General features: G+C 45.8%; 1 protein-coding gene and 3 long non-coding RNA genes across 17 annotated transcripts in view; 3 read left to right on the plus strand and 1 right to left on the minus strand.

Moving 5' to 3' along the window:
* LOC132022808 (uncharacterized) overlaps window positions 1-904 on the plus strand; it is a 2,280-nt gene extending 1,376 nt beyond the window's left edge. The window contains exons 3-4 of the long non-coding RNA XR_009405739.1: window positions 351-463; window positions 586-904. This is a non-coding gene — a long non-coding RNA (uncharacterized LOC132022808). The remainder of the gene's footprint in view (window positions 1-350; window positions 464-585) is intronic.
* A 4,635-nt stretch (window positions 905-5,539) lies between these two features.
* On the plus strand, window positions 5,540-9,887 carry LOC132022038 (uncharacterized). Of its 3 annotated transcripts, none has more exons than XR_009405500.1 (3): window positions 5,540-8,530; window positions 8,960-9,146; window positions 9,595-9,887. It is a non-coding gene; the product is annotated as an uncharacterized LOC132022038 (long non-coding RNA). The 3 variants fall into 3 exon arrangements; XR_009405498.1 differs by having other exon boundaries at window positions 5,541-8,530; window positions 8,946-9,146; window positions 9,595-9,885; XR_009405499.1 differs by having other exon boundaries at window positions 5,541-8,530; window positions 8,946-9,146; window positions 9,615-9,884.
* Window positions 9,888-11,956: 2,069 nt separating this feature from the next.
* BCAS1 (brain enriched myelin associated protein 1) lies at window positions 11,957-105,364 on the minus strand. 10 transcript variants are annotated; one of them, XM_059407256.1, is made up of 13 exons: window positions 105,185-105,364; window positions 95,457-95,533; window positions 93,051-93,129; window positions 72,622-73,193; window positions 52,567-52,725; window positions 51,559-51,603; window positions 48,860-48,994; window positions 44,402-44,578; window positions 38,128-38,169; window positions 30,267-30,440; window positions 22,460-22,525; window positions 17,057-17,320; window positions 11,957-13,144 (listed from the first exon to the last, which is right to left on the minus strand). In XM_059407256.1, the coding sequence occupies exons 2-13, from the start codon at window positions 95,526-95,528 to the stop codon at window positions 13,070-13,072; spliced, it is 1,860 nt and encodes a 619-aa protein (XP_059263239.1). In that variant the 5' UTR covers window positions 95,529-95,533; window positions 105,185-105,364; the 3' UTR covers window positions 11,957-13,069. The 10 variants fall into 10 exon arrangements, with proteins under 10 accessions (XP_059263239.1, XP_059263245.1, XP_059263242.1 ...); XM_059407262.1 differs by lacking the exon at window positions 48,860-48,994 and having other exon boundaries at window positions 44,402-44,512; XM_059407259.1 differs by lacking the exon at window positions 48,860-48,994.
* A 27,764-nt stretch (window positions 105,365-133,128) lies between these two features.
* Window positions 133,129-143,808, plus strand: part of LOC132022041 (uncharacterized) — a 40,570-nt gene continuing 29,890 nt past the window's right edge. For 2 of the 3 annotated variants that reach the window (XR_009405503.1, XR_009405502.1), the window contains exons 1-2: window positions 133,129-133,391; window positions 133,850-133,981. This is a non-coding gene — a long non-coding RNA (uncharacterized LOC132022041). Of the gene's footprint in view, window positions 133,392-133,849; window positions 133,982-134,529; window positions 134,647-143,808 lie in introns of all 3 variants that reach the window. The other variant, XR_009405501.1, reaches the window with a different exon arrangement.

A 143,808-nucleotide genomic window follows, 5' to 3' on the forward strand; every position in this document is an offset into this window, starting at 1 on the left:
CTGCCTGCCTCTCTGCTTACTTGTGATCTCTGTCTGTCAAATAAATAAATAAAAATATTTTTTAAAATGACATAATCAGTATAAAAAAATATTTGAAGCTACCATGATTGAGCCGAGGAGATGGGATTATGACAGACTCTTTCGCTATTATTCTCTCCTAACATTTTTTTAAAATGCTGTGATTTCATAATTTCAAAAAAGGAAAGGAATATTTGAAACAGCAAAATGACAAAGTTGCAAATGCTAATTTTGTGAGCTTAATCCTAAGCACTGCTCTGAGCAGGCTGTGAATAGTATCTGTTTTACCTCTGTAATGATGTATTATCAGTAACATCACTCCCACTTTACAGTAAAGAAATTGAGACACGATGTTTCATATCCGGTCCAATGTCTTGAAGCTAATTGGAAGGAGAACTGAGTGCCAGAATGTTCTTAATTACTACTTCAAATATATCACACGAGGGTACGTAACGCAATTATGTGTGGGATTTCCCAAAGTATATTCTTGATACTTGGCTTTTGGGGAGAGTGCCTCCTCACCTATACCGGAGTGTTCTCTGCTTTTCTTGTTTATCTCTTTCCCAGACCCAGACTCACAGATGATACTCAATCAGCAGATGCATAAACCAATTCATCTCTGATAAGAGAGGCCAGGAATTGGGCTGTCCACTTCATTTCTCAGAAGCGTCTGTCAACCTCGTGGGATTTTTATGGAGTTTTTTTCTGTACGTCTGACATTCCAAACTGAAACAGATGATGCCAGCCCAGTTCCTAAGAGAAGCAAACACTTAAACTGAGAAGACAGTGATAAAAACAGGAAATAACTTCACCCTGGGAATATTCCAGAAACCAAGTTTGAATAATTCCTTCATGTTCAGTTGAATACAGGTTGACTCCCAGGTTGACTCACTCATGTAAATACTCCTGACTATGTTATGACTGTTAAACACACACACACACACACACACACACACACACACCCTTATCTTTCCAAAATGCTAACTATGCAGCATGAATCAGTCACTCTGGACGTTAGAGCACTGGGTTCTTCATCATCAACCTTGACTCCTCTCTTGTCATCCTCGCATCCAGTCCAGCAGCAAACCCTGCCCCTGCCACCCACCTTCTAAATTTGAGACTTACTCTAGAGGCCAGCACATGTCCACTTGGGTAAATGTTCCATGTACACTTGAAAAAGAATACATATTCTGTAGTTATCAGTTGCTTTGTTCTGTAAGTGTCAGTTAAGTGTGTTAAATAGTATTGGTCAAAATATTTCTATTCCTACTGATTTATTGTTGTTGGCTTGTCCGTTAGTTACTGATAGAAGAATGTCAAAGCCCACCACTATGATTGTGAATTTCTCTATTTCTCCTTTTGGATCTGGTGGTTTCTGCCTTATACACATTGAAGCTGTATTAGCAAGTGTTTCTAGACTTAGAATTGTTCTATCTTTCAGTGGGACTGACCCTTTTCATTATAAAATTCATTTTCTTTATTGTGCTGCTCTCATCTTAAAATCAACTTCATCTGATAGTAGAGTAACTAGTCAACTCTCTTTTGATTACTGTATGCATACAGTATCTTTTCCCATCTTTTATTTTCATCCTGTCTGTATGCTCATATTTAAAGATTATCTCTTGGAAGCAGAAAATAGTTGGGTTTTGTTTGTTCATTTAGTATGACAATCTCTTTTCATGTGAACATTTAGCTCATTTACATTTAATGTGATTATTAACACATTGCTAACACAATACTAATGCATTACTAGCTGTTTCATTCAGTTCCATCTGTTGTGAGTTCCATTTTCTTTATTATGAACTTTTACATTAATGACATCTTTTTAAGGTCATTCTCCTGTCTATTAGCTTGTTGCTTGTATATTTTCTTTTGTTGTTATCTTGCAGATTCCAGGGATGATCTTTGTCTTATTGTAGTTTAATAAAATTCCTGCTTTTAACACTTCTCTGGCAATGCAAGAAAATTAGGACCTGTTTAATTCCCCTTTCCTACTGCAAATATCAATTCTAGTTATATTTTAAACCTGGCAAGACATGATTATTATCTTTTAATGTAGTCAGTATTCATTTAGATTTGTCAACAATTTCTTCTATTGCTGCTCTTCATCCTTTCTTAAAATTTTAGTTTTCCTTCTGAGATTATCTTCTTTTTTTGTAAAGGACTTTCCTTTGTCTTTCTTTTAGGTAAAGTCTGCTGGTAATGTATTCACTCAGTTTTTGTCCGAAAATATGTTTATTTCATCTTAAATTTTGATGGATATTTTTTACTAGGTGTAGGATTATAGGTTGGTAGTTATTTTCTTTCAGCTCTTAATTTTTTTTAAAGGGTTTTATCTTTTGGCTTCCATCAGTTCTGCTGAAAAGTCAACTGCCAGTCTCCTTGTTGTTTTCCATTGAAGCGGAGCATGTGTCTCCATTTTTGGATGCCTTCGTACCATTTCTTTTTTTTGGTCTAGCTTTTGTAGTTGTTCTAATAGGTGAAATGGTCTGCAACTAACTATCTGGACATTTTTCCAGAAAGAAATTTTACATACTAAATGGCTATGGCCTTCCCCAGATAATGCTAAAGATAGCCACTGGAGCTGGAGGGAATGAGAAGTGATCTAGGGAGAGAGAAGTTAATATAGAAGGAGTACTTCTACTTAAGAGGAGTGGACCCCAGAAGATTAGTAGGAGTCTGGGAGCAAAGGACATTTCTAGGGGACAGAATGGTACTTTCTGAGAATAAATGGCCCCAGAGCCTGAGAGAGTTTAATATCTAATATTACATTTTGTATTTTTCTTTATTATGTTGTACTTCCCTGAAGTAATTGAGATTTAGAGAGTTTAATCAACATGTCTAATCTCAGGCAGCTAGGACACTACTGAGATCTGAACCCATGCCAGCAGACTCCAGAGCTCATGGGCTTTTAACCACTCAACTACACTAGAGACCAGAGACTTCCAAACTCTTCTGACTATAAACCATAATAAGAAACACATCATGAGTCTATATGCACATATTCATAATAAAAACTAACGTTTCACTAATTCATATGATGCATGTTACCTGTAACACATCGTGAACTACCCTCTCCTCTCCTCTCCTATCTTACTCTTTCCCGTTCCGTTCTACTCTGCGCCATTCCATTTCATCCTTTCCCGTTCTGTTTCCTGGATTAATGCTAATGGGTTGGTCTTCCATTCCGGATAAAAATCACTGCTGAAGACAATGACTTTTACCTTAAGGATTAATAAAGCACACAGCTCTGATTTGCTGGGGAAAGTTCCAAGAGAGAGAAAGAAGCACAAAGAAGCCACCTACATTATCGTTCCAGAGATTTTAACAGTAGAACAACTTTGGGGGTCATCCGTTTCAAATTCTCTGGTAGGCATCCTCCCATAGGTTTGTTAACTTTCAGCTGGCATTGAGCAAGCGGGATGGTATTTTGCCTGTTTGGGAGCCCATCTCAGTCCTTTCTACATAGCACAGGGCAGAACAGGCGCTCAGCAAATGTTTGTTGCCGGAGTCAAATAAAGGGTCATGGGGGATGCATCTCAGAGTTTTCTCTGCTCTCATGTTCCCTATTCATCCCTGAATGAAGAGGCCTATGACATCTCACTCTGGGTCAGAGTCAACAGTAAAAGAATCTCCTAGAAAGATCACTTCCCCCAACTTGCTGTCTTAGTCTGCTGTGGCACCAAGGGATTAAAGAAACATTCCCACCCCCCTACCCGCTCCAGAATTTCCTGTCCTGTCTTGTGGTTGATTTAAAATATTTCAACTCCCACCTCCCCCTTTCTTACCATTTCTTCTTCATGGCTAAAGAGGTTATACATTGGCAAAGGAAATGATTAAGCAAATCCAAAGACCTTGGCCAGGGACCTGATTTTTCAAGGGCCTCGTTTTGGAGAGCTGAAGAAATCTGTGTGAGGAAGGGTTTGCACATACGTTTTTAGCCTTAGTCAGGACTGGTGCACAATTTCCTGTTTTTATATCCTCAAAACTGCTAAGCCCCTTGTGAACAACTGGCCAGCACAGAGAGGGAGGGGGGTGTGGGGGTTGCGGGGAGAGGGCTGGGGAAGGAAGGACAGAGCTATTCCTCCTCCAGTTCTGGCACAACTTCAGTGAAAGTGGAAAGTTTGGGGTTTTTTTTTGTTTTGTTTTGTTTTGTTTTTTTAAGGCAATGAAATAGAGACTAGAGGCAGATTCTAGGCATTGAAGTCAAGCCTTTGAGTGGTAAAGAAGGGAAGAAACAAGTTTGAGCAGGAATTTTAATGGGCTGCCAGGTACTCAAAGGAGCAGTTGAATCTCAAGATGTCCCGTAGAGCACGAGCATGTTGTAGGCACTCATGCGCCAGGCACAGTGCTAACTGCTTTGCGTGGAATATATCGTTAGACCCGCCTTGCAACGCCGCGTGGTAGATTCCCTTGTCATCCTCCATTGTATGGACACCACAGTGACGTTGAAGAAGTTAGGTGACTTCATGTTGCTGGGACCATCACATACATGTTCATTTGTCTAATTCCAGGGTTGGCTTGGGGCCCTGACAACGTTGCTTTCTGATGTTAGTTTTCTCTCTAAGCCAGGCTTTAGGTTGTGCTGGGGCATTTATTTGCCCATTGGTTTTTAGTGTTCCCCTTCAAATTTCATTTCCCAGGTTCCATTGCCAACTGGCTTCGGTTAGGTTCAGACAGCAGGGGGCGCTGCCACCAAGCCATTTTTCCTATACTCTCCCATCAGCAGAGAGGTAGTGCTTCCCCGCTCTGGACCCCAGGCCCCCTCTGGACCCCAGCTACCCTCCGGCAACCTCCCCCAGCCCCATGTGGTGCTCCACTTTCCACATGGTGTCCAGCTCCCCTGGCACTGGGAACAGGGCCTCTTTTTGTCTGTCTGGCCCCGTTGGTATTTGGTATTACAGTTTCCTTCCGTGTCCAGTCTCTTGGGTGGTCTCCTCGTCGTGTGCCTGCTTTTTTACCTCACCCAGCACCTATGAATTCCCCTCTATTAAACTACTTGGCACAAGGACCCTAAGTGAGATACAGATGTTTGTGCCGTAGACACAGACCCTGAGACGAGAACTTGGTTGCAGGTAGTTTGTTTGGGACGTGATCCCAGGAAGCACAAAGGAGGGAGAGTGTGTTCATGAGAAAGTCACTACTGCGGGCAGCTAGGATTCAGTCGCGCCGGGGACGGTGCGGGAGCATTTAGAAGACACCTCAAAATCGTCCCTCTGAGGGGTGGGGGAGCTGAGATACTTATCTGCCATCTCCTCGTTGGTTGAAGGTTGTCCCTAGGGGCGTCAAATTTTAGGCATTTCCAGAACACCCTACATGTGGGCTGAATGAGTTCTCACAGCCCCTGGAGAAAGCCACTGAGAAGAAAAGCCAATAGTGGAGGGATCTTTGAGGTAGGAGCTCTCAGTGCTGTATGTGACCTCTGGAGTGAGCTGAAGAGAAATGAGATGGGGCATCCACAGCATCCGCTACCGTGGCCAACTGGTTAATATATATATTTTTAAAGATTTTATTTATTTGTCAGAGAGAGGGGGAGCACACAAGCAGGGGGAGCAGCAGGCAGGGGGAGAAGCAGGCTCCTGCTGAGCAAGGAGCCCGATGTGGGACTCGATCCTAGGACCCCAGGATCATGACCTGAGCTGAAGGCAGTCGCCCAACAGACTGAGCCACCCAGGAGTCCCCAAACTGGTTAATATTATAAGATAGAACCGAGGAAAACCAAAGGCACACTCGAGTGTATTCCCCAGAAACTTCACTTTAGAATGAGATGGACATCATGGAAAACCAACATTTTCTTTTTCTTCTCTCTTCCTTCTTTCCTTTTTTCTTGGATGAGCCAGTCAGCTAACTGGTTGCCAGAATGGAAAGGGCCTGGCACACAGTTTAATCCTAAAGACTGGGTGGCCCTTGAGCCCATGAAAGTGAAGACATGTGTTCCACCTCGGGCAGATGTCCGTGTCCTCAGCCCTTACCACTTGCCAGGCACTGTCCTTACAAGCTATAAATGCGTCGTCGCGTTTACTCTTCTCGGCAACTCTCTGAATTCAGTTCTGCTATTATTCCCATTCTGCAGAGGAACAAATTAAGGCTTTCTACGTGAAATATCTTGCTCACGATCTCCCAGCCTTGGGTCATAGGTGTGGATCGTCTGGGTGGATCAGGGGCCAGAGTCCAAACCTACATTTATGACACTTGGAAATGGGCATTTAAACATTCTCGGAGGGACCAGTGCCAGTTAGAGGTTTAATCTGAGTGGGTATTTCTTATACCTTTAAAAGAGGCTTAAGAAGAAAATCATTATACTTTGTATTGTCTACGAGATAGTTCAGCTCACTCAATGAGTTTATGTTAGATCTTACCTGCGACCGAAATACAGATGGGACTCTGCGGCCCTCCGGCTCAGATCTTTTTTTCCCTACTTCCCAGGAGAAGTTCTACCTTCTTACTGTGGGCTCTTTACTTCATGTCCTTGACGATCTGGTCTGCGCCTCCTCTCCAGCCTCCACCATCTTGTTTGTCCCCCCCAGAGCCTCCCTCTGACCATGTGGAACAACTTGCCATTCTCTCGGCAGACCCTGGGCTTTGGCACTTCCTATTCTGCTGGGAACGACTTTGGTCAAGTCTTCATCATTCCTTAGGAGTTAGCTCAACTGTCACCACCTCCAATGGCCAGCCTTCATCCCCTGTAGTCTTGCAGCAGTGCCTTCCTCTGAGTTCCACGACACCCTACATTCACTTATCATACGTTATATTATTATTGTCCTTTTGCCTGCCCGTCTTTCCCACAGGCAAGAAAACATGCCAGTAAGAGCTTAGGTTGGGTTTCAGCCTTGGCTCTAACATGTGTGCCCTTGAACAACATGGCTTCTCCTCTCTGAACCGTAATTTCCTCATCTGTAAAATGGGCAGTAAGCAAGGTAATTTACGTGGCGCACAATGGCTGGCTTGTAGTAAGTCCAGTGCTGGCTATGTATCTTCAGGGCTGGTCTTCTTCAACGGATCATCAGGGGAGTGGTAGCTCTACCTAGACCAGTGCTTTTCAAATTGTCTGCCTCAGAACTGCCTGGAGGGTTTGCTGAAACACACATTACTGGGCTCCACCTTGAGTTTTTGATCCAGTGGGTCTGGAGTCGGGCTTGGGAATTCTCATGTCTAATTAGTTCTCAGGCGATGCCAAGGCCGATTGGCCACACCCTGAGAACCACTAGGCGAGGCAACTGGAGGGGGGGTGGATGTCTGATTAAAGTGGCTGACCACTTGGTGCTGAGATAAACTCATACTAGAGCATAAGGCAACCCCTCACCAGTGGATGTGGCCACAGAATTTCTACTAATACAACCATTCAGCCAAGATTTGTTGAGCATCTACTGTGTCCAGACATTGTGCTAAACATTCATGACAGAGCAGTGAGGGACACAGACAAGAAAGTCCCCGACGTTGATGAGCTCGCAGTCTAAGGGCCCTGTTTTGGAGGGGGTGGGGGGGTGCTTCCACAGCTGGTCTGAGGAACTGCTAACTTTAAAGACACTGATGTCAAAAATTGCCTTGCTATTTATTGCATCATTGTAGTTGCCTCTAAATAATTGATTTTGCCAAAAGGATAAATCAAAACTGATTATGGTAATCCCATAATCCCCTTGTCCGGAACTGTAGCCTTGCACTGGCACTGATCTTAGGTGAAGTCAGCCCACGGAACAGGGCAGGGGAGAGTCTGGAGAATCAGAGCCAGGCTGTGATATAACATCTGTTCAATGACATGATAAATCTCTCTATAGTTATTACGATTTTAACTAGCCAATTGAAGTAGGAGTTTTCTGCTATGGTGCTGAAGTTTCCCTATGACATAATAGCTCTCCTTTACAAAGCGCTTATGATGTGCCAGCCACTGGCTCCACGAAGTAGGCACAATTACTGTCCCATTGTTTAGGAGGAAACTGAGAGCAACGTTAAGTCCCTTGCCTGCAAGTTGGGTGCAGAGACGTGAAAGGTAAGGCTATGTTATGGAGCATGAAGAGCCGGTGAGGGGAACGTAAATCAATGCTTGGCCATGACACCAACCTAAATAGTTTACAATCACACTGTCCTTCCTTAAGCTTCTTCCAACCCTAAGCTGCTAAGAATGGAAGAACCAACCAACCGGACTTTGTCTTGGTCTGACCAACTGGGAATCATGGAAGGCAGTTGACTTGCCCAGGCTGGCCCCCTCTTGTTCTAGTTCTCCTCATTAAATTTGACTGCTTTCTAGAAGACAATCAACAAACACATTCTTAAGAGCTTTTTTGGCCCAACCTCCCGGTTAGGGAGTGAGGGAATAGGGCTTGGCTGGAGATGATAGTTGCACCCTAGGTCCTAGAACTCCCCCATGTGGCCAGATTTCAACAAAACATCCTCCAAGGAGAGTCCTTCCCTTAAGCCATGAGCTCCTTCAATGGCAAACATTGCCAGAAAAGCAGCTGGGGGCCATTTTGTCAAGAACTGCTCCTTTGGAGAGAGAGAGAGAGAAGACATACAGGTGCGTGCGTCCCTGTGCCCTCGTAATAAAATACAACAAAGGTGGCAATTAAGTTCAGTTAGAGGTACACAGCTTTGAATTAGACGACGTATTCAGAAAGTGTTCTATAAATTGCTAAGGGCAAGAATGTGAGGCATATTAGAGTTATCTTTACATCTGTGAAATCCGCACCCGATGTCTGCTTTGGCCAATTAAAGGGCCAGGGGAGGGGGATACAAAAATGAGCAGCTTTCTGGGGGCGGGGTGGGGGGGGGGGGGGGTGGGGGGGGAGAGAGCCGTGAGGGTTAAGCTCTCCAGAACACCAATTTATGCATAGGGCTAGATCCCTACCGGCTTTCAGGCCTGCACTAAGATCTGAATTACAAATTTACAGAATTTGCTGCTCAGTAAGTAATTTCTTTTCTCCCTAATGGAGCCCGTAATTTCCAGTGGGCCAGGGGCACCGTGTGTTCAGTGATGGAGTGAGGAAGATCTAGACCGTGGAGGAGGCTGATTTCTACTCACGGTGCAACGGCCTTTTAAGAAGGCTTCAAAAGGGAGCTTGGGAGGCCGGTTAAAACCAGCCCTTACCTTCCTTACCATTCTGCAAAGCCCGTGTCCTCTGCCTGCAACTTGGGTGAGTCGATCTCTGAAATTGTTTTCCTTTCCAAAATGTTCTTTACAGCAGGAAGGCTAGTTGATTTTCTTGTTTAGGGTTTAAGATCCACATGGGAGTGTTTGACATAAGAAATGACATTGGTCAGGCCCGGGTTGTGGAAATGAGCTCCCTTCTGGGGAGGCGCGGGGGTTGGGGGGTGGGGGGTGGGCAGGCACTGTGCGAAGGAACTAACAGGCCATAAATTCCAGGCTCTTGGAGTCTCATTTAATGGGGCCCCCTTGCTTCTGGACCGTTTGCAAACAAATAAGGGCAGTCCAGCTCAAGAGTGTGTGTGTGTGTGTGTGTGTGTGTGTGTGTGTGTGTGTGGAAATCCCAGATAATTTGCTTAAAGGGCAGGGGGATGCAACCAAAGCCGAAGAACTTAACTTTCTTTCTCCTTTTCCCTTCCTTTTGGGCATTTCTGGAGGTATGCCTCCCCTTCCCTAGACGATGAATTCGCGAGGGACCTCACGGGCGGCTGAGTACAAGCGTGCTTTTGAATGGATGCTTTTATGGGTATCAGTCCAAAAGTCACCATCCGCGGGAACTGGAAAGCAGCGTTTTGTTTTTGTTTTGTTTTTGCTTCTCCCCCCCAGGGGCGGCCGGTTCAGCTCAAAAGCTCAATTCTTGGAAGGGCCACTTCTTCTTGACACTGGAGAAGACACCCTTCCCTGTGCACCTAAAAATAAAAAATAAATGAATAAATGAGTTTGTAAATTTTTAACAAGGCCCCCGGGCCCCCTCCCGTAGGCCAGAATTCCCTTTCAGCTGCAAGGCTTGCTTCGTGTTTCCGTGTACTCGGCCTTGCCATCCAAGTGGCCTTTCTGGGCTCCATATTTGGAGGAACTTCAGTCCCTGGAGGAACTCCCCTGGAGGCTTTTGAGACTCAAGAGCTTTGCAGAGCTCACTTGGGGGAGTTTCTGCTCGCTCTTTTTTTTTTTTTTTTTTTTTTTTTTTTTTTTAACAGGAGTTCAGCGGGAGGCATGGAAATTAGTATTGACTGTAAGTAAATGCATCAGGAATGAGCTCCCAGCTAAAAAAAACAAAACAAAACAAAACAAAATCAAACAAACAACAAACTCTCAAAACTTGAAAATGAGGGTTTATCATGGTTCTGAGGCTACAGCTAGCTTTCCAATCCCCCAGATAAGTCATTGTTTGAGTCTGCTCTGGCTTAAGTTTTCTTGCCTTTAAAAACAGCAACAACAACTATGACAACCCTAAGCAATTTCATTAAAAGCTTGCTCTCTTTTTTGGCCAGGGCACTATGGAACCGTTACAGAAAGTGTTGGCTGTGCAGAGAGGTTCTCAGCAAAGAACATCATTGAAAATATTTTTAAAAATACTCCCCCCCCCCCCCCCACCCCGGGCCCCGGGGAGTTGGGGGATGGGAGGGCTTCTTCTGCATTTAGTGACTCAGTCCTGCCTGGAGGCGTTTCTCATCAGGGCCAAAAGCCCCTGTGCCCAGTGAGGTGAAACTTGCAAATGAAACTGTCACCTTTCTCAAAGGACTAGTATGGCCCAGAGCTCACCAAAGGTCACACAAGGCAACCCCCCCTGGTGCTCGGGGACAAAGAAATAAGCAGCTGCCTGTTTTCTTGAATCAGCCCATGCTCCCTGATGGTGCTGGTGGAGGAAAGTCACCCTGCCAGTAAGGGCTTCCCCAAAGGATTTTTTTCCTGATGCATGCCAAGTTAAGCATTCAGACCAGAAGTGGCATGAAGTCATTCTCAGCTGAGTGAGCCACAGACACTGATCCCCAAGGTTTGAGCAGCAGGTCTGAAGAAGCTAAGGAAAGGGCCTCTGATCTTTATCTGAAACCTAGCCTTGGGCCTTCCAAGCTGGGAGCGCTAGCAGACCCCCTGCCGCAACGGGCCCCCCACATCTGGTTTTTCAGGGATACCATCATTTTCCTGAACACCTTTTCCAAATGTCTTTTTTTTTTCTTTTGCCAAAGCCATGGTTTTATTTACTTAATGCGAAAACTTGTCAGAAGACCGTATTCAATGTTTACGTCAGATCATTGTCTGATGGATTTTTACAAGCTAGCGTGTATCTGCGGATCTATTTGTGTGCGTATGCATGTGAATGTGCATTCATTTATTCTTGTATGTAATATGTTGAGTATGGATGTGGACATACATTCTCCACTTCTGTATGTAAAGTACATTTATATGTATGGACTGTTCCCTACCTCGATGCAAACACATTATCTGCATATCATGTGCCTATCTATAGTGGACATGGCCCAGGCACACAGCCTCTAGCTTCCCACTTCCCAGCGCAGTGGGAGCACCTTGCCTGTCGCACCACTTCCCAGGGTGTGCGGGAACTCAGCAGCGAGGGTACAAGGGCCGGCTCCCCTTGGCTCAAGGTCGAACTGAGTGGAAGGTGCAAGTCATGCTCCAGCGCCACCTAGGGGCTCAGGATGAAACTCAACTCCAGCTGAGGCCGATCCTCCTCCAGCAACCTCCCTGCCCTGTGGGTGGCTTCCTCTCTCCACCCCAAGTCCTCCTCCGGTTTATCACAGACTCTGGAATCTCTGCCTCAGGCTCTGCCCTAGGCAGCCTGGGCTCAGGCGGTGCTTTTATATAAGTGCCCGTGTATCTATGCAAATATATGTGCACCCAGTTCTATGGGCACGGGCCCATACACACGGAAATCTAGGAGCATCTGGGAGGCAGGACAAGATGGAGGAAGAAGACTGATGTTACTCTGTGGACAAGAAAGCTGTCTCAGAGAGTACAAGAGCCCTGCTTTAAAAGTTGAAAATTAAAAGATGCTTTAGATGTAAATGTATTTTTTTTTTATTAAATCAGAAAAAAAAAGATACAGTATACATGGTATCAGTCAATCATATGCTATGTTGAATTACATTTTAATAGACTCACGGTCCTATTTACTCCTCTGTACACGTATTAAGAAAACCTCGGGTATTTGAATAATCTTCCAGAAATTTTTATTAACTGGGGTTATGGGGAGGGTTTTATCAGAAAACATCCTGAGAACATTAGGAAATTACAGACAGACTTGAGATAAGTGTCAGACAGAACAGATGAAGCAAGCCCCTCCGCCATCTGAGAAGCATTAATAATGTGAGATCGCAGAGACCGAATCTTTGTTAGGGCTCCGGGACGCAGGATTAAAATGGAGACCTCAGTGCCCCCTTGTGTTGCAAAGTAGACTTGCAACTTCATTCACTCAAGTTCTGCTTTTTTGTTTGTTTGTTTGTTTCTTTTTTTGAAGTTGTAATCCTTGCCCTCCTCACTGAGTTTCAAAAAGCAACTGTTTCCCCCAATCATTTCGAACCCTCTGCGGCCAATCTTTCCCTTTCTCATCAATAACTTTCAAGGACCCTATTCGACAAGCAACGCCTATTCATTCCTTTTCCATTCCCCACACATTCCATTCCAGGAAATTGGCAACCCCCGCCCCCCCGCCCCCCCCAGCCCATGCTGTCCCTCCCAGAAATGTGAACTTAAACGGATTTTTGTCTCTCCTCTTTGAGTGTAGAGGATGAGCGCGTATTTCCTACAAAGCTTAATTCCTTCGAGCCGGCATTCTTCTTCTGCAACTTACTTGCTCCTGCCATTTCACATAACTTACTCGGAAAGCCTTCCTCCGCCCGCTCCACCCCTGCCTGGCAACCATGAAGTCTCCCGACCTGACTGGTTCAGCGGCTAAACCATCTTGACGACTCCTTCCGGGAAAAGATTGGACCAGAGACGTAAATAATACACCTCAATATACAACAGCTCAGGCTTAATTTGTAGGCAGAATTTCATTGGAAATGATGGCCATTAAAAGAGAACTATGTACACGGAGTGGGCTAGGGGAGGGAATGGAGCAGGGAGCAGACTTCTCGCTGGCAGGACAACTTGGTGGGAACTGTAGTGATTTGTTTACTTGGATTTGCCAACCGGTCCGATGGATACGGGGTCTGTTTGCACTTGGGCGTCCGACATCCGCTTTGGTCCCTGGAGAAAAATATAAAGTTGCACCCTAATGAAAGTCTGAAATATCGCGAGCGGTGACCACCATTATCTCGCACTTACTCCATGCCAGCTCTTATGTTAAACAAACAGACCCTGTTGCATGAGTGGGGGATGACAGAAAGGTCTCCCACCAGATGTGGGATGCAATGCCCAGTTCTATCGCTTTCCGGCTCTGTGACAACTTGGAGGAATGACTCAACTCTTTGAACTGAGTTTCTTCATCTTTCCAGTGGGGGAGATACAACTTATCTCAGAGGTCTGCTCCAAGGTAAAGCGAGTCCCCCTTCTGGCCCCCATGAGGCATGGATTTTGGCGATCAGAGGTATTGAGGTCACCTCCGTCCTGCCTATGGTCTCAGGACTGCCCTTCGCCAGGCCAAGCTCACCCTCGCCTGGTCCTCTCGCCAGCCCAGTGAGACAGGCAGTGATGATTAGCCCAGTTGTACAGATGTGCAACAGGCTCTAAGAGAAGTCAGGACCGGCTTATGGAGCATAGGACGGGCCCTCCTGACTTGGAATCAGAACCTCAGAGCACCTGCTCTCCAGGCTCCCGCCTGGGTCTTGTCCACTCTTTTCAAGCCCTGCCTCAGGTCAGCCTGTGCCCAGTGAACAGGGCCAAAGGTGACAGGCAGGGGAATAAAGAATAGGCCCTATCTTCTTTCTGATCTCCGTTCCTCTGCAAAACGGACTCCTAGCACCACTTGAGCACGTCAGGGATCCGCGGCAGTGAGGCAGATGAGGACACCATCGAGTGGGTGACTCTTGGGCAAAAGTGGGGGTGGGGAAAATACTCCTTCTCCAGTCAGAGCCCATGCTGATCAAATAGCTGTTTCCATAGACACATGTATGTGTCTGTCCATACACACATGCACATACACACGAGACATTCTGACATTTCCTTTCTCAACCGAGTCCCTCTGCTCAAAAGCCAAATGCTTGCAAACAGTGGCCCTTGATGAGTTCTAAAGGTTTCCTTCCAGTTTTTTTCAGACACAGCACGACATGCCAAGGAAGCTGCCCCCATTAGAATCCAGGCAGCACGGCGACGAAGGAGCGGAGAAGGAAGGAGCCGAGCAGAGAGGACCGCTCCTGGAGGGCGAGGAGGAAGCAGGGCTGGGCAGGCAGTGAATCTGGGAACCCACTGGGGCAGATGGCCTTGGGCAGGGAGAAAGGGAGGCGGCATGCGGACAGGGAGGATGAGCTGCAGGAGGAGGAGTCCCACATGGGCTTAGGTGACAGCACTGCGGGCCGATGTCCCAACTGGGGACAACTGCTGGGGGTCAGGCTCCAGTCCAAACGCAAGGTCCCGGAGTATTTGCCGGGGGGAAATGGTAGCGAGTACTACGGAATTCCTGCTTCATGTCAGGTACTGGACCCCTGAGGACACACATTCACTCGATTCCCCAGGAACCCTAGAGTGGTTGCTGTCTTTATCACCTCAACTTTGCACAGGGGCAACCTGAGGCTCCGAGGGATGAAATGACTAACCCAAGGTCACACAGCTAGGAAGTGGTAGGTCCAGGACTCCAGGGAAGCTGCCCAAATTCACAGCACAGGCTCCTGGGCACTGCTCTGTTCTTTCCACTGCCCTAGGTGCTATGTGGTCACCTCTGGGCTTCTTAGCTCTGGCCCCACTGACACTCTGGGCTCCCCCACCCCCATCTATCAAAGGTCACCGATACCCACAGATATTCAGGGACAGGGACAATCAGGAATGCCCCATTGGTTCAGGGCAGTTTATCTCATGTACCTGCCCTATGACTATCACACTGAAGGTTAACTACAGCGCCATGGCTGCTCTGTGCGCTGTGGGATATTTATCAACATCCCTGGTCTCCACCCACCATGTCCCCACAGCACCTACTCCCCATAGTGACCCTCAGAATGGTCTCTGGACATTGCTGAGTGTCTCCTGCAGAGAAAATCACGGGTTCAGAACTACTGGATGAGAGACACCCTGTTAGCTCCAGGGATTTCGTGGGTAAAGAGATACACAGAGAACATTCCATGAGCCTCTGACCAAAAAATTAAATAAAACAAATAAAATTAAAACCCAGAAAACTACAAAAAACCACCATGAAAGCGGGGAACTCACTGGGCCCATGAGCTCAGCATCTTCCCAGAACAGCGCCCTCCCCACGCGGTACACACCCCAGACACTGTGGTTTGGCAGGGAATGGTTCGACCAGAACTTTGGGCAAAAAAAAAAAAAAAAAAAAAAAAAAATGCACAGTCAGTTTGGAACTGTCTAGAAAAGGATTAACACTCCTCTCCAAGGAATTAGAGCAGAGAATGGGGACAAATTTTCCAACAAAACCACTCAAAGTGTGATCAGTCTTTTAGGCTTCCTCTCCCCCCTCACCGCCTTGATGGTCGGTCTCTGGTCTTCATCATCTCTTAAAACCCAGGGAGGGCTTAAAACTTAGAGCCTTGGGAGTGGGAGAGGGGCTCTGTACCAGTGCTTCCCATTTCCAAACAGCCTCAAACCATGACTTCAAGCACGGTCTTACCCTGAGGTTCCATACCCGTTCTCAGACACACCGAGCAGACAGACTACGAAGACATTTATCCATAAAACAGACACGGAGCCCGAGAGTCTGCATTGCTAACAGGTTCCCATAGATGCTGTTTGGAGACCAACCTTGGGCCCAGGGGAACCATCATACTCCCCCGCCTCCATCCATCAGAGTCACTAATACCTACAGGTGTTCAGTGACTGGGGCAATCAGGAACCAATCAATTGCTTCGCGGTCGCTTGCTTCCTGTTCCTGCCCCAGCTCCATCACGGCCTGCAGCTAACCCCAGCTAACCCCAGCCCCGTGGCGACTGTCCCTGTGATTTCCTTGTCCTGCGCTACGGGCTCAAGCCACCTCCCCCGGGGCCTAGGTATGCCTTGACCTGTTCCTCCATATTGGAGACTTGACCTCCTTGCTTAAGTTTTGATTAATGACCTTCAGACTCTCCTTATTTGCCAGGATCAATATTATCCTAAATATAAGAAGACATTTACTACTGCCGTATTTCACTCCATCCACTCCTTCCCTCATTCAACAGACCCTGCTTTGCTGTCTGTTATGCTCCAGCCCCCGCACTGGGGAGGACAGCACGGCTGCTCATGAGAGCGACCTTGGTTGCGGCTCTCCCAAAGCCACCAGTCCAGGGGAGGAGACAGAGAAGAACCGCATAGACACACACACACACACACACACACACACACACACACACACACTAACCCGGAGGTTAATTAATCGTTGAATGTCTGGGCTCCCCTCACCCTGGACCAGGCCTCTCTGGAAGGCAGGAGCAAATTTTTAGTCACCTCTGTACACCCACCACCCAAGGTCACGTTCAGAGGAGCTTCCTGATTTAAACACTTCAAGGCTCCCTTTGGCCACAGACGAACACGGATGTTCCCCATCAACACCTGTTCCTGCCACCTTGCCTCTGTCCTCCTGCGCTCTCTTCCCGCTGGATGATTTCAGGTTTGTGATGTCTCTCCATCGCTGGGACACACTCGGCCTTCAGGCCTCCCCTTGCCTCCTCCTCCACAGGCTCATTTGAGGCCTCACCTTGGACGTGATCTCTGCGGAGAAGCTTTCCCCCGACACTCCTTTCAAACCCCCTGGGGGCTCCCGCGCACCTGTCTTCTGCCTCCCCCGCTCTCGGTCCTCTCAGTATCCCCGCCCCCAGCCATCTGCACCTAAGTCCCCGCCCCCCCCCCGCCAGTGGTGAGTTTTCTGCCCACGCTGCTCTCTGAGCCTAGCCCAGCACCTGCCAGACAGCCCGAGCTCCATCAGTATTTCCTTGACCAAGGTCTAGGCCAATCCCACCTTGAAGGTGGGAACCACATTCCTGGCCCAAGAGCCTAGAAAGAAGAGACCAACAATCTACCTACCAGGCCCTTAAAGAAGCCTCCGAGGGACTGTCGCCGCTTCTCCTGCCTCTTGTGGGGCTTGTCCCCATTCTGCAGCGAGTTCGCCTCACCCACGGCCGGTTCCGCACACTGGGCCGGTTCTTTGGCTTCCTGCTTGTGGCTCTTTTGCTTGTTCCCCTCAGTCGCCACCTTCTTGTCCTTGGACGAACCGTCTTTGCTCTTCTGGCCTGCTCCCGCCGGCTCTGGCTCTGGGGGTGTGACGGCCTTCCCCGGTGAGTCCGACGTCTGCGGCAAAGTCAAACAAAATGTGTGTTTAGGGGCTGGAAGACCACGCTCGATAGCAGGGGACTAAGTATGTCAGAACAGAGGTGTTCAAATGTTGGATGGGGTCTACCTTCATGAGTCTTGGATGGAATGAAAAAAAAAAAAATAAGAAAAAGGTGCAGATACTTACAATGGTTCAAGGTCCCAGTAGGAGACATTTATATGTTTATCTAATAATCTATCTATTTATGTTTTCCTACTCAACATTCTTCTCTCCTTCTTCTGGGACTAGAACTTGGGTTTTCCTAGGAGAATCACACTTTTCTCTCCTTTATTCACCGTGGGTTCAGACAAATTAATTCCGCCCGTGGACAAAGGCACAGGACTCAGACCTGGCTGATCAGAGCTGTGCACATGATCGGGCTGCTGTGATCGGTTCAGGCTGGCTGGATGCAGATAAAAACTGAGCTAATGCCAGAACCTTGCTAAACCACCCAAGAGAGATCTGTCCACCCTCCGTTAGATTCCGAACCGTGAAGATAAAAGCCTGGAGCTTCCAGAGCCAGCACCATTTTCAGGAAAAACCTGCTTGAAAAGGAAGACACTAGAGAGAAAAGCAGAGCTGAGAGATAAAGAGAGAGAGAGAGAAGGAGAAAGAATCCAGATGCTGATAGCCTCACATATGCCCCTGGATCTAGCTGTTCCTGAAGCCCTTTTGTGCTTAAGCCAGCTTTGAGAGGGTTTCTCCCGCTTAACAACCATATGTGATTCTTTTCCTGAGGATGCTTAGTCTTTTTTCATGGTTATGTCTACCTTAGTTTCTGGTGTGAAGCTCTTCTTCTGTCTATAAAACAGTGGTGAGAGAACATAAGTGTTTTAAGTTTTGAATGCACATCTTTCATGCTGAAGAGAGATTTTTGCAATCCTACCTGGTTCCTACAATTTGGAAGGATGAAGCTATACAATCCAAAATTCCAAAAAATTCTAGGTAAATTACAGATAACAAAATCTGTAAAAGCCTTTCCCCCATAATTTATTTGAACTGAAATTACAGTAGGGGCCAGACAGATGAAATAAAAACATGACCAAGGCCAGGAGTAAAAATAATCACAAAGAGACTTATTTCCCCAGTTGGGAAAGCAATGTAAGACATATGTCCCTAGTGTAAGAAAAACACCAGTTCAAGCAATTCTGGCTTTGATGTTGGGGAGAAAATTGGAGTGGTGGGGAGAATTGTGGTGAATTTTCACCTGCCCTGTCCAAAGGGGTAACAGCTGCTCAGAGCCAGCCAAGACCCTGTGTAGGATTACAACCCCAGTGCTGTCCAGTCTTCTATTTTTCGCATGGAAACTGGAAAACAGCCACATCAGTAGCCCCATGGGCCACATTTGACCCACCGAATATATGTTTATAAGTTCTGATTTGTAAAAGTGATAGATTGTTCCTGAGTGAAAAAGTTCCTCGGATAAAGTTGCAGTCTGATGGAGAAAACAATACACAAAGAACTATCATTTCTCATCAGTATCAATATGACCCTTAGAAATAAGCAAGAAGACAGAAGATTCCCCAGTCCCGAGAGTCTCCTGAGGGCAGAATTCCCTGGAGAAAGGAAACATCCGAAACCGAGTCACCCCAAGAAGCAGTCCTGCCACGGCCTGCTGAATATTTCCGTCAGACCCTGGCTGCCAAAGTTGTAGCAAATGCGAAGTAAGATACAGAAGCCCAAATCCTACAGAGAGTGGAGAGTGGATATCCCTGTACAGTGAGACAGAAATCCCCACCATGATGCTCGTCAGAAAGACCACAGGCCATTTGAACATCCTGTTGACTGTTCTTTTTTTTTGCATAGAAGATGGTAAGATCCAGTTATTTGTTAAGGGCTTTTTGTTTGTGGTCAAAAGAGCAGGGCGTGGCTCTGGTTCCATCACATCCTTGCTGTATGACCTGGAATAAGTCATTTGCTCTCTCAGTTTCCTCGTCTGTGTGGATGCAACAAAGACATCGTACCTCATGGTGGTCTGAGGATAAAAGTAGTCAATCACGGAAAGCCTGTATCACATGGTTTCTGGCCCATGGGAAAGGCCAAACATCGGGGGGCCCGCCTTCTTGTTGGGTCTGGGAGAGGGGGGTTCCACGACACACAACTTAACTTTAAAAACACAAAGTCTCAGGCAAACTGGGAAGAGTTGGTCATCCTGACCCAACATTGTCCACAGCGAATCTTCCTGACAGATTCTTTCTGTGTGGAGCTGAGAGCCAGGTACAGACAAAGGGCTCAGGAAATACTTGCTAAATCGAGCGTCCCTGTGCCTCTCCAACCTGATCTTTTATCCCTTTCCGCTCTGCTCCTTCTGCTCTAGACACATGGCCTCCCCTTCTTCCACGAACAAGCTTATTCTCAAAAAAGGGGGCTTCACATTCACTGTTAACTTCTCAGTGTGCTCATAGGCTTTGACAGGATTGCTGCTTTTTTGTGTCAAGTCTCAGCTCCGAAGTTGCCTCCTTGGAGACTCAGTCCCTGGTTAGACGGTCTAAAGAAGCCCGACTCCTCTCTGACAAAACACTGCTGTGTTTTCTTTATGTTTGCCTTAATCTTGGGGATTTCTTGGCTCACTTGAGAGTGTTCCACACGCCTCCCTCTGCTGGAGGGGGAGCTCCGGAGAACAAAACTCTTCTGTCTTCCGTGGCTTCATTCCCAGCACCTCATCTGACACATAGTAAGTCTCCACCAAAATGGGCTGAATGAATGGCCAGCAACTCGCCTTCCAGATGTTTCTACACTATTTTCCTCAGCAAATCACTGTGAGGTGGGGAGGGAGAAGTGCCCACACATCAATAGCTTTCACAGGACATTGATTTTTTTTTTTTCCCAAGGAGGAGAGCTTTCAATGGATCAGCTCCATTTACCACAGGGTTACGCCATGCTATTAGGCTTAAATGTTCTTCTTAATGGCTTAGAAACTAACTTCTGAGAATAACAGATGGCTGGTTCCTTATATTCAAAGTAAGCTAAGAATCTAAAACTGTGTGATGATTGTTTTATCACGAAACGTAGATGATTTAAAAATATTTGCTTGGGATCTGACTCTGTCTCAGAATTTATAACAAAAATTATTCTCATCCAAATCGTCTGAGTGTGTCCTCCCCTAGAACCCAGTGATGCTGGCAGAAAGCTGGAGGACAAGGTCATGGGAACATCCTGTTTGATTCAGACCTTGGAAGCATACCTTAGACCAGGAGGTGCCCGAGGCTGCTTCTCCTGGAATCATCAACCAAGATTTTTATAACCCTGAGGGGGCGAATTGGAAAGGAACAGAGACTGTCTCTTTCCACGCCCCAAAATGAAACTAAACATTTGTCCTATCTCCAAGATCACCCATCTCAAGTCTGGATCCAGGGCTCTCTAATGGATACTCAGAACACTCCTCAGTAAGTGTAAATAGAATGAAGTTTCTAGCTCACTCAGATTTTCACGGACTTCACTTCCATTTCAGAATCGCCAAGGTGACTGGCAACCCTGTTTCACATTCAGATCCCAGACAAAATGTACAATGATATTTGGATGTTTCGTAATGAATAAAGTAAATTTATCTTATTTTCAAGGTAGTGCACTTCAGGATTTTGGGTTCAGAAGTGGTCGAGAGAATGGGTGGGGGGGGGTGAGCATAGTCAGAAGTTGAAAAAGAAAAACAAAAATAATTTGAGTATAGCAAAAAGCAACATATTCCCTGTTGAAATATATAGTCTAATTCAATTAATATAGAAATAGAAATATAATAAATTATTTATAGTCATTGCTGTCCATTTGTGTGCTATGAACAATACACTAGTGTGGTAATTTCCTATCAGTAGCATAACAGTAATAGTAACAAACTAATAGCCACCTCTATGGCTTCCTGTGTTGAAGCCCCAACCCGCAGTGTGAAAGTATTTGGAGTAAGAAAGTAACTAGGGTTAATTGAGGTCATAGGTTGGGGTCCTCATCCAATAGGATTAGTGTCCTTATAAGAGCCGCCATGGGAAGACATAACAGAAAGCAGCTGTAGGAAAGCCAGGAAGAGAGCTCTCCTTGCCAGAAACCATGCTAGCATCCTGATCTTGGATTTTTCATAGAAAACTGTGAGAAAATACATTTCTGTTGTTAAACCATTGAGTCTGTTGGTCGTTTGTACGGCAGCCCGTGTGGCTTCCATAGCAACTAACATTTACTGGGTCTGCGGTACTAGGACTGTTCCAGGGGCTTTACATGTGTTGACACGTAAAGAAGGACAATGCCACGAAGCAGTACTTTTCCTTGCTCCATTGTAGAGATGAGGAAACTGAGGCATAGAGAGATTTGGTCAGCTGTTTTTAATCACACAGATAAAAAGGAGCGGAGCCAGGGTTCGAACACAGGTGGTCTGAGCCTGCAACTCATGTTCTTAACCTGTTCTCTGTATTGCAAACATCAGTAGAAGAATATTTGAGGACACTTTTGTGAAGCTATATTTCTAAGTTAAAAAAGCAAGCGGGTTATAAAATGGGGTGTTGAGCATAAGACGATCCCATTAAAAAAAGGATTTGTGTCATTATAACAATGTCATAGCTAGGCTTCTTTAGAATGGAGAAAATAATGGAAAAAACCCCACGGGATCCCATATCTTCCCCCCCCCCTTTTTTTTTCTCAAGAAAGAGCTCCTACTGTATGCCAGACACTATGGAATATGAAAGAAAAATCAAAGAGCCTCCTCCCTTGCTCCACAGATGCCCCAGACACGGAAAGGAAGGGGTAAAGGAAGCATAATTAATAGACAAATGACTTGTTACAATGTGTGATCAATTCCACAAAGTAAAAGAACAAGAGGCACTGATGATGGACAGAAGTAGAACATCTACTTCTTGGAGGAGGTGACCTTTAGCCCAAGACCTGAAGGACAGGAAGGGAGCTGCCAGGTGGAGAAGAGGGAAAAACATTTGTTAAATATGAAAGAGCCAGGAAACTCAAGCTTGTTCATGCATATATCTGCAGAGCCCAAGATAGTGCCTAGCATACAGCAGGTGCTTAACCTAGAGATGGTAAATGATTGTCTGTGGCTGAGAATTGCATTGGCAACTAAGCTGGAAAGAAGGGAGAACATGCAAGCCCAACCCCCCACCGAGCAGATCTCACAGGTCACTTACTTGATAGCTCGAGTCCTTCCCATTTACTTCTTCTGAGTGGGGGATCCCTCCATCCCCTTTCACTGACTAAAATAACAAGCAGACAATGGCCTTTCAGCTACCATGAGCACAGCAACGTGGAGAACGCACAGGGAGTTCTGAAATGGATGACCTCAGTCACTCATGACTGAGATTCAGGGTCAAGACAAATGGAAGACCAGCTAGAAACACATTACTCATGAGATACACAATTTCCATGTGGTTTGTAACCAGAGTCCGATTATAGTCAAGTGTTGGCTTCCCCACATAACAACAACAATGGAACTCTTAAACCCTGGGAGTAGGTAATCCTGGGATAAAGAAACGGTGACCAAAATGCCAATGTTGGAACCAGGAGGTGGTGGGACATGTTGAATGAATGAACAATTAAACCATCGGTAGACTTCCATTGGTAACATTTAAGGTGGTGGATGTTTCCTTGTATTTTTTTTCTCCTCACAGAGAGGTGGGGTTTACTGAATATCCTATTTTTTTCCTTTTTAGTGACTGCTGTGGCCCATGGTATCAGGATAGTGCTGGTTGGGTTGAATTCACAGCTTTGGCTCCTGAAAGCATACGCTCAACAAAGGGTTCTCAAATTGTGATTCCAGGGCCACAGCCTCAGCATCACTTGGGATTTTGTTAGAAATACCATTTCTTGAGAACCACGCCAGATCTACTGAATCAGAAACTCTCAGGGGCGGGTGGGGAGCGGGGCTGAGCAACAAGCCCTCCAGGTGATTCTGAAGCATACTTGAGTTTAAGCATCACTTTTTAAAGCTAACTGGCATAGACAAATGCAGACCAATACTGGGGTCTGCTGTCTCAACGGTCAATTCAATAATGCTCTCTGCCCAATGTTTGATAAAGTACCTGAGAAATTTGGTAATGAATTGTCCAGTTCTTAGCAACAATGTTGCCTCGGGTTTAATTCCCACATATTTGGTCATTGTTCATTATCTCCTCCACAGGGAGTGTAGGAAGCAGGGGGTAAGCAATGAGAGGCAAAAGGAAGACTTCAGCTCCCATTGTTATGATCTTAGCTGTTCTGCCAACAGATGGCAAGAAACTCTAACGCCTGCATTGAGAACAGGTAAAAACATCAAGGCACTCAAATAATTTTTGACTGATTAATATTATATGTCTCTGTAACCTGAGGTATGGTACTCATATTAGTAAAGACAATAAAAATTATTATTCATGAAAGCTAACTTTTAGTGGAGTGCTTACTAAGGGTCAGGCAGTGTGTTCAATGAGATAATAACCCTCCCTACCTAGTTCAGTTATTCATCATGCAGAAGCTTAAGATGGAAGAATAATTTTATTTGCCTCATTTTACAGGCAGGGAAATGGAAACTCAGCGAAACCAGCATGCATCATGGAACTAGCAGGTTAGGGAGTCCGGATCCGATACCGAGCAATGATTTCATATTCCATACTCTTAACCGCCTCCCCATACTGTCCCTCCAAGGTAGGAGGCACCATTCAATGAACACATTTTTTTTTTTATAGGGGTGCATGTGAACACATTTTTTTTTTAATTGAGCATCTAATACAAAGCCCCTGATTAGGAAAGATAATAAAGGCCTGGATAAGCTGGAGGTTCATACATCTCAAATAGGGAAGTTTGTGGAACATGCCCTTCCTCAGAGGTCAACCAGGCTCATCCTTAAATATTACTTGGTGCTGCTAAGATTGAGAAGTCTTGATGAGGACTGTCAACAGTTTAAGGCAGTATGACAATTTCCAGATCTTGTCCTACCTCCGAAACAACCTTCACAGAGCTTGGCAGAACCTTGATACATGCTTCTTGAATGGTTAGCAATGGAAGAAATCTTTCTTCAGCCTGAACCCCCTGGTGTCTGGAAGTTCCATGAGCTTTTCTTAGGGACATCACGGTCATGGGCTTCACCAAGGTGTTCAGCCCAGAGGCAAAATGGATAGGTTTGTCCTCTACATACACTTTAGATCCATTTAGATGGAAAATGTTTTTTTTTTCTTCCTCTGGGTCTTCTGCATTGTTCTACATGGGCCAGTTTTGCTTGAGAACATTTAGAAAAAGAAATGGACTCTCTTGGTTATTATTTCTCTCCCTGTAACCAGCTCTGACAGCCTCTCATTGCGTCCAAAGGGTTTTGCCATTTGCCAGTTCTCTGGCCTCCAGAATTCAGGCCATCATTAAGAGCCTTTTCCTACCCAAACACATTTCCTAGTGTCCTTTAGACTATGGTGTCACATCCTCACTAGCTGGCCTTCGGGTAGTGCTGAGGGGCAAAACCAGACAAACAAACATACAAAATGGTTTTTTAAGCTAAACCTGAATGGAGATCAAGGGGCATGCATGGCTCCTGGGGCCAACCTTCCTGTCCGAGAGAGAGAGAGATTTTTAACTTCCCTTTAGTGGTTTCAATTTGATATCCCTTAGGTCCTCTGCCAGTTGAAGGTTGCAATCTGTTTTCTTCCCCTCCCTGTCTTTCCGAGCCCTTGGAGGAGAATTTGGATTGAATCAGAAGGCTTTCTTGGCAGCAGTGATCTAGGTTAGTATCCTGAGAACAGCCCCTCCGGCTGTCAGGGAGATCAATGCAAAGAAGTTCAACTTCCTCTTCTTTAAAAAAGAGATTCTCTCAAGCTTTTCTAGGATTTTCCTCTGTTATTCATTTTGAGGCACAAAAAGCTGTATATATGCAAAGATAACTGCATGCTGAGTTAGACTAAGGGTCTTATGAAGGCCCTCCCTGCCTTCCCCTCTTTGTTTTCTATCACTCTCTCGTGTGTCCTCTTTCAGAGACCAAGTCAAATAGTTCATGTTGGGCTTTGTATTCAAAGGACCATAACCACAGAAGCTCATTTGCCCCAGCTGTCAAAAATCAAGTTCCTGTTTAAAGGAACCCAGATTTTTTTTTTTTTTTTCCAGGGACTACCTAATACCCTAAAGAATAATTTGAAGGCTACCAAGGAAGGAACTTCAGAGGTTTTCTAGTTCATTACGGAGCAAATTTCTTCCAGGGGCTTATTTTTATTCATGAGAGCAAAAGGTGAAGCATCTCAGGGCACCCAGCCGGCAGTGTTGGGTTGGAATCTGGTTGTGACATCTAAGCTTTGCATGTTTATAAGGCCATTTTTATTTCTTTATTATGTCACGCATTCCGATAGCTTGACACTCTGAGGAGCATTTGAACCCTCTCCAACATGTATCACTTAGATATTCAAAGTTCTAGTGGAAATGTTGGGTGGGTATTCTCATTCCTTTGAGAGGAGTGTAAGCATATTTTTGGTGGAGATCTAATCCAACCAAAGTTGCGATTTAAAAGAAGAATTGGGAAGATACTTTCAATTATCTTTTTTTCTTCCTCTGGTTCTTCTGCATTGTTCTACATGGGCCAGCCTTGCTTGAGAACATTTAGAAAAAGAAAGTGCAGGACTGACTAGGTCAGCCTCATGGTTACACAAATCCAAGCAAATGAACCTGCTAGAAATTTCCAGAATCAACAAAGGCTATGGGTCCAACCTTCGTGTTTTACCAAGATGCCCAACTGAAACAGAACTGGACTGTCAGACAAAACGACACAGTCAAGGCAAATTTCATTTTAGTGACAAGTAAATTCAGAAAACATCCCTCCCAGCTTAACACAGTCATGTGTTAATTCTCCTCTCTCTTGCCTCATTGTAATTTCAGGGACTTGAGCTGAGCACCGGAAACACTACCAGGAGAATCACAAAAATGGAGTTTGGGCTATTCTACCTCCACGTACCCTCAAGGAAAACCAGCTGCCGGGAGCCCAGAAAGGCACAGTCACGTCTAAGTACAGGCGTGAGCTTTAACAGCAAAACGCACCAGAGTCTGAGTGATGGTGCTGCCATTTACCAGCTCTGTAACCCTGACCGGTCACTTCAGTACCCTGAGCCTTCATGCCCTCTCTGCACGGTGGGGGCAGGGATGTGTTGTTGGGGTTTTTAGGCTAATAAATGAGCTAAGGCATGCACTAGGCTAGCACGGTGCTGGCTGGCCAGGCCACTGGCACATGATACATAAACACTAGCTATTATCATCATTACTGTAATTATTAACTGAGAGTGCCAAGTGACCACAGAATCCCCTGCCAAGGTAGAAAGGAAAGCAAGCTGCTCTGGAGACAGGAATTGCCCAAAGAAATGTGACTTTCAGAAACCTGAAGAGCAACTCTGTGTTCATAGTCAGGTCTCGGGGCAGAACAGGAGATTGAGAACTTGAGCTAGAAGATCCCTGTTCTTGTTTTTTTCTTGTACGATCACCATAACAAACCATCCTCCCGTTTCCTCCAGATGGCACATTTCAATTGGTTTTATTAGATTTATAGATTGAAGGTAAGCAACGGAAGACTGTGATTTCCTGGCTCTATCCGCATTCGGATCTTATATTAAAGCTCACAGTCCTTCTCTGTGCCTGAGAACATTATTCCAACAAAAAGCTTCTTACAAAATGAATGGTCTAAGGAAAGAGACAGGAGGAGGATTAAATGAAACAGTAGGCAACAATGATTCAGAGGAGGAAAGCACTTTGTAAGTACAGGGTGTTATTAATGTTGACAAATTATAAACCTATATCTGTATTTCTATCTACCACCGTATGGTTTCATCTGCCTACCTGGTTTGTGGGCACATGAATAGAGTTCTCCACCTACTCACCTGATAAAAATATACTAGCACTTCAAATATCCAATTTCTTGACATACACTTGAATTCATACATATAAGAATCTTTTTCTATTTAGGGCATGACAGATGCCTTAGCAACTCCTTGCAATTATTTTGAAGATCTATAGAAGCCCATAGCATTTTTGTGAAGTGGTAGATCTATGTGTGTCCGATGCCGTATGAGGACGTAGGGACTCTATTTTTTCCTAAAATATACTTATTTTTCCTGAAAGAAGACTATTTGCAAAATGATAGTCTTTCCACTTCTATTTTTTAACGAGAGGTTAGTTTCTGGAAAGAAAAAAATCTCTTTGGAAATAAATTGGGCAATGCATTTATTGTTTTTTTAAAATATGCAACTGTGAGTCATATTGCCATGGGACAGCAAAATATGTTTTCTGAGAGAAATTTAAGAGAGACCAAGGTAAAGAGGTAGGAAATCAATGCTGATGAATGGAGACATTGATCACAAAACAAGGTTAATGCATTTGCAGTTGAGTTTCCTCTTCAATTAAATCGATTATTTTGAAAAGAACTATATTTTGCTAACAATATCTAAAATCAATTTGGAACGTTCACTTATTTGGCTCAAAAAATAAAAAAGGAAAAGCTCAGTGATGAGTCCGATGTTGTCTCGAGTTTCAAGCCCTGAGAGGAGGATTTGGTTTGGTTTGATCTTCTCCCGCATAAATCCAGACTTTAAATTCTTTTGGAAGTCATGATATGTGAACTCAAAGTGTTTCCTGAAGACAAATGCTGCAGCCAACTCCAGGAATGCGCACTGTGGGCGTAAAGGTAGGTGTGCAAGAATGTTCGTCAGGTTCATGAGTGAAGGACCTGAGATCATGTGCTTGGGACCCATGGTGTGTGCTCACTGCATATGGCCTAGAGTTCAAAGTAAACATGTTTTCCTCACTGGGTTTTATTTTCTGTGAAGACGGGGCCACATCTACTTACTGTTATATCCCAAGGTATGGGATACAATGGGTACTCAGTAATCATTTGTTGAAAGAATGAACAAATGAAGTGCAACGAGTTGGAAACAAATCCAGTTTCCATCAATCCCAGTATGATAAATCCAGAGGATGTGCTTCCATGATTGTTATAAAGAATGGGGTGGGTCATATCAGGGATAGACCACCACATACCCACAGGGATAGGGCCAGTGACATAAACAAGCGAGCTGGGTGTGGTAACACGGAGTCGTGGAATCAGCGATGAAATGGAAGACCCACGTTTTCTGTGTATTTGAACTATTCACAATGGTAATATATTGTTATAACGAAAACAAAACAGACTGCAAGGCAAGAATCACTACGGTATCTGGAATTTTTAGGGAAAATCCCCTAAATCATGGGAGTTTAGAGTTTGAACATTAATTGAGGGCAACCATGGTCAAGCTCCCAGGCGTAACCCTTCCTACAGATGGTACATAATGAGAACGATGGCCCTTGTAGACCGGATGCTACGAGCGCACTGAGGATCGCTCCAGGAAGATGCGGCCCTTGCACCTCCATCCCTGTCCTATGGAGATTCAATCATAAAGGGCTCTTTCGCTTCCAACTCGTTCCCCCGTCTGTTCTGAGGAACCCGTTTCTAACGCTGGAAAATATCCCCCAGAGGCCTCTAAAGGATAGCTCTGGGGGGTGAACTGGAGTCCTCTGGGACCTCATTAGAATTCAAGGATTTGAATTGAAAGGATGCAGTGGGTGGTTTAGACTTCGTTCGTTCCTGCTTTCTTTGGAGGCTCTTACATTCTCTTGTCTTTAAGCGAAGAAGTCTCAGGTTGGTTATTTGGAAGAGAAAGTCGTACTATTTGCTGGGGAGGGGGGTGCTGCTCTCAGCCCCACCCAGGAATGGGGAAGTTGGATCACTCTCACTGTCATGACGAGCTATTTGGGGATGCCGTTTGTAATGTAGTTGGGTTGCCAGAAAGAGGCCAAATGTTCTTTTCTTTCCTGACATTGTGTAAAAATTGGTTGAAAAATCTCAGATTTTGATCCCCATTTTCGGTGCCGAAACGCAGAGTTAATAATGACCAGGAGCATAGATGGGGACCCAGCCATGCAGGCTGCTCACTACTGACTCTATACTTCCTACTCCCCGAGAGTCCGATGACAAAAGAAAATGATTCCTGTTGACAGTTTCTAAGAGAGTCATTTCTTATATGCCTCAGCTCCCACTGGCAAGGGTTTTATGTTATGTTATGCTGTGTGGTGGACTAGAAAGAATTTCTTACTGGGCAGAGCCTGTGAAACCGGAGGGCTGCTCTCTCAAAGGATTAAATTCCCAAATACTCCTGAAGATAATGGTGCCCTATAATGAAAGTCTTGTTTTTCATTAAAAGAGAATTAAACCGATGACCTTTTGCATGGGCTTTTGCTTTCTGTCTTCCAACCACGTTGGGTTTTGTTGCATTATCTTATTTAAGTTCTTGGATGCTTTGTTATTTAATGTACATGACACTTCAGAGACACCAAAAAACATCTGCCCACATTCTTTCCATTTTATGCAAGCTAAAAGCATGACAAATTAACCAAGTTATACGTGTCCACGATTAGAAAATTATGTTGTCACTTTATAATTGGAATTATTTTTAGATCGGCTTTGTCCAAGTTTGTGTCACTCACACATCACTTCCAGAATTTTTCCAACATCAATATATATAACTTGGCCTATTTCTTACCTAGTCCTTTAAACAATGCCTTATGTTCTTTATGTAAATAAATGTATTCTCAAAGGAAACTGCATGTCATTACCATAATGAGAAAAACAATATCATTTGCCATACACAGAAGGAAACTTTAAAAATAAATTAAATTGAAAACGAGCAATATTAACTTCTGCGTGGATGCTGCTTGTGCCAAAGCTCAGGACCTAAGATCAGCTCTTTCCTTGTTAAAAAGGAAGTTAGCAGGAGTTAAGGAAAGATTAAGGAGCATTAGCAAAAAACTGAGTCAGGAGGAGGAAAGGGAATTATCTCCCTGCACAGGACTGATGACCCGTGCATCCCTCTACCCCCTACAGTTACGTCTCACCCCACCTGAGACAGGTCCTTCACTCTCAGAAGCTGATCTGAGGATTCCAGCTTTCCCTGCTGGGAGCAGGGGGCTTACCATTTGTCTGAGAAACGTCATCAGGAGGGTTCTTGGTGGTTTGCGTTCTTCTCTTTTGAGTCTTACTTCTGTGGGCTCGGGGGTGGCATCTCCTCCTTCGTTGAGATCCACTGTTTGTAAGGTTGAGTCTACTTCCTCGGACTTTACAACCTCTACTGGTGATTCACACACCACCTGGATTATTTTGCCAGGTAATAAGACAGTGAAAAGAAAAACACACACGTTCCCCAAAACAGGCTTTATAAAGTAGGGGGAGTCCTGGTGGCCCCCGTGTCCATGTGCTACAGGTGTGACCCAATGATCATTTCTACCCAGGCACATCTTTGAGAAGGATGCAAAGTGTGCTTTCAAACAGCCAATTTCTGAAAAAAAAAAAAAATGCCAAATATGCTGACTTGGAAGTAGCAAAAATCGTGCTCCGCAAGGTACAAGGCTGAAAGAGAAGTCCTTCCGAGGGACAGCAGGCTCCGCCCATTTCCATTCCAGGAGCCCCACCTCTTTGGCCTGCCATCAAGGCGACTTACCCCAGGCCTGTATAAAAATCAGGAGTCGTTATTTCCTTAAAGGTCCAGCCTTAGAGTCGGTGACAAGGACACCTTCTGCTGCATGCAACTGGGAAGACCTGTCCTCTTTGTGGAAAAGACAGCGTGAAGTCCACGCTGAATTTCCCAGACGGGACCTCCTCTTTGACTTACTTCCCACCTCACCCCAGGGCCGGTCATTTGCCTTTGTCTCTTAATTGAAGTTCAGAAGAAAACGGCATTTGGCAAGAAAACCATGGCGAAGTTCCTGACGGCCCCCAGAGACGTACCTGGTGAGCTTAGAACCCGCTAACGGTCTGTGGGGGAGAAGGGATGGCCAGTAATGGGGGGTTTGGGTGGAAGGGTCCAATTCACCTGCACTCTGATTTCAAATTCTGTTCTTTTGCATTGCCTCCCTCCATTTGTGCTGTGCCCCGGTCACCTCTGGACCATTTCCTGCTTTGCACTGATCCCTGCAACAGATTTAATTGGCCTGGAGAAGGCTCCAAAATTTGTTTCCTCAGACAGGGGCTGGCAAACGAATGCCAAATCTGTCCCAGAAACTGTTTCAGCACAACCCCGAGCACAGAATGGATCTTACATTTTTTTTTTTTTAAAAGGGCTGCAAAATGTTTTTAAAAGATGAAAGAAAGGCAACGGAGACAACATGTGGCCTTTTAAGTCTGAAACATTTACTACCCAGCTCTTTGGATGATAGGTTTGTCATCCTCTGCCTCAGAGGAAGGCACTCTAGAGCCAAAGGCATCTTTGCATTGGTCTTTGCTGGTGCCGGACCCCCCAGCTTCCTCTGCATCTCGTTCTTGCCATCAGGGAGTGGGGGAAGGGAGCTTAGGTATTTCCAGAAACACCTGTAGGCCTGTGGAGAAATTATTTTCCTTTCCTTCATGCAGAATATGCCATTGGCTTGCACATGATCCCAGTGATCAAAATCGAGAAGGACCCTTGATTTCTGTATTGTCAAGCAAAGCAGGAAGGTGCCCATTAACAAATCAATGTAAGGGAGCACCCCGAAATATGGCAACTAAATCACAGCCATCTCTCCCCACCTTCCATTTTATAACCTATTGACAGGACTTCTAGCATCTTCCCTTTGAAGATAAAGACCTAGGTTGGGGAGTCATTCACTCAAAAGTCCGAAGGCGGTGAAGAAGGCATGTAAGATCAGCGGAGACTGACCAGAAGACCCAAAGGAGTGGTAGCAGCTAGAGTGGACAAGTGGAGTTGTCCCATCTAAAGAAAAAAAACACTGGGCCACAGGTGTTTGTGGGAGGGCTTCTCCTGCTGTGGGCTGCCAGGCTCTGACCCAGCCCATCTTGGGAAACCAGGCTGAGACTGAAGCCAGGTGACATACTGGGGACTGGTGGTCAGACACGGTCATGGATTCCCACATGTGGGCCTGATTCAGTTCAGTTGCATTTCTGAAAAAAGGTTTCTGCCCCCAGAATCCAGGGGTCAGCCTGAAATGCAGGCAAATCTGACATAGAGTTCATGAGAGCAGCCTGCGGCTCCAGCCTGCCTGGCCCTGTGTCTCTACTCCAGCCCTTACGGAGGCTCTAGACCAAGGTCTCTACTCAACATCTCTGTACCTGGGTGTTCTCAATTCTCGATCCAGACAGTGTACGAATCAGAAGGTTGTTTGCAGAATTAAATCAGGCAGTGCACATAAAGTTCTTAGAACAGTGTCTGACCCATAACAATGACTCAGTTAATACTAGTGTTGTTAATTGTGCTATTATGAGAGCTATTTTTTCCCATGGGCCTGAATTATGAGGAATTATCCAACATGAGCATGCCCACTTTTTAGAAATGATATTAATAACTACCTCTTACCAGACCTCATGCAAGGTATTTTTAATATATTATCTCAGGGAATAGTTACTGAATTATTAAAGAGTTCAGAGTAATTAACATTATCCCTATTCTAGAGACGAAGAATCTGAATGATTGAATGACTTGGCCTAAGTCATAGCACAGGTAAGTAGCCATTTCTGGGAGGATGGAGTTGTGTATCAGTAACTGAATACTTAATAGTGACTTTACTAGTAATGATATAGAACAACCAGTTTGAGAGTAGGAAGTTCTAGGATTGGTTCAATGGCTCCACAATGTCCTTAAGAACCCGGGCTCCTTCTATCCTTTGGCTATGGGAATGATGGGCTTTCATCCTTTTATTTGTTATCTCATGGATATAAAATAGCTGCCACAGTTCCAGGCATCACATCCTCAACCTAATGTCTTAAAAAAGGAAGGTTGGCCATAGCAAAAGGTTTGTTTCCAATGAAATTCTGTAATTTGATTTCCTACCTCAGCATACATCTCACAGGCCAAAAGCGGTCACATCCTTACTCCCAAACTATTGTTGAAAAAAATGGGATATTTACTTTAGACTAATCATGATACTTTGGGGGGTGTGGTAGTTGCCAACGTTGCCTAAGATCAAGGGAAGAAGGATGGAGAAATAGAGAATAGCCCTTAGGTAGGTAAATGGCCAGAGTCTAACTCATTGAATCTAGGTTCAGAATTATTCTGTCTTTGAAGCAGCAGGTTCCTTTTTTGTATGCAAGAGCCTGGAGGGAAAATTATACAATAAAATGATCAGGTTGTGTGGCAGTAACTCCAGCAATCAATTTTTTGATTGTCAATGGTTTTCTTGCTGGTCTTTTAAAAATCTGAGTGGTGTCAACTCATAAATCCTAGCCAGAGCCCACTCCTCAAAACACAACTATTTCAGTAGAAAAGGAAAAAGAAAAGGAAAAAAAAAAAGCCTGGTGTTGGGGGGACTTCTAGAGACACCCATTAACTTTGAAGTCAGGCCAAGAAATTGGCTTTCAGCAGCCAAGGAAAATCCACTGATTTCCAGTGTGGAAATCCAGAAGTATTTGAGCTGAGTTAGGAGCTGATTTTCATATACAGACATAGAATTTGATTTTTATTTGGATAGTTTTCTGACATCCTTCCAGGCTAGGCTTTTGGAAAAAGTCACTTCCTATTTAGAATATAGAACTATATCTGCACATTTTAATTTTGGGTATGATGGATATAACGAAAATCAGATTTGTGCTATCCTTTAGAATCAAATCCCCCTGGCTTGATTTCAGGAGGGGATATTATACATTGAGTGAAGATGGCTAGTATGTTTAACACAGACAATACATTAGAGCAAAAGTTTTCACTTTCTTTTGCCTCAAATATTGTACCATATTTGCTCTTGGAATTTGGGTTTTACAGTTTTCACTGGAACTGTGAGTTCTGAAAACCAATTTATAGCAAAATAGATTTCCTCCACCTACACTGCCCCCATAACACATAATATTGATATTAACAGTTTTCACTTTGGAATCTTTAAAAGACGCTGTCTGATTTGATTTAGAACATGATTATTTGATTACAAAGACCTAGGAGAGATTTTATTTTTCAATCTAGTCACTGTTCTCCCTCATTCTCTTCATGGACTCCCAGTTGTGTGTTGGGGGAACAACCCTCCTTAACCTTAAGCCACGTGACAGGAAAAAGTCGTTTGAGCAGATCTAAGCCAATCCACATGGTCAAGCTCCTTGGCCATATGGAGTTTGGGTATGGGGGTTTGCCGCAGAAGGTATTACTTTCCCAATTGTTCACTCTGGCTTCCTATAAAGGGATCATACATCTGGGCCCACTGCTGGGTGACTTGTTTGGTGAATGTAACATGAGCAGTCATGCCGTAAAGTGGGACTGAGTGGAAGCTCTCCGAGCCATCTCATGGTTCTCCCCAGCCCTCTCCTCTCTCTTGTCACAACAATTGCACATCCTTGTTGAAGGGGATGTTTTTCTCAGTCTAGATCTCGGCAGGAAGGAGCCACTTGGATCAACCAGAGCCAGCCTATGGCTGCCTTATAGCGTGAGTGAGAAAAAGAAGGATCTTCGCTGTTGAAAGCCAATGCGGCGTGGGACCTGGATGTTACCACAACACAGCCTGATAAGAGATGACTCGTAGAGCCTGGGAACCCATGTAAGTCTGGGAAAGAGAACTGACTCCAGGCCGGCCGAGTTTCCACTGGCCCAGTCTCTCCCTTACTCTGGACTGTGTGCTGGGGTGTGAGAAGTAATGTAGCCAGGCCAGGAAGGCTGAGTCACAAGGAAGTCCTACATCAAGACTGATTTGAAAGCAATGCTACTTCCCAGTGAGGAGTGCCAATAAATTAAAACAAATCTAGGTTGGGCTGTTTCCTTTCACTGGCAACTGTGAGGTTACTTACTGAGGTAAACAACAGAAGTACCTTTTTCCTTCAATGTGTAGGTCATTGGTAAGGAAAGATTTTTCCCTCCATGCGTTAGAACATTAACTTAATTAAGCAATGGCCAAAATGTCAGCAGAATGATTCAGTAGTTGTTGTAGGAGGTCTTATTTCTGATAGCACCAAAAGCACATGCTAGAAAAACACTACACTTCTGTGGGTCTCCAAAGCCTTGATTTTCTCTTCGTGAAAAACTTTGAGAAATGTGGAAGTCACTCTGTCTTTTGCTTTTGCATTGGATGATAGATGGGTTATAGAAACTGATGGTAGAGAAATTAAAAAATAAGGAAACCCAACCATATTTTAGCCAGAGGTGCTAACGGACTCTTATAATATGATTACTAACACCTAATGTCCTGCTTGGAGGTTTAGAGTACTATGCATTGTTTTATTCATTAATGCGATCTCTCTTATTTGGGAGGAGGTAATTAAGCTAATTATTTGACACATGCCTTGACTCCATGTGGGCACTGAGTCAGCTGACAGATGTGTAATTTCACAAAATTGTATATATATAATATTATATATGTAATATATAATTATATATGTGTGTGTATGTATATGTGTGTGTGTGTATATATACATATATATATAAAATCACTGATTGCTGGGAAGCACTTAATCATCTTGTTACAACTCCTATGCCTTAACAGTGACCGCAGGGACGGCAGACTCTTCCTGCCAAGGGCCCTGTCCCCATTACTCTGCTCTGCCACTGAGGCAGAAAAGCAGCCATAGGTGATATGCAAATGAATGAGTATGGCTGTGTTCTAATAAAACTTTATTCATAAACACTGAAATGTAACATTTGTGTGTGTTTTTTTTTAAAAACAGATATTCTTATTTTATTTATTTATTTACTGACTTATTTATTTATTTTGAAAGAGCGAGAGTGCATGAGCATGGAAGGGGTGGGGGGGGGTAGAGGGTGAGGGAGAGAGAGAGAATCCTAAGCAGATTCCACGCCCTGCATGGAGCCCGATGTGGGGCTCCGTCTCACTACCCTGAGGTCATGACCTCAGTTGACATTAAGAGTCAGGGCACTTAGCTGACTGAGCCACCCCAGGTGTCCCAAATTTGTGTAATTTTCATATGCCCTGCAATATTATTCTTCTTTAAATTTTTTTCATCATTCAAAATGTAAAAACCATTTTTAGCTTGTGGGCCACGGGGACACGGACAATGGGCTGGAATTGGCATGTGAGCTGCCGTGTGCTGTGCCCTGAATGAATTCTTCATGTTTCAGGCACTGAGGTATGCACGTTACATCCCTTGTTCATTTAATTCTCATGAGAACCCTAAGGGGTAGGTAATATTGTGGCCATTTAAGAGAGGAGTAAACTGAGGTCGCAGAAGTGGCACAGCCTGGGATGATGGGCCCAGAATCAGTACTTTTAGCCTCATGCCCTCCAACAAACAGGCTCCTATACAATGAAACGTTGGAGCTTCCAAACAGAAAGGTCACTGGTAGGGCTAAGTACTTTAAAGCCATCTTGAGAACGCTTCTTTATTGAGAAAATACTTTGAGAAATACTTGAGAAAATACTCTGCTTTCTTTGGTATCTTTATCAGCTTTTTGTTCTCTTTTGGCATCAGTAATTATAACTCTGGTTCACATTTATGTTTCTGTCCTGAACGTCACATTAGAAAAGGAGATACTTTGTCTGTCAAAGGTGACCTCTGCGTGCTAGCATGCGAGCTGCGAGGTGTTCCTCAGTCAGGCAACTGCCCACAAACATCCAAGAACAAGTTTCTCTTCAGAAAACCCAGAACCTCCAAGCTACCTGATGCTTCAGACTTCACCAGAAGCTTTTAAATTTAAAGTTCATGGGAAAAAGACTCAGAGTTCCTGCTTACTGGTTGCTGAAATAGGCTTTGACTCTGTAGAAAAGAGCTGGTAAATTCATGAGAATTTTCGGGAATTATGAAAGACCTGAGCTTTCCTGAGCTATTGAGTTTGAGTCAAAAGAGAGGGGGAGGGGGAAGGAAGGAAGGCCAGGAGGAGAGGAGGAGAGGAAGGCCAGGAAAGAGAGGAAGGAAAGGAAGGAAGAAGGAAAGGCAGGTGAGGGGGGGTGTGGGGGCGGGGAGGAGGGAGGGAAAGAAAACACAACAACAAAAAAGCAGATCTGAAGGTCTTTCTCCTAACAAGAATTATAACACAGCCATTCTGATTTTCATTCCACATCACAGGCAACACTTCTGGAATGTCCTTGGATACTCAACATCGGTGCAAGGCCAGCAATTAAATAAAAATGAAAACACAAGCCCTGCCCAAGGCTAGCAAACGAGAGACACCTAGAAAGAGCCAAACATATTTTACTTTGGCAAAATGATCACGATCAGTTTCTCTCTTAAGGAGCTGTGAACTCACTTGTCCCCGCTCACAAAATTTTCCAAAAAGACTGCACTTCTTTCAGAACCAGAACTGCTGACTCAGGAGGACAAGTGATTCATCTCCCTGCAAGATGTTTTGGAAAACGATTTTTGATGTGCCTCTACCAAGCCATCCCCTTCCAATGTGAACACACGGTATTGAAAGTTTGGACAGTGAGGCTCAAGAGGGCAGCTCTCCTGCCCAAGACCGACAGTCTCAACTCGGAGCTCGGCAAGATGCTCTCATGCTTGACGCCACGACCTGCCCTGGGTACCACCCACAGTTAGTAGAGAATCTGGGTTGCCATGGAAATAGAGGTGAATGAGTAGTGAAGATGGAGGAGCCCAGCGTGCAGCATCCTAGCCCCTTAAGGATGTGTGAGTGTGTTCTTATGTTTGGTAGACTCTTTCAGCCTTTCAATGAGAACAAATGGTAAAGACTCTTGCTCTGATTTTGTGTTTAGTTTGCATGGATTCAAGAGGTGTTACAAATCTTCACCCAGCATCATTTCCCATTGGCCCCTGATCACGTGAAGGGATGAAAGAGTCTACAGCAGATGGGAGACATTGGCGCATGCAAGAACATGGGCCCCAGAGCTGGAATGCCCCATGCATGGTCCAGCATGCAGAAGATGAGCACAGAATGGTTCTGCCATTTAACGCATCACTTACATTCTCCTCTGCACCTGCGGGGACTGAGTCCTCTTTAACTGACTAAAGGGGAGATAAAAACAAAAGTAAGAGTCAGAATGTTACCCCCCCCAAAAAGGAGAGTTAGTTGGGCTCGCAGGTCTCCAGTGCCATTCTTGGCCATGGAATTTCTTACACATACCTGGTTCCAAAGCGAACTTGAAGGAGGCTTATGGGAAAGTAAACGGTATAGCAAGATAATATAAATAGTTCTGTATTTTTTAACATGCAACGAAGGGAAAATAAATGCCCACATGCAGCCCAGGACACAAACGGAGTGAGGAGAAGGGGCTGCTACAGAAAACACAAACCACAGTCTGGGCTGTGGGTCAGCGAAGCGTTTGCCCTAACATTCTCTAGTTGCTGAGAAAAAGAGGAAAAGGATCGATCACACAGGCCACTGTCACTGGTAGGTAAAAGCGAATGAGCTGCTCAGGAAAATTCTGGCATAAAGTCCAGAGAAGTCCATCTGTGGTACTCATAGAGCAAATAGGCACCCAGGTCATGAGCTGGGTCTTCAGCCTTATCCCAACCACAGCACAGTGGCCTGCATCAGAAGCTGCTTCCTACATCAGCCGTCCATATGGGTCAATGTCATCATGACCAAGATCAATCTGGTTAAAACCCTCCTCTGGAGGCTCAGAGAGCTGGGGGTCCAATACACCCAACTTCAAACACTGTTCCTCCCTACAGTAATCCTGGCATTCACAGTCCTGCCTCAGATTAGGAGAGCAACTGGCCCAATGCTATCAAAGGTCAATGCCACCGCCATCACATCAGTCTGCTGAGCTTCAACCTTGGAGCTCATCATTGCGGTTGTTCTTAAATCTGGTGGGGGAGGGGTGGTGTTTATAGACCACTTTGAGACTCAACTCACTTTACAGATCTGGACTCTCATCCCAGAAAAATAAATACAAACAAAATATTTTGCAAATAATTTTAGGGTGTCCAGAGACCATCTCTTGGATTCCAGTCTAGGAGCTCTTTTTTATATTCATTCTGTTCCAAGCCCTGTGTTTGTTGTCACCTTTAAAACATGCAGGAGGAGGGAAGAAAGGAATCAACATTCACGGCTTGTATACCCGTAGAGACATTGTATATGCAGGTGCTTCGTAGACCTCCTCTCACTGAAAGTGGCCCAAAGCGGTAAGGATGGTGATCCTTGTTTATTTAGGGAGAAATGGAGATACAGAGAGCTAAAGTCCCTTGTTCAGGGTGGTGCAGCCAGAAAGTGGTGGAGATGGTTCTGAGAGCCAAGACTTCCCCCTGCTGTGATGATTTCAAGGGTCAGAAACACACCTTTTAATAATAGTGTGAGCTTCTCTCTCCACGACCAGACTTGCTTTCTCTCTAGATGAGATTTGCAGCTTGGACTATTCATCAGCAGTATCTCCGTTGAACTCATTCTCTGAGCCAAGTCTGGATCTCACATGTCATGTGTTCCAGCACCCAGCGTGGTTTCCACACTCAACCCACAATGACAAACGAAGGCCTCGGGCAGCTTCTGCCTTTTCTCCTCTGTTTCCCAGCTAGTAGAAAGCCTACAAGCAGAGGAGGAGAGGCACCCGGGAGCAGTCTGACAGGTCCTGGGTGATAGATAAGCTCTTAGATAGAAGGCGGAGGATCGATGGTTCCACATAGGAAATATGCCCGGGAAGGAAATCTCAGAGACTAGAATGAAACTTGCACAGCTCACTTCAAAGGAGACCAGAGAGGACTGTCAAGTGCAAGCCCCACCTCAGCATACCGAAAGGTGTTTATTGGGTTCTCAAATCTCCAGCCAGAAGAACCTACTCAGGCGTGAGGTTAATCAGGAAACACCGAGACAGCAGGATTCCCATTCAAATCTCAAAACCAGAAACTTCTGATCTTCTTTGGTGCACCGGCCACCTGGCTGTTCCCCGCTCAGTCTACAAACTGTCCAGCCTCATTCGTGATAACAACAGAAAACCCAGTTTGAAACTGAAGGGTCCCGTCTGGGCGTCTATATTGCTGAGAATGAGGACCCCAGCAGAGCCCCTGAAACGCACCAGTCTCAACTTGCACAGCCAGTGTTCCCGTCCTTTGAAGAGCACACTCAAAAAAGAATGTTTCTTTAAAATACTGTCACATGGTAGCATTTAAGCCAACAGACATCCTGTTGCTCGTGGGTCTTCTGGAAGCATCATTTGATCATGTGACAGCTGTTCTGCATTCACTGATTTCACAGTGGCCCTAAGACCTTTCCTCAAGCCTAAACATTTCAGCCCGCCTTTCAAGTGCTTCCAGAATGGTCCGGCCATATGACAGACTTTCTTAACCAGGATTCTCAGGGATTTCTAAGATCAAATATAGGAATCTGTACTTGAAACAGATGATTCGGGAAGAGTTTTTAAGTTCTCTTAGTCTGTTTTGCCCTATACTGACTGCTGCCTTTTTTCAGACACGCATAGCCTTGTGTAACTTGCTCCCCACACATGAACACTGGATTCCAACATCCTTGTCCTGAAACGGGGCTCGTCACTTCGCATTCATTTTTCCACTCCATCCTCCCAGCTGTCACAAAAGGTGGCTGTCACTGTCCACTTCCCGAACTGAGGAACGCAAGGCTTGGAGGATTTAAGTGACCCGACCACAACCAAACAGCCAGGGGCTGTCAGAGCTGAGAGCGGATGGCGTGTCTCCTGGGCTTCCGCATGCCCGCTGTTTCCCACGGCATCACGTGTGTCCTCCAAGGGAAAGCAGGCAAGACACTACTATGAAGACAGTCCAGACGTATCATTTACAAGTTGTGGGCGCGTCCATGCACGCGTACACACCTGCACGTACAGGCGTGTGTATCTCCCCTGTTCCTTCCAACAGGCTTCAGGTGTTTCGATAGTGGGATAAGTGAGTCTCAGACTCGTTTTGTACCTCGGGTGCTGTTGGCGCCAGACGCCACACATGGATATTTAGATCCAAACCCGCAACTGTTCACACCTAAAGAAACGATAAAACTGTTCGCTGAGCACGTACTACGTCTGAGGGTCTCTTGTTACAGTTAGTGGACTGGCATAACAGCGCGGCGGGAGAAACGGGTCCCTAGTTACACAAAAGAAAACAGAGGCTTCCGGGGGTTCCGAAATTTGTCCAAGGCTATGCAGTCTGATCTTTCTGATTCTGTCTGCTATGCAAGACCTGCCGCACACCAGAATTTTCTGAGATCATCTGTTCCAACCCTTTGTTTCAACAGATGAAGAAAAAGGAACTCAGTCAGGTTGAGTAACTTTTGTGAGGCCACAGAGCAAACGGTACTCCCAAAGAACCCAGAACAATAAGGGAAACATGTAGGTGGTCTAGGTACCCGGATTTTAAACACTTTAAGGCAAATATACCATCATTTAAAATTAATTTTCTCAAAGGTTATTTGTGTTATTTTTGTTTTATAATAAGAACGACTTCAGCCATCAAGACAATAAATGACAATAACTTATCATTTCCCATCCATAGCACATTAGGGGGGACATTTTGTTTCTGATGTTCACATTGTAGATGTATACACACCAAAGTCCGTTTGTTTCAAAGCTTCCCAGTCAAAAGAGGAGAAGAAAGCGAGCTTGGGTTAGTGGAAAAATCAACATTTTCTAGCATTTTTCTTTTTCTTCCCCAAAATTTTACAACAGTGATTTTATAACCAAAGCGTATCTAATTTAAGGAAAAGAAAACGAAGGTCTTTTGTTTTCCACTAGCACGTGAATCCCCCCCCTCCCCAAGAATGTAAGCGACAGAAGGGCAGCGATCTGGTCACTGCTCTTTCTTCCACGCATTAGCACAAAGCATTTGGCGCAAAAAAAAACTGCACACAAAGGAGACTGAAAATATTCTTGTACAAGTGAATCATCCCTATCTTACTTCCACAGAGAGCGGTTCTTTCTGATTGGGTGGGAGAAGGAAAAGCAAGATTTACGAGTGATTTGGGTTTTCGCTTCTCTTCATTATTTTTATAATTGATTAAAGAAATAAAGCCAGATAACAGTGAAAAAGAAAAAAAAAACAGCGAGACTGAACTCTGTGAAATCAGTCCATTAGGGGAAGAACGTCAGGGTTCTTGTCTTTTTTTTCTCCATGGAAATAGCTTGAATTTCAAAGAGGAACGAATACATGCCTTATAGACCCCAAAGATAAGGGCAGGTGCGGTATTTGAGGCAGAGTGGCTTAGAAGCTTCCCCAGACTGGAGGGCATGGAGAAATGAAGACATGACCCCTGTGAGCAGTTAGGGTGGCCGCACTGCTCAGCACAAAAGAGACAAGTGACAAAGGTCGGAAGGCCCATCCGTTGGCCACTTTTTGTACAGTGTTAGGGGTTTTGCAGGAATGATTTCATCGACTCTTCATTGCTAGGATGAGGTGCTATTATTACCTATATTTTACAAATTAGGAAATCGAGGCAGTTCTTCAAGGCTCACTGTCCAACGCCCAATTTTGAAACCTTCCCTAAGCGTTCCTCGAACTTGAGTCATTTGCCAGCCTCTGATAAGGTTTTGGCCACATTCCGCGTACCATCTGTGGCCGCTACAGGTACGCTGCTCTGATTTCACGGCTGGAGGGACAGCCCTCGACCCCCAACTCTCGGCTTCTGCTACAGAGTGAATGCTGAGACCACACCTCTGCTGTCTGCTCCAAGGCAACGACCGAGCACGGCAGGGTACTGGGCCCTTCTTACACAACACGGGACCCCTGTGGCCAAGCTCTGCTCTGGGATTCGCCATTGGCCCAGCACCACCCCGAGTCTGTGGCTTTCCCAACCTTCTCCTTCCTTCGCTGTCTCCCTTCTGCCGTGTCAGCCCCCCGCTGTGGTCTGAGGCCTCTCTCTACCTCCTCCTGTCCCTCCCCCTTATCCTTCAGGGTGTTTTCCTCCAATAAATCTATTGCACATCAATTCTGTTGCGTGTCCCTCCTCGGAGGATCTGAATTTATGATACACACTAAAGATCAGTAACATTATTCCTTTTAATTGGATTACTTCTTAAACTATTCCTTTTAATTGGATTACTTTTTAAACTAAATATAGACTCACCTTGGGCAAAATATATATTAAATCTTGAGTTTAATGAGCTTTAGCTCAGTTTTTCCTCAAGCATTTTAAATATATATCATTTTTAAAATAAATGATGTTTGAATGTGGGTTGCCTAGTCATCTTCCTGGCTGCCAATATGCACACACGATTCACTTGGGAAATTTCCCCTACATTATATTGCTGATAGAAAGTTTTTAAAAATAAGTAATTGGTGGTTGGGAAGGAAAGAGGATTCGGACAGAATGCCAAATGACATCACCCAAAGTTTTCATTAAGTACTGGAGATTGTGTTTTGGGCAGAGCCCAGAAGGAAGATCTCTGTACGACAGAAAGCCAACAGAAAAGGGTTCCAGAAATCCAGCTGGATTCTGGACCAAAGAATAAAGTGAACACTGTAGCAGTGTCTATATTTCCGGCCTGCCTTGCACTGCGTGCTAAGTGGCATGGGTGTTTTGATGAAATTCCCAATTTGATTTGTTTTTCAGCTCTATGACTTATATTCCCCTCTCTCACCCACGACGTCTTGCTCATCTTTTGGCCACATTTAAAAGAGGCAAGAGTCTGAACATGTGCGGCAGCTGGGGTGTCTCAGCAATGATGATCAAGGGCTAGCTCGCAGGCTGACCCAGCCCCGCCGCCGCACCGCGGTCCCTTGTGAGCCGCCAGAATTCTAGAGGGAAGGAAATGAGACACTGTTCGGAGTGCTCCTATCACAGAGCGCGGTGTGTGCCCGCCCTGGTGGTGAATGGTAGACACCTCCGTTTTCCAAAAGCAGAGTGAGCTTTAGTGGTTCATAATGACTGATTCTATCTTGCTGGGGGAAAGAGAGAGGCACCCAGAGGTGGTTCAGCTCGCTGGTGGGGACAGTGGTCAGAGGAATCCAGGAGAAAGCCAGAGGAAAGCCATGTTGGAAAGAAAATCACGAAATACCACCACTGTCTGTCATGGACCGAGGACACTCCAAGAATGAAAAAAATCGAACTTGTTTATTTCCTTGTCTTTCCCATGAAACACATGCTTCTCACACCCTAGACACTCATTCTTCCCAGGAGTAAATTACAAGGTTTCAGCTCAATGGCTAGTTGAGTCATTTGGGGGAAAAAAAAACAAAAACAAAAAAACTCTGTACTTGGTGAGCCCACAGGTGACCCCAAATGAAATAATTTCTCTAGTCACCCTAGCCCCAACTCTACTTCACAAATCTTGAAAATGGGACTTACCTTTTTCCAGAATAGTTTGCCCAGAGGCAGAGAGCTGGGTCCCCCCTTTCCCTTGGCAGTTTCCTTTGCAGTATCGGGGGATGGAGGGTTCTTAGCTGCCTCTCTGGTCTCCTGGGAGATAAAGTTTGCTTTGTCTGACTTGACATCAGATAAAGTGGTAGGTGACTTTTCAGCACCCTAGAGAGTTAAAAAAAAATTAAAATGACCTCTGGATTTCAAAAGTGTGAGATCTCTTTTTTAATAAGCCCAGGCTGGGATTACACGTTAATTTTCTTTATCATTTTCTGTCCTTGCAAAGATTCTATATGAACGCGGATTTGTGTTAAAATTTTGGGAAAAGTCAAGATAGTTTCCTTTTGCAAAAGAATACATTACGTTATATAAGTCATTAGGAATCAAGGTGCTGGTAAGAGGCATTTTCCTGTGAGAAAGTTAGTTTATACTGAGGCCACTGGTCTTCAAATGGTTTTGATGATGTTCCCCATCAGTGAAAACAGTTCGAATATGTACCTCCAATATGTGTGCCCTTGCTTATATTATACATATACTATTTGATGAATTCAATTGTGAAGTTGAAAGAGGTTAAAATAAATGTAAGGGACATTGTCTCCAACTTTTAACTTTGATTTAATAATCACAATCAAAGATACCAGTGCCAGGCACTGTTCTAAATGACTGAATGTTCTAACAGTAGTTCTATGAGGAAGGAACTGATTATTACGTTCATTTTACAGAGAAGGAAATTTTGGTCCCAGATGGTTAAAAAACTTTCCCACCACTACACTAATAAGGGGTCAGAGTTGACATCAAAATCCGGGGACTCTGACATCCAAACCCAAGCTCTTACCCCCTCCTCTATACTACACCACCTCCAACAAACCAAAGTCCCCCACTCCTTGTGCTACTGAACCCATCCAGGGAGAAAATATCTAAAAAAGTTTCAACTGGGAAAGTGATAATGACAAAAAGGCTGAGAAACACATCTACACTCATCAGTTTCATTGGGGAACGGGCCATCCTCTTTGCGCTGGGAAAATACCCAGAGACTCTTAAAAAAACATTGCAAAGAGATAACTGCATTATATATAGAATAATATAACTGTAATATATTAGTGTAATTGTTTGTCAAATATGTATCTTCCTGCCCAGATCATGAGCTTTGAGGGTAAGAGCCATTGCCTTGGACGCCATTACATCCGTAGCTCCCATCAGGCCCAGGGTGTGCCACAAAATAGGTATTAAATAAATAACTAAATAATTGTATGGAAAGGACCAGAGAGAAATGCCTACACAGGATCCTGCCATGCTGTTGCTGCCCACCCTCCCCCTCCTTAGTGGGCTCTGGAGCCACAGACCACCTGCAGGCTTTCCTCCCTGCCACCCAGCTCTCTACTTCCCAAAGAAGTGCCCCAGGTGCAGTTCTGCCAGCTGAATATTAATACTCTCTGTCTGCACTGTGGAAGAGATCACAAAAACTTGGTATTTTCTGGAGTCAATCTCATGGGTAGCGTTGCCTGATTTAGCCAATACTCTCAATAATAAGAAGATAAGATAACCCTGATAATTTGAATTTCAGATCAACGAAGAATAATTTTGAAGCGTAAGAGTAAATATCCCTAGGATTTCCTGGGACATATTTATATTTATACTAAAAAATTATTTGCTATTTATCTGAAATCTGAATTTAAGGGAGTGTCTGTATTTTAACTGGCAACATTACCCATGAAATTCTAACATACTAGATTTGGAGATTGCGTATCAAATGACCTTACCTTCTTCCCTAGTAAGTGTTCATCTTGTTTCACACTTGGGCGTGGGAGAGGGGAGCGGTTAGTTAGAGGTAAACATGACACCGAGGAGTGGAAAACAATGAATGTGGGGCAGAGCTCAGGATTCACACAAGCCACCTACTAATATTTTAGAAGCCCTACAGAGAGGGTGGGCAACAAGAAAACATGAGTGGGGAAATGAGCATTTCTGGGTATGGCCGGGAAAATAAATAAATAAATAAATAAATAAATAATCCTAAAACAATGCCTTGCCTTGTGTGCATGTTGTCATGTTCAGTGTTTGAAGAACATGTGAAAAAGTTTGATTCTGAAGCATAGCATGTGATTAAGCCAAGAGAAAAAGATCCAAATCCAGCAAAGAAAAGCTGACACTCTATTTATAACAAGAAGCTTATTTCACTTATTAATTCCAGGACTCCCTATTCTTTTATACTAAGAAAAAATTTTTTTAAAGAAAACTTTCTTTTCATAGGAAGAAAAATGAAGATAAAGAGTTGGAATCTAGGAGTTGATCCCAATGGGTCCTCAGTGTATTTTTTTTCTTCTTGAATTGCAAAACCAGAAGATGATGTTTTTATCCCTGAATTTGCTTGGATTTCCTCTTTTCTTTCCTAGGTTACAATGAAATTGAGAAGGAGACATACACCTCCTCTAACCATGCAACTGTCTGTCTGGTCCGTGTTAATGGCCCTGTTTTCCTATCTTTTTGGATGACAGAATCATAAAGTGAAGAAAAAGGAGGTAAAAGCCAAGAAGCGCTAGCAAACTGCTGCACACCTGAGAACATCTGGGAATTATCTCCTTACTTTACATAAAAAGGCAAAACCTTACAGTCCAGAAAGGGGCATCTCTTCTCCTTCCCAGTATTTCCCCTGAATCCTAACTTTGCCCAAAATGCAACTCAGTGCCAGGATGTGAAGCCAGTGATCTGGGGAGAACTTAAGAATACAGAACATGGGGGCGCCTGCGTGGCTCAGAGTTGAGCCTTTGCCTTCGGCTCAGGTCATGATCTCAGGGTCCTAGGATCGAGCCCCCCATCGGGCTCTCTGCTCAGCCAGGAGCCTGCCTCCTTCTCTCTCTCTGCCTACTTGTGATCTCTGCCTGTCAAATAAATAAATAAATAAATCTATCTTAAAAAAATAAAAGAATACAGAAATTGGCTGGCCCCCTTTTTGTGGAGGAAAGTGATTCTGGAGGCATGAAACTTAGCTGTGCATAAGATGAATGCCACCGGAAATGCAGGTACAAAAGGGAAGGTCGTACGTTGTAAACTTTCAAGACCCCCCGACTCGCAGAAGCTCCAAGTGCATTTCTCTGCATGAGGTCCATGACACACTTACATGACACTGTTACCGAATGGTCTCCCACGTACAGTAGCACCACGTTTTAACCCCAACCACCCCCTCAAGGCAATCTCTTTCCCTCCACCCCTGCTGTCTTTACAAAACAAAATCAGCCTGTATGGAAATTCAAGAGTGGCTTCATAACACAGTTTGCTTATGCAACTATAGATTCAGCCAGGAGATCTTTCTATGGAGTTTTTACTTGCCTACACAATCCTGGGGCTGTAACATCCTGCTGGGGAAGGTTCCCCCCACCACCCCTTAAGTTCATTCAACTTAGTGGAGAATGGTGGATATTTCAAACAAATGACCAAGGATGCTGGCCCAATTCAAGGATCTTAACTGCTGGTTTCAGACAAACCTTGGTGTCTTCTTAGCCATTCAAAGAGAGAAAACTCCACAGCTGACTTCTATGTTGTCCTCACTTCCCAAGGGCATGGGGATAGAAACTGCTCTGCCTTCATTCATTGTTTTCTTGTGCTTGGGTTTTTTTCTGGGATCAGTATGAGCTTAGTTAAGACTGAGAGTGAGTGGAACAGACCACAGAAAGATAAGATGGTTTTCTTGAGGTTAGAAGCGTATTTCCCAAAGTGTAGGAAGCATACCATTGGTGGTATCACATACAACTTTAGGTTGTGCTGAGATAAAACATTTTAAAAAAACCCATTAAAATGGAGAAAATACATTCCCCCCCCCCCCCCCAATTCTCATCTAATCTTTTTAAGAACACTCAGGGGGAAAAGCTTAGTCTGGTCTTGGTACATCTTTAACATTTTTCTATTGCTGGCAAATTGCATTTTAATAAGGCTAGAAAGGCATTAGATTTGGAGCTTGACACAAACAAGGTAGCTAGAATACATTTTTTGTGTGTGTGTGAGCCATATTCATGGTTAACTCTTTATGCAAAATGACTCGAGTTTTCCACATATCCGGTAATATAAAGTTTTCTTTAAATAGGAAATGAGTCCTTTTTAATATAAAAAGATCAACCAAATAATACTACATCTGACAAAAATGATGAAGATGGTATGCATGCTTCAGACATTTGAGAAACACTGAGTTAGAAGGATAATTTCAGAACCCTGGTCCACACTAGGAAGAAACTAGTCAGATGTTTATGAATAATTACGGAGACTTAAAAGAATCATTGAAATTTGATTGACACCATTTTTAATTCCCATGCATGATCTCAATCACACCAGGCTGTCTTCCCCAAAGTAGTGCTGGAGGGACCCAGCACAGCCACGTGTACATATGGTGAAGACCAGGGTTCTTCTTCTTCTTTTTTTATTTTTTTTTCCTTTCTAATTTAACAAGATACAGACCTTATGCCTAAAGAATTTTCTAAATGCGAATCCTAGCCGGGGGCTATGCAGGTGCTTTTTCTTGGCGCCTTTAGCTTGGTTCTCACAGGTCTTCTGTCCTGGTTGGCCATCACAGACACTTTCTGCTTTGGATGCCTTTTGGGCAATAGCAGTCACAGCTTAGAACTTTGTTTTTAAACAAAAATCCTTCTTTATTCCCCTGTCGTTTTTAAGTGCACTAAAACACTTTCACAATTAACTGCCACTTTCACAATCACCCCATCCCCCAACCATAACGTTCACATCACGTGAATGTTTATCTTTTTTAAACTTTCAAAGACAATTTACTACCTGGTAAATTCCAAGACCATTTCCAGTACATGATTTTCAACAGGGCAGCCTATTTAAATGACCCAGATTAACGCAAGTCTATTTGCTAAAGACAAAGACAGGACATTAAGCTTGATCCGTATGACATAAAATATTCAGATAAAAAAAGATAATTCTGCCCCTACTTGATAGTTTTAAAGATCTAAATACTCTTGTCACACGGGAAAGGAAAAGATACATGAAAACAATTTATTTTTGCATCCTGGAGTCAAAGCAAACACTGTTAACAGTGGCTTCCTTTCTCCAACCCATCTTTTATTCAGTATTAGAAACTTCAGGGAAGCTGTATCATCTGCAAAAATTTCAACTGACTTCTAGATGGATAGATCTCCCAGGCAAGAGAAGCGTCTACTGTGCTGTGCGCCAGTCCGCTGGGCCAAAGTCGGGGGAGACTGGAGCTGAAACAGCCCAGCCACAACCATTCAGAATTGTCGACTCAAGTTACAAATGGTGGGGGATTTTGCATGGAGCATGGAGTGTGTTCAAAATGGTCTGGGCCAGGGGCACCTGGGTGGCTCAGTGGGTTAAGCCTCTGTCTTCGGCTCAGGTCATGATTTCAGGGTCCTGGGATCAAGCCCACATCGGGCTCTCTGCTCAGCGGGGAGCCTGCTTCCCCCTCTCTTTGTGCCTGCCTCTCTGCCTACCTGTGATCTCTCTCTCTGTCAAAGAAATCTTTAAAAATAAAAATTGTCTGGGCCAATGGGAAGATGGACCAACAGTGTATATGTTTCGAAAGCAAGAATCCAAGAACTTTGGTAGAAAGAATGTTAAAAATGCAGGTTTGTGGAAAGAGGTTGGTTTGTGTATTAGACAACCTACATTCACAAAACCTTCTTCTGAGACTCAGCTCCACTGGCAGTGACCCTGACCTCTCTGGGCAGGGTAGTGAGATCTTATCAGCTAGGTTCGTGCAGTTGGGACCACATTCTGGGGGGTGGAGCGAGGAGTTTTGGTGCATGAACAGCTAAGAGAATGAGCGCATCAGGTCACTTGGGAAGCCACACAACACACCCACATACCCCACTGTTTATAGCCTAGTGTGCTGACTGTGTGACTTCAAACAATGTAAGACACAGAATCAAAAGAGAAACATTTGGATCCAACTATTCATTGAACTTGACCCCAGCTGCCTTATAGCAAATGACTACATTTATAGGAAAAAGCATGTAGATGAGTCAGATAAAATTTTTTTTTTTTCAAATGGAAGAAGAACATTCTAGAAGAAGCAACTGATACACTACAAATGTCATCATGATGTCCAATACATCTAGCAGTGATTATAGAAAAAGTGATCACCTACATTTGAACAGAGTTCCACAGTTTGCCAGGCATTGCCACACTTTCCTTCAAAGCTGGGGTTGGAGACAGAATTTATTGTCCCAATTTTACAGATGTTGGATTCACATAGGTTCGGATCACGTCACACAGCTACCACATAGCAGGCCTGGAGCTCAAACGCAGGTCTTAAGACAAATTCTAGGATCCTTTTTGCAACCTGGCCCCTTCAAATATTGGTAACAGATGTATTGGGCTGGCCCGGCCATTTACTGGGTCCCGGCGTCTCTCAAAGACCCTCAGTTATCAAAAGAAGGATGCAAGACATTTATCTGTCACCAAATTAAACTTTCCTCACGATTCCCGTGAAAGTTAAACCATGTGTTCCATTAGGGATAATCAGTTCTGTCAAGGTTAAAGGAAAACATCTCTAGAAAGTAGTTGTTCCAAATAAAATTTATTTTGAAGGGAATTGGTTGGATGGCTAGGATGACAGTGAAAAAATTCAGGCTCTCTAGGGCATCCTAACTCTAAACATTCCTTCCCTTGGCAAGCATCCAGTGGGGACTATTTGATTTCACCAACAATTGTTTTTGTGGAGGAGATTTATTTTTTCCAAATTACATGAAAAACATGGAACATGTTTTTTAAAAGTCAAAAATAGAGCAGTTTACTTCTACTTTAAATTGTAATTCACCTCGTCCTCATTTCCAGTAGCTAATTTGTGCTATATTCCTATATTCCCTGGGTCTCGCCATGCACAATTAAAAAGACCAACATGATATGTGGTTGTTAGTATTTTGTTCTTATTTTATATAAGAAATTGGTGATTGTGTCATTATTTATCCAGAGTTAGCAAATATTTCAAGCTTTCCACTAAAATTTTCATAAAAATACCGCTGATACTAATCAAACACTTTAAAGACAATCTAACAGCACTATGACATTGCTGAACACATACACACACACAAACTTCAAGAAACCAAGCAGCAGACACAAATCCAAATCCAATTCCATGCACAAATCCAAACAGGAACACACTTCAAACTACCTACCGTGTCTTCCAGATCTTTTTTTGTTTCAGTTTTGCTAGGTGAAACCTTAAAAGTTTAAGAAAACCAAGTATTAAAAATCATAGCTATCTTTTTAGGGTGATTTGATTTCATAGAGACATTGTTTCTAAAAACCCTAAGGGGTTGCTGCTGTTCAGTCTGCAGGTAACGAATGTAATGAGAAGTCCTTTTCAGTACAAAAGCGTTCTACCAAGTTTGGTAGACAGCCATGGACTTCTGGATAATTTCTAGATATAAAAAAGTTTTTTTTAAAAAGTCAGGTTTTATGATGAAATACATCAGACCTTATACATTCACCAAGAGCTTGACCACCTTTCAAATTGTCTCCTGGAAGGCCAGAGACTTTCCATCACTTCTACCACTGATCCAAGCAAAGGCACAACACTTGGGTATTTGTGGCATGTTCTGTTGACTGATTTTTACTTTTTTGAGGCTAGTCTTGAGCTTTGGAAAGAACCCAAACACACTTGGAGCTGTCCATTTGATTATGCATTCATTGATTCATTGATTCATTCAGCCCTTTCACAGGTCTGGCATGGACCAGGCCATGGCTGCCTTGAGGAGTCAGAGACAAGCAAGCGTTACAGGACATGGGCCCCTGCCTCTAGATAGGAATCGATTTCTCCAGTTTTATTTGCTATCTGAATGGCAAAACTGCTTTGATAGGTCAACAGCTCAAGGACCTTTTCCTTTATGTTTATGTTCAATGACCATAAGACATGGGACCACAGGAGAGTTGTGTTGCAACATAACTCACATAGCTCAGGCACCTGCTGTTTACACCACAGTTCCCAGCTCTAAGGGCTCCATCACTGAAAGCTCCATGTGACCCAATTCCCTTGCAAAGCACGTCCCGTCCCTGTTCTCCAATGTTCCAGCCGCACCATCATGATCCCCCCCCCCAATACAATAGCAAATATATATTATTCTTGGAATTAACACAACTTTGGAGCAATCGGATTGAGGAAAGAAAGGGCAGCAACCACTCACCAGAGTTTTAAGGAAGCTCATGATGGAATTATTATTCTCGGTTGTATTTGTGGTCTGGGGGTCCTCCTTTGCAGTCTCCAGTTCTTCCGGGTTCCTGGGGACAGAGCAGCTCCCGGTGGGGACCTCTTGTCCTTCTATCCCCTTGCTGTCCCCTATGTCCTAGGTGTAAAAGAAGAGTTTTCCCCGTCGTCACTGGTTGAATGTGGACTCTCACAGTGATAATTTTTGCTTCACACCCCTTTCTCCCTGACCCCCTAATTCCAGCCATACTTCTTCTGCCCACGGGTGTGCAGAACAATCAGGAGCTTATGAGAGTCCCTCTTCCTTCCCCTCCTCTGCTTTCTAACATATGCAGCATTTGCAGTCAGTTGGAGAGACATTGTTTGGAGCCAGAGGGTAACAAACATAGCAGTGCACGTTGCCTCCTGAACAAAACCCCTTTTCTCCCAATTCTACAAAGACGTTGTGTATGATGCCAATATCTCTCAACTTTATGGTCACCTAGTCCAATGATCTGCACATTATCCTCAGAGATGCCTCCATCTGACTTCCACAATCCCCAAGGTATGAATCATATCAACTTTAAAAAAAAAAAAAAAGATTTTATTTATTTATTTGACAGAAAGAGATCACAAGTAGGCAGAGAGGCAGGCAGAGAGAGAGGAGGAAGCAGGCTCCCTGCTGAGCAGAGAGCCCGATGTGGGGCTCGATCCCAGGACCCTGAGATCATGACCTGAGCCGAAGGCAGAGGCTTTAACCCACTGAGCCACCCAGGCACCCCTTATTGACCCATTTTAAAGAGAGACAGAGAGAGCGCAAGCAAGGGGGAGGAGCAGAGGGAGAATCTCAAGTAGACTGCACACTCAGTCACTCAGCGCAGCACCCGATGTGGGGCTCGATCTCACCACTCCACGATCATGACCTGAGCTGCAATCAAGAGTTGGATGGTCAACTGACTGAGCTGCCCAGATGTCCCTGAAAGTATGATGTTTTAAAATAATAACTCTGTTTTGGGGATCTGGGAGTTTATCGGTACGAGGGATACGATACAGGACCTGATTTTTTTCTTCTGACCCAGGCAGGAGGGGAGGAAGCATTCCAAACCTGTACTCCGTTCCACATCTCTATGCTCATGACCCTGGGCTAAGCCAGGTTACTTCAAACCCATCCATTCTTCACTGACGTCTTTCTGAGCCTTGCCGTCCACAGCATCTATGTATTCCCTCCTCTGAGTTTCCATACCCCTGTTCTCGGTGCTCATTTGGCATGTGGGTTATAGTTACGAGACTAGCCTAATGCCAGAGGCCAGGCCAGAATTGTCTGCATTAAAAATGGGGCTTTTGTGGAAGGGCTATAAAAATACAAACACCCGTTTTGATGAATATTTGAAAAGGTAATAATGACACATGTATCCCTAGGGTTCCCTCAGCCCTAGCACTCTTTCCAAAGGGAGAGCTGCTTCTCATGAAATGTCTCATAAAGGTCTGGAACTTTGTAAAACTAAAAGCAGCTAAGAGACATGGCCTTAAAAATCTTGTTATGTTTTCTAGCAAATTCCAGGCAAAAACTGTTTGTGTTGGAGGAGATGCTCTTTTAATAAACAGAGGGTTTACCTCCCTTCAGCTCAGGTCATGATCTCAGGGTCCTGGGATCAAGCCCTGCATCGTGCTCTCTGCTCAGCGGGGAGTCTGCTTCTCCCTCTCCCTCTGCCTCTCCCTCTGCTTGTACTTTCTTTCTGTGTGTGTCAAAAAATAAGTAAAATCTTAAAAAAAAAAAAAACCCAGGCTTTTATATGAATTAAATTTTTTTTTTAAAATTCCAGGTATATTTCGGATCCACGATGTTAAGGGGGAAGGATGGCTGAAAATCCTGTTTACAGCCATTGAGGGCTGGTATACCCACAGGTGTGCGCACATGCAAAGTTACTGTTCTGGTGTGCTTTAGAAAAATATTCCCAGCATCAAACCTTTGGTACTATGGATATTTTTGCTTAGGTGAAGCTGAGTACAAAGAACATTTGAAATAAAATTTGAAATAAAAAAAATATTACATAAATAACCAAACAGGTGTTTTGGAAGAGGAGCCATCACGAAAGCAGTAACAGAATAAATCTCACTGAGAAATGCTGCACTGGGTCTGACTTACGGTGTGGCCTAGGACAAAGTCATCACTCGTTTCCCCATCTGCATTCAGTAGCTGTGGGGGGAACTGGGACTAGACCCAAACTGCAGAGAGACCACAGGTGTCAGCCTGGGCTCTGAGGCTACCTCCTGGAGCGGTTGGGGCAGTCAAGGGGAGAGTCTATGTACAGGACCCAGGACAAGCCATAGCACCTGGTAGGCATCCAATGAATGCTCGCTATTCTACAAGGCCTCCCTCTGCGGCCAGTCTGTAGTGGACAAAAGCTGGGAGAGAGGACAGTCCCCTGAGTATAAGACAAGTGAGTCCCTCTGGCCCATGGACGCCTACTTGGATGGTACATTAGAGCCATCTAGGCAGTGGTTAAGCCAATGCCCCTGCCCAGACCCTGCTCAGACCAACTGAATGAGACTTTCTGGAGGTCTACTGAGTCCCGGGGGGTTGCAGGATGCCCCGGGGCTGAGAACAACCGCAATCAAGGGAAGGGAAGACCTGAGGACGAAGCAGTGTTGCCCTTGGCCATGGAGCCCGTCACAGGGAGATGGGTGGAGGTGGGGGAGGGGTTTTAGCCAGAGATAAGAGCATGAAAAATGTAGAGAAGATGAGGAAGGAAGAGGGCTGGGGAAGGTGTGGGGTGAGGTTATTTAGTTCAGCTACGGTGGAGGGGCTATGGCAGTCAGGGTGGTTAGGGATATGCCGCCCTGAGCCGGACTGAGGACATGCAGAGTGCCCGCTTAAGGAACAGGGGCTGTGGAAGTTTTCTGGGCTGGAGCAGCCTCGCTGTCCCTCACCACAAGGGTGGGGAGCAGGCAATGAGACGCAAGGGCTGCAGAAAGGAGAGGGTTCCCACAGGGAACTTTAAGGCAGAGAAGGCACATCTCCGCCTGGAGGATGTCTGTGGTTGCCTACAGTTGCCTACAATGCAACAAATGCGAAGAGTCAAGAGAGGACAATGGCACCAGAAGGCAAAAAGACTAGAGCTCTCATCTCTCCATCCCTCCTCCCCAGATGCGCACACCTGGGGGCAGAGGAGAAGTCGAAGGGAAAATCCTACCCCCTCCAGATGATAAGTCCAAGGTTGCCTCACAGCTTGATTCCAGAAAAAACTGTGATGATGTTAAAATGGATATGAGAGGGAAGGCTTTTTTTTTTTTTAAATTCTTTAAAGATTTTATTTATTTTTCAGGGAGAGAGAGTGCACATGAGTGAGCATAAGCAAGGGGAGCAGCAGGCAGAGGGAGAAGCAGGCTCTCCGCTGAGCAGGGAGCCCCATGTGGGACTTGATTCCAGGACCCTGGGGTCATGACCTGAGCCAAAGACAGATGCTCAGCCAACTGAGCCACCCAGCCACCCCAAGATTGAAGTTTTAAAATTGGACTGGACTTCTGAATCCCTAGGAGGTCTGGGATAGCAAAAGAATTAGGAAAGAAACTATCAGGTGTCTACCAGGCACATGACATGGACCAAGTCACTGGGCATAGAGCAGGGACTGAGACGCACAGTGCCCTGTCCTCAGAGAGCTGACCTTCTAGCAGCGGAGCAAAGCAAAAGCAAACAAAAATACAGATGAACCAATAAATGTAACTTATGCCTCAAGCAGAGACAATTGCAAGACAACAAACGAACACGAGGGAACAGAGGGTGGTTTGGTGCTGGGTGAAGTCCTCCAGGAACGGACATCTGGGGGCGGGGGAGGAATCTTTTCTGGAAGGCCCCTGACGTCCAGGCTGGGTCAGCTGCTCTGAGGCCCTCTGGCCCCACAGCCCATGGGCTCCCAGTGTTCCTCACAGGGAGGGGAAGGGCCTGGTTCTAGGCCACGGCTAGCTCCCGGACGGGCGTTTCCTGTGGAGGGCAAGAGGCAATGATTATCTCTGTGATCCCAGGCTAGACACGCAGGGGACATTTATTGAACTTCCTGGAAATAAGTGGTGGTCCTTGGGGGACCGACAGGGAAATCCTGCACAGTGGCTATCCTCCGAGGAAGCGGATAACGATTAGTACCTCTTTACCCAGGACAAAGCACTCTGAATGGGGGATACATGGTTGGACAGGACTCCAGGAACAGAGATGACCTCCAACTCCATCCTCTGTCCCATGGCATCATCTCCTGACATCCCTGAAGCCTGACTTCTGCCTCCCTGAGTTCCCAGGTGCAGCTGGGTCGCGAGTCTCGGCTAACGGGAGGGTGACCCCCTCCTGCCCAGTGCACAGAGGTTGTGGGTCTGCCGGGGGACCTCCCCCAGTGAGAGCTTTATGGACTTTCCATTGAAATCCTCACCTTGAACTTGAGCCTTTTCCTTGAACTGTTTTTTTTTTTTCTTCTTAGACTGACTTTTAGATGGAGAATATAACGTTTCCTTATCCTACCAGTAAGCACAATGGGAAGTCCCTGCTTTCGCTCTGCCAGGTGGAGAGGAGAAGACAGACCAGCTAGGAAATGAAGGAACCCTGGGGAGGGGAGGGCCCTGGGGTTTCTTCTTGCCTCATAAATCCTAGACTTGGAAATGGAGGAGCCAGCAACCTGCAAATAAGAGCAGCCACTGAGCAAAAAAGTGCCGACAAGGAGGCAGAAAAACTAGATTGTTCACGCATGGCTTGCTGGTGGGCAGCAATGGCACAGCCTGTTTGGAAAAGGGTTTGCCAGTTTCTTGACAAACTAAATACACAACCACAATACAACCCAGCAATTGCAATATCCTGGGCCTTTTTTTTTTCCACCAGCGAAATGAGGACATATATTCACAGAAAAACCTATACATGAAAGTTTATAGCAACTTTGTTTGTAATAGCCCCAAACCAGAAACAACCAAATGTGTTGCAAGGGATGAATGGCTAGACAAAATGTGATCTCTCGGTAGCAGAGAATAGTGTTCAGCAATAAAAAAGGAAGGAAAGGAACAATTTGTATCGATAGACTTCATGACCTTGATGAACCTCCAGAAAATTCTGCTGGAGGAAAGAAGCCTGTCCAAAGAGTGTACAGACTGCGTGACTCCATTTATATACTGTTGTTGAAAGGACCTAACTATTGAAACAGAGAACAGATGGGGGTTGCCAGAAGTTGGGAAAGAGGGTGGAGCTGGGAGGGCAGTGGAGGTCCGGAGAGGGGGGGCAGCATGAGGCGGACATGTTCTCCATGGGACCATATCAATGTCAATATCCTGATTGTGATATTGTATCAGAGTTTTGCAAGATGTTACCGCTGAGGGATCCCGGATAAAGGGATTTTTTTTTGTATCATCTCTTACAACCACATGTGAATCTACAATAATTTCAAGATAAAAATTTTTTTAAAAATCATTTGAGGATAATTCCGGAAGAGTAAGAATGAAGAATCAATGAAAAGCCCAACAATTCTGGAATACATCAATAAATTTGTACATGGTATTTGCGTATGAGATTAACCTCTAGGCTACATTAACCTACATTTCTACATGTAGGAATGAACACATTCCATGTGATGGGATATTCTGGAGCCACAAATTCTTTGAGGAAAGTATAATGAGCAAAAAAGGTCAATGATGATAATCATGACCAACCTTTATATGTCAGGCCCTGCTAAACTAGTTAAAAAGGCCTCATGTAATATATTTTTTTTTAAGATTTATTTACTTATTTATTTGTCAGGGAGAAAGAGAGAGAAAAGGTGGGGAGAGGGAAAGAAAGAGTCCATGAACAGAGGGAGGGGTAGAGGGAGAAGCAGACTCCCCACTGAATAGGGAGCCCGATGTGGGGCTTGACCCCAGGACCCTGGGATCATGACCTGAACTGAAGGCACATGCCTAACTGATTGAGCCACCCAGGTGTCCCAAAAGGCTTCATGTAATTCTTACAAGGATTTCATGAAGTATGTACTATATGCATTTTTGGGTTTTTTTTACTGATGAATAAATTGATGCATGAAAAGGATAGATAACTTGCATATGGTTGTAGAGTAGAACTAGAATTTGATTCCAGACCCAAATTATTTCCAAGGCAAAAAGCATGTACACTCCATGCTGCCTTACCCCCGCCAACTCCCTTTCTTCAGGTTTGCTCAAAACCAAGAGTTGTTCTATTTATTTCTCTTGTCTCTATTCTTCTTCCCTGCTATATGACACATATTATTCCAGGACATATAGGAATTTAGGGTATGATAAAGAGGACACCTCAAATCTATTCAAAGCGGAGGACTATTTAATCAAACATACAGGGACCAGGTGGTCATCTGAAAGCAAATTAACTTGGTGTCCTAAGTCAACCCTATAGAAGAACAAAATCCAAATGGATAAAAACGCTAGAAGAAAACACGAGAAAAATATTTATATTTTATAATTTTGGATGGAGAAGACTTTTGTAACTGTGACTCAAAATCCGGACGCCATTAAAGGAAAGATTGAGAGAAAAAAATAAAAGTCCGAAAGTTTGGAAACGTTCCACTGGGAGGCTGGTTTGAGAACCAAGCAGTCTTGTTTACTGCTGTTTGGAATGTAAATTAGTTTAGTCCCGATTGAGGGCAATTTGGCATTATCTACCAAAATTTTTAGAAAAGAACGGACTCTTTTATCTAGACATTCTGCTTCTAAGCATTGACTCTAAACTTCAAGTCACACACGTGTGAAAAACCAAATTCATGAAGCTGTTTGCTGTGGGGCACTGACAAATGTTGGGAAACCAGCCCAATGTCATTGTTTGGGTCCAGGTAAACTAGATCTTGGAACACTCACACAACGGAACAGTACACGAGTGTTAGAAATGAGGAAGCTGTACAGATATTGAAATAGTGTTGTCTGAAAAAAAAGCATGGACTAGAACCGAGTGTATATTATATCATCTTCTGTGTAAAAAAAAAAAGAAAAAAAAGGAATAAAAATTTATGCTTGCATTTGCTTATGTATGTCCAGAGAGATCCTGGGAGGATGCACTTAAAAATGCGACCGGTAATTATCTGCTGGGGATGGCACTGGTAGACAGGTAGAACATTTTTAGAATCTCTTAATTTGAGCCAGGTATTATGTATAAAAATCAAAATTAAAACATAATGTAGGTGACTAATTCCAAATTTTAAAAATTCCCAGAGGGCGAAACTAAATACAGTTGGAAAGATGATGCCTTACATATTGAGTTCTTTGTAGAATGATCTTTGTTCCTAACTACAAATATGTCTTTGCTATTCTCATCAGGCCTCCAGATCATGCTCAGTGAACAGAAATTTTAGACTGAAGCAAAAACAATCCCCAGGAAATATCTGGAAACTTCTTTGATACAAACAGGTGTTCATGGTGTCAGCTTGTTTTCCATCTGTGTGGAAGAAGCCTATTTTCCCCCCTTGCTGTTGACTTCAAAGGGCAAACAGACAGGGACACTAGTTAAGTGATCACAATTTGTCATGTTGAAAAATAATGCCGCCTTATCATAATTTGATTGTCTATAATAAAACCCATATGGAACTTCTGGCACCTTCCTTCAACTGTGAATTATCAACTGGATCTCGGCCTCTTCAAGCAATGTCTACATTGTTAAAGTGAAAACACAAGGCATGAAAGCCTTGTCTGGAGCTATTAGTGATAAATGTCTCCCCCATCTAGGTTTCTTCACTGACGGTGTGTCCTGGGTTTCTGTTTGAATCATTGTACCGAGAATCAGCTCCTAGCTTACAGTTTAACACAAGAAAATTTGTCCGAAGAACACTGAATGGTACAGAAACCCATTACTCCATTCCTTTCCATCTGTTAGAAATTTGAGCCACATGCTGCCCGGGATAAAAGGGAAAGCTCTGTTTCCTCTCCCACTTGTGCCCCAGCGGCACAAAGGGCATCGTGTGCTAGGCAGCAATGATCCCCAGACTGTCTTCCTCTGAGAGTCCCATCACCTGCATGGAGCCATTGTCAGATTGAGGGAGAAAAATGGAATTTGGTTAATTCTTGAAGATAGAATTCATCTTCCCATTTGCCCAGAAGGGAAAGCAAATTAATAAACAAGAAAGGAACTCCAAAGCCAAAGTCTACTAAAACTGTTCTGGGGGACCTTCAAAATTCCCTGCCTACATATCTGTTTCCTACGTTACATATAATACATTGACTTTGTGTTCCCACAAAGCTCAAAACCACCTAAGGAGAGTTGGTCACTGTAGCTCGTTTTTATTTTCCCCACTCTTCCCGCCCAAATTCATACCAGCTGATAAAAAGACATCCACGTTGTTTAAGCTCAGGGCAAAAATAAGGAAAGAACACAGCACCCAAGAAATGTCAGTTATGGAAGGCTTCAAAGACCACCCGTCCACAGCCAAATTCCTCTTTCTCATCCCCTACTGGAGATTACTACACATCGGTTCCAAGTGTATTTGAAGATCCAGTGTTATTTCTGAACAGGGACTTGCCATCCTAGTTCTGGATTGCATAGTTCCGGAATCACAGTCAAGAAAAAAAGAACTGCTATTAGCCGCCTGACGGCTGGCCACCAGGGATGCCGCAAGCCTTACAGCGCACTCTGCTGGAAGGACCTGGACATTACCCGGATTGCAGATGCCCTCTAACTCAGCCTGACAGGGCCCTGTGCTTGCTGCTTTTATAAAATGGGGGAAAAAAAAAAAGGGATGAGCAAAGAAGAAAAACGTAACCGGCACCCATTATTCCATTACTCCATTACTGAAAAAGGCTGCTATCAACAATGTGTAATTTTGGGGGTGCCTGGGTGGTTCAGTGGGTTAAAGCCTCTGCCTTTGGCTCCAGTCATTATCTCAGGGTCCTGGGATCGAGTCCCGCATTGGGCTCTCTGCTCAGCAGGGAGCCTGCTTCCCTCTCTCTCTGCCTGCCTCTCTGCCTACTTGTGATCTCTCCCTCTCTGTCAAATAAATAAATAAATAAAATCTTTAAAAAAAAACATGTAATTTTTCATTCCACACCCCTCTCTGGGTTCCAAAAGAATGCGTATGTGTGGGCCAGCGGGCAGAAGAAGATTCTTCCCTACAAGAATCCTTCTTGTTTTGAACCCTGCTCTTGTCTTGTAACACTGTCCTCACAGGTCACTCCTTCCAGATCTGTGTCATGCTGGCTTATGATGTCCAGTGTAAGGGAGTCCCGTAATCAACAGAACGACTACTTTATTGGACCATTTTAATCTTCCCAACCTTCCTCTTACAGACATCGCTGGAATGACAAAAAAAAAAAAAAAAAGCCTTGAAGATAAAATTTTGCCCATTTTCTCAATAAATTACTAGATGTCAAATGGTTTGTTCAAAAAGCACATTATTCGAGACTGCTGACGTGCCATCGTTGAGACAAGCTTCCTAATTAAAAAATTACCAAAGACTTCAGAGGGCAATACAAATAACATAAAAACACTGCAACGTGAACCCTATCTTCTCTTTGTCTTCTGGCGTGTTTCCTAAGAGGGCAACCTAAGCTGCGTGACACAGATCTAAAAATGTTCTACTTACCCATTTTCCCTCCTGTTTTTGGGAAGAGAGGCAACAGTGTTCATTTCATCTGCTTCTTCTAGTTGAAACAGACTGGTCTGGACCAGCTATCTGGTCTGACGCTCTTTACTGTAAATCATAAGATCACCACCTGCTTTAACACTCTGCAGACCTAACCTCAGGGTATTAAGAACTCGTCTTGGAGCTCGGCACCTATACGAGGTAGGGCCTCATTAATCTATGGGGTTGACGGACGCAGAGATGTTGTATTTGTAAGATTAAATAAAGCAGTTGTTCGTTGTGGTCAGAGTTGGAAGCGGGGGAAAGGAATCTATCAAAGAAAGCAATTCACACTCGCTTCCTGCCAGTAAGGTTTCCCGTTTTCTCTCTCAGAGCTCCTCCACTTGCAGGGTAAGTGGATTTGTCAACCTGATTTCCAACAGCAAGTAAAAGGTGGGTAGAGAATTAAGCACTGAAATGTGCTTTTCTTGCCTCTTGGTTTTGTTTTATTTTTGCAGTAGTCAGTGTTTTGGGGCGCCTTCTTCAAGCCCACTCTGTAGGATGTGAAATGGAAAAATACAGTTGCTGTGGGCAAAGAGCAGGTGGAGAGTGGTTCCTGGGGCAAGTCCCGATGGGCAAAAAGGATTTGTGGAAGACTCTTCTCTTCTAACATGTGCAAGCTCGAGAGTGATCACAGCCTTTCACATTTATTAGAGGGAAAATATCCAGTTTTTTAAAAAAGTACTTCAAAATATAAAAGCTAATGACCCATAGCCTAGAATATGTTTGTCATCTGTTTAACAAACACTTCTCAGTAGTGAGAAAACTGTTTTGCATGCTGCCAAAATTAGGCTGCAGACCTTCTAAGAATCGTTTGGCTTTGTACAGAAAAAGAAAAAAAAAAGTCCCATCCTTTTTGCTGAATTTGTAGGTTCGACTGAACTCCTTGGACCTGCCCCCTGCCCACTTAGTTATCTGCTACCTCTCCACTCTACTTTCTCCCTGATGATTTCATTCATAGCTCTTTCTATTTATTTATTTGTTCTTTCTCTTTTTAAAGATTTCATTTATTTATTTATTTATTTATTTAATTTGGACAGAGAGAGTGGGAGGAGGGGCAGAGGTAGGGAGAGAGGGAGAATTTCAAGCAGACTCTGTACTCCCCCCCAATGCGGGGCTCAAGTTCATGACCCTGAGATCATGACCTGAGCTGAAACCCAGAGTCAGATGCTTAACTGACTGAGCCACCCAGGCGACCCTGTTTGGTTTTTTTCTTATTTATTGTTGCTTTCTTCATTGGAACGAAAGCTTTCATGAGGTACATCATTCTATCCCTAAAATCATTCCTGGCACAAAGAAAGTCCTCAGATGTTTGTTGAACGAATACATGAGCACATTCAAGCCTCTTCTTTATTGTTCAACACCTGCCAGCAGATTAACTCTCAGGCTGGATTTGTAGTTTAGTAACCAGATGGTCCCCTAAGTAGCTTCAAATTGTGATAATTGTAGGAAGGAAGCAAAGTGGTCCGTGATGGAGATCTTTCACTTCACTCACAACCTTGCCGCAAAAAGGAATCAGATGCACGTGTTGAAGTGAAGGACCACTCCCAGGCCGCACTGTCGGGAACAAGGGAGGAGTGGGGGCCGGAGGAGTTAGAGAGAGAAGGCCCCATTCCAAGGGTCCGCCACAACTCACATGCTGTCCAGGATGAAACTTCTCACTTTCAAGAAACATCTGAAACCTGGAACTGTATTAGAATTTCATAATTTTAAGATATTGTCAACTTTGTTCATTTTAAAACAGTATCCATCAATTAAAATATTAAAACACTGAAGTTCAAATAAAATCCATCTGTGGTTTGCTGCATCCTGCAAGAGGCCATTTTCCAACTGGGGTCTACATGCCTAGCTCAGCATTTCCAAGAACAGTCCCTCAGAAGCTATGCCCAACCGGTTAGGCGGCTAGTAGTTTTATGGGTAATTAAGTCTGAGAAATGCTCTGTTAAACAAAGCGAAGTAAATCTGTTCGCTGTAGGACTTCTCAGGCCCTAAGGAGGCTGAATCCATTGTGAATCTTCAGTAGAGAAGATAAGGCAAGTTTTATTTTCTGAAACATTTTGATGGTGAGCCCTGTTTCAAGGTGGATCTCGTTGGACTGATGTTCCACAGAATTAGTTAATGTCCCAAAGTATTAGCTTCAGACATTTCTTAAAAATATAAGATGTTTCAAAAGGTTTCAAATATTTCCTCTTATGGAACTTAACAGGCACAGGGGCTAAGCATGTGGGCACTGGTGATGAATTCCAGCTCTCTTGCTTTCTAGCCGTAGGACCTCATGAAAGTTACCTTCAACTGTCTGTGAGTTAGCAAATGCTCAGTAAATTAGGGCTGTTATTAGAGCCTTGCAGGGAGGGACTCAGATTGGATAGCACCAAAGGGAAAGTAAACTCAAAATTTATTTTGCATATTCATTGCAAAACACCATTCACTTGATATTCAACCATGACAATTAACACCATACCATGCTAAAGACCGAATTAAAAATACCAAGGGGCACCTGGGTGGCTCAGTTAAGCATCTGACTCTTGGTTTCAGCTCAGGTCATGATCCTGGGGTCTTGAGATGGAGCCCTCCGTCGGGCTCTTCACTTGGCACGGAGTCTGCTTGTCCCTTTCTCTCTGCTCCACCCCCATCCCCCGCCATGCATGCTCTCTCTTTATATACATCTTTCTAAATAAATTAATAAAACCTTTAAAAAATACCAAATAAATGATACAGGTATATGATTCGGCATACTTTACTTCACTGAAGGCATCTGTATCATGCATACATTATGAAGTCACTTTCTTTTTACAGTTGTGTTAAGCAGGGCTGATAGTGAGATAGCGAGAATACATTCCAAGGTCCTTTGCAAGGTCGTAGCATGATGTGTACCATCTTTATTCTCGTCAAGTTCATCTATCGAACATCACTGTATGCCAGGCAGTGTACCAGGCACTGGGAATACTTAGTTGCTTAAGACACAGCCACTTCCCTCAAGATCACTGTCTCTGTATGTGAGAAGGTGATTATGGTAGAAGAAAACTTTTTGAACTTCATGTTGTGACCATTAGTAAATTAGAAAGTAATTCAGTGGGTCAAAACCAGCATTAAAAACATCAAACATGGGATGCGTGGGTGGCTCAGTGGGTTGGGCCTCTGCCTTCAGCTTGGGTCATGATGTTGGGGTCCTGGGATCGAGCCCCACATCGGGGTCTCTGCTTGGCAGGGAGCCTGCTTCCTCCTCTCTCTCTCTCTGCCTGCCTCGTTGCCTACTTGTGATCTCTCTCCCTCTGTTAAATAAATAAATAAAATCTTTAAAAAAATCAAACATGATAGAACAGAAAAGAATACAAAATACCAATGTATGTTCCATGCTATGAAAACAGCAGTATTCTGTGAATTCTTTGTTGCATTCATGGGCATGTCTACCAGATCAAGATGTAAAATCTATTTCTTACTGTGGGCCATAGTCAAATTAGACAGTTGTGCTGTGAGTAAGTTCAAGTAAATTACCATAGGAGTAGGGGATACTGGAACAGCCTCTGCAGTTTCATGTACTCGGTGATTTCCTGATACAAACTTGGATAAAAAATATATCCGGTTTCCATCCATAACATACCATCTTTGCTAGCAGAGTCTGCTTTCTACCAAAGAAACTTGACAAGCCCTCCTTGGACCTTGACACAGATATGCAACTGAATTTATAACGGGAACTCTTAGGAAACTCCTCTTCCCTTTGAAAGGACACTATGACCATGGAGGTACCCTACTTGGAACTCTGCGGGCCACGTGGAAACCACAGGTGGCAGAACCTGTGAACCGCGCCAACAATTCATGGCAGGCCCTGGAGACTGACTTGTCCTGGAGTACGAAGATGTTGAACCAACGTAAACCCCCTAGCTCTAGAATTCTCACCATGCTCAAGAAATAATGCTTTCTCCTCATTAACTATGCCACTAGTGATTGGGTGGGTTTGTTTTTGTTTCTTTTTACTTGCAGCCAAAGGCACCCTAAATGATAAACTACCCAAACTCCATCATGCAGGAAGATAATTTTATCTAGTTTGGCATTCTTTATTTCTCACTTTCTGAGAACTTAGAAAATCTACTGTTTTATTTAGCATCATTATTATTGACTGCCTGTATCATCCTCTGACCTTACAATCCCACCTCAAGCAGGCAGTATCTTCCTTTTCTGGATGAAAACACAAGGTTTTGAAATGACTGAGTGTCCTGGGTTTTGGCAACTGATGAATCTTGATTATGGTTTTGCCATTAACTTAGCTGTGTGGTCTGGGGCAAGTAACTTAACTTCTCTGAGCTCTAGCTCCCTCATCTGTTAAATGGCAATAAAGGGGGGCCTGGGTGGCTCAGTGGGTTGGGCCTCTGCCTTCGGCTCAGGTCATGATCTCAGGGTCCTGGAATCGAGCCCCACATCACGCTCTCTGCTCAGCGGGGAGCCTGCTTCCCCCTCTCCCTCTGCCTGCCTCTCTGCCTACTTGTGATCTCTTTTTCTCTGCCAAATAAATAAATAAAATCTTTAATAAATAAATAAATGGCAATAAAGACACCTGCCTTCTTGTGTTGTTAGAAGAATTCAAAGCAGATAAAATATGCAAAGTGCTTACTACAGAGCCTATGAATAATGAATTATTAAAAAGTGACACAATTATCATTATTTGAAGAATCTGGACTTGGCCCTGGATCCCTTGTACTCTTAACACTTGGACATCATCTCTCTGCTGCTGAAAACAGTTCATACCAAACATTTCTTAGTACTGAATCCATATAATTTACAAAAATTACAGTATCATAGCTAAAAACCTTGCTTACTTCATAATTTGCATAATTTAGAACAGTTTTCCTCCCTACTGACAAAGTCTTTTGGGTGGACAGTTCTCTTGACCTGTTGGAATGGCATGGCCTCGAGGCCATAAGGTAGACAAAACAAAATAAAAACACAGCTTATAATTCACTTGGCGCTCTAACATGGGAATTAGGTGATTTTTAAATTTTTTGAATTTTAACTTGTTACTTCCAATGTTGTACATCCTAACATTTAAAAACAATTAAATAACAATTTCCTCAAACAAATAATTCACTCTCACCTAGTCACAACCCTACTGCACAAATTTCAACAATTTGGTAGAAATATAATGTTGAGCATGGAAAGTATGGGCTTGGGGGATGGGCAATTCTCTTTAGCTATGTCGGCTGGTGTCAGTGACTTGGTTTCCCTAAAGCTTGAATTTATTCCTCTGTAAAATGGTAAAGATTACAGGAATTCCTACTTAAGTTTTGATGTTTCGATAAGATGCGTCCTTCAAAGTGATTTTGTTACTGAATCTGACTTAACGGAGAGTATAAATAACAAATATTGGAGGATTCATGTCACCAGAAACCACCCAGCAGTTGGGACATCTGGTCAGCCTCATGGAGAACTTGGCACTGGAAGGTGAAGTGAATTTTTGTTAAAGAGAGAGACAGGTGGAGAAAATGTGGGGAAGCAGGTGGCAACGCGCAGGTCACATGGGGAGAATTCTGACTGGGTACTTGTAAGGGAACAGTGGAAAATACAGTTGGAACACAGAGAAAAGCTGGTGGAGACCCTTGAATGTCAGACTAAGGAACCATGGCTTGAGGCAAGGGCACTGAACTTCTTTCTAAAGTAATTTTATAACTCCTGCCTCTTTTCTTTCTTTCCTTTAATCCAAATCAGGACTTTCTGACTTTGGTGGTATATCTTTCAAATTAGACCCAACTGTGCTATCTCAGTGAGCTCTGACTGAGGACTACAGAAGACCAGAGTAAAAAGACAAAAATATTGATTAATGTGGGAGGGGGGTGGAGGACCATGATACTAATAATAGCTAAATACTCTTTTTCTCAAAATGCTACATCTTGGTGCTAAGTTCCCTACATGGCTTATCTCTTTTAACTGTGGCAAGTGTGAATAATGGGAAAATGTGCTCAGCACTATTGATATCCCCATTTTACAGAAGAAGAAACTGAGGTTCAGAAAGGTTTAGTCACTTGTCTGAGGTCACACAGCCAGTAGGCAGCAGAGGCCGAGTTGAAACCTTCAGCTACTTGACTGCAATGCTTATGTTTTAATTCCCTACTTTTCAGAAATCCTGGTTCTTGAATTCCATTTCTACCACTAATAGCAGTGGCCGGGTGGGATTGCCATTTAGTGAGATGAGGAAGCCTGTGGAGGACACAGGTAGGCACGCTGTTGCTTGCTGTGAGGTGTGGGAGAGGAGCCCAGTGTTGCCCATGTTGGGCAGACCTTCCAATGGACATGTCGAGACTCAAGGACCCATGTCAAGAGGCGGCTGGATACTTAAGGCTCGACTTTCAGGGTGGGTGTAGGCTACAGACATGAATTTGGGACTTGTCAGTCGATAGCTGTATATTGAACCCTTGGGACGGGGGGCGTCTCTATGGAAGGAAGTGTCGTCAGAGAAGATGTCTAAGAATGAAAGTCTGGGGAACTCCGAGGTTTAGAGGATAAGATCCAGTAAAGGGGATTAAGGAACGGCGGGCAGTGTTGGGGGGAGGGCCCAGGGGAGGAGCAGTACCTGATGTGACTGGCAAGGCCAGTGCGACAGGACTGACACGCAAGGGGTTTGGCGGCCACGATGAGGGTTTGGGGAGGTGTGATGTCATGGCCACTTTGACATAAACAGTTTTTGTGGAGGATAAAAGCCTGAATGAAGAGAGTTCCAGAGAGGAAAGGACACAAGGAAGCAAACCCATGGAGTCTCTTTCTTAATATCTATAGCCAGAATGAATTTGAGGACTGGTGTCACTTCCCACCCCATCCTCTAACAAATCTCGTCTCTTACTATTAAAATGATATGATCTTTGAAGGACTAGACTGTGATTTATCTTTTACATGCTTTGCCAAGGTTGGTATTTAAATAACAGTTGGAGAATTTGGTTAAACTTTTAAAGAAAGGCATATTTCTTGTTTAAGTCTCCTGAATCTGTGGTAACAGGTCAACCACCCCCCCCCCCCCCCCAACCACCACCTTTCAAAGACCCTTTTGGAATTATTGGTTGGCAACAGACATACAGTGTTTGGTTTCTTGGTTAATGGATAAAGATCAAATTCTCATTATAGGACCTTTTTTTTTTTTTTTTTGCAATGAATCTCCTAAATGCATATCTTATAACTCTGGTCCAATTGTTGAGGGGCTAGAAACATTTAAAAAAAATCCCCTCGTCCCTGCCAACACGTTGGTTTGTGTGAATCACAGCTCAGTGAAACCTTTCAGGCATATAATTTATCTTTTCTTTGGCCTATGTAGTAAATGCTTCATTTGTTCATGAATTCTGGCCTTGTTTTAATTATGCTATGCTCTGAATGTAGTTTTATGAGGCACAAAAATAAGATTGTCATTCTGAAAACACAGAAGATTTGTGTGCTTCTCCCAGAATGAAATGGTGGCATCTTTCTCCCAATTCACAGCTCTGCAGGTTTGTGGTTGGAATTCCAATCCAGGAAGAAGCATGCAGTGAGTCTGGGGGGAAAGGTCTGTGTGGGTGGGAGGGAGGGGCAGCTGACACGGCTGAGCGCGGCGCATAGTCTACACTGAGAATCCGCAATCAGTACACTGATGGCCATTTATGCATAATGCGGGACTCCCACCAAGAAAGCCACGGATGGAGAAGTTTTGTTCGTGTTACTTTCTGAGAGCTCATTCCCTCATTATGCTCCCGGAAGAATTGATTCCTCCCCCTCCCCCCGCCCAATACAGACCATGCAGCCGGTGGTCGGATGAGACATCTCAATAATCAGAAGGCTGTTTTCAAAGCCTTTGCAGACAGATGGATTTGAGTATCCGCACGTTCACAGACTGAAGGAGACATAAATGACTACCTCCTGGTTTTCCGTGTTTTATATGCGTATAGTGCAGTGTGGGCCCTCAATACTCAGATTCCAGTGATATGCTGCTAAAAACATGGGCATCTGTAGTGTAACAAAACCAAATGCAAACCTCACTGGTGAATCTGAGGGAGTCAACTCACTTTTTTCAAAAGGAGGTAAGTTTAAATTCGTGTGTCTTCTGGGAGGTCCCTGTGACTTTCAAATATTATCCACGGGCTAGACTCTACCAGACACTTGCCATGCTCCCAGCATAAGTCCCCATCTTCTGAATCAAATCTCATTTTGGAACTCATTCCACTCAAATTCAGGTGCTGGTCCTAAGAGCCTTTCATAAAAAAAGCTGAGTGGATAGATTCCAACTCTAGAGTTTCCTGCACTTTTCTTAGGCTAGGAATGGACTGGTTGCTTTGGACTTTTATAGTTAAAAACGTTCAAGGGTCAGTAATCAGATCCTAAACTGGGTTTTTTAATTAAGGTGGGAGGATTTGGAGGAATCACTAGACACCTGCCCCAAGACGGGCAAAGCTCAGTCCTTCATCTGCTTCCCATAAATAATTCCATCTTTTCCTGACTCGGGCAATGGGTTGGCTTTGGATGCCCAAGTGAAGGGAACATGTCTTTATTCAAAGTCGTAACTTTCAAATGGCCTTAGGAACCAGGACCAATAATAGAACTCAAGAGTTTCTGCACAGAGTCAAGCAGTAAATCGTTTCTCACATATTCATGAATATTGATGGCTAGTTTCTAGCTCCAAGACAAGTAACTTTCCAGCTCCAGGTCTATACGTTTGCTGGAAGGTTCCCTGAGCCTGTGAGGCCAATTATCTTTGTATCTGCAGCACTCAGCCTCCCCACGGAGAGCACTTGGCGCCTCACACAAGAATCTCAGGGGTTTTGTATCTCTTCTCTGGAAGGACCACAAAGTTCCCGAGGACAAGGGCTCTGTCACGGCCGGCCCCCTAGCCTGGTCTCACCTGTAGCTGGCAGGGTCACACTCAGTAAGATGTGATGCCCAGATGCGTTTGAAGACCTACTTTGAGTTATGCAGAAAGCTCTTCAGTTCGCCCTGAGCTGGAGCATTCAGGAAGCGGCCATTTGAAGGATAGTTTTTTAAACTTTTGAAAGAGAGTCTGAAAACCAGTTCTTGGCATAGAAATTCACAGAAGCAGCAAGAATGCTGATAGTAAGAACCTGAACACACGCCTGACTGTCTTTCCCCAGTTCTAACTGTCCAGAATATTGAACTGTTTCCTAACATTTAAAATATAATTCTCAGGGCGCCTGGGTGGCTCAGTGGGTTAAGCCTCTGCCTTTGGCTCAGGTCATGATCTCAGGGTCCTGGGATCGAGCCCCACATCGGGCTCTCTGCTCAGCAGGGAGCCTGCATCCCCCCCCTCTCTCTGCCTGCCTCTCTGCCCACTTGTGATCTCTGTCTGTCAAATAAACAAATAAATCTTTAAAAAAAATAAAATGAAATATAATTCTCAACACCCTCCTGGGTACATTAAAACCGCAGACTAACTTGAGAGTCGCTTTCCTTAAGGAGAATGATATATGTAGTGTTTAGTACAGAGCCCAGTATACTGTAAGTGCTCAATAAAAGACACCCAGTGCTATTAACAACAGGACAGTGCAATTAGTTGTTATTTAGACAAATAAATTAGCAGCCATGATACAGAACCCTGTAATGAAAAACTGAGCCCAACTAATTTTTTCCTGCTTCTAACCTTACTACTGACTGCATTCCCAAATTTTGGAAAAATACTGTTATTTAAAAGCCCAATGACTAAAAAAACCAAGTATCTTAAAATACATTATAACAACTTTTATTTCCTTTTTCATTCAAGGAGTTCCTTTCTCAGCCCACATACAAACAAACTCTCTCAAGATAAAAAGCCAACGCTCTTTTTTAAGATCAAAAGAACCTGCCTTTCTTTGTGCAGGTGGCAAAGAAGGAGCTGATTCCGGACACCTCCTTAAAAAAAAATCTAGTTTTTACAAAGATATGACTCCAGCTTGCTGGAAAATAATTAGTACATAAAAGAGCCTGCCCAGAGCTGTAAAAGCTCTTTATTTAAACCCACACTTTGGTGCAAAAGATAGTTAAAGATCAATCCAGGCTATTAAAAAGAAGAAATGAAATGTATTCCAACAAAAGCCTATAAACACACGGAATGGGGAACAACCTACTGAGACCAGGCAGGGTAGTGAAGTCTTTCAGGGACCATTTTTATTCTGCTAATGCCTTTCCCTGCAGACTCCATTGATCATAAACGTAATCTGTCTTCCTCTACCTTTGATAAATGGAAGGACGAATTCATCTGTATGTAACTCGCCTCCTCTCTTCCTTTACATAAAACAGATGTCACAGCTGTTACTGCTCTGCAAACAGATGTTTCCACCCACAGAAACATGGGGGACACTCCACCACAATGTGCTATTTGTTCTAGAGGGGTCGATGGCTTGAGACCTTGTCGGGGCCGCTTGGTGACTGTAGAGCGATGTAGGTGCCTTTGTCTCGGCCCCTCGGAGCCCCCCTCCCAGAGCTGGTGTTCACAAAGGGGATCGCCCCTGTCCAGCACTTACCCTCTCCGCAGGGACATCATCAGATGGCCTGGACAATCCGGAAACCTCCTGGGCTTGGTCTTGACGCTCTGCACCCTTGGCTTCCTGGCGGCTGTCGGCTGGTGCCTTTTCCCGTCCCTTGTCCAGTTTGAAGAGTTTGTCCAAGAAGCTGGAGTCCCTAGGCTTGGAGGGGGCCGCTCCTCCCGACTCAGGTGGGGCAGGCGCCGGTCCCCCAGCGGCAGAGAAGCCTCCGTCCCCGGCTGGGCTCTGGCCTGGGGTTTTATGTGGGTCGTGCCCCAGTGCAGCTGCCACCGGAAGTGCCACGCTCTCACTTGGTTCTTTGTTTCCTGGAGCGTTACTGGAGCTGACATCAAGCTTCACTGATCCAGTGGATGAATCCGTGGCTTGGTCTCCAGTACGTCCTGGTACAGGCCGCGAGAGTGTCAAGAAAAAACGAGATTTAGCAGCTGGTGCCTCGAGTTTGGCCTCTTTCCCAAGATTCTTTCCGTGGGCATCTGCAACAGCGCGGATCTCCATTGTCTTGGGGGAAGAAGTGGCCGCATTATTCTCCTTGACACTTATTCCCAGGTCGACTGGAAACACAAACATAAACAGCGGTTATTCAACCCGGCGAGGAAATCCAAGGATGGATAATGGACTCCAGACGTTTGATACACAGAGGCCATGATGAAGCGGGGGCTCTGTGGCTGTCCGCTCACTCGGCGAAGCAGAACTTGGTTACCTACAACTCTGACCCTGCTCTTCTTGTGAGAGAGGCATTGTGGGGGGCGGGGGGCTGTTAGCGAGGAGGAGAGCCGGTTGGTCGAAGGCACACCCCAGGCACCGGACGAGTGACACTCGTGTTACTTCTCCGGTGGCAGGTTCGGAGGAATCTCACGAGAAGTAAATCGTCATGATTGCACTGCAGAGGCAGCGTGAACTCTGGAGCTAGAACAAGGCTTCTCCGCCTCGGGACTATGGACGTTTGGGGCAGGATCACTCTTTGCTATGCCTCAGCCCCTAGATTAGCCACGTCCCTGGCCTAATCCCAGTAGATGCCAGTGCCCCCCCCCCCCCATGTCCTCACATTGTGACAATCCAAAATGCCTTCAGACACTGCCCTATGTCCCCTGGGGTGGCAGGGGAGGGGGGAAAATCACTCACATGTGAGAACCACTGAGCTAAATTGTCTCTTTGAATCTGAGTTACTTAACCATCTTGTGCCTCAATTTTCTGGCAAAGTGAGGCAAATGGTAGAACTTACCTCCTAATTTTGTGATGCAGATTCCATGAGTTAAGGTTAGCTGTTATCATGACCCGCAAGTGACAAAAGTGGCTGGCACAGGGCCTGGTCCCCCTCTGCACAGCTGCTGGGTGAGCTGCTAAGTCGCAGAGTCTGGTTATGGACAGATACTTGACCCCAGCCTTTGCGCTCTGTCTTACCATCTGGCCTATGTTAGCCTAGATTTGGGGGGTGGTGGGGGTAGATCCCATGTTGAAGGCTGGAAGGGCAAGCAAGCGTCCACACAGGACGACAAATTAGACCTCAGTGGGGCATGGAGTCAGAAGCATAGGGTAGGGTGCAGACCTGCGTGAGGACGTGGGCGCCTCCTCCTCCTCTGGGGAGGGGCCGGCTTCCAGCCTCCAGCTGTTTCTGCTTTGACCTCTGCCTGGGTCTCATTGAACTGCTTTCCTTTCCCAGGTGCCTTTTATAAAGCAGGGTGATATTCAGGAAAAAAGGAGAGACCACGAATTTTGGAATGAAAGTTAAAGATCAAGATTCTCTGCTGATAAACTATATGACCTTGGTCAAGTCACCAAAAATCTTTGAACCTCCTTGTACAGAAGATGGGGATGATACTAGCTCCCTTGCAGCACTGCTGTGACGTTTCAGGGAGAGGACGTATGCGAAGACTCCGGCACGCTGCCTTTTCTGTAGTAGATGTTTGAGAATTGACAGATACCGCTTTTATTTTTGATTTTTTAAAATATTTTATTTATTTGTGTGTGAGAGAGAGGGAGCAGAGAGAGCGAGCCCAAGAGGTGGGGAGGGGCAGAGGGAGAGGGAGTAGTAGATTCCCTGCTGAGCAGAGAGCCAGACATGGGATTCGATCTGGGATCATTGCTTCACCGACTGAGTTGCCCCATAGCCAGTCACTTTTAAAATATGTTTACAGGAAGACAGAGAAACGGACAGAAGGAGAAAGGGGGAGAATCTTTCAGTCTGCTCATATAGCTCATCAATACGTGTGAAACACACATACACACAAGGGCACACACTTTTATTAGCAGTTGTTTTTGCCAAACTGGTAACTCTCAGTGTCTAAAAAGGAGACAGGAAAGGGAGAGCCAGACCCCTGTCCGGTGGTCATCACTTAGGAGCACAGAAGGGACAGTCCACAGGCCAGTGACAAGCACTAGGGGTTCTTTTCAATCTCAGATCCCAAGGGGAGTCACACCGTTGGAGCATCGGGTATGCCCACCAGCTCTTCCTCCCCCTTCCCCCATGCTCCAGAATTCATGATCGTGGTAAACCTTGTACTCAGGGAGAAGGCGGGAAGGACAGCGGGAATACGGGACTTAGACGGATGTGTCAGGTGCCAAGTAAGCCAGTAGGCAGCTGAAGCATCACAGTGAATATAAATGAATCGTGGGGACAGTCCATGCCAGGAGAAGAGGAAACAGTTGACAAAAAGGCAGAGACTGAGATTCAAAACAAGGAAGGGCTTTTCAAAATGCCGAGAGCATCCGCCAATCTCTTTCTCTTTTGCCTCCCTTCCTTACTCTCCAGCCAGGAACCGAAAGAGCTAGTGGTAAGAGCGTTACACCCAGAGACAAAGTCTTTGGGGGGAAAATAAAATCTTCCCAAGGACAGACTTTTTAAAATCAAGGTTAAAATTGGCACCGATCATTATATTAGCTTCAGGTGTACAATGTAGTAATCATTCGATGGTGTACACTATGAAGTGACTGCCATGGGAGGTCTGGTTACCATATGTCGCCCCTTCACCCAGCTGAACCCCCTCCCAGCCCTCTTGACTCCTCTGATGACCACCACTCTGCTCTCTGTACCTCTAAGTCTTGTTTTATTTGTTTTGCTTTTTACAGTCCACATACAGTGAAATCACATGGCATTGGTCTCTCTCTTGACTTATTTCATGTAACACAATATCTTCAAGGTCCATCCACATTTTTGCAAATGGCAAGATTTTCTTCTTTTTTATGGCCAAGTAGTATTCCAATATATCTCTATCTATCTATCCACACACATACATACACACACATATATATAGTCTTCCCCTTTCCCCTTCAGATTTTCACCAACACTTTTTATTTCCTGTTGGGTTTTTTTTTTTTTTTTTCCGGTAGTCATTCTGACAGATGTGAGGTGATATCCTAGGGTGGTTTGCATTTGAATTTCCCTAATAATTAGTGATGCTGAACAACTTTTCATGTGCCTGTTGGCCATCTGTGTCTTCCTTGGAAAATGTCTATATATTTAGATTCTCTGTCCATTTTTAAATCAGATTTTTGTTGTTGTTGTTGCTATCGAGTTGGGTTCTTCATTACTTTTGGATATTAATCCCTTATTGAATAAATGATTTATAAATACTTTCTTCTATTCAGTGGGTTGCTTTTTCATTGTGCTAATGGTTTCCTTTGCTGTGCAGAAGCTTTTTAGTTTGGTGTAGTCTCTAGATGAACTTTTTTTTTTTTAAGATTTTATTTCTTTATTTGACAGAGATCACAAGTAGGCAAAGAGGCAGGCAAAGAGAGAAGGGGAAGCAGGCTCCCCGCTGAGCAGAGAGCCTGATTCGGGACTCGATTCCCAGGCCCTGGGATCATGACCTGAGCTGAAGGCAGAGGCCTCAACCTACTGAGCCACCCAGGCACCCCAGACTTTTTTTTTTAAGGGCCCAATATATTACTTGAATAAAGGATAAATTCTTTTCATCCAGGTATCTAGACTAGCCCTCAAATGCATTTAGAAATTACAACAGATGCAAACTTTACCTTTTGATGTTAGAGAATGGAGAAAGTATTTCTAATAACTTGTAAGAACTAGGACTTTCTAGATGGGACATTCCATAATAATGAAGGCCTATCCTCCAAACTTGGGTGAGTGCATACTCAGGTCCAACACCCAGAGATTCTATTTCCTTTGCTAAAATGCTTACCTCCTACGCGGGCACATGATCTAAGCTAGACTAATTCTGTGGCTTTTGCTGAACCCATTAGAACAGAGCTACACTCTTTATGTTTGGGTTAGCCAATCAGTGGGAGTGCATCTGTAAGTGGTGGACTTGGCCATCACATTCACAGTGCCTGCCCGAGAACAAACTCAGATGAAAGCAGAGCCAAAAGACTGAGGGACAAATAGCCAGTGACAGAATTTAAATGCCTGGATCCAGCTATGCCTGAAGCTGAAATTTACTATTATATGGCCAACAGATTTGTTTTTTTCATTTTTGCCAGTTTAAATTAAGTACATACTCAGTGATTTGGAGAGAATTTTATGGAATTGGCCAGTATCCATTTCACTTGTCAAGTAATAGCAAACAATCCTCTTCCTGGGAAGCTGTCTCCAGGCTCTTCAAGTCTGTCTAGGAGGCAGTTAGTATGGGAGGAGGGAGGGTAAAGAGAATGAAACAGGAGGAAATAAGTTAGTAGAAGCTAGATAGAAAAGCCACCAATGCTTTGCCTTCACAATAAAAGTGAAGGGAAAATATCCACTTCAGGAAACAGATTACAACTTTTGAGACCTTACCTTCAACAAACATTAGAAATGAGATATGTCCTAAAACATCGATTTAAATGGACACGCGTGCATGTATGCATGCACATGCACACGCATACTCACACACATCCAATCTGTGAATGAATAGAAAGAAAACCCATTGGAGTTACAAGTTTTATAATCTTGCAAAGATGAATATTGTTTACACGCCTTCCTCACATTATTACAGAAAGAATTTAATAAAAGTTCCTTCCGGATGATGGGAACCAAGCTTTCAGTTACTATGAACAATCTTGAGAGAAGTTCATCTTGAATCTGGTTGCAATAAAAAGCTTTCTCATAAAGCAGACACACAGATGACATACCAAAGAGATTTTACTTTCCATGAAAAGAAAATGTGTAAGAGTTTAAGGGAGATAAAAAGGAATCAAGTGAGAATGCAAACGACAGCACCCAAATATGTGAAAGCGTTGAAAATTTTGATCTTCTTAGTGCAGAAAATATATTTTGTATTATGTGTGTGGCTTTTTAAGAGAAAGTCGTCATAGGCAGACATGTGATTGAGAACTTATCTCCAGTGGCATTCTGGTGTCATTGTTAGAACCTCGGTTTGACTCTCGAATATGAAATACAGATGGTCCTTGACTTACAGTGCTGGGACTTGTGTTTTTCGGCCTTACAAAGTGCAAAAGTGATAATCATTCAGCAGAAATTGTATGAGGAATTCCGAATTTGGATCTTTTCCTGGGCCAGCAATATGCGGGTGACCCCCTCTAGTGATGCTGGGTCTTGGCAGCTCCCAGCAGGGTCGACAACAGGTATACTGACACCCGTCTGTATCCTCACAGCCATTCTGTCTCTCCCTTTCAGTGCAACATTCAGTATATTTCATGAACCTGCAATTGTCAACACTAGGCTTTGTGTTACATGATGTTGCCCAACCACAGGCTAGTGGAAGTGCTCTAGGCACATTTAAGGTAGGCTAGGCTTCGTAGGTTATAGTAAATATATTTGTATTTTTGTATATTTTATATATTTATATATTAAATATAGGTATATGTATATATGTATAGTAAATATATTTTCTTTCTTTTTTTAAAAGATTTTATTTGAGAGAGAGAGAGAGAAAGCATGAGTGGGGAGGGAGGTGGGGGCAGAGGGAGAGGGAGAGGGAGAAGCAGACTTCCTGCTGAGCAGGGATCCTGACATGGGACTCAATCCCAGGACCCTGGGACCATGACCTGAGCTGAAGGCAGACAATGAACCTACTGAACCACCCAGATGCTCATAAATCCACTTCCAACATACAATGGATTTATCAGGAAGTAGCCCCATCCCAAGTAGAGGAAGATCTGCCTGGGACCTGGCTGAATTATTTGATATCTCTATGCCTCAATTTTCTTATAAAATGAGCAAGAAAATAACAATGCTTTCTTCAAAGGATCATTATGAGGATCAAATGAAATGTTTCCTAGAAGGTGCTTACTGCTTGTGGGTATGTGGTGAGTTCTTGAGAAAAATTAGTGGGTTTTTTTGTTTTTGTTCTATCAGTATATTATTACTATAATTACTATTTTATATCTCCAAACATAAATCACAAGGAAAAAAAATATTCTGATGGTTTAATCTACACATTTGAGTGTTCCGGAAAGACTTTTAAAAATAGTAATGATGTGAATTAATTTATCTTCAAAAATCTAAGAAATCTGGGCCAGAAAAGATTCAGGAATGTTTCCTACTCTCTAAGTTTCAGGTATTCTCAGTTAGAGCAAGCTGCCTCCTCAGAGTTCTACTACATATTTTAAACACACACACACACACACACACAAGTCTCTATTACAATATTTAGAAATTATGAGGAAGGATTATCTTTTGGTTGTTGTTTTTTTTCTCCCCATGTGGCAAAGTTCAAATTTTCACTTAGTACAACTGTTCATTCACTGAATGTTTCCCACGTACCAGGCATTATGGTAAATGCTGTCTGTAACAAGAAGCATTTTATTTATATATTACAGCAAATGTATACACTGGGTACTATCACCACTCCCATTTTACAGGTGGGAAAATTGAGGCTTGAGAAGGAAAGTCACCTTTCAGACATCAACCTGCTCTTAAGTGGTAGAGTCAGGATTAGAACCCATGTTTGCCTGATTCGAAAGCTCAAACCCTTGACATTTTGTCATAGAAGCAAGAACAGAAGAGAGGGAGAGAACAAAGCAGACAAAGTTTGGTTAACAGGGTTAGTGGATCTTCAAGAAACTATGCACAAGAGAGAAAAGAAGAAACAAACCATGTTTTCTCACATTTGGGAGACGATGGTGTGTGATTTTGTTTTGTTTTAAATAAAAGTTAGATCATGTCATTCATCTGCATAAAACTATCCAAAGATGGCTTCACTCCAATTAAAATCAAGCCAGAACTCTACCATGCCCAACATGGTAGAGCCTCAGCTCCGCCCAGGTTCCTCCTCTTAATACACCAACCTTATTCCCACCCGAAGCTCTCTGTACTAGCTGTTCTTCTCACCCCTCCCATCTTTCCATGGCTACCTTGTCGTCATTCAAGCCTCAGGTCAGGACTTCCCTGACCACCCTTTCTGAAGTCACCCTCCCACTCACCCCCATTTCTTCTTTGGGTTCAGCAGTGCCTTCCCTGCTCTCTGAAATGGTCTCATTAATTCATTTTGCTTCTCCTCCATTAGAAAGTAAGCCCAAGTAGACCGACACCTGGTCTGTCTTGATGACAGCTGTGTCCCCAGGGCCTCCAGTGGTTCTTGGCATGTAACAGGATTAAGTCAGGGAAAAGGAAGGCAGAAGTCCAGAGTCTGGGGCATAGCCAGTGCCCAGGGACACTGACTATAATAATGGTGAGAGTAGCAACCCTTGTAGTAACTGGTGATGGCAGAGGCGGTGTTCTTTCTTCTAACAATCCATTATCCAAATCCTCCTAGTCCTTAGGGTTACAGAGGGAAGCAGAGGCCACGATCATAATTTCATTTACAAAGGAAGTGTCTGCTTACAAAAGTTATTTCCCACTCAGACATCCCTTCCTGTGCCACACCGGCCTGTGTGTCAATATCCTGACCCATCCGGAGAAAGGACAAGTAGGGCGGAAATGTAATGCACATGATTTGCAAAGGGAATTGCAAACCTGGCAGAAGACGCAGGAGTTTGCTGAGTCATGGAAAGTACTGCTCAGATCACACACGTGGCTCTGGTCGAGTGAGAATCTGGCAGAGTTCAAAGAGTTCACGGAAGAAGACAGGAAGGTAGAAGGGAAACTAGATGATGACCCACTAAGCTCTTCAAAAGAGAATTATATTTGAATATCAAAGGATTATAGTAGGCCCTTGGGAAAACTGATGAAGACCTCAAAAAGTTTTACAAAAAAGACCCTTCTGAGGTCCTGCTGCAGGAGTCAAATGACACATCAAACAACCGTGGCTTTCTGTGTTATGCAAATGCATTTGTTGTTTTCTAGGTCTTGAAACAAGGATTCATGTGGCAGATACTTAGAGCATGGAGGAAGATGTTAGATTTGGAAATTTCACGGATTGATCAGATTTCATGCTTTTCTTCTCAATATGAAATAAGCAGGATGTCTTGACCAAGAAATTCCAGCATAAATAAAAGAAAGGGGGCATCTTAGAGCTGAAGGTTCTTGACTATCAGCTTGATACAACACATCTGCCCATCTAGTGATGGAAATGCTGGGTTTTAATGTTGGGTTCCAACATCATGTGGCCAAAAGGTAATTGTTCACCCTCTCTCAAAAGTCACCAGTGATTTGCTAGTCACTGTGGGGTGAGACTGTATTAGTGGACCTCACCATTCCCACTCTCCTTTCCGCTCACAGATTTCCCATCATTCATGTGCTGCAGAAGTCTGGAACGTACAAAGATAATTCAAGCACTAAGCCACCATTGCTCCAGTGGGAGCCAATAGTGTCACTGAAAGACACATTCAATGTTTGATTTTTTTCTCAACTTGATTATAATACACATTTAACATCTGTTTACTACCCCAAACAATTATCTCTTAATTCTTTTCTTTTTTTGTATGGATCTTCCACCCTCATGGCAAGATAACTCACATATGTGACCCTGCATGGCTTGTCAAGCTTGGTTCACGTTCACACAGATCCATACGAGCATCCGAGATACAGATACACAAGGGTTGTGTTTGTGCTTCTTGGTTTTTACAAAAATTGGATCAGAGTAGATATAGTTTTTTTTTAATTGTTTTTATCTATCATTGTTAAGGATCGAATGTTCATGACCCTACGAAGTTCCTAACTACAAATCCTAACCCCTAAGCTGATGGTATTAGGAGATGGGGCCTTTGGGAGATTAGGACGTGAGGGTGCAACCCTCATGAATGGAATTAGTGCCCTTATAAAAGAGGCTCCAGAGAGCTCCCTTACTCCTTCCACTGCTTGAGGACCCAGTGAAAAGGTGGCCATCTATGAACCAGGAAGACGTTTCTACTACACAACAAATCTGCCTCAGTCTGTGGTATTTTTGTTAAAGCAACCTGAATAAATTGGCAATCACAGTTATTCCTCTCAGTCAATATGTCTGAATCTATCTTATTTTTTTTAAAGTAGTCTCCATGCTCTGCATGGAGCCCAAAGCGGGGCTTGAACTCACGATCCTGAGATCAAGACCTGAGCTGAGATCAGATGCTTAACTAGCTGAGCCACCCAGGTACCCCATCTTATTTTTTTAAATAACTGCATAATATTCCTTAGTATTCATATACCAAAAGATAGTTAAGCCATTGCCTTAATCAATGACCATTCTGGTAGTTTCCAAGTAATTGTTTCCCTTTCTATTACAAACAATGCTGAGATAAACTTCTGTGTTCAAAAATCCTAAACTAGTGCTTTTTTTTTTCTATGAAACAGCACAGATGTGCAGCTGCGACACACAAATCGATGTGCACTTAATTTCTAAAAAGAGACGCTGCCAGATTTCTTTCCCAGAAAGGGCACTAGTGATGCACATTCCTAGCAGCAGTGTGATAGTGTGGCTTTCTCCCACCCCCAAGGGTGGGGGGGGGATGGGAAATAGCAAGAACATTGACCAGAGACACAACATAAAAGACATCTTAAGTGGTAAAAACATACCAGGGGAAGTCACGTCTTATTCTCTCAGTGCCCTCTAGGGACAAGAACACCAAGGATAAGCCTTGGACATGGAGAGTGAGGTAGGTGGAATTCGTGCCCCATAGAACACTGCTGAAGAGTGACAATTATTAGTTTGGGACTCTGGGGACTAGGAGTAGCCAGCCAGAAAGCACTATGAGACAAGAGGCTCAGGGCAGAAGGACCAGGAAAAGCAGCCAAATCAAGAAGACATGATATTCTCCAGAGTCGACACATGAATGCTCAGTGAGGACACGGAAAGATGCTCAACCTCATGGGCCATTAGGAAAAGGCAACCAAAACCAGGACAGGGCACCGCTTCACACCCAGCAGGAGGGCCATGATGAGAAAGACCGACCATCAGCAGTGTTGGCGAGGATGCGGACCTAACTGAACCCTCCTATGTTCGGTGGTGGCGGGAAGGCAACACGGCGGAGATGCTCTGGAAAGCAGTTTAGCAGCTCCTCCTGCTGGATGACCCAGTAATTCCACTCCTGGATACACAGTCCAGCGAATGAAAACGCATGCCCAGGTGAGGACGTGTACACAAATGTTCACAGCAGCACTAGAGCTGCAGGACTGGAAGCAGCCCAAATGTCCGGCAGTCAATGGATGAATGGATACCCAAGACCTGGCCTATCCAGGCGGTGGAGCTGTATTCAGCCGCAGGAAAAAATAAAGCATGGCGACACGCTGTGACACGGATGAACTTGAAAACAAGGCGCTAAGTGAGAGATCCGGGTATAAAATACCACATCGCAGGTTTCTAATTACATGACATATCCAGAAGGGGCAGACGTCTCTCCATAGAGACAGAAAGCGGTTTAGTGGTCGCCAAGGGCTGGGGGTAGGGGCTGCAGGGAATGGACTGAGCCTGCCCCCGAGTCTTGGGTTGGGGTGATGAAAACATTCTGGGGATAGTGGGGACGTGGTTTGTACTACCTCGTGAATATACTCAAAAGAACTGAACTGGAGATTTTAAAAGGATGAATTTTGTGGTGGGTGAGTTAGATGTGACTTTGGAAAAGGAAGACATTGTATAAATAAACATCTAATGGGGGGAATGGGGTGAGGAAAGGAACACCGAAGGAGAGCACGCAGTTAAGAGGAAAGGCACACAGCTGGCTTTTAAGCATGTGGAAGGATGCTCAACATCACGGATGGTTAAATGTGGCCAAAATTAGGAGAGCTACCTTCCCACCTACCAATGTGGTGAAAAGGGAGGTATTGAGTAACCTAACAGGGAGGGAATAGAAGAACAGCCCCCATATATTGTTGGTGGCAGTGTATTTTGGCAATCTCTGGGGAGAGGAATTTAGTGATATATACCAAAATTTAAAAGTTCACCAGCCCCGTGAACTCTAATTTCTAATAATAGAATATCATCCTATAAATATAATTGCTCTGAGTCACAAAGACACAGAACAGACACACGCTATTTGCTGGGCCACTGTACCCCTGAGAAAAGACTAGAAACTTATCGATAGGGGTTCGGTTAAATAAATTATCACATGCCCATCTTGTGAAAGGAGAGGTCTAGAATGGGACTTAAGGCTGACCCAAGGGACAACTGGCCTATTTCCACTTAGCCTGGGCCAGGCTGGGCAGTGACAGTGGGGACTGTGACTAATGAGCCGGTTCCTGTGATGGAGGCTTCACCAGGCCGAGAGGGCCCTGCATCCTGGAGTGAGGGCATGCCCCGGGGGGCGTCTCCGTATTCCACAGTCTGACCCTCTGCTCAGCAAACTTGGACCCCCCAACTTTTTAAGTCACCTGGAGATGATGTATTCCTCAGAGGTCATTTTAAAAAGAGCTCATGAATGAAGCATATAAGTGACTTCAAAAGGGGACACAACCATTGGGGACCTCTTACCACGAGGTCCCTCCCTGGTGACAACATATACCGGAGTGCATTGTCAAGGGGGCCTGGTGGGTCCAGAAACCAAGCAAGCAAACTGTTAGACTTAATTAGCTAAAGGTTTACTTGCTTCACGCTGGGATCACCTAAAGGTGATGATGATTTTTTATTTAACGTTATTTTTGTTGAGAAATGAAAAGTAGGGAGAATAATTTTACTTGCTTCAAGCTGGGATCACCTGAAGGTGATGATGATTTTTTATTTAACGTTATTTTGTTGAGAAATGAAAAGTAGGGAGAATAATTTTACATTACCAGAAGTGGGCAACTATAAGATCTGCTGAAAGGGCCAGCATGGTGTTCGTCCAGCACAATGTTTAGGGTTTTTTGTTTTGTTTTGAATTGGGAAATGTCATCTGAAAATTCTCAAGTGGGGCTTTCATGGAAATAGCTGATTATCCGCTGGGGGGTTTTGGCAGGGTCTCTGGGCTCAGAGCTGAGAACAGGCTCTACATCGCAGCTTTTGCGCCTATGAATGGGGCCGGACTCTGCTTGAGTTTCCAGTCCTCTCGTTCTCAGAAACACATGGCCTCTGAGGTCTTCTCTGCACAGAGCACATCTCACCCACTGATCTGCCGTTTTAATTGTTAAACTCACAGAAATGTTTAGGGCAGCTTACCATTTCCTTGGTCTCCCTGATTTATTATTTTGGGGCAGTGTGGTAAAAGGATATGAAGAGAAGGTCTTTTGAAAAGTCTGCTGTAGGATTAGAACTGTAATGGAAGCCAGTTACGGTGCTTCATGATCTGGTTAAATGCACCCTGGGGAAGAAAAATGAAATAATGTGCAGCTGCCCCATGACCATCCTGTTTCTCTTTTTGCTGTTTGTCATGCTTTCCCTGGGTCCCTCTTGGGCTCTCCTGGCCTCCCTCAGAGAGGGACAAGTTAATATCACTCATGCTCCTGAAACCATGTCGGATGTCTGCACGTGCTGAGCAGAATATGGTGTCCAGGCTTCTTCTCAGTCCAGAGAGGTAAAGAACAAGTTGCATTTTACTCAACAGAAGCTGCTGGAAATCCGACTCTATGCACCCTAGAACAGAATGCTGTGCCCAGGGTGTCAGCCAGGGTAGGGACCAAAAAGTTCTGGAAGAATTTAAAAGAGAAATGCCAATGTTTTATTTTTGAAAAAAAAAAAAAAAAAGTGAATAAAGGATTTTCTGTGTGAGTGCCCTCCCGGTGGTTCCCAACCATGGCTGAACACGAGTCGCTTTCAAAATACTAGTGCCCAGGGAAACCTGAACAAAAGATTTCTGCCTGGGTCTTACCCACTAGAGCTTCTGATTTACTGATTCTAAGTAGGGTCTGGTAATGGGATTAAAAAAAAAAAATCCTCCCAGTGATTCTAATGTGGATTAAAAATTAGGCACCACCCCTATTTCCAGGAACAGACATCATTGTAATGCGCATCTTTTATCGTTTCAGGCACCAAGTGAAGGGATTTGCAAGCATGATCTTATTTTTTTCTTCCTAACACCAAGAGGTGGGGAAGTGGAGTCTCTTGTTTGAGCTCACACAGCTGTGAAAAGGTGAAGGGAGGCGGCAGATCCAAGCAGTTCACCTAGAAGTGCTCACTCCGGCCATCCGTAGTAGAGCACCCCCCCCCCCCCAATCTGGAAGATACTATCTAAAAATGCGAAGGATAGAGGGGCCTGGGTGGCTCAGGTCATGATCTCAGGGTCCTGGGATCGAGCCCCGCATCGAGCTCTCTGCTCAGCAGGGAGCCTGCTTCCTTTCCGCTCTCTCAGCCTGCCTCTCTGCCTACTTGTGATCTCTGTCTGTCAAATAAATAAATAAAATCTTTAAAAATAAATAAATAAAATGCGAAGGATAAAACGGTTGTGCAAGAGGTTCACTGCAATGTTGTTTGGAATGGAGGGAAAGAAAAACAGAAAAATGAATGCCCACCCTCTGCGTCATGGCTGCACGAAGGCTAACGCATCCACACCTTAAGACAGTCTGTGGTTGGGGCGCCTGGGTGGCTCAGTGGGTTAAGCCACTGCCTTCGGCTCGGGTCATGGTCTCAGGGTCCTGGGATCGAGTCCCGCATCGGGCTCTCTGCTCAGCAGGGAGCCTGCTTCCCTCTCTCTCTCTCTGCCTGCCTCTCCATCTACTTTGATTTCTCTGTCAAATGAATACATAAAAAATCTTAAAAAAAAAAAAAAAAGACAGTCTGTGGCTGTCCAATAACAATGAATTACACGCTGTACCCGTTGAGCTGGAGGGAAGTACACGCTTGCGTAGCCCAGGGGTCTGTCCTGGCCTGGGCTGAATGGACATGTGGGGACGAGCTGGGCATTCCTCTCTTTCTTGTCACCGGGCTTCTCGGTGGGACCAGCAGGGCGGGCTCAGAGCACTCGGGCGGACCCCGTGGTTAGCTGAGGCCGAAGCTAGGGCCGCAAGAGACAAAGGCAGAACCTACGGGGCTCCCGAAGGCTTGGCCTTGGAATTCCTGTGTCATCCTTCCCACTCCGCATCAGGGGTTATGGAGGTCGGCCAGGATTCCATGGGAACCCATGGGAAGACCACAATGGGGAAACATGGATTATTTGGGGGGCGGGGGAGGAAGGGGTGTGCCCACCTGGAGACCGTCTACCGTAATAGTGTCATAGGATGACTTTATGCAACAGAAATTCTCCCCTGGAGTTCTCGGTGAGAAAAAAAGCACTAAGGATCAGCCTTCCCAGCGCACACCTGCCGGGGGGCGGAGGGGCAAGGAGCGTGGGGTCACCCGGGGGCGCCAGTTTTCGGAAGTCGCGGCCACGCACGGAGAGGCGGGACCGGGCGACGCTGGGGAAGGAGACAGGCAAGGGTCCGCGCGGAGGCGGCGTGGCGCAGGGTTTCAGGGCCACAGCTGAGCCCAGAGCTTGTGGGGTGAGAGGACACACGGCAAGGCTATGGGACCGGAGGGAAAAGGAATGTCTGGGAGTGAGCTCGACCCCCTTACCGCTTTTGAAAGACCCGAGCTGTGATTCTTCGAGACCGACGCTGGGCAGGCGCCGCGGACGGTCCCCCCAGCGGCCACTCCACCCCAGCGCGCCGTTCTCCGCTCGCTGAGGGGAGATGGGGGCGGTCCTGGCATCCCCTGCGCCTTGGTGTGGCCACGTGACCTCGTCCTGGCCAATGAGATGAAGAGGATGCCTGCTGGCGCGCAGGGCCTTCTGGGAAAGAGCTCCCATTCTGTCCCAATCCAAGGGGGGAAGGGCGGAAAGTGGTGGCGCATGTTGGCCTTCCTCTTCCTGCTTCTCGGTCGCTTCCCATGGGGACGTGGGGACGTTGGGCCCACATTCTCACCTCTCGGGTAGCTCTGATTTTTGGTACTGGGGCTCCCATTGCACTTCGCCCAAGGGTCACTATTGGCATATGCTTCTGTTCTCTTTATGTCAGCGCATGGGCAGGGACAGGTGGCTCAAGTACGAATTTTCAGCCCCATAAAATGATTCCACGGATTTTATTTGTTTTTAAAGCAAAATTAGGCAATTCTTCTTTTTGGAAACAATTGACTAGGAACAGAAAGGGAAGCCTATATATATATATATATATATGCACACATACACATATATATGTGTGTGTATGTATATATATATATATTTTTTAAGATTTTATTTATTTATTTCACAAAGAGAGAGAGATCACAAGTAGGCAGACAGAAAATCAGGGGAGGGGGGAAGCAGGCTCCCTGCCCAGCAGAGAGCCCTCCGGGAGGCTCCACCTCAGGACCCTGGGACCATGACCTGAGCGGAAAGCAGAGGCTTAACCCACTGAGCCACCCAGGTGCCCCTGAGCTGTTTATATTTTAGAAACTTTGTATCCAGGTGAAGCAGAGACAGTCTCCTGTTTCTGGAAAATGCTGTGTTCTGGTCAATATAGCCTGCGTTAGTCTCTGCCATCCAACGGCATTGAGAACTGAACGGTGGTTTTGTTTTTGTTTTGGTTTTTTTAGAGTGAGAACTAATGTCATAGATTTGATAGAAAGGAGTCACAGAAGGAGAAAATCAGGCATTTTTATTTCTCCAAAGATCAGTGAGGTTCTAGGCATAAATACACAGGTGGGAAAGTCTCAGATGGTGGGAGGACATGACGGGGAAAGCCAGAGATGAAGGACAGGCAGCTCATCAGGCTCTCCGTCTAGTTTGCTTGTCTCCTGTATTTCAACCCATCTACTCTGTGCCAGCCACTGTTCTACACCTCCCACCAAAGCTAATATTATTATTACTCCCAATTTATAGATGACTCTCTGGGAACACAGATTCTTCGCCAAGGTTCCACAGCTGGTGGGTGGCAGAGCTGGGACCTCAGCCCAGGTCCATTAGATTCCAAAGTATGAGTGCACTCACACTGGTTTTCTATTGCTGCTATAGCAAATTGCCCCATTTGTGGTGACTCAGAATAACACAAATATATTATCCTACGGTTCTGAAGGTCAGACATCGAAAATGCATCAGCTTCTGGAAACTCTAGAGGAACATCTCTCCTTTGCTCTTTACAGCTTGGAGGGGACCCCTACGTTCCTTGGCTCAGGGTCCCCTCCTTCCTGTCAAGGCCAGCACTGCAAAATCTTCTCATCTGTCTCTCCTTCTGTGATATCTGCTTCTATCCCTCTCTTCTCCCCAGGTTCCCCCTTAGAAGGTCCCTTGAGAGTACATTGGACCCACTCGGAGATAAAAATTATGCTAGAGATAATCCAGTGAACGTCAAACTGTAAGGACAGCCTTTATGAGCATCAACATTAAATCCAAGCCAGCACAAGGAACTTTCTCCATGTGTTTACCACCTACCAGGCACTCTTCTAAGTATTCCACATGTATCAACTCATTTCAGCCTCATGATGATCTTAGAAGCTTAGTTCTACCAGGAATGAATATTGTTCCCATTTTGCAAATGAAAGGACAGAGGCCCAGAAACTTCCAGAAGCTCACAGGACAGAGCCATAGTTCGAATCCCGCATCCTGGCTTCTTACCCTTCCTTCCTACTGCTATCCCTGCTTCTTAATAAGTCCCCCCAGGAAACGTTCCTGCAGGGTGATGAACTGTTGAATCGTCATAGGGAAAATGTAGATAAAAAGAAGGAACACAGTCATCCAGAATCCCACTTCTCTCTTTCTCTGGTGACTTTTCTCTATGGGCATATGTGTATATATACCCCACCAGAGACGGACACAGATGTGTATCAAAAGATTTGGCCAGAGACTTCTGCCAAAAGAATCAAAAAAAGCCCAAAGAATCCTACTTTTATATCCCCTTAAAAACTGCATTGGATATTATAACTTAGTTAATAATCTGGGAAAAAAAACAGCAAGATGGTAATAATAGGCTGCCTTCCTCATTAAATGGGATAATCACTCCGAAACGAGTTGCATAGGACTCAAGTTGTCAGTGAATGACAGGCAGAATTCTGACCTCAGAGGATTAATCTAAACTCTTTACAGATTCTCCAGCGGGTGCCAGATAAGTTGAAAGCAAGGCTGTGGGGGACTAGAGCTAAATGCAGGGAACCCATGACTCACCAAAATGCGATTCTCTGCTTCCCTTGTCATGCCTCGGTATTCAAACAGCAATATGCTATTCCAGACTGTCGTCCTGTTTTCCTGTAACCTGTTTTCCTCCGTTTAGGAATTCCTTCCATATATATATAATTTATTAATTGTGTCTGTGTGTATGTGTGTGTGTGTATATATGTATATAGATATATCTATATAGATGCAGAAAAGGCAGGCGAGAGGGATCAAGGGAGGGAGACAGGAGGGACCTTTCTCAATTCCCACCCCTCCGTGCTTTTGTTCTTCCTACACACTACTTGCCCTTGTGCCCTATCCTACAAATAGGGGAATGATCGTATAATTATGATAGAGAAAGAGGCATATTACATTCTCAATACCTCTCAATTTCCTGAGAACAAACATCTACAGTTTGTAAATTATATAAATGGTATGATTCTCATTTCAAAGCCTGTGCATCTCAATGGCCAGCTTTTACCCCATCATCAAAGGCTGCTGCTGTAAATACACCCATTTGGTGTACCTCAAATGTAAGTTTGACCCACAGGGTTTAAAGGGAGGAAAACTTGGGGCCTTTTCTCGTCCAGTGATTGCCAGTCCCGGCGGTGTGTCAGAATCCTCCAGAAGGCTCCCCACCTTAGCTTATTGTAGGTAGAACCTATGGGAAGGGCCCTGCCATTTAAGCTATTAATAAACTCCTCAGGAATGATACTGTGATATAGAAAAGAAATACCTATTTGGTCTTCGTTCCCATTCCTGGCACAGGCTGCCTAAAACTTATCATATAAATGATAAGAGCCATGAAGACGTCTTTTGTTATTCATAACAAGCCAGCCCCTTTTAACTACCTCGGAGTTTATGTTAATGAGGTGACTTTGGAAAGCCCCTAAGGATGGGGGCCCAGGTTGCCAGGGGAACCAGGCTTGTGATTAGAGGGTTGGAACTTTCAGCCCCATCCCCCATCTCTGGGGAAGCGAGAGTGGCTGGATATTGAGTTCCATCACCGATGGCCAATGACTTAATCAATCATGCCTGTGTAATAGAGCATGCACAAAAACCCCTACAGTACAGGGTTCAGAGAGCTGGCTGCAGGGACGGTGGGGTGCCAGGCTGGGCCATGGAAGCTTGGTATCCACTTGCCCCCCCCCCCCCACCACCACCACCAAGAAGCCCTCCTACATTGCCCTATGCCTCCCTTCCCTCTGGCTGTGGCTGAGTTGTGTCCTTTTATAATGAACTGGCCATCTAGTAAGTCAGCTGTTCTCCCAAGGTCTGTGAGCCATTCTAGCAAATGACTGAACCAGAGTGGGGCTCCTGGGATCTCTGATTTGTGCAGGTAAACAGAGCACCCACCGCGTGTGTAAAAGCGGGAAGCAGTCTTCGGGGACTGAGGCTTCAGCCTGTGGGGGCTGATGTTACCTGTAGGTCGACAGAGTCAGAACTCCATTGAGATGGAGGACACCCAGAAGCATCACAGAATTGCTTGGTATGGAAAGCCCACACATTTGGTGTCCAGTGTGGTGTGTGTAGTAGAATGTAAAGAAAGGAGTTTTCCCCTAACATTAGGGTGTTCTAAAACCTCTAGAACCAATAATAGGACTCATTTCCTCATTGCTCAGAAGAAGAAACTGAAACCCAGAAACTTACATGCAAATGACAGCATCTGTAATCATAAAAGAATAATAACAGCTGATACATGGAACACTTACTATATGGCAGGCACTGAAATAGGTGTTTTATTAAATCTGATACTTATGGGGTGCCTGGGTGGCTCAGTGGGTTAAAGCCTCTGCCTTAGGCTCAGGTCAGATCCCAGGGTCCTGGGATTGAGCCCCGCATTGGGCTCTCTGCTCGGTGGGGAGCCTGCTTCTCCCCCCCCACCTCTCTGCCTACTTGTGATCTCTCTCTGTCAAATAAATAAATAAAATCTTTTTTAAAAAATCTGATACTTCTGTTGTAGGCACTATTGTTATCCCACTTTACAGACAAGGAGAATGAGGTCCAGAGAGCTTAAGTAACTTGTTTAAGGACACCCAGCTGGTAGGTGGAAAGCCAGCAGGTGGATTCCAGAGTTACTCCTGACCGCTTCTTCTTCTTATAGAAGTTTATATACATGTCCTCTGCAAAGTAGAACTTAGCCACTTTTGATGCACTGAATTTATAGTCTTCTAATGCAGGACAAAATGAAATAGATAAGAGTATCATCCCATTTTAAAACTGGCCTTGTGTAGGGAAGATTCTGTTTCCTTGTCTACTTCACCAGTTTCTGTGGAGTTCCTGAGTGCTGGGTAATGTGTAGATGTTTGATAGACAGGCTCCTTTAATCCTCTCGGGAATTGTGTGAGCAGGGAGCCCGGCATGTGGCTCCATCCCAGACCCTGAGATCATGACCTTAGCAGAAGGCAGACACTTAACCGCCTGAGCCACCCAGGCACCCCACAGAGCAGGGACTTTAACCTCAGTCTGTCCAACTCCAAATGCCAACCTCTTAGTGTTTCACTCTTTTGCTTTTGTCTTACCTGCTGGAGATCTCGCCGTCTTCCGGCGGTTACAACTCAGAAGCAACGGGTGCTGCTCAGAGTTGAAATGTAACCCCCGGTGCCTGTGACTTCATTTGGAAACAGGGTCTTTGCCAATGACCACGTTAGGATGAGGTCAGTTAGGATGGACACCAACCCAATATGACTATGTCCTTATAGAAGGGGCATGTGACACGCAGACAGACGTGCACAGAGAGGACAGCATCTGGAAGCCACGGAACACCTCCTGGGAGCTCGGACAGAGGCAAAGAACAGGTTCCTGCTTGCGATGCTCAGAAGAACCCAGAAGGTGCTTTTCTCTCCTACCTACCCACTGCCCCACTGGCTCATGGTCTGTACCTTCACTTCTGTGTCTGTGGTTTTCCTTTTTAATACAGCTGAATATAGTCCAAAGAAAAGACCTGTGGCCTCCAGCACTCTGAGACAACACATTTCTGCTGTGTAAGCCGCCCCGTCTGTGACACTGTCCCAGTGGCCCCAGGACACTAACACTAACGTTTTCAAAGCGAGCCCGTGGCTTCGAGCCTTGCGTTCTCTTTTCACCATACACGGGATCGGCAGACCCTTCCCCACCCCCCGAGGAGCAGCCCACTTCCCCAGCGTGGCACTGACCTTCGTCATAGCATGGAATGTCACAGGTCGATATCATCACCGGCGTCCCGTTTGGACCACACTCACACTCGGGCACCCCCTGCAACAGAATATGCGGCAATTCATAGTCAGGTGTTTGGGGAAAATCAGAACTCAGGGAAGAACCTCAAGGCCACAGGGTACATCACCAAATTAAACGTAAAGGCTGTGTTTCTGGAAACTACCCAGCTTCCCATCATGCCTCAGGGAACTGAGGAAACCATTCATCTCAGGGAGCCCCACGAACACAGGCAGGACGGACCCCATGGCACAGTGAGACGCCCCGCTGACAGGGACGCTCGCCTCATCAGTGGGGAGAGAGAATTGGACACGCCAATCCCCGAGTCCCGGCAGGTTAACCACATGCCACCCTCCCGAAAACACGGCGTTGTCCTCAGCCCAGCCCTTAGTCAACAAACTTGTCAAATACAGGAAGTTCACCGTGGCTTTCCTTCTGCTCCACACCCTCCCCCTCCCTCCTCACTGCTGGAACCTTTGTTCCAATTTCCTGCCCTGATTGTTTCTATTCTTGACATTTGCTGCAGAAATTTAAGAAGCATGCATATATATATATATATATATATATATATATGCGCGTATGTACGTATGTACATATTCACACAGAAAGAAAAATGTTCCAGAGAGAAAACGTCTGTTACATAATGCTATTTTACTAACAAGGCCACCTAAATGATACCACCAATAGCTGACACTAATTGGATATTGATTATGTGCTAAGTACTCTGCACACCATGTCGTATTTTGTGAATAGCATCGGTAGGGTAGTATCTGTGAATAAACGCCCAGAGAGAAAACCACAGTCTGATGGCACTTCTGAAGGCGGGAGCCTTGTGGGAGGGACACAGAAAGATTTTCTTCTTTTTAGGTTTTTATAATGGTCTTAAGGGTTTAAAATAAGCCTGCGTTCTTGCATCTACCATTAACCCTCCCAAGAAATCACGACAAGGACTCTTCTAACCTGTGCGACTGTTTGGTCCCGAGCTCATGACCCGCATCCCCTTTGGGGCAGTCCTGGGTGTGCCAATTTGATTTCTTTGGCTCACAGATTTTTTCAAGTCTTTGGGAATCAATTGCCGGTGTTTAAAAAGCAGGAGAGTTCATGAACCCTGTTTTCCAACCGCTGATGACAAACCCGACTGGGAACATCTGGTTGGTTTCCGTCATCCAGAGCCCACCATTTGCCCATGGAGCCTTGGTCTCCGGTCCCCCGAAGGTAACTGCTGCCCGCTTCCCTCCCTTCTGTCACTGTCCCCCGAAAAGCCCCCGGAGGCCAGAGGCTCCAAGATGAGGAGTCACTTGGGAGCTTGAGGGACTGCTGAAGCCCGAGCCACCCCACCCTCCAGGCTGCGTCTCTGTTGCGTCTCAGGTGGGACCAGGCAGCGGGAGACGATGGACTCAGCACTCAGGCTGGACACCCACTCTGCAGGCACTGGAGTTTTGAGCCCATTTCTTCAAACCCAGCCTTCTATTCTGGGCAGGAATTCTCCATTGATACGGTCGATATTAGTTCATAGGTGGTTGTAAACCTTACGGGGGCTTCCATGATCACGGACGGGGCTCCCAGTCTTTAATGGAATGGATTGCAGAAGTGTAGGCTCTCACAACTTGGTGGTAGGAGATCTAAGGAGCGGCGCTGGGGTGTCCCCGGCCTCAGCCCTCCAGCGCAGTCTCCTAGAAGCGTTCCTAAACCGGTAGAACCCCCCGCCCGCTGCACTGAAGACGCCGCTGCCTGGCCTCACTGCCATGCTCATTCTGGTCTAACTGGTCTATGGTGCTACTCCGGCCAGGGATCCCGATGTGGAGCCGAGGCTGTGAGCTGCTGGCCCGAACCTGGGGTTTCCCATCCTCAGCACCACTGATGCTGGGGGCCAGATCATGCCCTGTTCTGGGGGCTGCCCTGTGCACTGCTTAGCAGCATCTCTGGACTCTACCCTCTAGATCAGGAGCTCTGAGGTGTGACAATCCAGAATGTCTCCAGACACTGCCACGTGCCCCTGGTGGAGCGGGGAAGGTGGGGTGGGGGATGGCAGGCAAAGTCACCCACAGCTGAGAACCACCTGGTGGTCGGGACCAAACTGGCCCCCCTACGACGCACCTGGGAGGTCCTTGAAGACACAGGTTGCATAGACTCCCAGCCTTGTAATTTGGGATTCGGGAAGTCTTAGGCGAGGCCTTGGAGCCTGCATCTTTAACAAGCTCCTGGATGGATGCTGGAGCTTTGACTACAACAGAGGAATCCCTGGGAACAGCAGCTCATCGTCAGTAATGTCTGTGTGATGAGCACCGAACAGGCCATTCACTCTGCGGTCACCCCCAAATCTAGCTGCTGGTCAGTCGCGAATGACCCCGTGACCCTAACTACACTACCTTGTTAGCTTCTGCCTCCTGTTCGTTCTCTTGGTCTTCAGCTCTTTGCGGGACACTCATTTGGTTACCCATTGTTCCTGCAACGGAGAAAAAGGGAGAAAGACAGGGAAGAATTAAAACAAGAATCTTATTCCTGCCTATGAAGCTAAGTGTCGGGAACAGGCCGGTTACTGTGGGTGTATGACCGCAAGCCCAAGTTAACTCAATTGCTCCTATTTATTTTGGGGCATGAGGAAAGGTTTGGGACTCCTGTATTCAGTAAAGTTTAAGTCCAATGCAAGCCCAGTTTTCAGCTGCTGGGAGGAAATCGTTTTCATCATGAAAAACATATTCAGTATAGGTAACTTTTTTTTTCTCTTTTAGCCCAGCACAGCTATCGTATCAAGGAAATGTTAGAAGGTAGATAATTAAAATAATATTTATAATTTTTAGTATTCTCTGATTGTCCAACTAAAGACCCCTTGTTAAAACTCCTCGTGGCGCTGGCTTTTTGTTTGTTTGCTTTTGTTTCTCATAGCACTTAGAGGTACTTGTAATGATATATTTATAATTAAATATAGAGCTAAAGTGTGGTGGGTTGGCTATAAAGTCTGGTGGGTAGGTAGTAAGTCCATCGGCTAAGGCCATTTTTGATAGTTCACCTCAGCATGGTACAGTGGTTAGGAGCACAGAGCCTGGGCAAGACAACCTGGCCTTGACCCCTCCCTCTGCTTCTCCTTGCTGTGTGTCTTTGCGCAAGTTAATGAGGCTCTCTGTGCCTCACAGGCCTGCTACACGGGCTCAGTGATGAATGCTTGTGGTAGTGTGGTAAGGAAAGCGGTAAGAACAACATCCGGCTCGGTATAAGTGATATCTAAGTGCTAGTTAAACCAAACACAAGGATTTCATGCAATGAGCCTAAGTAAATCCGTGATATAACAGGGGCCGGGCTAGGGGTAGGTAGGTAGGGTGGATGGATCTGGGTTGAAGGAACAATGAATCCAGACTGGGAAGGCAAAACAGAACATTTAGCTTCTGTGTCCCTTCCCCGATACGCTGTGAGCATCATGAGGCCGCGACTGTCTCTTTCCCTGCCGTTGGTTCTTCTGTTCTCAATGCGGCGTTTCCATTCATCAGGTCTAATGATCCGTTAGTGGTGGGAGGAGGGGGTAATCATCGATAGCTTACCCTACCCCCCTCCCGCAGCTAGGCATGTGCCCACATCATTACTGAGCCTCTCGAGAGCCTTGTTTTAATAATAATGATCAAAGTCAACAATTATGTAGCACGTCCTCAGTCCCAGCACTGAGTCCCCAAGCATGCTCCCGGAGTCGGTTTCCTGAGTCCCACAGCACCCCTGTGAAATGGGTGTTGCCATCACCTCGTTCTAGATATGAGGAAGCTGAGGCCGAATCACTTTCCAAAGGCCATCCCCGTAGTGATGGCAGAGGCAAGATTCAAACAGGCTGCTTGGGCTCCTGATCCCTGGAATGTTCTGCCTATTACTACCTCCCCTTTGAGAGGAGGGAATTAGGTTCCCAAAACTCACCCAGGAGAGACATCCAGGAAATGCAGAGTGAGGGTTTGACCCAGAGGATGCCTGGTCTCAGAAGTAGGGCGCTTTCAGACATCCCAGAGACCTGCTGCCTTGAGACCTAAAAGTTTCTTTTTCACACATACAAATAATGTATGTTTGGGGAACGGCCGGACTCTTCAGCTCTGGGAGCTTTCAGAATACAAGCCAGCACTTTTGATTTCTGGTTGAAAGCCATCCATGCATCTCTAAGGACTCCCATGGAGTTCTGGCCCACAGGGTATGAGGTTTCATGCCCTCGTAATAGACACACTGAGTTATCGGAAACTTCAGAGGCCAAAACAGGGTTATAGGTCTCACGAAATACTCTCTTGGGGGGATTTGATCGATAACAATATCTGAGCACCTGCTAACACATACAGGACTTTAGTGAATTTGCAAGGCTTCCTACTTACAAAATCCATGCCATGCGTAGTTACAAGAGACCACCACTTCCATATAAACGGGACACCGTGCACATCACATTGAATCCTCAAGACTGGGGTGAGTGAGCAACAGCTGTGGGCCAAATCCAGTCCACTGCCTAGTTCAGTGTGGCCGGAGAGCTAAGAACAGGCTGTATATTTATAAAAGGTTGGAAAAAAATCAGAGGAAGAACCACGGATTGTGACACAGGAAGTTTACACGCACTCCAAATTTCCGTACCTACCCGTGGATTCTATCTGGAGACAGCCACGCCCACTCAATTCGCGTCTTGTCAACAGGGGGCTGCTTTCACGCCACAAAGGCAGAGTTGCATAGTCCCAGCAGAGATTACACGGTCTATAAAGCCTACGATATTCACTATCTAGCCTTTTCCAGAATGTTTATCAATCGCTGCTGGAGATCACTCTGAGTGATATAAACCTAGTTTGCAAAGAAAGGGTTTCAGGGAGCTGAGAGACAAAGTGTTGGCGGTAGTTAGACTGACCAGGATTTGAACCCGCTGTGTATAAAAATTAAGATGACACCTCTAACAACTACAGGCACGACAAAATAGGAACAACAACAACAAAATTGGTGAGTGATTACCATGTGTTGAGCAGCTATTCAAAGGGCTTTACTTATAACAAACTTGTCGACTGCTTGCAGCAAACCAGTAAGGCAGTCGTATCATTATTCCGATTTTACGGACAAGGAAACTGAGGTCAGTGGGTGGGTGAGATGCCTTGACCAAAGCCACGCACAAGGATAGACACGCAGATTATGTCACCACCTGAGCCCAGCTTTTAACAAAATTACAAATGAGACACCAAGGGGTTGGCAAATTTTTTTTCAAGTTCTTATTCAATGCAGATTCAGTCCAATCTGGGGGCCACTTGCACAAAATGTCTGAGGTCATGATGTGAGTAGGCAGGAGAATGTTTCCTCCCAAGGAGCTGGGGCTCCCTTTTCCTGATAGTGGCGCATTTGAAGTAGCATTTGAAGCAGGCTCTTCGCAGATTCAGGGCCAGGTGGATGGAAAGAAGGACAGTGCGTTCGCCGTCTTTTGCAGAAAGAGAACCTGGGTTCGGATGCTACTGCTTCCCACCCACAGTCACAACACAGGTGTTGTCAAATTGTTCCCGCTCTTCCTTCAGATTTTGTAAAGAGGATTTCCAGGGACAAACACCAAAGGTTCCTGCCACCTATTGGCCATCGTCAGTAGCAGCAGAAATGAACACAGTCCGTCTCCAAGGCGGGGTCAGACTTTTGGCAGGGCAAGGGGAACAAGTTCACATTTAGCGATCACGCCTTCTGTTAAAAGCTGGCTCGAGCATGGCAAGTCCTCCCCTGCCCTAAAGATAGAACAGCTAGGGGTGCCTGGGTGGCTCAGTGGGTTAAACCTCTGCCTTCAGCTCAGGTCATGATCCAGGGTCTGGGATCAAGACCAGCCTGGGGCTCCCTGCTCAGCGGAGAGCCTGCTTCTCCCTCTCCCACTCCCCCTGCTTGTGTTCCTTCTGTTCACCCTCTCTCAAATCAATCAATCGATACATCTTGGAAAAAAAAAAAAAGATAGTACAGCTAATAAAACAATCATGATAATCACATCTGATGTGTAGGGAGAGCCAGCCCTGTGCCAGCCCAGTGCTGAACGCTCTAGGTAAAGAGCCACGTAGCACATAGGATAAGGATGGGAGTGATCCAGGGCAAGTTACTGAGGCTCGATGGGCCTCAGCTTCCTCTTCTGTAAAATGGGGATATCAGGGGTACCTGGGTGGCTCAGTCTCTCAAGCGTCTGCCTTCAGTTCAGGGTATGATCTTAGGGTTCTGGGATGAACCCCCAGCATCGGGCTTCCTGCTAAGTGGAGGGTCTGCTTCTTCCTCTGCCCCTCCCCCTCCTCCCCACTTACGTTCTCTCTCTCTCTCAAATAAATAAAATCTTTAAAAATTTTTTTTTTAAAAATGGGGATGACATTAGGACTCACCTTAAGAGGTTGTTGCAAGAATTGAATGAGTTATTCTATGCGAGGTGTGGGGAAGACAGCGTGGCTCACCGTGGGCGCCGCGCCCGTGGAAGCCATGGTTACAGTTATCACCATTACATCCACGCGGATCTGCAGGCAGCTTCTCTCAAAGCTCCCTGATCGTGGGATTCAGCTAAGGAACCGGCACCACCTCTGATTCTCAACATTCTCTCACCAAAAAGTCGGGTTGGAGCCCTGGATCTGTATTTTTCGTAAAGGCACAGGGCAGTCTCATACTCAGGCACACACAGAGAGTACCATGATGGTGAGCATCCGTCCAGGACGTCCTGGGAAAGAAGGTGTCCGGGGGCACAGGACTTTCATGCAAAAACCGGGAAAGCACACCCTCCCTCCCCCCACCACCACGAGGAAAGTAGGATGCGCTGAGCTCCCTATAACCCCGCTCAAGGACTCTGGGAGGCGAGGCCTCTTTACCCCCACTTAATGGATAGCAAAACTGAGGCTCAAGATGGTTCAGACAGCAATTCCTTTCTGGGCTGGGGTTTTCTCTGGTGTCCAACAAATGTGAAAAATTAATCAGATCAGGAGTTTTTTCATCAAGAAAGCTGTATTCATGTGAAAGAACCAGTTTTTATTTGGAAAACAAAACAAAACAAAAAAACAAAAAAGGGAAAAAAACAAAAACACATTTGAAGGTAATGCCCTTTCTTTCGTGAACCAGTGGTGTGAGTTGTTTTGTTTTTAATGACTTATTCTGACATTAAACACCAGCCAGGCCATATGGTGGGGCGTTTTGTTTTTGAAATTGGACTCATGTTGGAGCCCTTAGCATTTTGAGAACGTGGGGTCAGTCTTTGCGAGGGGTCGTTGGGATAGAAAGTCCTTTTAGTTCTTCACCTCTGCTGTGTCCTTGAGGCCACAATCAGTGGGTGCAGGAGACACAGGAGGGGTGGACTTAAATCCCCGTGCCCGGGCCCCAGCTGAAAAGCCCTCAGATTTTCCAGGCTGGAGCCCGTGGCACCAGGATGTTTTCAAGATCTCCAAGTGATCTCTGTGACAGCCAGGGCCGCTGTTTTAGACACTTCGGAGTGCCGAAGCTTCCCCTGGGCCAGGGAGTCTCCCCCAGATGTTGCCTAACCTGACACACAGAACACGGATTCTCAGATGGAGGAAGGGCCTCTGTCTTCGGGCCCCATAATCACCATCCGCTCAGGCATCTGAAACGCCCCCCAGTCTTGCCAGGGCCATCTTTGTGGTCCTTTGTGCTGTCAGCCTGCAAATGCTGGAGAACCTGGGCCTCCAGCCGCCCTTCCCTGAGAATGGGTGTGCAGGGCACCGTGGCTGCCAGCCCCACTCTTCCAAACAAGGACCTTATTGCCCTCCGGGAGACATTTCTGAGGGTCACAACTCAGGGCCAGGGGGCTGCTGCTGGTGCCCAGGGAGCAGAGACCAGAGACGCTGCTGACCATCGTGCAGGGCACAGGACAGCCCCAGCAGAGAATGACCTGCCCCCAAATGTGACCAGCGTGGAAGTCGAGGGATCTGGCTCTCGGGGCTGGACTTGGTAGTTTTCTCCTCACACTTACGGCCCAGTGTCCCCTAGTGACCTACGTTTCTGAGGAGCTGCTGGGGGTCTAGTCCCTGGGGGTGAAACAGAGTAGCCCTCTGTCCTGACTCACACCAGCTGTGGGCATAGCTTCGGCCCCCATTCTATAGGGGTGAGGGGTGGAGGTGAGGGGTGAGGGGTGGCAGCAGGTCCGTCCTCACCGCTCGCATGTGAAGATAGCCAGAGGGCAGTCCACACCGTGTTTAGTCCCGCGGTTGGTTCACATACAGCAGCGAAGGACTGACGATTAGCCATTATAACAGGGACCCCATCAAATGTGCTGCGCCTTCAGAATCATAATAGCTCGTATCTCTGCAGTGCCCGCTCTCTGTGCTGGACCCTGCCCCGAGTGCTGTCTTATATGGGTGTATCACGTCCTCCCAAGAGCCCCACGAGGCACGCATTTATATTGTCCCGTCTTACAGACGCCACACCTGCTGCAGGAAGCCGACGCTCCTCGCCTAAGATTGTGCTATGGACTGACCTGCTTCTCCCTCCAGATTCGCATGGTGAAGCCCTACCTGTCGCTAACTTCCCTAAGGAAGTCAGTAAGGTTAGAGGAGGTTAGCCGGGTGGGGCCTCGATCTCAGAGGATTAGCGTCTTTGGAAGAGGGGACACCGAGAGAGCTCGCTCATTCTCTGCCCTGTGAGGCCGCAGCGAGAGGACAGCAGAGCGAGAGAGGCAGGAAAAGAGGCCCCACCAGGATCAGAGTCTGCCACGACCTTCATCAGGGACTTCCGGCTTCCAGAGCTGTCAGAAAATACGTATCTGTTGTTTAAGTCACCAAGCCTACGGTGTTTTTGTTACAACGGCACAAGCTGACGAATACAGGTTATCTGCCGGTAACTGGGTAACTTAGGCTTTAGCCCTTGGCAGCCTGTTTCTGCAGCTCAAACTCTTCACTTTTTCCTTCTTACAGTCTACTGTGTCCTCTGCCGTGTATGTTATGCTCTTATTTTATTAAATGTTTCTATGTAATGTGATACACTGTAGAATACAAAAATTGCATAGCTGTCTGTGTAATAAGAAATGAAAATCACACCCAGTCAAGGAGTGTGGTCTGATCTACAGTCAGTGCACACTTGAGGAGGGATGCACAACTGAAGGGTCATCAGCAATCTTTGGGCAAAAATTTAGCACAAAGGCTTGGCAGTAGTCAGGTGAGAAAACGTTAGTCCTTCCTAATGCTATTTATTTCTCTTACGAATGTTATGATCCCATTAGCTCTGTGGTGTGTTCCCCGGGCGAATTAGTCAGCCTGGAAGGGGTCCTCGAACTCCTCCCCTCCTCTTTCACACAAGTGGTTGGTGTTTAGGTCACCTCCTTGCAATGAGAACAGAGTCAACCCTAAACACGGGACAAGCTGCCCTGGAGAAAGCATTTCTGAAAGCTGCCTTCCAGCAAGGAGCTAAAGGACTGTCCAGTGGGAAGGGGAGGTTCTCAAACAGTGGTGACAGGATTAGTCACCAAGTAAGCAGAAACACCTTAGATCAACGCCATGGAATGTAGGCAAGCCGTGGGTCCTCCCCACCACCCAGTTGAGGGCCGTGCCAACAGAGCCATCTGGCGCACCCAGCAGAGCAAGCTCTCTGTCCCCCGACTCCAAAGGCAAGATCAAATGAGCAAAGAGACCAAACCTGCTCTGCCAGGTCCCATGACCCTGCGTCTCCTTGCGTTCCCCAGCACAATGCTGGGAGCGGTAGACTCTCTGAGGGTCTCCAACGTACAGTGGTACAGGTTGCCTCCTGCACAAGGGGGCACATGAGGACTGAAATCCATCCTTTGCTGTGCTCCCCAAGTCCTGTGCCGTAGAATGGACCATGTGGGCCCAGGAGAAGAGGTCCCCTTATCAGAATCACATGGGATGTTTCAGGAACACTCGGTAGTTGATATCTTGCTATGGGAACACTCAGGTTATGTGCTTATAAATGGTGGATGTGCCTAGAAGACTTAGAGCTTACTCTCTTACTCTTCGTGTCACCAAGCGTCTTCCAGCTAATGGTGCAGCGGGTAGCATTATCTGAAGGCTCCCTCCGAGCCAGGTGGGGCCAGAGAGGCCCCCAGGTACGGAATGCAAGCAGCCATTCTCTTTCCAAGTGCACAATCCACACTTGGAAATGAGCGTCCCCTTCCCCAGCCCTGGATTTTGCCCTCCAGTGCCTTGCTTGCTTCATCCTAGTCCTGGCCCTGGGGCCAGGAACTTTACTTTCATTGTCTCCGTTTTTCCTTAGAGCACCCCATGGTTCCACCACTACACAGATAAGGAAACTGAGGCACAGGGAGGCATTCCCGTCGCCTCCAGAGCGCACACCCGGCGAGGACAGGTGCAGGGCTGGTCCTGCCTTCTTTAATGGACTTTGGTGATTAAGTGTATAAACAAGAGTAACTCCCACCTCCTCCGCCTACCCGGCCCCAGATCAGAAAGCCCTAAGGAGGCAGAGCAGGGGTCGATCCTGGCTCCGGTGCGTCAGGCTGTCACATCCATAACTATTCCCAGTGCTGGGCGACGGTAAGAGGAGCTGCCAACAGTGCGACCGTCAGCACGTGTCCCCCCAGCAGGACGGAGGAGACCGGCCAGGATGGGTCCCGACGGGCCGTTGGCTCTCCAGAAGCACAGGACTTCTTGGTAAAAAGACAACCAACCGTTCCCGAGTTCAGAAACCTGAAAAGAATTCTCCAGGCCTGGGGACTTGGCCTTGCGTCTCTTACGGCCCCCTAAATAGAAAACGACTTTAGCACACTCCTCTCTTGGCTACTTTGGGGGCAAAGCAGGACAGATACACCCCAGGCCTGAAGCCAGCGGTGTCTCAGCAGCACCCCCACCCCACCGCCGTGGATGGTGGGTGCATCAGGCACTTACCCCCTGTGCAAAATTTAAGGGGGAGCCGGAAAACTCAAGCCATCAAGACAAAGATTATATTTCTAACACAGCATTTAACACAGCATTTAACACAGCACACAAAAAAACACAGTAATGCTGTTACGGAACCTGTCTTTACTTAACCCGTTATTTTGTTCCTTGTGGATGTTTTGGCATTAATTTTATTTTTTAAATATTGCTTTAAAATATAATTTATCTTGGGACACCCGGGTGGCTCAGTTGGTTAAGCATCCCATGATTGATTTCAGCTCCGGTCATGATCTCAGGGTGGTGAGATGGAGCCCTGTGTCAGGTTCCTGCTCAAGATTCTTTCTCCCTCTCTTTCTGCCCCTACTCCCCCCAAATATATATATATATATATATATATATATATATAGTTTATTTGGATGACTGAGTTTCTTGGTGTCTCTTAAATTCTGCACACCCGTGCGTGCCTCACTCCCTTCACTCGAATCCCAAATGGACCAGGTCTCAGCTCCATTCTGGGAAACCAGGGAGACCTGGAAGTTCTCCCCACTGGCCCTGCCTCCTCTCCCGAATTGTCAGGCAGAGGTGATGATGACAATAGAAACAAAAGCCAGCATTGAACAGTGCACAGTGTCTGCTTGGATCTCAACACTCGAGGACAGGAAGCCCAGGGAGGAGGAGTAACCTGCCCCAGGACGCCCACCAGCCCGAGACATCTGGCCGCAGACACCCACCCTCTCATCACCTCGGTGCTTCAAGGCAGGAGGGAGTTTCAGAGGGCAATGCCAACTTCTGGAGTCCTGCCGCTGGGATTTGAACCCAGCACCCGCCTCGAAGGACGGCTTTGAATGTTAAATAAGACAATTGATGTAAAGAACCAGATTCACACAAGGAGTCCTTCTTCCCTTCTCCTCCACATCCTTAGACCATGCCCCTTGGCAGAGACTCAGAGTCAGCTTTCCTAGGGGGACTCTTGTCCTGACAATGTCCCCAAATCCCATAGCACACCCCTTTGTCTGCTGATTTCTTACCCCAGGTCTTACACTGGAAATGGCTCTCCATCGTTCCAAGCAAACTGGAGCTTTTTCTGTTGCTTCACACCTGACACCACCTACGTGGCCATACAATCTTTCTATGACCCATTTGGCACGACTATCTTTGGATCCATTTCACAGACGGCAAAACTGAGGCTCACACACACCCAAGGCCACACAGTCAATCAGTGGCAGAGCTGGGATTGAACTCAATCCTCGGATGCCTGGCGTCTAGATATCGCCGCTGACCACAAACAAGCCTAATCTGGAAGCTGTTACCTGTCGAGCCCCTGGCGGGAGTGTCTGCAGTCCCCTGGAGTCCCCCGGAGCTGCTCCTGCTCAGGGTGCCTTGTCTCCAGCTGGTGCAGCCCAGAGCTAGGCAGGCAGCTGGGCCCGGCTCCCTGCCCTTTGCTTCCTCCTCCGGAGCCTGCCGGCTGAACACACAGAGCAGGGCAAACAGTCGTCTGGGTGAGGCCCTCCTCCCCAGGGATCCTCCCACAGAAGCAGGGTCTCTTCCTGGCTGCAGGCGCTGTTCTCACCTCTCCAATCAGAACCCAGCACCTGACTTCTCCCGCACTAAGGCCTGCCTGGCACTCCAAGCATCCTGGCCAGGCCCCCCCACCCCCACCCCCCCGTACCTGCTCGGGTTGACCTGGGTTGCTGATTCCCTTCCCCGGTAACCACGGGCCATGGCCAGAGCTGGGAAAACACGTTCTGTAAGGTTTTGCAGTTCTGTCTGCCTTTTGCCTTCATTTCTTCTAGAACACCACCTCCACTGCCCCGCCACCTCGTAGGAAGGAACGAGCATCTCACCCACTGCCCTGGCCCCAGGCCCAGAAACATCCCTCCCAGTGGGCTTTGGACATGGGAAAGCAGGCAATCTAAGGGTGGCTTAATGTTCTGAAGACCGAGGATGGCATGGAAAAGGACATTCTTTCTCTCTGCAGGCTAGAAATTCAAGACAGCCTGCTGGATTTACTGAATTTCAGCAGGGATATTTATTAAAGTGTCTCACAAGGGCATATGTAATACAAGACGGGAGCATCAGTTAAAAATAGCAAAAGAGGGGCACCTGGGTGACTCAGTGGGTTAAACCACTGCCTTCGGCCTAGGTCATGATCCCAGGGTCCTAGGATCGAGCCCCTCATCAGGCTCTCTGCTCAGCAGGGAGCCTGCTTCTCCCTCTCTCTCTGCCTGCCTCTCTGCCTACTTGTGATCTTTCTCTATGTCAAATAAATAAATAAAATCTTTAAAAATATAAAAAATTAAAAAATAAAAAATTGCAGTGACATATTGGAAATTTTAAAAAATAACAAAAGAAGAGGGGCAGTAAGAGGGAGTACTTCAATGTGTACATTCAAGGTCAGAAATAAATATTCAGGTGGATTTACAGGCTTGCTGTGATGGCTCACAGATGTGGCTTTGAGCTTCCTAACAGCCAATGCAAAAAGAGAAACATGGCAAATACTATTCAGTGTTCTTGGGAAAACACGCAGGAGAAAAGCGAACTAATAATTATTGTGGCTTTATTCATTAATGTGCTCACCCAAGCGCCCATGTCGATCAACTACTTGCTGAGCACCAGGCTATATATAGCCCTGGGCTTAAATTGGGGAGGAACCGTGTCCCCGCCCCACTCTAGGCTCACTGCAATTGAACACAGAGTCCTACAAACAAACATAGAATTACAGAGTGTGATCCTCATCATGAAACAAAGCCAAGGCTGCAGAGAGAGAGAGAGAAACAGGGAGGGCCAGAGAAAGCCCCTTTCAGAGAGCAACATTTTAGGGACAGGCAAACTATTTAAACAGATAGTGAATTCACAATCGGACACCCCACAACGAAGGCAGTAAACTCAGTTCTAGCTCAGCGCTGGATCTTTAAATCTGGGATGTAATAAACGCAATTATTAAGCATCTGCCACGCACGCACACGGGGCCAGCATCAACATCGAGGCAGCCTGCTCCAGGGGCTCATGAGCTTGGGCTCCGGGCCTGGGATCAGATCGTGACTCTGATCGACGGGCTGTGTGATGGCAAGCAGCCACTTTGCCCCCTGTCTCCGTTGGCCCCCCTCCTCTGTGTTGGTTTTGCGCTTATCTTTGCACCCCCGATCCTAGCGCTCTGCAAAACGAGATGGGCGCCTTCCGGCCACAGAGCAGGTGCTTGACAAGCCTTTCTCGTTTGGACCGGCTCACTCACAGGTGTTGTGACAGTAACTGCCGTGTGGACGACATCTTACTCTTTGGGGATAGGAGCGAGCCAGGCCATTAAGGGTCATTATCTGTGTGGGACACTTAACAGCTTGTCTGGCATATTGTGGTCCTCGGTCGATGTTAACTTCATAGCCGTGGCGGGGGGGCGGGGCTGGCTCTGGGATTTCCAGGAGCCAGTGAGAAAGGAAAATGCAGAGCCCCTTGTTCTCGAAGCAGGGAAAGTACTATTTGAGGTGCTAAAGTATAAAGCACTTTCAGGGGCACCTGGGTGGCTCAGTCGGTTGAATCTGCCTTTGGCTCAGGTCCTGGTCTCAAGGTCCAGGGATCGAGTCCCAAATCGGGCTCCTTGCTCAGCGGGGAGTCTGCTTCTCCCTCTCCCTCTGCCTGCTGCTCCCTCTGCTTGTGCTCTCTCTCCCTCTCTCTGTCAGATAAGTAAATAAAATCTTAAAATATATATATAAAGCATTTTCCTTTTTTCCACAGTCTCTCTCTCTTGGCTTCTTACGTATTTCCTTTGCTATTCAAAGTTCTTCTAAGTAAGGAAGAATTAAAATGTTAAATTATTCATGTGAATTTTACCATTCATCCGAATACTGTGCAACGTGGGTTCACATGCAATGCATTCACAGGCAGAATCCCGAGAATCCCACAACGTATTTGTAGCTTGTGCGAGCGTCTGTATCTCATTCTTACTTCGAGTAAATGTCACACAAACATAGTGGAGTAATCGTCATTTTAGATACTCACACGCTCCGCCAACACTCTCCACCTTCAATTCGCCGGTGAGTAAGGAAGGGTTAAAAGGAAAAGCTGCGGACCGGCCCATCTCTCCCTTTCCGTGACATCTTTTTCAGCCCTTGGCTGTTGTAGGGAGGTGACAAGAGGAAGAAAGGATAGGACAGAGTTCTTTGGTTATTCCTGTTTTCAAGAATGTGTTGCCTTCTTTGTGCACTTGAAACGATTTCCGATTTGAAGAAAGCATGACTTCTCAGGGCTGTCAGCGTCCCTACACACTCAGCTGTAGGTATAACACACTTACCTGGAACTCACACTGAGGTTGGCTGGTCCCCCACCCACCACGGGTCCCTCTGGGGTTCTTTGCCCGTGGGGCGTCACGAGTGCTATGTGTGAGCGGGACACAATGGACTGGGGGGTGTGTGCGCCGTGCAGGACTTCTCTGCTCACAGATATGCCTCAGGGACCATCAGCTTTCTTTTTTTTTTTTTTAATTTTATTTATTTATTTGGCAGACAGAGATCACAAGTAGGCAGAGAGGCAGGCAGAGAGAGAGGAGGAAGCAGGCTCCCTGCCAAACAGAGAGCCCGATGCCGGGCTTGATCTCAGGACCCTGAGATCATGAACCAAGCCGAAGGCAGAGGCTTTAACCCACCCAGGCGCCCCGACCATCAGCTTTTTAAAAAGACTTTCCCTTTTTTCAGAGAACTCATATCCCTCCAGCGCACAGCCTCTGCCGTGATCGCACCCCCACCAGAGTGGGACATCTTTTACAACTGGATGAACCTACGCGGACACATCATAATCACACCAAGTCCGTAGTTCACGTTAGAGTTCCCTCTGGGGTTATCCATTCTATGGGATTGGGCAAATGTACAATGACACGGGGCGGCTCTTGTACCGCACAGAGTAACACCACTGCCCGAAAGGTCCTCTGTGCTCTCCGTATGCATTCCTCCTCTCCCCCAGCCCTGCGAAACCAGTAATTTTATTTTTTTTTTAACATCCCGTCCTTTCTCCCGTTTCAGTGTCGTATATTGGGTTCATACAAGAGGGAGCCTTTTCAGACTGACGTCTCTCAGTAATCTAAGCTTAAGTTTCCTCCATGCCTTTTCACGGCTTGATAGTTTGTATCTTCTTAGGCTGAATAACATAATAATAATGGTATTCACCTGCTAAGGACCTCTCGATCATTCTCAAGTTTTGGCCATTGTGAACAGAGCTGCTGTAAACATCGATGGGCAGGCGTTCGCGGGGACCTACATTCTGGCCAAGGCGTGTTTTGTTTTACAAGAACATTGTAAATGCATTGTGAATGTAAAGCGCATTGCCTCGCTGAACATCCAGGCCATTTTGCTTCCCCAGTGCCAGTTGCTGCCCATCCTGGCCGGCGCGGGGTACCGTCGGGGAGCCGGGTCTGGCTGTTCCTGCTTCCCCAACACAAGTTCAAAGACAAAATTATTCAAGAATTTCAAAATGGGGACCACAGAGCATTCACCCACGCTCAGGGCCCTGTCTGGAGGGAGGTAGCCGCCGGTGCTGGGAAACACGAACGTTCTGGTGGAAGAATTCACTCCCTAGTGTCCACACTGCAGGAACTCACGAAGAAAAGAGTTTCTCTCGGCCCTACAGACATTAGGTGGTGTTCGCCATCAACATCTCCTGACTCGGTTTGCTGCTTCATCTTCTTACTTTACAGTCTCCACCCCTCTGCAAATATTGACAGACTCACCAAGTTGTCAGAGATCCACTTGCTTTCCCGGAATCTGGTGTGCAGTCGGTCGCTGTGTCACAAAGGGTCCCCTGGCAATCTGAATCCTCTCCAGCACCCCACGGGGACCCCTCCCGAGCCAGCCTTGCCAACACTCCGTCCTCCTACGTGCAGCCTCCGTGTCACCCGTGTTTTTGATCACTGAGCCAAGGGGCCTGCCTGCCCACCCTGCTTCGGCTGAGCCAGATACATCTAATCTGCACTTTTGTCTTTTTGCACCCCGCCCCCATCACTGGGTATTTTTCAGATCTTTTTCTTATACGTTAGCCAGTGTGTTCTTTATAATCTTCACCCAACGAGTTTCTATTTGGGTAAGGAGGAAACGGAGGCTCGGAGAAGAGGCATGTCTCAGAGTCTGCGCGGAGGTCAAAGCCATGGGAGGGAGCGCACAGCCCGGAGAGGCCACTGAGAAAGCCCCTGAGTCTTCACGAAGTAGCAAGGAAATCAAACCCTGTGAGACCCCCCACAATTTCAGGCATTGGGTTCTTTCCTTTCGTCATGACAATGAATGGCTTCCGTGCTAACTCGTGTTCTTGGGGGTGGCAAGAGGAGAGGAATCTCTCTTCTGCTGCTTTTCTGGCATGTTCCGAGTCTTCCTTGTGGTGACCGCAGGATAAAACAAAACTGCAGACCCTGGGAGGTGGCTGATGGGCTCTGCGGCAGGGGGATGTCTGTCAGAAAGCGGTTTTAAATTAGAAGCATCTGTAAATACTCCTGCAGGGAGAGCTGGAAATACGGGATGATGAGATGCGAATCATTGTCCCTCATCGCGTGGACTCTCAGGAGGTTTTCCTTCTCGCAGCGAATGAAGCAAGAGGTGGTAAACCCGACCCGAGGACAGGCAAGGTCTGTCTTGTTTTCTCTTCCTGCTTACAGGAAAGGGGGTGGGAATTCCTGAGAAGCCCTGAAAGGGAACATCCTTGATTTTTCCTCGCTGCATGAGAGCAAACGTGAGCTACAAGACGGAAGCCGACTGGAGATTTCTTTTATGGGGCTTCCAGAATGGAGAGAAGGTTATTGTGCCGGAGAGACCCAGGCGGCGGCTGCGCTCGCTAAGGCTCTGGGGCTGTCATGCGCCTTTGCGACCCCAGGACCTGTGACCCTTCACCCTGGTCTTAAATGATGGGTGTGGATTTCCATGTCAAATATTTCACTTGATCAGTATTAACACTTCAGATGCAAGACGGTCTTCTCAAGGCATCATTTCCATGTTTTCCTCTCCTTTTCTTGATTCATAAGCTTATTCTCATCACCCGAGCGAACGGCACAGGAGCCTGATTTTCGGATTTGCCTAGGACAGGTGGAGAACATTCTCCCAGCAAGGGGAGCGGAGAGCTGAATGCCAGCTGCGCAGCCTTCATCCTTTCTTCCTGTGCCCGTTCGCGTCAGATCAGCCCGGGGTCATGGTCATCGACAATGTGTGGATGTGCAGAGCCGACATGAGATGAAGCAGTGTTCAGAGGGTCTCTTTACGGAGGCTCAAGAGGCAAACAGAGAGATGGGTTCTCATCCCAACTCGGGCATGGACAACCGTGTGGCTGAGGTGCCCTGCCCAGACCACCCCTCCAGCACCAACAGTGCATTCCCCAGCTTCTGGAAGGGTTGGCTGTAGATAGCTCTTGCTCCTTCTGGAACTCACTCTCCCCCCACACCTTGTTCCTTCCTGTGGCAGTCAGCCTCCAAGGACTTGTGGGTATAGAGATAAAGACCTGGTCCACACGCTTCAGTTGGGGGGCAGCTGTCAAAGGTTGACTTAGCGGGAAGCTCCCCAGCTGACCGAGAGCACGGTGAGACCAGACAGCACGGTCTGCCTCCTGCTGCCCAGCCCTGCTTCCTTCTGTCCCTCTCAGGTGATTCAGAGCAGCATTCCTGCGTGAATTCCCATCTCAGAATCTGCTGCCCGTGGGACCCGTTTATGATGACGGCCTTGAGAAAGTTTTAATTTTTTTTTTTTACATTGAGATGCCCATGAGAAAAAGAGAATAATTCAAAATGTCATCTAAAAAATCAAAACAAAAAACAATAACAAAAATGGAGTTAGCTGTCCTAGGCCACCTCCCTAGAATGACCTACTTGCTTGTGTATGATTTAGATGGTGATTCCCAAAGTGTGGTCCAGGAATTCATGGATATCCTTGACCCTCTCAAGGAGCCCAAGAAGTCACACAGTCTTCATTATAATACTGACAGCCTATTTGTCTTGTCCACTCTCGTCCCCTCACAGGTGCAGAGAGAACAAGCAGTTCATTGATAAGGTTTTAGATTTCGCCCTGCAACTGATTTTCAGGAGCTATCCCTTGTCAAGTGTAGGATCATGGTGCACTTTATAACTTGAAAAGACTATTAAAATGCTTCTTCCTCTTCTAAGTGTAGACCTGTATGGGGCTGGATTTTCTTCATGTACTTGAACCCAAAAAACTTACAGAAACATACTGAACACAGGATCGGATATGAGAACCCAGCTGTCTGCCATTAGGGCGGAAATTAAAGAGATTTGCCAAAATGGAGAATGTTCTCTATTTTTGCAAATCTGTTTAACATGTCAATACCATATTTTCAATATGGTATTTCAAATATTTCATATTTTAAAATATGTCAATACCATATTTTTGCTTCCCCCCCCCCCCACCCCTCTCTGGAACAAACCAAATAGATTAATTGGAAATTATTGGGAAAAAATAGTTATTTTTCATCAAAATGTTATTCTTGTTAACACAAAATGAGTTTATTATTGTTATTATTTTAAAATGAAATAATATTTTAAAGGTTTTAGTTTTTTTAAAAAGATTTTATTTACTTATTTGACAGAGATCACAAGTAGGCAGAGAGGCAGGCAGAAAGAGAGAGGAGGAAGCAGGCTCCCCGCTGAGCAGAGAGCCTAATGTGGGGCTCGATCCCAGGACCCTGAGATCATCACCTGAGCTGAAGGCAGAGGCTTTAACCCACTGAGTCATCCAGGTGTCCCTATAATTTTTAGTTTTAATTTCTAATATGGTTAACATTGATGACTCTAACTGAAATGAATAAAAGCATATTGGGGTCCCTAAGAATTTCTAACAGTGTGAGGAGTTCTAAAGATCAAAACTTAAAATACTGCTCCTTTTCTCCCCCTTATTGTGGAAGGAATAGATGTTCTTATCAAAGATACAGGGAGCAACATATGAAAGACATAAGTCTATAATCCTATCACTGAGAAATATTCTCTTTTAGTATTTCTCTTCTTTCATATCAACATCACACATATGTTAGAGATTTTGATGGACTGTTTTGAAGTCAACATCTTGTTTGCTTGTTTACCGTTCTATACCACGCCAAATACATCGTCCAAAATAGGGCCAGGGGTCCCTTTGAGTGGCTGTGCCATAGACGAATCAACCACCTGGCCATGTTGGATATTTAAGTGTTTGACACATGACATGTTCTGCCGTTATAAACACAGCAGAGGGATGAACATCTTCGTAGCAACATTAATGCAGACTTGTTCTGGAATTTTCTCTCGGAAGCATTTCCAGTGTTGGATCAAAGGGTAGTCATGTTCTGGGGTGCCTGGGTGGCTCAGTGGGTTAAAGCCTCTGCCTTTGGCTCAGGTCATGATCTCAGGGTCCTGGGATTGAGCCCTGCATCAGGCTCTCCGCTCAGGGGGGAGCCTGCTTCCTCCCTCTCTCTCTGTCTGCCTCTCTGCCTACTTGTGATCTCTGTCTATAAATAAATAGGTGGAATCTTAAAAAAAAAAAAAGGGTAGTCATGTTCTAAAGGCATCTGATATACATACATATACATATAATATAGTATACGTGTGTGTGTGTATGTGTGTGTGTGTGTGTGTGTAGCCAAATTCCTCTCCAATTAAAGGACCTCCTGAAGTCAGGGACTGCGTATCACTCAAATCTGTATTTCTACAGACGGATGGATGAATGAATACATCAATGTGTGAGAAAGACTGTTTATTTGTGTACGGGTTCAAATCGGGCATTAGCAGTAAAAAAATATGTTGCATCTGCTTAGTAAAAAACAATGGTCTCCCATCAGTATTCTGTCTTGGATGTTTTCCCCTTGGTAACATGAGGTTGAAAATGTCGTCGTGTGCTTACTGGACATTTGTTTTTATTCTTTGTCAGCTGCCAAAACAACTGAATCCTGACACCCAACCTCTTTCTCCGGCCAGCACTCAAGCTCCACACTGATCGGGTTTCATAACTCATCCAAGGTAGAGTACAAATAAATCAGATGAGGGTCACAATCTCAGTGACTAATTCTCCATGATGTTGCGGAGGAAAGAGTGCTTTTTGGTTTTTTAATTTTTTAATTAAAATATATTTTTTAAACATTTATTTATTTTAAGGAAAGAGAGTGGGGAAGAGCCGAAGGACGGAGGGTCTTAACCAGACTCTGCACTGAGCATGGAGCTCGACACGGGGCTCGATCTCAGGACCCTCAGATCATGACCCAAACTGGAACCAAGAGTGAGAGATTTAACCAGCTTCGCCACCCAAGCGCCCCAGGAAAGAATGTTTTTAAAAATAAATTAATTGCCAACATTTAATAAGCAGGGAGCTGCATATAATAATTCACAGTGTTGAATTCTTATTAAAAAATACGAGGGTTTGGCAATATCTTTTACCTCAGTTGATCGGGACTAAATGTTTGATGCACTTTCTAAAGCAACACGTGCTCTCCCGTTCATCTGGGTCCCTATGATTCTCTCTCCCTCTGTGTCCGGCCCTGAGTCCCAAAATCCTTCCCTATTTATTTCCTATGAGGACATCCTTGAGCTGCCACAAGTTATATAATCTAATCCATAATACTGTGTTTCTCTATGTATAGAAATAGGATTGTATACACTTCACATGCAAAGTATGTCTGTCTTTCAAACTACAAGGATGATTTTTTTCACTTGACACATCACTATTTTATGTGTGTGTGTGTGTGTGTGTATGTGTACACACACACACACACATATATATAATGATTAAATTTTTATCATTATTGTATTTTTTTAAAACACACAAAATGAAAAAATGCCCCAGCATCAAGTTCTTTTTTAGGTGGAACATTTATACTGAAGTATGTATCTTGTGCCCTGGGTCTTTTTGACCCCTGTAGACACTTGAGTCTGTGAGTCCTGACCAAGCTGTCAAGCGACGTCCACACATCTTCCTGTTACACTTGTGGAGAAGTGGCCTGCGGGGAGTTTTGTGAGTGTGTTTCCTTCCGTTGGGGGAAGGAGATTTCCCAACCCCCCCAACCTCGGGGTCGGGGGGGGGGGACATCTGGGTCGTCATAGCCTCCCTAGAGAACTGAAGTTGAGAAGATGAGAGACCATTTCTGTGGAGCCGCACCACTCGCTCCGTCGGATCGAAACAGAAACCTAGAAAAAAAGACGGCGAGTTCTTTGTGGGTGGGCATGTATATTACTCAGTATAACCAGATGTTTGCACCTTCTTCCTCCTTGTTCAAGGTTTCCCACACGCGCGTTACTCACCACTGGTTCTACCACGACTCCACGCCACCTGAACTCATATATATATATACATATATATTTTTTAAGGTTTCATCTATTTATTTGACAGAGATCACAAGTAGGCAGAGAGGCAGGCAGAGAGAGAGGGAGGGAAGAAGACTCCCTACTGAGCAGAGAGTCCCAGAGGGTCCCAGGACCCTGGGATCATGACCTGAGCCGAAGGCAGAGGCTTAACCCACTGAGTCACCCAGGCGCCCCCATATATATTTTCTTTAAACTGACTCCGATCTTACTTATTTACAAAGGAACATGGATGTGGCCACCACGAAAGGAAAACCAGTGCTATTTTCCACAAATAAGAGGTACCATTAAAAAATAATGCAAAAATTGTAAAGAAAAATCTGACAGTCTAGCTAGATTTCCTTGCCTGTCCAACATCTGCACCCAAGTCCTGATCGTGTTGCTAAAAGATGTTAAAGAAATTCTAGCATCAAACCAAGACTTTCTCCTTGACACAATGAGAAGCACTCAATCATCCTTGAAATCAAGTTGTCCAGGGAATGACGTTCTCCCCTTCTTTGTGATTTCACGTTATTTAAGGCTCACTTTACAGACCATGTAAGTTGGTCTTCTCTGTCATCACGGCATGGAGTCTGTAATTTGTAAAATGCTCTCCTAGTGAACTATTAATCATTTCATTGAAGTGAGAATATTTGTGTTACTACTTCAGTTACTTTTGCCTCCCAAAGACTAGGTCAACCTATTGTTGGTTGAACAATCAGCATATTGTGTTATTTCTTTCTTTTCTTTTTTTTTTTTTTTAATCTGGACACAAGTCTCCGAGCTTTTCTTTCATACTCCTTTTCTATCATTACAACTTCCCATTTTACAGATAACTGAAGTCAGGCTTAGGGAGGTTAAGAAACTTAGATAAATTCTCTACTAGTAAGAGAATAGAGTTGAAATTCAAATGCAGACCTGATTTTACTTATCATAGGTTGATGTTATTGACCCTATAGACCAGCGACCAACTTCACTATGGTTTTGCTCCTCAAGCTCCCACACCCCCCCCCCTTAAGAAACCAGTGGTGTCCCAGTAGCTTTCCCCTGCCAGAGAGCTAGGATAGGAAACTCCCACCGAGTGTTATTCTTCCTTAGGCCCAGGTACACGTGTGGTTTTGACTCTTGGGACCAATCACAGATATGACCCACATTGACCTATTTTTACCCAAGTGAAATCTGCTTTAAAAGAAAAAAACAAAACTAGACCATCTCAAAGGAGAATAGAAATCCAAAAATGACACCGTGTACCTTATGAGAAAAGGGAAGTTTGGCCGGTGTCTTCTTCCACAGGAATGGATTTACAGAATTTTATGGACCAATTATAGTTGAGAAGACTTTGTTTCTTTGAATCCCAGGAGATGGAAGATCCTGTCATTCCATCCTCAACTGCCTTTAAGAGGCCCCTATGTGTTTGTCCATTCATGCTTCCCTTCCATCATCCACTCAGTCATCCATTCTCCCACCTGTGCACCCATCCATCCAAGGACCCAACCGTTAATTCATCATCTCCCTCCACCTGCCAGTCCAGTCATCATCTCCCCAGCTGTGGTCCCTGGTCCTCAAAATCTTCTTCTCTCTCAGGAGTTTAGAATAGTGTTAAAAGTGGGATGGATCATTAGAGAAGTAAAAGTTGCTATAAATTACTCATTACAGACATGGAGCGTTTACCGTGTGCAAGGCACAACCATCACAGGCTTCCTCTGGCCCATCTCACTTGGTCTTCACCCAGGCTTTCAGAGTAGCTACTTTTTTCTTCATAGTTTAAAGATAAAGAATTTGAAGCAGAAGAAGGTGCAATGACTCATACTTGGTCACCAAGACTCAGAATCCACATTTCTAAAAGAAGGCTAATATAACATGTGTACCAGGACTGTGGTCAAGATGAATCAAAGTCCTCTCTATCTCCTATAGAGGTCCTTGCATGGTGGACATTCAAGGACAGCCATTGCTCTCTTCCGTCTGTCTGTCTATCTGTCCATCCATCCATCCACCCACCACCCATTCTTTCTGCTTTCAACATTTAGCAAGTATATATGCGCCAGTGTCTGTACTACATGTTGAGATTATAAAAGGACACAAAGACAAAAAGAATAAAAGAATATAGTCACCATCTGGGCCACAGGATAATAGGGAGAAACATACGTGTATAATCTGGAAAAAAATGTTCAAACAGCAGTCAGCAAAGGGGGGGATACGAAGCTGAGGATGGGATGTCCTAGCTCAGCCTATGTCTCATTCTGAAGGAAATATCTTATACGTGAGAGCTACATAAGAAGTGACATCGATCAGGTGAAATCCAGGGGCCTGGCAGGGTAAAGAAAGTGGTTTCTAGCACACAGAGTTTCATATGCAAAGACCCTGCCCATGTGGCACTTCTCGTAGCATAATGCTGGTTTACAAGGGCGTATAAGTCCCTTGAGGTTTTGAGGAGACTTGCCTCTGCCTTGGTTGATCTTCCTGAATATTCAGATTTTTGCCTGGACTCCCTCTGCCTAAGGACTTGGATTTTCATTTGTGTTTGCATTCTGATGTTGGCTGAATCTTGGTCAATATTGTCTCAGTTCATTTGGCACCAGGGTTAAATGCCACAGTATTACTCAGAGCAATTAACCTTTAGTGTTCAGCCCAGCATATCCACTGAGTCCCTATCCAACAAGAGACTGGGCTTTTCTCCAGCTCATTTCTCCCAGCCTAAGGCTGCCTGTTGGTAGACATTTGGTGCCGAATTCTTTTGCCCGCGGACAAATGTTGTGACAGTTCTCCCAGACAACGGAAGTTAAACCAGTAGAGGATCTGCTCTTCGCATCTTCTTGGTGTCCCCAATGATATCCGTGATCTACCCACACTTGTTTCATGGTAAGGCTGAGAGGTGAAAACCAATACATGTCCTTCACTCTTTTGCAAAGGACTCAACTCTATAGCTTAGAGGTTCACATCAATAAGTCTGCAGACAACTCAGACCTGTCGCTCCCAAAATACGGTAGTACCTGAAAATTGAGAAAAAGGGAGCTTGGGATTGCAAAGGCTGTGTGATCTTGGGCAAGTTACTGAACTTCTCTCGGCTTCAGTTTTCTCCACTCATAATAATGAGATGACACTAGTGCCTACCACAAAGTTTTTATGAGAACTAAAAAAGTATTTGTAGTGTTCAGAACAGTTCCTAGCATAGAGTAAACACTGAAATGTTTGTTAAATGCAATAAAAATAGGCACAGGGCATGAAGTAGAGGTTAAGAGCAAAGGTACAGAAGCTGGGCGGATTTGGGTTCTAATGTGAGCTCTGCCACCTATTAGCTGGGCAAGTCACTGAATTTCTTTGGGACTCAGTTTATTCACTACCCAGAATAAGCATAAGAACACTTTCTTCTTCTTAGGCTATGTGGGATTGACGGGAGATAGTCTGCACAAAGCTCTTGGTAGAATCTTGACATAAAATAAATGGTGGTTGTTTTGTTCAGTGTTATTTTTACTCCTCAGCTGAAGTTCCAGATAAGTTGGCCAAATAGTTATTAGATCAGAAGGGTGCCAGCAAAGCAAACTCCATGCCCTTGTAACTTTGACCCCCTGCCCTTCTTCATGTCCTTGAGTGTCCACCTTGGAAGGACCTCTATAGGAGATAGAGAGGACTTTGATTCATCTTGACCACAGTCCTGGTACACATGTTATATTAGCCTTCTTTTAGAAATGTGGATTCTGAGTCTTGGTGACCAAGTATGAGTCATTGCACCTTCTTCTGCTTCAAATTCTTTATCTTTAAACTATGAAGAAAAAAGTAGCTACTCTGAAAGCCTGGGTGAAGACCAAGTGAGACGGGCCAGAGGAAGCCTGTGATGGTTGTGCCTTGCACACGGTAAGCACTCCATGTCTGTAATGAGTAATTTATAGCAACTTTTACTTCTCTAATGATTCATCCCACTTTTAACACTATTCTAAACTCCCCAGAGAGAAGAGGATTTTGAAGACCTGGGGCCACAGCCTCCTCTCCTTATCATGCTATCACGATGACACATTTATTGCTACCAATGTCCCAGGAATCATACTTTCTCTTGTCTAAGTTACAGTGTGTAAACTTTCACAAAAGTATACTGCCTTGTTTGAAAGCCAACTACAGCTGTTCACAGATAATGTGCTATAAGGAGCTTCTCAAACAATCCCACACCCTTGCCACCATGTTTGTTTTCTAAGGGCAGTTCTGCATTCTTGATGACATCTTCTCTAAAAGGAAAGAATTTCAGTGACTGGATCTTCCCCCATTGGTTTTCTCCTCCTGTGACCATGGAATCATGGCAATGGCCAGAATCCAAGAGAACTATCTACCAGGGTCTCAGTGAGAGTCAAAAGGAAACAGATGGCACACTCAAATGAGAACAACTCAAGGAAGATTTGTCTCCTGAGAGACCGATTACCGAGTTGTGAGTATGGCTTGGCAGAGGACAAAGACAACATAAAAACCCAAAAGGTAACATTGATGGACCCAGCAAGAAAGAGAATGGGATAGCGCTGGTTACTTTAGGAGCAGTGACCTTCCGTGGGAGGACACAGGGGTCACCTCACTCTCCTTTCTTCCTCTAATTTCCTGTCTGGTATCCTCATTGGCCAAACCCAACAGGAAGCCCAAGGGCACAGCACCACACCAACCGTGTGTTGATCACAGGAGTGATGGTAGTCCATCAGCCTGGCCTTGGGAGGCAGAGAGCAGATTGAGAGGGGTCAGAAGGCCAAGCAGAAGAATTGCCCTTGGAGAGGCCTGGCTAAGTGGTCATGTGGATTTGAAGGCACTGGAGGAGCTGGTCCTGTAAGACCAATGGTGTTGTTGACTCACCATTGAGATCATAACTCAAGGTACCGAAGAAAGTTGGGCAAATCTTTGAAAACAAGAGCATCACGCTGCCTTCCATCCCAAGAACTTCCCTGTCTTTCTTGGGGGAGCATATTGCAAAGCCCAGATAACAGAATGTTTGAAGGAAAATGGATCTTATTATTCACCTGTGGATTTGCTTTCCCTCCACATCCTCTGCCAACATGTGATTCTCTTGTTTGAGCACACACGGCTGGTAAGATGCTTTGAGGATGCCTCCAGCAGCTGATGGCACACGGGGGCTGGCTTTGCTGTGCTCTGGGTAGCCTTTGTTCCCACCTGTTGGATTGTGGACTCCCTGAGAGCCAGTTCTGTTTGCGTTCATACCCGCTTATGCCAGTCGTACCTGTTAGTGGTCATTGAAATGAATAAAAAGAATTCAGGAAACTGTAAGGATCAAAATAAAGGGAATCATTGATTCAGTAAAAAATCAGTTAAGTTCCTGATGGGTGTGTGGGGGGAACTCAGCAAAGGCCATCTTAAAAAAAAAAAAAAAAAAAAGGACAATTTCTGTCAAACCAGCTATGAACAAGGCAACAGTGGATGATGGGGGAAACACTAAGAACCTAGAAAAACCTATTTATAAGTTATGGCTGTCAGGCACGTATTTTCCCCTCATCCCCAATTCAAGCCAATAGCCTGATGTTAGAGTTCTTGCCTTGAAGGATTCAAGAAGGACAGAAAGAAGCTTCTGCTGAAATCACTTCAACTAAAGCCTTGGTAATTTCCTAGAATCTCCGACATCATTTTCCTCATCCCCCAACTTTTGTCATGCCCCTTCCTCTCTTGTACTTCAGAGGTATCCGGAAAGATTTCCTTCTTGCTTTTTTAACTTTACCAAGGATGGGACATGTTTCTGCTTTATAGCAAAATTCCCCAAGGGAGCAGAGAATGTTTCGTGTAAGAGCGTCCCTCCTCTCTGCTCTCATGGCATCTTCTTCCCTGTCTCTCCACTAGATGACGAGCCCACAAGGACTTGACATGTGTCTTAGGTGTCTTGGTTTCCTCACTGCCCTGCACCTTCTGGAACATTCTAAGTGCTCAATAAAGTCTTGTTGATTATCTGAAAGGTTTTTGAAGAATATTGTCAGAGACACAAAGGGACCCAAAGACTTTATATTTAAACGTGAGGGAGCTTTGGGGCTTCAGGTTGTTAACAATGAGTCTGTATAAGTAAATAAGCAAAGGCAGAAATGATCAAGGCACTGTTAGGTCAAGGAATTTTGTCCCCTAAGTTTGTTCAGATTTTTCTTTCCAATGACTTGTTTCTTCTCTTTGCCTGAAAGAGTCATGTATCTGTAGGGAGTAGACTTGGTCACGAGTAGAAGAATGCCCCCAAAGCAGTGGTTTGAACCACAAGTACACTTATTTATAACTTAACAAGTCCATGGAATTGCCACTCCAAGGACGATGATGTGGCTCAATAATGTCCTTAATAAGGAGAGTAAAACTTACAGGCATGCCATTGAACTCTCCTCAGAACACTGACTTTTGTCCTTGGGTTCATTAGCTCATGGTTGTACTGACCTAAATATCATATTCTGATATTTAATACAGCAGCATCCAAAGCAAGAAGGAGTGTCTTCTCTTCTTTGTGTGGCTTTTTCTGATGGAACGAAAATCTTTCCAAGAACCCCCAAAGGAGTTTCCCTCTCCTCCTTGATCAGACCTGAGCCAGATGGGCCAGCGGTCCACCTGCACACAAATCACTGACAAAACGTAACACGTTGCCATGAGCTGCCATTACCTTGAAGCAAGTGTGCCTCATCCCCAGGGCCAGATGCACCACCATCTGCAGTAATGAACCTGGTTCTCTTTGCAAAGAGGTGAGGAATGAACCGTGGCCACTGCCAGTTTTTGTTCCCATGGTATATCTCAAATATTGAGGGGTTTACTTTTAAGCTAGGAGCTTTGAAATCATGAGAGGTCCCCCAAGAAATTAGCCCAACTATCTGTGCATTTGTGTCTCAAGATCAAAGAGAAAGATTTCTACACATTCAAAGGACAGCATTTAGGTTTGTCTGGGGTCATGGAGATGCAGAGAAGATCAGAGAAGGTCAGAGAAGGGAAGCGAGGGCTGGTGGTTGAGAAAGTGCAGGTGTTTCTACCCTGCTGCCCAATACCAAGAAAGGGACAACCCTTCTTTGGTGGGATTGCTGTTTCTGTGAGTGCCAGGGTCCAGCACCAGCCTTGCTCTCCTGTTCCTGTCTGGGGGCAACTTTGGGATGCCAGTGCAATCCAGCTTCTGGAGCGGAGGCTCTAAAAATGGCAACGAGAGTCTAGACCCCAAGCCTGTGGTCGGGGGAAGACTTGCCAGAAGGAGCATCTTTGAGACCACTTGAAGCATCTGGGTTCCGCGGATGAGGAAGAGCAGGTCAGGAACAAAAAACAGTGATTGTGACCTCAGAGTGAACATCTGGGGACACTGAAGCCCCAGTTTCCCGCCCACAAAGTAGGGTTATAAGTGTATCTACAGCACAAGTAAGAGTAAACAACACCGTATGTTTGAGTGCTTAGCACAGTGCCTGGAACATAATGAAGTTCATAAATAGTAGCTATTATATTAGAGTAGCTATTATATTAGTATTATCATTTTCTAATATTGTATGATTTTTTTTTTTTTTTAAAGCAGAGATCCTATAACCAGGACTGAGACCGAATTTCTCAGTCGTCAAGTTGGTGAAGATTTGCCGCTGGATTCATTTGAAAAAGAAAAAAAGAAGGGATGCAACATTTCTGGAATCTAAATGGGGGTGAAGGGGAATAAATTCCCATTCCTTACATTAGGGATTAACCAAGGGTTCAAGTCTCTTTGGAAATCCTGCTCTTTTAGGAATGCTGACCTTCCAGTTCTACCACTCGTGGTGCCACAGCCGAAGTGGTCCCACCTCCATCCCACTGTTTCTGTCATCTCTGCCCTGAATGAGGCATGTTGTACTTTCTCTTTTTTAAAAAGATTTTATTTATTTATTTGATAGACAGATCACAAGTAGGCAGAGAGGCAGGCAGAGAGAGAGAGGAGGAAGCAGGCTCCCCGCTGAGCAGAGAGCCCGATGCGGGGCTCGATCCCAGGACTGGGATCATGACCTGAGCTGAAGGCAGAGGCTTTAACCCACTGAGCCACCGAGGCAGCCCAGGCACGTTGTACTTTAGAGAGCCTCTGTCAATCCATGCATCTGCCCACCCATCGTCCTACTTAATTCATATAGAGCTCCATACAGCAGTATCTCATTTAACCCTCCCCAAAACCCTAGAGGTGAGAACAGGGGTTTTCAGACATTCCTGATGGCCACTTACAATTAAAACATACATTTTGCGGGGCGCCTGGGTGGCACAGTTCATTGAGTGATGGATTCTTGGTTCAGCTCAGGTCACGATCTCAAGGTCGTGAGATTGAGCTAGCCCTGTCACCATCAGGCTCCGTGCCCAATGTGGAGTCGGCCTCAGACTCTCTCTCTCTCCCAGCTGCACTCTCTCTATTTCTCCCTAAGATAAATAGATATTTTTTAAAAAGACATACATGTTTGATTAGTACCCTGTTCCTAGAAACGTGTGCAGGTGCATACACACACACCTGAAAAAAAAAATGCTACTGGTTACTCTAAGTGATACATTTTATTTCAATTATATTCTACTGTAACCAATTCTTTTTTTTTTTTAAGATTTTATTTATTTATTTGACAGAGAGAGATCACAAGTAGGCAGAGAGGCAGAGAGAGAGAGAGGAGGAAGCAGGCTCCCTGCTGAGCAGAGAGCCCGATGCGGGACTCGATCCCAGGACCCCGAGATCATGACCTGAGCCGAAGCAGCGGCTTAACCCACTGAGCCACCCAGGCGCCTCAACTGTAACCAATTCTTTAAAAAATATAAAAATTTCTTGTGAACCACAATGTTGATGTTGTGAGTAGTTTGAGTTCTTGTGCTCGGTTCCCAGAACAGAAATTCGGGAGAAGGGTAGGCAGTTTCCAGAAGAGGCCTCAAGACAGGCAGCCAATCAGAGTCAGGCTGGCGTTGGACCAAGTCCGGCTCAGAAAGCTGATGGCCACCAAGCAGGCCTGCAGCCTGGCACAGAGCTGGACATGAGGACAGCGCGAGCTCAGTTGCTTCCTGAGGGGGAGCTGTCCTGTCGCTCCCACCTGTCGGCTGACTCCAGGGTTCCTGCACACCAAGGTCACTGGGGCTGCCCCACATGGGATGAAGTTTCCAAAGGTCCCAGGTGCACACGTGGAGAGGTACATTGGATTGTTTTAACACGACTCCGCTCATTCCGTGTCCATCCAGGAGGAGAAGCCCTGGAGGGAGCTGTGTCAGGTTCTCACCTCTTCCCGCATGGGGGGGGGGGGGGGGGGGGGGGGGACAGAGACTGCCGCCTTGCTCACGCGCTGGGGCATTTATAACCAGAGATCAAATAATATGTACAAGCAGAAACACCAATTGTATTATTAAAGCAAGCACGTGTGCCAAACGCAGTGTTCGCTCAATCGCAGCGCTGTTTCCCTCCTGCCCCAGCTGGCTCTCAAGTACGCGGTCCCGCCGCTTAACCAGCTGTGGGGGCGGGACAAAAGGAAGGGAGCTTTTGGGATTTTGTCTGCAACCATTCACTTTCTCTCAACCTTCCCTCGAGCAGAGAAGAACAGTACCTCCCATTGAATAGGATTTGTAACTTGAATCGGAATCTGCTTTAATAATTCTGGCTTTTTCTGTTCGCATATAATTACTTAAACGCCCCGGGTCGTAAGGTCCTCCTCTGGGTTGGAAGCCTGCCTTATTTTCATATCTGTGGCATCAAAAGCCCAAAGAATACAGTCACGTTGAATTTTCTCCTCCTGGATAGATTGAAGACTTTCTGAATTCTAAGAGGTTTTCCATGTGAACAATTTATTCTTGGAGCAGGAGAAATGTTTTTCCTGAATCATGGAGGAGACCGTCCTCACTGAAGCAGAGTCCAGCTCCTCTAACATTAAGAATTCGTGCTTTGGGGGTGCCTGGGTGGCTCAGTGGGTTAAAGCCTCTGCCTTCAGCTCAGATCATGATCTCAGGGATCGAGCCCCGCATCGGGCTCTCTGCTCAGTAGGGAGCCTGCTTCCTCCTCTCTCTGTCTGCCTCTCTGCCTACTTGTGATCTGTCAAATAAATAAATAAATAAAAATTTCATGCTTTGTTCCCCGATATGGAAAAAGTAGGCGTCTCTTTAATAGCATAAACTCCCAACCCACAGATTTCAAAAATAAATAAGAATGAAAATCTCCTACCAATCTCAAGACTTGAAAATGCCCATATCCCACTGAGTTGTGCAAAAACTCCGGGGAATTCACAATAATGACCTTTTCATACCTCTGTGTGTCCAGCTGTTAAATGGGGTATCACGGTTCCTTCTTCCAAAGAGAGACCTACATTATCGCGGACAATGATGAAGTTCAGATGTACAGCTAGCCAGGAGATTCAGGGATCTTCGTTTTAAAAAAAAAAAATACAGTGTAACCCTTTGTAAGAGCTGTTGTTACAGTTCATTGCAATAGCTGACATCGATGGGATCATTGCTAAGTGTGGGGCATCTTGTGGAATTCTGGCTTCAGTGATCTCACCTGATCCCAATAATAGCCATAGCAGATAGGAAATGATATTAACTCCACTTCTCAGGTGCTAAAGGTGCTAAAAGGTGCTCAGGGAGGTTAATGCCCCACCGAGTGTGATAAGTCTTAGTGAGTGTAAGGTCCCACATCACACGACCTACAGACTTCATTGCCAAGACAGCAATGCAGGTGTGAGGACTACCAAGGACCCAGCTGCTTCTCCCCGAAACATGGTAGGTCATCAGTGGTTGAGAGCAAGATGGGTTTAGGCATTACACATATGAATCCTGTGTGTTTGAAATGAATAAATAAAACAAACGTATCAAGGAATGTCATACACATAATTGAGAAATATTATTACTTAGGACAAGGACACACAAACACAAAATGAATGGTTTACAGGGAAAATATTGAGTAAATAATCATGTAGATATTACATGTCAAAAATGTTCATAGCTTCTTGGAATGACTAGAGAATAATTTTTAAAGATTTTATTTATTTATTTTGAGAAAGAGAGAGAGAGGGAGAGAACTTGAGCAGGGCCAGGGGCAGAGGGAGAGAAAATCTCGAATAGGCTCCATGCTGAGCTTGGAGCCCAATGTGGGGCTTGAACTCACGACTGAAATCATGACCTGAGCCAAAATCAAAAGTCAGATGCTTAACCAACTGAGCCACCCATGTGCCCCTAGAGAATAATTTTTCAAATGGTGGAATAGAAAATGTAGTGGGCCCTTGACTCTATACTTTGAATGAGTTAAAGTCATTATCTCTAGGATCATAGTATTATATAATCAGAACCCCTAATTGTTCGGGGGTGGGGGACATATTCACAATGCTTTTCCCATGGGGCACAACCCGGTGCTGGACACCTGGCAATCCACCCTCCGTAAATGGTGTTGAATGTGTGGTGTGGCTGAAGGAGCCCAGTGACCAGGCTGACCGGTCACCAAGTTGCTGTGTGACCTTAGGCAAGTCACTTCACCACTCTGTGACACGTTTTTATTTTCTTTATAAAACTAAGGGGATGGAAAAGTTTGCATCTAAAGCACTTTCTAGCGCTAAGCTTCTGGGGGAGGCGAGTTAGCTAGTCTGAAACACGTTTACTGGGCACTTCTTCCAACTAGTTTTTGTGAGGCAGCATAGGATGGAGATTCAGAGCTGGGAACTCTGGGGGCAGTTGACCTGGTCTGAATTCCGTCTCCATCAATCTTTGCTGTATGGCTTTTACTGAGTTCCTTAAATGCCCTGCACCTGGGTTTTCCACAGGACTCATGAGGGCAGTGGAGGTCAAACACACCAATTGCCCAAGTGCCAAAGCTGGGCCTATTGCGAATGTCAGCCAGTGTTAGCCGACAGTTTTACTACCATGTGCCAGGCACAGCTTAGGTGAGAATCGGAGGGCTGTTTTTTAAATACATGAATCATATTTATTTCCTAAAGAAAGAAAGACGATGAAGGCGGGATTCGTGTCTAGTGTCATACTGTGCTCGCCAAGATGAATTTACAGAGAGCGATTTTCGCCGGGACAGCCAGACCCCTCATGCACTTCCTAGGACGACCAGCAGGCGGTGCGGTCGGATTACATTTTAGACCGTCGCGGGCCTGGTCTTTTTAAATGTCCAACACCCGAAATTACCTACAGCTAGAATAAATAAAGGCGCTCTTAATCCCTTAATGCTATAAAAGAGCAAAGACAAAGTTCAGTGGCAGCACCGGTTCTCAAACGGCCAGCCTCACTGGCATCACCTGGGGAACTCGGAGATGCAAATTCTCCAGCCTCCCCTCTCCCGGGGCTGAAGGAGCGACTCTGGGGCTGGACCCAGCTGTCCCCTTTGCCTAAGCCCCGTGGGAGGCCGAGGCCCCTGGGTCAGAGAACCTCCGCGCTAGAGCAGTGCTCCGCAGCAGCCAGCCCTCGGTTTTGACTCCAAATGTAAGTAGGTAAAGAAGGGGCTTTGGGTGAGTCTGGGGATCCGCAATTTTGATGACAATGTGGGGGGCGTTAGAAATGCCGTCTCAGGATGCTCCCAGACCTGCGGGACCAGAATTGGCATGTTAACCAGATCCCAGAGATTCTGTACAAGCTCTTTCCTTGTCTTTTCCTACTCCCCCCGCCCTTGCTTCTGCTCTCCCCAGTTCTCACTTTTCCAGCAGCAGCAGTCCTGCCTGTGAGCCCGGGAGGGCAGGCTGCGCACCGACCGGACCGAAGGACGGAGGGAGGAAAAGCCTCCCCATCTCCTGCTCGGAAATACCTTGCCTGAGAACGGCGCTGCTCACCTGAACCAACACCAGACGATTCGCCCGGCGAGGAGGGCTCCGCAGGGCGTGAGCCGCTGACACATAACTTGAAATTCTAGATCGTCCCGGCAATGCTGGGTCGTGACCGCGAACTGCCCGTGAGTGAAGGCGGAGGAAGGAAGGAAAGAGGGGAGGATGGAGACCTCTGGATGGGTTTCTAGCCGGTGCCCAGATGCCACCCTCTCTCTGGAGCTTCCGCACGGGGGGTGCTTCTGCCCAAAGGGGTCTTCCGGATTCAGGGCATCCATGGTAATTCGAGGGGTTGAGAAAGAACCACAGACTCGAAGCCACAGAGCCATTACCTTCCCGTGGCCAAAGGGATCAGGAAGGCTTGAGGAGACTTGAGGAGAGTCAGGTAGGGGGAGCCCTCTTGAGAGGAGGGAAGTCTGCATCCGGCCTGAGGTTCCACTCAAAGGCGGCGTCAGGGGAGTTGCCCCCACTGGCCCCATCACCGTCTCTCTGCCTCCAACCTGCTGCTGGGATCCCCCAGTGGCTGAAATTAGTCCGGGAACGTGGGAACCTTGAAGACCTTCCTGGTAGTCCTTTATTGGTCTGCGGGGGATGTTTAGAGCACAGTGTTGATCCAGGGGCTGAATGGAAGCCATCCAGCTCACCGGTCCAGGGATGGGCAGATAACCCAGTCTGGCCAATGAGGTATATGGGAAAATCTGCTGGGCGCTTCTGGGAAAGACACCCCCCCCCCCCCCCCCGCCCCCGACTGCTATGGAAGAAGGCTCCTCTCCTTCCTTCCAGCTGGGGATGTTGTACTCCTTGGACTTTTGCAGCCATTTTGAGACTCTGAGGCGATACCAGGAGAGAGACTGCAGCAGGTGAGGTCAGCACGGTAGGTAGCAGATGGGGTAGATGAGGCAGCTCTTGCTTTCATCCACAAGGGGCCAATCTCTCCCAACTCTGTTTGCCTGTCCCTGTCTGCCCCTCAGGTTGGCACTTAGGATGCCGAATCCAATACACACCTGTCTTCCTCTCTCGATTGTGAATTTTCTCACAACTATGGAGAGATCTATGTAAAAACATTGATTTATAATAATTTTGGTTTGGTTTGGTTTGGTTTGGTAGCAGATCGTGGTTTTTTTTTTTTTTTTTTTTTATGGTGCCTCCTTTCTGGGCCTGAACCACATGGGTCACGAGTTAATGGGGTTCTGCTCTATTGCTTCCTGCTCCCCTTCATCATCATAGATTGTAGGAACTTGATCCATAGTTGACTTTCTCTGATGCCGACCGTGCCATGTGGTCAAAGAGTTTGTGCTTTGTGTCATGGGTTCTGGGCTCAAATCCTTGCTCACTGGCTGTGAGCTTAGGTATCTTATTTGACTTCTCTGAGCAAAATTAGGATACTAATATGCACCCCAGAGCTATAATAGAGCCTCACCCCAAAACCCACTGATGTCCCCCAATACATATTTCCCTTTTCCTCTATGTCATTCCTTTCTCACGGAAGATACAACAAAGCCCCAAGGCAGACCTTGGGGAGGAGCCAACTGATGAAATTAAAAAACCCAAAGTGAGGCAGGCCTCTCCCGAGGACGCAGAAGTGATGTACGAGGTTGGGTTTGTGCCAAGCTTCCAGCTGAGCGAACTGAGGGCAAACGAGGCTAGTCTGACATCGTGACCTTCGTCACTTGGATAAACTTAAAAGATGAGAGCGAGCAGATTTTTTCAAAATTCCGGGCAGGTGACTCACAGAGAAACAGGAGCAGCCCCTGACACCCGCTGAGCTCTCCTCCAGTCTTCCTTTGGATGGTACTTGAGGGCCCGTTTTCCTTCCGCAGGCGCAGAACCCCTCGTCCAGCTAGGGTTTCCCGATAACACATGTCCTCCCACTGGAGCGTGGCACATCTCCTGGGAGTTTTTGAGCAGTAATGTTTCCCAGGTCCGTGGAGTCACCGAGGGCAGAGGTGGTGGAACGTCCCGGCCCTAAGCTGGTCTCTCCTGACAGAGATGGGGAAGCTTCCCTCTTGTCAGCGCACACGCACACAGGGGGACTAGGGGCATCTACGGGGCCTGCGGAAGACACAATAAGGAGTACGCGCCAAGTGTTCCGCGAGGCACTCCTCTTACAGATGTGGAAACTGAGTCTCAAAGAGGCTCCTGAAGTTACCCAAGGGCACGCCCCTAGGCCATGGATGTGGGTCAGGACCACCCCAGCATGTGGGTCTAGACCTATAACACCAAACTCAGGGTGCTTCCGTGACGTGAGGCAAAGGCGTGGCCGAGAGGATGACAGGAACGCAGCTCAGAGAGCCCCTGTCACACCGGAAAAGTAGAATCTCGAGCTGGAACCAGGTGGCACCTTTTCTTTTTCTGAAACCATGCAACTGACTTACTCTCTCTGGGCCTTTAGCTCACATATGAATTTAGATGATGTTCTCTTTGCTTGACAGAGCAGCTAACAGCCAACTGTAAAGTGCTTTGCCTTTCCTAGAGTACGTAGCCAGCCTTCCTGTCATCACTAATAAGCAGGCTCCGTCGGCTTCCCACCATCCGCAGAAGCAGCCGGGCCTTCAATGAGGCAGAGGCCAGCTCCACTTGTTTTCTCATGAAACCTCAATGAACCCATCTATAGAATGGGGACAGTAATGTCGAGGTTGTGAGAATGAAATGATTTAAGTCATTTAGTTCAGGGCTTCTAGGTACTTAGTAGGTGACTATAGTGTCATCATGAATGGGGAAGAGGAGGCACAAAGCAATTGTCTCCTGTCACGGATGCTGAGTTCTGTAAGAAAATGTGACCTGTTTTCTCTGAGCAGTGGGATGAGGCGGGGTACGGAGGTAGATCTTCTTTTCCAGAAAGGGGAATGTGTGGGATGATGGAGAAGGCACTAAACTTGTATCAGAGACCTGGTACACCTGCTCCCCTTGCCTCAGGGCCTCGCTGCACTCATGGCATAAAGTCGGTTTCTTTAGATCGGGGACCTCTAAGGGGAATGAAATCTGGGGTATTGGTTCCCAGGGATGGGCACAGGGGTCTTAATAATTACACAGGCCGTGATCCAATTATTCAGGGAAATAAGGTGCTAAGCAAATTAAGCAGATGTCTAAGTTATGACTATGAGACTTATCAGAGCCTTTAAGGTGCCTGTGATGTGGCAGATCTCCAAACGGTGTGTGGTAGATGCTATTTCCCAAACTAACTTGAAAGACACTTTGGAATCACTTCACTTGATCATCTGTGAAACTCTTCTAGACCTGAAATTCTGAGATTTGAATATTTGGGCCATGTCGAATGGCTGGGGTTTTGTTTGTTTGCTTGGTTTTTTTTTTTTTTTTTTTTTGTGGGTTTTTTGTTTCTTTGATAAAGAGAGCAAGAGTGAATGGAGTGGGGGAGAGGGAGAATCTCAGGCAGGTTCCACGCTCAGGGCAAAGTGGCCGGGCTCCGTCCCACAACCCTGAGATCACGACCTGAGCTGAAATTGCCCAATCAACAGAACCACCCAGACGTCCCGAATGGCTGGTTCTTCAGAGGACAGCAACAAAACGTTTCTTCTTAGGACTTAAGGTTATTGATAAGGCAAAGCCTCTTTCTCTTTTACCTCAGGAGACAGACGTGATCATTTGATACGTTTCCCCTCATTTAAATTGGAGAGACCCTTCAATTGCATCGCTGGCTCCTACAGATGTTAAAGGACTGAACCTGGAGTTAGAGTCAAGGGCAAAGTGATACTGGTATTCTGAGTAGCGAGGAAGAGGATGGCGAGCCAGCCCCAACATGAGTTCGCGCACGCAGATGAAGAGGTCTCAAGACGTCGAGCTGTCAGAGGTATCTGAACCAGAACAGGACGGCTATGACAACAAATATCTCTCATTTTAGCTTTTTTTAAAAATAGTGTCCTGATTTATCATATTCTTAAATGATAGAACTGCTACGCAGAAAAATCGTGATCATCACTAGTTGCTAAGTGTCTACCGTGTGCTTAGGATGAGTCTGTCTGTTCCTATCCCAGCAAGAGTTCCATCCTTTTGAGACCGGTCCTTTTACTTTCCCCCTTTCTGCCGGCGAGGAAATGGAGACAGACTAAGTAAGCCAAAATTCCAAAAGCACGGGTCCAAATTCTGAGCTCACCAATTCTTAGCCAAGTGGCCTTGGGCAAATTGCCCATCTGCTTTAAGATCTGTTGGCACCTTTGCAACACTGGAATCATAATAGTATCTAAATATCAGGGTGATTGCAGAAAGTTTCTGACACACGCTCAATACTCAATAAATGTTAGCATTTATTTTTAAATCATCGTCATTATTACTATATTGACATATGTGTTACAATGCCCTAATTCTCTCTCAGGGGTAAGTGCTTTTTATATAAAATGCCAACATAAAAGGTGTACGTGGCATAAGGGATAAAAGCTCTGCTCTTTAAAGTCGTAAGTTTATGCAGTTTCTTCCCCAGTGTATTAAAGTTGTTCGTAAAGAGTCTTATGGGGGCTAACAACTTGGAACAAAAGCATATGGAAATATACAAGTGTGGGAACCGGCGGGGACCACAACGTGCAGCAGCCACTTTAGAAAGTCAATGTGGCCAGATCTAATAAAGATAAGGCTGTATATCCGCATGACCCAGAAATCCCAGAGGAGCCTGGAGGGGTCCCCCTCCCCGCCTCCTCCCACCGGGCACAAGGAGACACGGATGGGAACGTCGACAATAATGTGAAATAATAAAATATGGAAACACACAGAAGGTCCGGCGACAAGGTGACGGGCCATGGAATATTACAGTGAAGTTAAAATCAATGAATTGGAAATGGAAGTATCAGCAAGGTATGCTCTTAAAACCATAATGTTGGATAAGAAGAAAATTACAGAAAGGCACATGCCTCATGAGACCTGCAGAGAATGCCATCTATTTATTATGAATATGTTCCTAAGTAACAACCATATGAAATGTGCTTGGAAATGATGAACGCCAAATTCAGGAATTCAAGGTAGCAGTTATTTCTGGGAGAGAGGAGATACGGCTGGAGTTGCTGGAAGGAAATCAGGGCAGTCCAACCGGACCTTCTTCTCCGGGTCTGTTTTGTAGTCGCAATGTCTTTAGCACGTTACGCTTCGATGTCCATTTTTTCGGAACAGCATTTTCTTCCCGCTCCAAGCCTTCTCTACAAAGGCTTTGGGTTTAGGGGTTTCCGGTACCAAGGGTTAGGACTTGTTTTCCGCAGTGTTCTGATGAGAAGTCGTAAGCACACGCGGGGTCCGGGTTGAGTTAATTATTTAGAGCAGCTCGCGCTGGGTGGGTGTGAGCCGGGTGAGCCGTGCTGGCAGCTGCTGCCTCCAGACACGGTGGCCGCAGACCGGAGACCAAAGGCCGGGTCCGCCGCGTCCCTGTGGGTCACCTGGCAGGCTCAGCGGCTTGTCAGCGGGGTGGATCGGACCTACTGAGGGAGCTGCGTGTTTGTGCAGTTACGACTGACCTCCGAAGGGAGGGTTCAGAGAGGCCAGGAAGGTCGGACCTTCCGGCCAAAGTGTGACTTGGCCACTGAAAGGCGAGGTGGACCAGCAGAGCAGGTGAGGCATCGGGTTCACAGATGAGATCAGCGTCACCCGGACGAGTCCAATGGGACGACTCTGTGCGTGTGTATGTGTGTGTGCGTGCGTGTGTGTGTGTGTGTGTGAACAAGCGAGGCAGTACATTAAGATACATGCATTAAATGTAACGTAAATAACTTGGTGTAAAAGAGCGCATGCACTTCCAGCTCAGCCCGCTGGGAACCGTGGAGTGTCTAACCTTGCGCTGACAGACACTGAGATGACTCATCTGATACAAGAGGGCTTTTGTCTCCCTTGAAGAGCTTGTATTCCCAGGAAGCCAGGTGGAAACACAGGAGAATTCTCTGTGGGCTGGTTTATGGTAGGTTGGACGAAGGAAAAAAAAAAATTGTTTTTATGGAGGTCAGAACGCTGAGAAATGACATCTGTCCCCTTGACAGATTTCTAAGTGTGCTCTGCTGGATTGTTCTCTGTAGGCCCAGGATTGCACGCCATTTCGTGTATAGACCATGTGGTCTCCATCCATTCATCCATTGGGTGCTCTCAAAAGTGTTTCAACTTTCCGCTTTGAAAATCTCAAGGGATGGAAACACTAAAAGAATAACACCGTAAGTGCATTTTTTACCTTTCACCCAGATCCTTCAAACTGTTAGCATTTTGTCACAATTACTTTCTCCCTCTCTTTATTTATTTTTTTTTAAAGATTTTATTTATTTATTTGACAGAGAGAGAGATCACAAGTAGGCAAAGAGGCAGGCAGAGAGAGAGGAAGGGAAGTAGGCTCCCCACTAAGTAGAGAGCCCGATGCGGGGTTTGATGCCAGGACCCTGAGATCATGAGCTGAGTCAAAGGCAGAGGCTTTAACCCACTGAGCCACCCAGGGGCCCCGAAATTCTAAGCGTTTAATGCTGGCACAACACTATTACCAGTCTCGTCCACACGCAAATCTCTTAATTGTGCCCCACCCCCAAATGCTATTTCAAGCAATCAGTTTTCTGATCCCAGATCCAGGGTCCCATATGGTCCCGTCATGTTCCTTTCATTCCCTTTATGCTAGAATAGTTCTTGTCTTTTGGAGAGAACAGGCCAGCTGTTGGGCCAAACGACTCTCAGTTTGGGTTTGTTTTTCTGATTCCTTCCTCCTGACTGGATTCAGGTGAAGCATCTTGACCGGCCTCCTCCACGCATGGTGTTGTCTGCACATCAGGGCGTCTGACCAGGAAGGCTGCGATCAGTTTGTGCTTCGATTAGCCATGGGAATTGGGATCTCTTGGTGAGGTGGGGGTTTCAACACTTTTCAGATGTCACTTACTGGAAAGAGTTTGTTACCACGATTTGCTCCCTGGAGCATCCAGGTGGCTGGAGAGGGTGTCTGGCTTCAGGAGGGCCCTTCTTAAATCCTCCAGAAGAGAGCTGAGTGTCTGCCAGTTGCCCAGAACTTAAAAGACCCCCTCCTGTCCTCCCAGCGCCCCCAGAGCCCACCTTCTAATGGAGAGGGACAGGCAGCAAGCAATCTCTGTGAAGAGTAAGTCCATTTAAGTTGTGCCAAGTGTTGTGAAGGAGATAAAACTAGGCAATGGGACAGAGAGTAAGCCAGGGACAAAGTCACTCCATTTAAACGAGCCCTCGCCTTCCGGGAGTATCCTTGGCGGTGGGAAGCCCAGGAAATGAACAGATTCATGGTGAGTCACGAGGAACTGGGAAGCTGGTAAAGCACAGGGCGTCCTGGAAGGGTCTCTGTGTGGAACCTGGATGACCTTGTTCAGGAGGTGCCATTGGATGGGCACTGAAATGAGGGGAAGACACAAAGGCAGGAGGCGCTGGTGGGGATGGTCCAGGCTGAGGGAATGGTGTGTGCACAGACACGGAGGTGGGGCCCTGCTGGGTGAGCTGGAGGGAAAGCCGGAGCCTCCCCCACCTCCCGGGTATGGCGTGCATAGAAGCCCCAGGAAATGGGAACTGAGGCATGGCCGGACTGAGACTGTGGAGGGCTTCTAGGCCATGGCGAGGACTTAAGATTTTTATCTTTCGTGCAATGGGAAGCCATTGTGAGGCTGAGAGCCAGGAACAGTGGGATCCATATTTTAAAAGTGTCACTTTGACGATTTTGTAGAGAACCTGATGAAGGGTGGTGGGCGGGGCTGCGCCCAAGGAGGCAGGGAGACCAGTATCCAGATGAAAGAAGTGGCCTTCAGGGAGAACCGTGAGCTCATTTTGCTTGCCTGTGTCTCCCTGTGCTTAACGAGGGACGCTCAGTGTTTGCTAAATGGATGGATGGATGGATGGATGGATGGATGGATGGAAGGAACAATACATTTGCTCCTATTATTATTAATTTTCAGGCATAGAAACTCATCAGATGGTTGGTACATTTGCATTATGTTGATTAGCTAAGGTAGGACATGCCTGCAGAATTTGCTTTCCTGTAGATTTCCAGAAGGGGGCTGCCTGCAGGAGAAATTCCACTGTGAATCAGAAGAGGGAAATGAAGGAGTAGCCATTTTTGTCACCTCTGCAGCTCTCTCAAGCTGCCACTGATCTATCCTTGGATGGAGTCTCCACCAGGCCCCTGGCCAGCCCCTTCCCCTCATGGAGAGAAGAGGCAAAGGGAAAAGACACGGTTCTGGTGTATCTTGGAGGTTCTGGATTGTCTTTGGTGTCCCCTACTTCCCACCTACCAGTTCTGCTGACTTCAGGTCTTGCACAAGAACCAGAACTAGGACATTTGAGGCTCATCTCTCAGCTCCCACAATTGCATAAAGTCTCATCCCATAATAAGTCCCTTTTCTGGGCCACTCATTGTGGCTTTACTCCTACAAACAAACCCTCAATGATCCAGGCTGATTCTGAGTGTTTACCAACCTTAGAGCTTCTTGAACTTTAATGAATCTTAGAGAAATACTATTAATTTTTTTTAAGGTCAGTTTATATATATAACTGGTCAACCTCTTATTTATTCTGGAACCAACAATGCTTATCTAAATATACCAAAGGGAAAAAAAAAAAAAAGCTTTCAAATGGATGAATGTGGTTCTTCTCGGGTTTTATAGATATTTGGTAAGAGTTGTTTTTTAATTGTTTGTCCAAGAGGAATGGAAGAACTTGTCTCTGATTCAGTTTTGCAATACGTGAATGGAATGACTCCGCGGTGAGTCGTGGAGGTGATCAAGTTCAGCTGGCAATCATTGGCAGACCCCTGGCTTCTCTGTTTGGGAGCTGTGACCTTTAAGTTGAGTTCCTGAGACCAAAGTTCAGTCCCAATTTCAGGCCGGATCTACGGGATCTGAATTTGGGGGCTTTATGGGGAAAGGAGACACAGAAGAGGAAGAGAAGTGTCTATATGAGATCTGGGCCATTGGGACACAGGGAAGAGGTCACTGGGTTTTGTGACAGTTGAGAGCTCAAGCTCTGCAGTCAGCCAGAACCAGAGTTGGATCTCAATGACCCCTTATGATTGCTGAGTAGCCAAAAGCAATTTACAGCGTGTCTTGGAGGCTCGGTATCTTGTTTTATAAGGTGGAGTGGTAATCCCTTTCTCATAGTGTTTGCAAAGGTCAAGTGGGACTGTATGTACTCAGTAAGGACTCTGTAGGGTGCCCGGCACCCAGGGCAGCAAATAAGAGAATGTCTGACTTAGGTGACCAGGGATGAGTTCATGAACGTTCCTGTGCCTCAACTTCCTCATCCGTAAAATGGAGCTATTGATAGTGTCCGCTCAGTGAAGTTTTCAAACATTAAAGAGTAAATAGCAGTGTGAGGAGGATGGCAAACGTTAAATACGGATTCTGGTACCAACACTTCATCACTGTGTGACCTTGGGAAAATTGCCTAATGTCTCTCACTCTGTTTCTGGACCTCATTAGCCAAGCCTGGGAATAAGCAGCCACAGCACTGAACTGTGTGTGAGGGCTGCATACCACCATGTATGCAGAGCCATTAGCAGCCCGGCACATAGTAGGTGCTCAGTAAGTACTGGTTATTGTCGCTGCCCTTATTGTGATGATTAGCCAAGGGCAAAGGTCTGAGCGAAGTGCATTGCATGCCTAATTGTGGGGTGTTTTGTTGTTGTTGTTGTTATTATTATTTTTTAAAATTTCTTTTCAGTGTAACAGTATTCATTGTTTTTGCACCACACCCAGTGCTCCATGCAATCCGTGCCCTCTCTAATACCCACCACCTGGCTCCCCCAACTTCCCACCCCTCGCCCCTTCTTTGTTTTCAGCTCCTAGGGCTGTTCCTCTTTGAGAAGCCATTAGAAGTGTGAGAGCAGGGGTCAAAGCCACCAGCCTGTTTGTTCATCTTTTCCTCGGCAGAGCTGAGCCCCTAACTGCTCTACTCTACCACCTCTAGTTATTTTTTAAAGAATGTATCTGGAGGAGTAAGTGAACTGAGCAGCCAAAGCGCCCAGGACCGTTGTTTCTCTTGCTGAGTGTATGATGAATGTAGCCGGTTGAGTACCTGCCCCGTGAGGCTTCAGGTGTTATTTCTAGAACGCATTGGAAAGCCCTAAAAGCCAGGGAGGTCTCTCTGTGTTGGGGGTGCAACTGGCTGAGCTTTCAGTTCGCCTCAGGTTCTGTCCCTTGGCACTGAACATGGGAATGCGGAGGGGCTTCTCGGGGCTGGTAGGGGACACAAAACCTGACCCTCTGGTAGTCCCGAGGCAAGAACTTAATGAATTCCTGCTTCTTACTAATAGGGGACAACACAACAGAAGACGGGGAGCTTCTTCACAGAGGTTTCGATGACATCAGCGAGGGTGCTGGTTGTTAATAGGCGGGAAAATGAACCCCGATCTCACGAGGGGCGTGATTTCTCTCTGTGCCCTCCTGGAAAGGGAGAGGCAAGAAGGTTCTGGAGCAATGGCCTGTGTTGCTAACTGAAGTCAATTATTGCAGGGCATGAAATGGGTTAGGTGAGTGGATCGTGCCTCCACGGAGCGGGTGTGTAATACACAGATTTGCATCCTATCCTTGAAGTACAAAGGCAGCTGGGATCCAAACAAAGCTAGCACATCAGATTCCACTGCTTTCTGGGACTGCAGAAGCGGGTAGGTGACACGGGCCTCTGGCAGCCCGGAGAGCACAGAGCCTTCTCTGGGGGAAGCTGCCGAGCAGCCTGGCCCATTCTTGCCATCCGGGGCCACGGCCCACATCCCACTACCTTCTGTTTAAAGAGTGGCCAGGTACCCGGATTTTATGTGAAATGTCTCTTGATATGTGCATTAGCAATGGATTACATTTTTAAAAGAACACAAAATGGCATTAGTGAAACGCATGGCAAGAGCTGGGCGCAGGCTGCTCTGTGTGTGTACACGTGTGTACATGTGATACTAGTTTATGATCAACTTTAAATGGAAAGTACACATCTAGTTGGTGTCTACCTGGCTTGTAGGCACCCCAGTAGCCTGTGTCCAAGGGTCCCTGTGCTTTTAGGGTGGAGGTCGAGAGCTTCATTGGGGGAAGTAGCTCATGTCAGTCAAAAACGGAGTTTTCAGTCAGTTGGTCTGACATCCTTGCCGAGATCGTCCGTCTGGGAGCCTGCAGACGTTACTAGGAAGAGAAGGCAGGGCTGGGGGAGGGGTCAAGCAGGATCCAGAGAACAGACTGATTTTCTTTAGGGGGAGGAATAAGAGAGGATGAAATGAAGGAATAAAGAAAAATTGGACATGCAAATCCATGCTCTCTGGAGAAAGTCCCAAACCCAGAAACCACCAGCAGAATGATGTCGAGTCTCTCTTCCTACCTTCCTCAGTGAGATATTTCAGGAGTGTGGGGAACACTTCTCTTACAGAATTCTACCGCTGAACAGAACTAAAAACTTTACCTTTTTTTTTTTCCTAAAGATCAATTATTTATGTCAGAAAGAGAGAAAACCTGAGGAGGAGCAGAGGGAGAGGGAGAGAGAGAGAAACTCCTGCAGACTCTTCACTGAGCACAGGGCCTGACGGGGGGATCGGTATCAGCACCCTGAGAGCATGACCTGAGCAAAAGTCAAGAGTTGGACACCTAAATGACTGAGCCACCCAGGCGTTTCCCCAAAACTTTACTTTTTAAACTTTCTTTTTTTTTTTTTTTTCATTCTGGAGGTAAATAAAATGGAGGCTGGAGTGGCTAGAGGACTTCCCCATGGCCCACAGTGCTTGCTGGGAACTCCAATGCATGAGGGAAAGGCAAGAGATTCAAATGAGTGAGCCAGACCCAGGGGGAGGCATTGGGGACTTGAGGGGCCTGGGGCACACCCGAGAGTGCCTGGCCTGCCCACAGGGGTTCTTGTGACCCACTGGGCCAAGCGAGGGGTTGGCCCCATACCACATGGTGCTCACTTTTGGAGAGAAGTGCAAATCCCGATTCTGAGGAGGAAATCTGACTTTTAAAAGTTGTCAACTAGTTCAAAGTTTAAAGCACACCATGGAAGCCAAACGAAGCATTTCTGAGGTCCACATTTGGCTCAAAACCTGGCAGTTTGTGACCTATATTAGAGAATTTTCCAGCACCCCACTTGTTTTCCTGATAACGTACCTCTCCTCTCACTTTCTGTCAGTGTTTTGTTTGTTTGTTTGTTTTCTCCAAAGGAAGTCAGGAGGCCTTGTTTTGATCATTTCCTTAACTCTCCATTCTGAGTAAGGACCTCAAAGAAAGACAATATTTTACTTTTGTTTCCTTCCTACCTCCCACGGGGCTGTGCTTGTTCAGCCAGAAATTCGGGACCTACACGGAAAACTAAGAACTGAAGAACCTTTCAAACTGCCATCTGAGCTCTGTTTTTTATTAAAGAATCTTCTTTTTATAGTAAACTAGAGAGAGGATGTTCAGAGTCCGGGTTCATAAGGGGCAGGGTTGTTGGATCAGCAGAGCCCCAAAATAGAATGGCAAAAATACAATCTGGTCAATCTTTAATGTTCAAATACTACTCCTTCCCCGCATGAAGGCGGCCACTGGAACGGTTCCCACCTCTGCACTTGGAACAAGGCAGTGACCGACAGGTGACTTCCACTTTTCGTGTACTCCTGACTCTCTATTCTGTTTTGTTTTGTTTTATTTTATTTTATTTTTATTTTATTATTTAAGAGAGAGAGAGCATGAGCGGGGAGAGGGGCAGAGGCAGAGGGAGGGGACAAGCAGACTCAGTCCTGAACCTACACGTGACTCGATCCCAGGACCCTGACATCATGACCTGAGCCAATGTCAGACACTTCACTGACTGGCTTACCCAGGCACCCCTTGATTCTATTTCTTGATTCCACATGAGAATCTGTAAGACAACAATAAGAAAAGCAGCCCCTTAACACCTGACTTAATCATAAATCTTTTTCCTGGATTTCCATGAAACCCTGGAAAATGAGTCCGAGGCGAGTTATAAACCCATGACCTTCAGTTTCCGGTGACTCCCTTCATTTAAGACAAGGCAGTTTCCCCAGGTTATAATTTTTCCTATTTAGTGAACAAATGTGTTTACTTTAAAATGCTTATCAATGAAATCACTGAACAGACATCACCTTTCAAAGAAATGCTAGAATCGTTACCATGCTTCAAACACTTGAGGTCAGAAAAAAAGACATTATAATAAAATAATTGGGGATAGAAATCCGAGTTTTCCCCTATTAAAATGTGCCTCGCAGACTACACACACACACACACACACACACACCACTTCCAAGACGCAAGGCATTGAGCAGATACTCAGCGTGACCCGTCGCGTGGGCTCATTTCGTGGCTCTGAGCTTCACTCTCCGTGAGGCTGGTTGTGGTCGTCTCCCCCTGTTCCATCTGTAAAAGGTGAGCAGTAATTGAGGCTCCCATCAGAGAGCCGTGTGGATAAAATGACATAAAACACACAGCGCTCGTCATACAGGAGCTGAAGCCCGAACTAAACATTAATAAATGTGAGGACAGCTGTGCTCCTGACAGCCACCCCGATGTCCCACATGTCCCCTGCCTCCAGCCATTAAAGGATGCAGACCGAGCTATCGGATTCCAGAGCACGCACACCTTTCGAGGCCCCAGAGCAGGGTAAACACCACAGAATTCCCACCCTGAGCCGCTGACCAAATCCCAGGAGAGGCAGGAGAAGAAAGTCGAGAACATTGGGTGGTGTTTGTCTCATCAAACGTGAGAGTGTTTGTGCCTGGGAATGGCCCATCCAGCTCACTATGACGACATGTAAATGTCCCTGTAAATGACATGATGGGGGGAGCCAGTATCTGTCTGGGGACACTGAAGTCCTCGGGGAAGAGACATCGTTCTGGGTGCGTCAGATGAGTTTTGCAGGTGACCGCGGCTCGTGAGGTCTTATATAGGGCGTGCCTGGAACGCGCAGGGAGGTTTGCTAAATAGTGTGCTATTTTGTTTTATTATTATTATTTTTTAAGATTTTATTTACTTATTGAGAGGGAGAGAGAGGGAGAGCACAAGCAGGGGGAGGGGCCAGACTCCCCCTGAGCAGGGAGCCTGATGTGGGACTCTGATCCCAGGGCCTGAGCTGAAGGCAGACGCTCACCCAACGGCTACCCAGGTGCCCCCAGAGTGTGGTATTTTAATAATAATAATTAAAAAATCACCCAGATAATCCAGCATTTCTTTTCTTTTTTCTTAAAGATTTTATTTATTTATTTATTTATTTATTAAAATATTTTATTTATTTATTTGACAGAGAGAGAGAGAGATCACAAGTAGGCAGAGGCAGGCAGAGAGAGAGGTGGAAGCAGGCTCCCCGCTGAGCAGAGAGCCCGATGCGGGGCTTGATCCCAGGACTCTGGGATCATGACCTGAGCTGAAGGCAGAGGCTTTAATACACTGAGCCCCCCAGGCGCCCCTAATCCAGCATTTCTTTGTTGGACCCACTTTCTCTTCCCAGTCTCCCGCACAGACTGGGCACCACTAAAAATGGGAATAAATGGGTCCTCTGGCCTCATTTCACTTTTGTGGGCAGCCTGGGATGGCGGTGAGGGGTAGGAATGCTAGAACCAGGTGCCTGCGTCCGACTTCTGGTTGTGCCGCTGTTATTGGTTTGTTAATTTGGGGTTTGTTTGATGAAAATAATGGTGCCAACTCCTCACCTGGTTGGGAGGACTAAATGAATGCTTAGGACAATGCCCGCCTCGCGCACAGATTCCGGAAATAGGAGCCCGACCAGCTCAGCCAGTTCAGAGCGCTGACAGATTCTGGACTTCCCAGGCCCCAGGGAGGGACTCCATCCCCAAAAAGGCTCATGCACACCCTCCCCCAAGTTTTGATGGTCTTTCAAGGGTTCACAGATCTCTGCACCCACATAACTCCCGGGTTCAGACCCTGTGTCCAGAAAACACCTGAAAGGCCCCTGGAAAAGCGCGCGTGCTTATGCAAACGTCCGGCGAGCCCTGTCTTCCGTGAACCACGGCAGCATAAATAGGAAAACGGGGGCTGTTGGGGGAACGTTTCATGGGCACCTGCAGGTTTTATCATTGTGTTTTAGGAAGGAAAAGAACAGGCTCTTTCAAGCTGCTGATTCATCCTCTGGTTCCTTCAAGGGAGGAAGGAGTAACTGAGAGTGTGTGGCCCTGCCGGGGCCTGCTCGGGGAGGCAGAGAGGCAGGAAGGCCGCCTTCCCTCTCCTGAGTTCCGCAGCAACCTTGTTGGAGCTCCTGAGAGGGACTTTCTGAATCATTTCTGTGTCTAGACACATCAAAAGGCAAACTGCCTGTTTATCGGGCTCACCAAATCCAGTGAGGAGACATAGGAGGGCAGGTCTCCCTCTGAATCACTCACCAGATGGAGGGAGTGGAGGTGAACAGGTTCATCGGGCAACATTCCTCACCCTCACCGGGAAGGAAAGTCAAGTTGTCTCTTGCCAGAGTCAGGCAAAAAGACACTGTTGATTCTGTCTCCATGTCTTGGTGCCAGAGCAGAACCCAAGAGGGCTTTGAAGGTACAGATTAGGTTAAGTCTTGAAGAGGAGCGGGACAGTCGTTCAGCAGTGTAGACGCATCATGAACACCTGGGGCATGAATTCAAGGGAACCCTTGCCACAAACATGGGCCACTGGTTTCACACAATTAATTAAAAGAGATATTTTCAAAATCGGACCAGCAGCAAACAGAAAATAATTGTTTGGGTTGCTCTTCAGAAGCCTAACCCCAAATGCAGTTTGGGCTTTGACCCCCTGATTTTTCACAGATTCCTTTTTCTCATAAATCTGGAGTGTTCTCCCACACCCAATGACAGATTTAACCTTACCCGTATCCCACACTAAGTCCCGTGTTGATATATGCATAGATGGGCACATATGTACACTCAGACACGAGTCAGAGAAATAGTTGATTATCGACACAGCTTGATGTTTTGTACGTATTTAGCTAAATATCAATTGCATGAGATTTTGATGTTTCTTCTTCACACAGTTTTTTTTCTTTCTCAAGTCCTATCCTAGACCCTGTGGAAACCAGACCCTCCTTCAGTTTC

Source organism: Mustela nigripes, chromosome 7, assembly GCF_022355385.1.
Source record: "Mustela nigripes isolate SB6536 chromosome 7, MUSNIG.SB6536, whole genome shotgun sequence".
Lineage (NCBI taxonomy): Eukaryota > Metazoa > Chordata > Mammalia > Carnivora > Mustelidae > Mustela > Mustela nigripes.

Excerpts from the sequence above, each read along its gene's own strand:
- BCAS1 (XM_059407256.1), bottom strand. The coding sequence starts at position 95,528 with ATGGGTAACCAAATGAGTGTCCCGCAAAGAGCTGAAGACCAAGAGAAC. Across the intron at positions 48,995-51,558 it reads AAAAAGATCTGGAAGACACG|GCATCCAAAGCAGAAAGTGT; the intron begins GTAGGTAGTTTG and ends ATTGCCCAAAAG. Across the intron at positions 17,321-22,459 it reads GGAAGGACTCGAGCTATCAA|ACGTCGGACTCACCGGGGAA; the intron begins GTAAGTGACCTG and ends ACTTTGCCGCAG.